The sequence below is a fragment of the Lissotriton helveticus genome, chromosome 5_1 (assembly GCF_964261635.1).
Source record: "Lissotriton helveticus chromosome 5_1, aLisHel1.1, whole genome shotgun sequence".
NCBI lineage: Eukaryota > Metazoa > Chordata > Amphibia > Caudata > Salamandridae > Lissotriton > Lissotriton helveticus.
The window spans coordinates 680,696,104-680,840,282 of NC_136065.1; the positions used below are offsets into that span (position 1 = coordinate 680,696,104).

The 144,179-nt window shown below is 43.8% G+C and overlaps 1 protein-coding gene across 1 annotated transcript; it reads left to right on the plus strand.

The window, feature by feature from the left end:
* Positions 1-2,635: 2,635 nt before the first annotated feature.
* Positions 2,636-111,704, plus strand: SAR1A (secretion associated Ras related GTPase 1A). Its single transcript, XM_078643071.1, has 7 exons — positions 2,636-2,719; positions 54,934-55,006; positions 60,688-60,807; positions 69,784-69,849; positions 75,843-75,946; positions 104,689-104,820; positions 108,785-111,704. The coding sequence occupies exons 2-7, from the start codon at positions 54,949-54,951 to the stop codon at positions 108,899-108,901; spliced, it is 597 nt and encodes a 198-aa protein (XP_078499197.1). The 5' UTR covers positions 2,636-2,719; positions 54,934-54,948; the 3' UTR covers positions 108,902-111,704.
* The last annotated feature ends 32,475 nt before the right edge of the window (positions 111,705-144,179 follow it).

Here is a 144,179-nt window from a genome sequence, read left to right on the forward strand (position 1 = left end):
TGACCAGCTCAAGCAATGTTTGGAAAACAATTAGGTTCACATTCTCCGGTGCTGTTAAATTCACAGATAGTATCATACCTAAATACTTTGGGAAAACATAAAGGAGTGATATCTGGTTTATGCAGAGTTTTTACATCACATCTTTTTTCTCAACCTCTAACACAGACACTACAATTTAAATGACAGTCACGACTTTCAATTTCTTACACTACTGGTGCATGGGAGACAATAATGGAAAATCAAGATAAAGGAACCTGTGAAGCTCAACTTAAATTTTGCCTATTTAAGATTCTTCATGATTGGCATTGGTCTCCTGTAAGATTAAAGAAAGTTGGTTTTATTTCCCATTCCAATTGCTGGAGATGTGACAACACTAACTGTGATTCAGCACACATTATATGTGACTGTCCATTTATTCAACCGTTCTGGGCATATGTGGAAAAAATCTTATCTTCCACTATGCCTTTACATCTTTCGTTCACTCCTGCTGTTATTCTTCATGACCTTCAGTTATCTCCAAAACTCACCAAACCCCAATGTTGTCTTTTCCACACGGCAATGGCCACAGCAAAAATATGTATTTTATGCCACTGGAAATCTACATCTCCTGCTTCGTAAGAAGAATGGCTGACAACTATGTTCCAAACAGCATCACATGAAAGAATAATTTATAATCTTCAAAATAAAACTGACATATTTCTTCGTGTTTGGTCACCGTTCTTGAACCTGAATAGTGGCATGGATATTGATGATAATACTTTAGGAGTGGATACTAATACCCCTTGATCTGACATTTGACAATATACTTTCTTTCTTTCTCCCTCCCCTCCCTCTTTCCACCCCTGGTTTTTCATGCTTTACTATTATTGTATTAACTTATAGTTTTGTTGTATTATTATTTTATTATTCGATTATCTTATTATTCTATCTTTTTAAATGTTTTCTTTTTTTTCACTATTACTATATCTTATTGACATCTCATTTCTCTTCATATAACTTCTATTGATATGCTTTGATTAGTTCTTACATCAACTATTTTTATATATTCTATTCAATAGTCCTTTCTTGATATATTTTGCATTTTTCGATTTTACAAATTAACTACTCATCGAGGGCTGAGGAGATGTGTTGTGTTTCTATATTTGTAGTTATATATAATGTTTAATTTATATATCTATTGAGTTAACCTATGATTGATTCTTTAAGACTTTTATATCTCTTATATATGTTGCTTGCATTATTTAAATATTTAACGTTTCTCACACCATATTAATTCAATAGTATACCTATTTATCTTTATAGTTGTGTTATTTATTGGTGCAAAGTATTTATCATATATGCATTCTTGTTTTCTTTTCCATATATTCTGTATATTTATTAATATCATTCAATACGTTATTATTAACTTTATTGTACTTATGATGCAATCTTCTCAAAATGTCAATAAAAAATAACATTAAAAAAACCTATTCTCTTCCAAAGAAATTTTTATCAATAACTGTCCTTGCTAAGCTCCCCACCAGACATACGACCTCACATTCTATGACTGACCCTGGCTGTTACATGACACTCACAAGACCTATTACGACCTTCAGCTTCAACTCTGGTAAAAATATGTATTTCTGCACCCCTAATCGCTTTAAATTTGGAGTGAGGGTGTGGTGCAGCGACCAGAGCTGCCAACTCCAGGGCTGGGGATCTGGGCTCACGTCTCAACATCCTGTGATTCTGGTTCAATCACCTAATCCCCCTGTGCCACTGGACAGCGCCTGGATACCCTCAAGGGTGATAAGCTCGCTATATAAATCTGCAAATTCATATGCAATATCTGCTTTTACCAAATAAGTGCGATGGTTTTAATTAACTGTGCAAATAAAGATTTGATTTGATATGAACTTTAGTGTATATGTAATTTACACATATGTAACTCTCACCATGAGTGACCGTAGTAGATATACGTATTGTCACTTGCTACCATGTTACTCTGAATCTCTTATGAAATGTTCTTCGCTCTATTGTAAAGCGCTCAGACACCTCTGACTAAAGTACACCTATATAAGAAGGCATAAATAAGAAGAAATTACAAAATTAAACTGCCCCTCTTTAACAAACACTGTTGTGAGGTGAACATTGGACGAGACCGAAGCTGCCACGACGCCTGACCCAGCCCTGCGTAAGATAAAGAAATACGTGGCGGATCTCTAGGAAATCAGGAGCACGACCCTGCTTCATAACAACAAGAATTACTCAGTGACACCTCTTAGTTCAGCAAACATACGAAATACAAAGTACTAAAGCGTAGTGAGTGAGAATATTGTTACAGAATATTTTCCACAACAGCCGTACATTTCATGTATATAAAAGAATGCATTATTCTTAGATAAATATATATGTATAAATGCAGAAATCCGCTATTTTTAACGCGTCAACTGCTAAATCATGTATTTACATATATTCTAAACGTGTAATACTGTTTACATTCCCCGTGATATTGTTGGGTGTGTAATATTTCAAGATGGCGCGCAGTTGATTTCCGGTGGCTTGATAGCGTTAGTCCTTTTTTGCTTTTGTCAACTGCCTGGCTGTCAGATTTGCTTCCCTCCCCCTCCCTTTTCTTTTTGCCGTTACGTATTTCCTGTGCCTGCCTCTGTGTTGCTCGAGCGTCGAAGGCCCCGGGATTGGAGCCGCCACTGCCCGGAGGAGAAGCCAACCGGGAGAGGTGAGGCCTGTTGTGCTGGGTTATACTGGTGACTGAAAATACAGGTGAACAGACAGAAAGGGAATCTGTCCACTGTCGTATCCAGCTTCCCACCCGGAGGGGGCCTAGGGGCGGATGAGAGTGTAATGTACCCCACTGGGGAACCCCGACTTTCCTCGCTCACTGGTAGTCAGTCTCGCAAGGTCCCCGTTGTTTCTCGAATCTCTTGGTGGCACAGGATTAGTCGTCTCTCGGCGGGGATGGGATGAACTGAGCTAGGGATGTCTCACCTGACGCCAGCTATCTGGGTCTGCGGTCTCGCCCTGACCTCACCAGTACGGTGGGAGACTAATGCTTGCTCTGCCTGGGCAGTGGTCTCATCCTGATGGGAGTGCTTACCCGCCAGCTCAGCTTGGGATAGAATGTGAGGTTACGTGTGGGTATTCGAAGGACAGGGGCGTCTTTTAATCTTCACCTGCTTCTGGTGGGCAGGGATCTTGTATTGTAGCAGTCCTTCTAGCTACGACGGAGTGGTCTCTGCAGTCGGTTATAGACGTGGTGCACATACTTAGTTTGGGGAGCAGCGTAGACCTGCTAGCGTTCCCTTCGCTGGTAGGAGCAGACGTGGTCATCCCTGGTAGTTCTCCAATTAGATCCCACTAGCCAGGTATCTGTTAACTCTGCATGCGCGTGCTCACACCGGCTCTTGAACAGAAGTAGGTGCGTACTAACTTGCTTACTCTACCCCTTGAGGTGGGATAATGTAGGGGTTGGGGTTCAGTCAGTAACCTGTTAGCTGGCGATGCTACGTATTCCCAGCCAAACATATTGTATAAAGCTGCTAAACAAAAGGACAACTAGCTCTCTCATTCTCTAATTCAAGCTTCTTTTCTTTCTTTCAATTTATAAATGTTATTTCAAACATAAATACGTTTTAGGAGATACTAACTCGTGGCAAAATGTGTACGTCTAGCTATGCCAATAAAGCATCATTGTATTTGGATTGCTCGTTCCGGAATTTGCTCACCTGGAATAGTGTCTGGGAGGAGAGATACGCTGGGGCTCGCCTGCCACCTTTTTGTTTTTCACCGTTTCGCCCTGTCTAAAGCTTTTGTCACTTGCAGTCCCTGGCGCTTTTATGATGGAGCGGACGGGATTGAGTGGGGTGATGGTCACTTCCCAGCTCTGGCTTAAGGGTAACAGGTTTGTCATCTGCTGGCTCGTTCTTGGGTGGAGCAGGTTTGTCAGCTCTACCTTAAATGGGAGGTATTGGGCTGGCATCCTCTGTCGGTCCCTTGAGGGGAACGGAGATGCCACCTTTCGGCTCTGCATTGAGGGGAACGTGGATGTCCCCCTTCCACTTTAAATTTAGGGGAGCGGGCATGTCACCTGCTGGTTTTGCCTCGAGGGGAGCGGGATGGAATATGTCTTCCCTTTACAGTGGATGCGAATGGCGCTGTCACCTGCCGACTTCACTTTATTCAATTATTTTGTTTTAGGGAATATCAAGGGAGAAAGTGTTTAATTATCATCTTACATCACATTGGTTCATACGTTAATTTCTTGGTCCTTTTCCATATCGGGGGGGATCCTGTGGTGGGGCTAGAGACAGAGTTGAATTACGGCAGTATTATATTGTTTTCTCATTACTTTTATTGCTCGGGTCTTTTGTGAGTCTACTTTCCTTATTGTTGGATACACAAAAACGGCTGACTGCTTTGGCTATATTTTAAGGTTAATGGGGCTTGTTAATGCTGATCATGGAGGTGTATTAATGTCATGTGCCTGCCTGTTGATGGGACAGCTGTGGGCATATAAGTGAAAATTTGAGTTCTGCGTATCATTTAATGGCTGTTTTTTTCTGTTTTGTTACTTATTAATATTGCCTGAAATATGTCATGTTAACCTGCGTTTTTGTCTGTGGAAAAAAAATTTATGTATCAGTATCATTACAAAACACAATATGTGAGATGGAAGCAGCGCTCTCATCGCAGTAATGCTTTTCTATTAGGACCTGGTAATGTGACCATTATTGTATTAGAGCAATATATATGTCAAGATGCCTTTATTAGTAGTTTGTATAAAAATCGTTCTATTTGGTCACATTTATTTTCACTAGCAGGACCTATATAATTTAACAGTTGGAGACAGGGACTGTAGTAATGGCTCGGATGCGCTTTTCATACGCAATGCTATTTTGTTGTTATCAAAACGTTTAGTGCTGTTTGACGAATCTGCAGTATATTTGGCACTCATTTGAATCATTCAATAAGGTATGTTCTTACATTTTTGTGCAGATCTGGGGACGGTTAAAGTAGCTCCCTTAGGAATTTCCCCCTCCTTTTTAGGTTTCATCTGCACAGACAGCGCTTGTGCTGTGCTTGTGAAATTTATTGTATTTAATATAAATGTTAAAAAGGTCTTACATTCCGCCCTTGCTTTGCATGTGTTTGTGTGCTTGGCACTTACTTTTACTTTGTTTCTACAGGTTGTAGTATGCTGTTGCTTGTGTGTTACTCTTATCAGTGTCCCGTGGCCCAAGTACACATTTTCATCCACGTTGGTGGGTGGAACTTTTATTCGGTTTCGTCTGCACACAGTGTTATTGTTTACTTTATCTAATCTCTCCCTGCCTGCACACATTTGAAGCCACCCAAATGTCTTTGATTTAATTGGTTTGTGTTAGCACAACATTTCAAGCGTGCTTGTACAGGTTGTTGAGCCAATGCTGAGCCTCGAACCCAGCTACAAAGATGGCAGTTATGCCACATTCACTGTCCTGTCACTTCGCTTCTATTATACATTGTACTGAAACACCTGAAAAGATAGTTATGGAGTGAAGTAGAAAATACTTTTAAGGAGCTCTTTTATTTTGGAACTATTTAACTTTAAAAAGAAAAGCAGGGAGTTCATAAATTACTAATTTTAATGTTGAGTTGATGCAGAGACTTGATCCCGGAACCCCTGCTCCAGGATCGGCAGTTCTGGCTGTTATGCCACATCCTCTGTACTGCCCCATCACGTCTAGTTTCAGTACTCTTGTTTTATTTTTATTTCCAAGAGTTTAATGTTTCAGTCATGTTTGCAGTTTTTTTCCCATTCTCTGCACAGTGCTGTTTTTTAGCACACGTTCATATCGCAGGGTGGTTATAGAAGACTTCTTAAATTTCACTAGAGCTCACATGACACATTCAGTACTAGCTGTGGTAGAAGTTCAGGCGGAGTGTGAGGCAGTTCTGTCCATTCTCTTGCTATGCATATTTTGTTTGCTGTCTCTCCTTTGTGCCCTCTCAGTATCTTCTGATTTCTTACTCTCCTTCTGTTCTTGCTCTGCCCCTCTGACTGTCCATCTCTGTCTTGCTTTGAGCTTCAGAACTTACATGGAGCATATTCATATAAATTGTTTCTCGCATTCTAACCTTAGTGTACTGGGGTAGGGGGAGACGGGGGACCTTTGTCCACTGATTCCTTAGCCGAGGGACTAGTAGGGGAAGAGAGAGAGTCAGACCCTTTGTATAAAGTTTTAAGTGAAGGTTTTATTTGTCGGTAGGATTTTCTTCTTCGACTTGTTGTTCTCTCTCTCGCAAAGGCAGCAGGGTCGAATGCAGACTTCCTGGTAGGATCCAGCTTGCTCGGGAGTCTGATCTCAGCTGTCCCACCGGTTCCGGTGCCGTAGGAAAAAAGGAAAGAGAGGGAGGGGTTGGGTCAGGGTATGGGACCACGGTTTGTAGGAGGACCGGGTGTGAAGGAAACCTGTGCTCTAGTGCGTATCTACAGTCTGTGTGGGAGAGTGCTCGTGAGGAAAGGGAAAAGGTTGAGGACTGTACACGGGGCTATACAACACAAGTTTACTCGGTAGGTAGGGCCCGACGTCCCACCCAGCCCCCGACTCTGCCTCGTACCTGTTGGAGCCACGCTCCTCCCGTGGGAACGTGGCGGGGCGATGCGTGTAAACGCTGGCCTCCTGGCTTCTCAGATTTGGCTTCGACCTCTCGTGTCTCACTCCTCTCGCTCTCCTCACGCTCTCCACTGCAATAGTCACCTCTCGCCTCCTGGGAAACGCCGTCCGCTGCTTCCTTGTTCCGGCCTTCTTTTGACGCCCTCGTGACGTTTGTGAAGGGAGGAGCTACGTCTTCTGAGGACTCCCAGTTAAAGGGACCGTGCTTCTGGGTGTTACCATCCGGCCAACAGTGTTCGGTGGTTGCCCACTCTGGGCCGTAGGAATCCGGTGTCTGTTGAGAGGGAACGGAAGTAGGTAAAAGGGGGGTGGCGGACCACCAGTCTGCTTCATTGTTCGATTCCTCCCCTACCCTGTCACACTTATTAATGAGTTTATAAAAACAGAATGATTTGCACCTGTTACCTTTCTCAAAAAAGCATGTTCACGCCATGTATACTGTAACACTCTACCAGTTGTACTGAATTCCAATATGTTTTACAGTGTTATACAACATTAATATGAGTGATTTTGTACACAAGTATCTTGGTTGTAGTATTGGGTTATCATTTCACTCCAAATCACTATGGTATGCAGCTGTTTTCATTTGTGGCGACTTGGTGTTACTGTTAACCATTAACCCGTTGGCTGCTTCCGCTTTTGTGCGGCCGTTTTAAAAAACAGGCGCGTCGGCCATTGGCCGACGGCAGCACCAGCGAGGTAGTGCTGCCGTCGGCCAATGACCGGCGGCAGCTTGGAAGGGGTTAATCATCTTGAATGGTGGGGTTTCCTGTCGTTGTACCGGGCATCTTTCAGTGTTAATAGCACATTCGTAAACACCGGGGCTCGTATTTTCCCATCAGTTTCCTTGACCATGGTTTGCCCTATAGAGTCTGTCTAGTTTCATCTTCCATCATGCACCAGCAGCGTAAATTCGTTAACGTCAAGTACGCACATTTGCCCACCGCTTTGGCTGCACTTGTTTAGCAGTGAATTGAACATTACAGGTAATTGTTATAAATCTGGCCTTACCAGTGTTTAAAGTTACTTGAACTCGTGGTCATACATATGTTTTACAGAGTTCATTTGTGTGTTGTTGCCAGGTATCACTTAAGGTTATTGTTGGTTCCTTGGGGGTATCAATGTGTATTGGGCTAAATTGGCTGTGTCTATTTTCCGCGCTGCACTGTCGGCAGCAAAGATATTTCACATGTTTTGCTTGGTTACACTCTGAATTCAGGTCTGCCGGTTTACTATTCATATGTCTGATGTTTATTTATTACTTTCTAGTGAGTATCACATTGTTTCTTCACGGTATTATTTCTTGCATCATTGCTCATTACATCAGTATGGCTGGTTTTAAGTTGCGCCTAGCGTTGCAGCGCATGCGCTGCTCGCTCTACGAGGCTTGCTGTAGTAGGGTATGTTTTAGAAGTGGTGTGGAAGCCCCGCTGATATTTTTCATTGGTTTGTGTCATTGTCCATGGTAAACGCTGACTTCCGATTGATATTGAGGCGTCTTAGTCCCTCCTTGTTACCGCCCTGTCTCCTTTTGTGACCGCCAGGACTGGATCTTTTACTTGCGACGTTACACTGTCTCCTTCATTAGCCGGTAAGCACTCTTTTATTTATTTATTTATTTATTTTAATTCGGCTTTTGCAAGGGCGGGCGCATGTTTATATTTGTATCGCGCTTTCACTTTAACAATTGCTGCCGGCCAACCTTGCGAGTGCTGTGTGGGGCAGTAGCTATTGTTGGTGAAAGCGCGATGCAAATATAGACAAGTGGCTGCCTTTGCGCATGCCATGGGGTGCCGGCTGCAGGAAGGGCGCAGAGCCCAAGGCCTGGGACATGCACCCCGGCGGCACCAGCTCCGGGGGCTGCTGCATGGGCAAGGCGGCCAAGATCTGCCGCACCTGGCCCCCGGAAGCGGAACTGAAGGCGCTGGGCACTCTGCGCTGAAGAGGCTGAAGGAGGGGCAGCTGGAGACGCTGCTACAGGCCGTGGAGTCGCTGGGAAGGGGGGGGGTGCCCGGACCGTTTGCCTCCTGCTGTCCACCAAGGCCCTGCTGCTCCTACTCTGCTACCTCTACCAATGGCCTGACCTCATGCATTCCTGCAAGCTTGAAGCGGCTGTGAGAGCCACAGCAAGGCTGACCCTGAGCTGGTGTACTGCAACCCACACCACATCAGCCGGCTCGGCGAGCTAGGTAAGGGGCAGCGTGCGGTGTGTGCACCACACTCGCCTCCGGCACACGGGGGCACTAATACCAGCGGCATGCACCACCTCAGCCGCCCTATGCACCCCTGCCACAAGTCCAGCGAGCTCGGTGAGGGGCTGCGCGCGGCATGTGCACATGTGGCATGCCGTGGTACACACTAACCTCCTGCATAAGGGACACCAACTCCAGCAGCATGCATCACTCCAGTCACTCCCTGCACTCTTTAAGTATTGTGCACACGGTGTGTATATGTGCATAATAACATTCTAACAAAAGGCGCCTGCAACTGGTCCTGAAAAGTAGGTGAGGGCTTGCAGTGTGTGTGTATATGTGTGTGTGTCTGTGTATATGTGTGTGCGTGTGTGTGTGCGTGTATGTATGTGTATGTGTATGTGTATGTGTATATATATATATATATATATATATATATATATATATATATATATATATATATATATATATATATGATATGTCATTCTGAAATCCAGACTCCTTGCAAGCTAAACACTAGTCACCCCAACAATACCACAGCTGTCAATGCTGGGTAGTTAAAACAATGCACTCGCAGGTTGTAATACTTTCCAGCAAACCGTCATCCTGACTTTGTATACTGCCCTTCACTTGTGCATACAGAGCGGTAGCCTGCACACAAACACTACCCTCTGCACAGGTCCAATATGGAAAGATTGACAGTGAAGACCGCCACCCAACGCTTTCCATCATGTGTGCACAGGTCCACTATGTGTGCATACATACAATAAGTGTCATCACTCACTCCAGCTGTTCCCAATTCTCAGACTTAAGTGTTGCCCCTCACTTGGTACTACTTCACCTATAACGAAGTACACAACCATAGCTTCACTTCTGTGGACTCTGCCCAATGAGATCCGGCAGTCCTCATTGAATCAGATTTTACTCCTCTGCCTAGTAGATTGTTATCGGAGGTTGCCCAAAAGAATAGAGTAAGGAGAATAACCAGGAAGCGACAGAGTGTTAAAAAGCCAGGTCCTCAAGAGTTTCTCAGGAGCCAGTTGCTCCATCAGTGTACTGAACCGCAACTTTACTTTATATTTCCGGATTAGTGACATGGATTAGTTTGAGTCTGTGTGCTGTTACGACTCAGTTTGTACTAATTGATGTTCGGTGTTGGCTTGTGACTTGACCAGTGCTTCTTGTGTGCCGGTAATTGCCCAAGAGTTAATTTCGCCATCAGACTTCGACCCTCAGCAAAAGAGATGCTGAAAGGGGAAAATAATTGGGAACGGAAAGATGAGAATGAGCGAAAAAAGGAGACTGGAAGTGGTGAAATGAAATTAAATGAAATGAAAAATTACACTTGTATAGCGCATGAACTACCCGGAGGCCTCGCAGCGCTTGAGACTGATTGCTTATGGCGAGCTCAGGGAAGTTCAGCAGGTTTTTGCAAACAAGTGAGTTTTTAGAGCCTTTCTAAAGGAAATAAGATTGTTGTTCTCACGAAGAGAGAGCGGAAGAGAGTTCCAAAGCTTGGCCGCTTTATGGGAGAATGAGCGACCGCCCCAGCGAGCTCTGTTGACTTTGGTGGTGGTTGCTAGCTGTAAGAAGCTAGAGCGGAGGGATCTGGACGGGACATAGGGTGTGACTATGGAGTGTAGAATCGTGGGGCCGTTCGATGAAAAGACTTGTGCAGAATACACATAGCCTTGAACTGCACTCTGGACGCAACAGGGAGCCAGTGAAGTTCCTTTAGGGCTTTCCTTGCTGACTGCCAACCGGGGATGTTGTACAAAAGACGGGCAGCACAGTTTTGCGTTACCTGGAGCCTATGGGTCACCGATGCCGGAGCTCCCACGTAAAGTGCATTACCATAGTCCAGGCAGGAGAGTATCAGAGCCTGGACCATGATCCTCCTCGCCTGGAATGGGAGCAAAGGGAGCCTTAGTATTTGGCGAGGTTTATTATTTTTATTTTTTTAGAAAAACCTGCGACCTGCATATACTTTTTTACGAGTGAAGTTGTTAGGAAGCAGCCATGTCTTTTCTACAGTGTGGTTGTGCTGCAGGGCTCCTGGCCCAGTTTTCCCCTTGGTTTCCACCCCATGCCCCGCTCGAGCGGTGTGCGTGTCTTCGAGCGAGCTTTGCTTGTTATTCTTGCACACAATCTATGCCTTGCCTGTGCTACTTAAGAGGGAAGTATGGTGTTTAACCACCTTAATGAGAAGGTTAAGCATTAAAATAGGGCCAGCTCGGGGGGCTCCCTTCGGCTCTCAGAGGCCGTGGGTCTGAGCAGGGAGGAGCGAGGGGATATAAACTTTAACCTATTGGTATTGTAAATAACAATGCCTTTTATTTATGTGTTGTTTTTTAAACATATAAAAGGCGTTGTCATTTACAATGCCAATAGCTCAAAATATCGTAATTGCGACACCTATTGCATTGCAAATGCTTGTTTAAGCGGCTACTGTTGCATGTTGGGACTTGTAGCATGTTATTTTGTACATGTCCGCACTGATGCAGGTCACTCCAGAGCCAGTGTTGCAGCCTTACTGGATTGGCAGTTTAATGGCTGTGGGGCTCTCAATCTGACTTACATACGCGGTTGGTACATTGGTGGCACTTTCCTTTTCTATTTCTTCGTTTTTTCAGTTTCCAGCACATTATTATCACGCTTAGCACTATACATTTTACTAATTTAGCATGCACTGTCGCGTGCATGTTTTAAATTCGCATGTATCGCTGGATTGCCCATGGTGGCTTATGCATGTGTCTCAGTCTGCACTCTTGTATGATTTTTATCCCACATTGGTGTCAGTTGAATGTTTGCTGATGTTTACACTCAGCCTCCCTGAAATATAAGAAGCACATGAAGAAAAGCTCCTTATTCCATTATGCTAGCCAAGAGCACCATGTCTGTTGAGAGTTTGCCTTAACCCTGACTGCCCCAGACCCCTGAGTGTTTGACTTTGTTCTTCTCCATACCACACAATGCCCCGAAGGATGCCAGATTTCACAGTGGAATAAAAATTAATTTAACAAACATGTTACTGCGCTATGTAACATTTTTTCATTTCATTTTCGGGGCACTTTTATATAGCTCTAACATAACCCAAAGGTACAGGAGCGCTTTATATTACCGCCAGTTACTGCACAATATATTGCCTTTATCAATAAACAAGTCATAACACTTTTATAGTTTCTTTGACTTCTATTGCACAACTGCTAACCAAGCCAAAACTTATATATATCAAATAAGGGAACCCTATTGCATTTGCCAATGCTTGTTTCATTTGCTATTCGACAAATCCCAGAGATTTTGACAGACATTTAGAATGTTTAGCTTACTGTTGTCGACTTTTGCTCAGGGCCTCCAGGTAAAGAGCGCATTTTAAACTGGAGACTCAGCAAAGCATTTCTTTGCTAATAAATTTGATATTGTTTGATTGATAAGCACACAAGTTGCTAACTGTGTGCCTAGAAGGGAGTTGGCCATTCAAGAGGTACCACATTAGGTAGTAGGCCAGCCCTCGCTGTGCTCCTGCTTTAGTTGGGTGCATTGAGGGGTGGGTTAGTGCTCAGCCTTGCTGTGAATTCCTGTTGTGAAAAGCAGTGCATAGCAGGGATTGCTGGTAGTGCATGCATGCTTTGAGTATATTTTGCAGTAGTGCTCAAATGCAAAGAAACATAACTTCATCTTGTCTGCAAAACACAATGGGCAGTAAGAGTTTGGGGCAGTCATGTTAAAGCTGAAGACCAAATTGGGATTATGGGTGATCCATCAGGCTTGGGCAATGGATGGATTGAATCGGTCTACTGACCTTTCCAGTAATAATGTTCTTTAAACCTATGCAAAGAACCCAGGTTGGAGCAGGACCACACCTCTAAATCCTGCTATACAGCGATTATTTAGTCAGTGAGGACAATGAGTGAAGATAATGTATTAAGTGGAAGAGGAAACCTATGTAGTTGCATCCTTGAATAGGAAATAAGCTACAAACGGATGCATTGCAGGAGCAAGGATTCTGGAGGGGGTCCGCCGCAAAACAGAGCTTCATTGACCAGAATGTCCTGCATAGCATGAGGTCGGACTTGTTTTCCCAAATGCTACAACATGCACTTGTTCTCTGGACTCTGGACGTACGTGGCCCAAGTGAAGATTGGGCCAAGAGTGGACCTGTCATAGGCAGGGTTCTCCCTTAAGGAGAACTTTTCTAGCATTGCGCACAGGAACAGAGGTTTGTTGAAGCACAAACCAGTAAGATGAGAACGCGTAGACTTGATTGGTAACAAGATATTTAACTCACTTTGGGAGATGTGCTTGTTTCTTTTTGTTTCGGTGATGAGTCTGGCAGCAGCTTTATGAGAGGCCTTTAGGGGGGGCAACTTGCATCTAGGCAGGCCACATAGTGTGACATTTCCGTAATCCAGCATATGAATGACTAGAGTTTAGCAGATTTAAGGTCGTCCTGGGGGAGGAAGGGATTTAACTTCCTTAAAATGCTCATCTGAGAATCTGTTCCTGTGTTGGCAGGACTGACGTGATGCTGCTTGTTCAGGCTTTGAGTGTAAGTCCCAAAGATCTTGCCGAATCTATGATGAGAGGTGACCAGTTGAGGGCAGTTAGATGCTCCATCCATAGGTCGATTGTGGAGGGGGAAATTAATAGGAATTCTGTTTTGACAGCGTTTAGTTTGAGATGGTTGCAGTTCGAGTTGGAGTGGCTGCAGGAATTTAGGCTCTCTACCCACTTCAGTTGACAAAGTAAAGAACCATAGAGTAGTTTGTGATCGTAATCTTATCTTTTGAGGGACACATCAGCTCTGTCACCTCTGCATCCTTTTACACTTTAAACAACTTGGGAAGATATTTCCTTTTATCCCTCCTGATTTCCAAAAAACAGCATCATCATCCTTGGTACTCTCGAAGGTTGACTATTGCAATGCCCTTGTAGGGTGGGCCTTAGTAAACCCACTGGTTCAGGGGTTCGCCCTTCTTATTGCATTAGTCCTTTAGACTGACAAAGAAGAAATTGGCACGGAAGCTGTAATATTAAACAAAGAGTTTATTAAACCTCATGAGGTGGAACTGCGTCCATACACAACCCTCAGGCAATGTAAGAGGCAGCACACTGAGTACAGAAACTCTGGCGCCTTTATACCAAAATATTTGCAGAGTAGGCATGGAAGCTCAAAAGGAGCGGTACAAGTGTTCCTCCAGCAGAATACCGGGGCAGACAACAATGAAGATGGAAAAGAAGGTGGGGGGGGCACATGGCTAACTAAAATGGCTGCCACAAACAAAAAGGCTTCAGCTCATGCTAACGGCGGTCACTGCCAATTTCTACAGACGACCCTTTTCGCATTAGCTGAAGACATTTATAATTAAGAAAGCGCGGTGGATACATCTTGTACATCGATGAGCATAAGATTATTAACTTCCTGATGCAGTACATATTGAACATTTACAGGTTTTGTGTTGCTTTTAGTAGGTATACAGACAGTAATACAAAGGGAGCAAAGCATTGGACCACACTGTAGACATCAGCAACATAATAGTAGAACTGTACAAATTATACACTACACAGTTAAGAGCTTCCAGCCCCAAGTTACAAACAATGAACATAGCCAGCTGGATAAAGTCCATGTTCCAGTGTCGGGGTGGATCTCAGCAGCAATTTTCTGCAGTTTAGAAATTGCGCTGAAAACAGACAGGGCATGATCGGGGATATAAATGCAACACCTGCTCCCGATGATGCGACATGCACCACCTCGATCAGCCAAGACAACATCAAGGACCATTCGATTTTGGATCACCACAATCCTTGCTATTTGCAGTTCTTCTGTGATGTTTCGAAGTGCCATAGCTGTCTGGTTGGTTACAGCTTCTACAACACGTGTTAAATGTCTGATTTTCCTGCTGTTTAGAGCGGCACCAACAAAGAATAATAATCCCACATTGGAGCCAACATATTGCTGCAGTGCAGTGTCCGTTTGATCCACCTCATCATGAATTATTGTTCTCTTGTATCGATTTTTAGAAATGTCATTAAACAACTTATAGTCCTTGTGATACGATGCAGGAGCCAAGAACACAGGTGGCAACAAAAAGGACACGTAACAAATTCCAGACCATCCAATGGGCAGATGGTAGTAGCCTTTATTTCCGCAGATGAAGTAATTATTGTGCGAGGACATTAAGCTACTGTTATTGACCCCAGTAATATTAAAAACTAGAGTACAGTCACTCTCCCACAGGAATTCTTCCGATACTGCTCACGCATAAATCTGCTCAGGCTCTAGTAACAGCTATAACAGGAGGTCCATTACCCTTAGATGTTTGAGTGTTTGGGAAAACATACGCATAGAAGAGTTCCCTCATCGGTACTCCTCCATTTTCCATACAGTCTCTTTAGCCTGTGGATCTCCTTCCTCATCAGGACAGCATACTTTATTTAGCTGAAAATTCAGTCTCCCTACATCAGCATAGGTGATATTAGCGACTTCAGAAGCCCACAGCAATGCAAACCAAGCCTTACAAGAACCATTGTGAGAAAATGGGAGGGGAATAAAAGGTGTTCCTCCCTTCTTCTGATGAGCTGGCATCATTCCACAACCCAACAGTTGGTGATATTTGTAGCATTGTGGGTGTGGTACAACATCTGAATGAACATATTGTTGAGGTAGGACATTCTATGTTGCTGCTCATGATAGGGAAGAGAGAAATAATAGTGCTCAATGGGGGCTGGAGTAGTGGCATTCAGCTTTTGTTGAACAGGAGCCACTTCCTCTACAACCCACGCTATTACTGCCATGATCATGATAAAAGTTAAACCAGAGATAAACAGTTTTCTTATCACAGATTCTCACAGTGGTCGATATTTTCTCAGTAGGCATGTTTGTCTCGATGTTAAATCAGTAAAGAAGATGGAGCTCCAAGGTCCTGGGCAGCGTTGATTTCTTCACTGAGGGTCAAGACGGGTGTCCCTAAACAAACGATCCCCTCACCCCCCCCCTCGCCAGTTCATCATTTTCACTATCCCAGGACGGTTGTTCAACCAGTCTTTTTCAACAATGCAGCTTCTCTCCGGGGTCGCAGCTGATATCAGGATGTACCAGGGATCGCGTGGTCCGCAAAGACTTCCTCAGGTCCTTCAGGTGATATAGCTTGGCCTTTCTCTGTATCCAAGAGGTGAGGGCAGCGGGCTTCACTAGGGTTGACTGCACTTTCTTGCAGTGGGTGGAACGCACCCAGGTCTTTTTGTTGGTGACTCGGGCTGCAGTTCTAGTCGCGAGGAGGACCGTTTCTGGGCCGCGCCACCTCGATTCCAGGCTATTCGACCTCTGGAAAACATTTTACCATGACCAGATCACCAGGTCGTAGGTCATGGCCGTCACCCTGGGATCTATCAGGAAGAGCTTCTTGAATTTGTTGATGAATAGAAAGCAAGCTGTCAGTTAACTGAGACAAATAGTCACTCATCAAAACGCAAGGCACATCATGTATAGGGTGTGGCTTAGGAGTCCCCCAAATATTTATGGCCTTCCAAACTCTATCTCATACGATGTGAGGCCAGATCGTGTGTGTGGTACTGATCTAATGGGAAGCGGCGCTAAAGGTAATGGATCAGGCCATTTCAAAGATATGGATGCCTGAATCTTTGATAACTTTAGCTTGAGTGTAGCATTATATCGCTCCACTAGTCCTGCTGATTATTTATTTTATTTTGAGAGTTTTATTTAGCGCTGACTAGACCCGGAGGTATCAGAGCGCTTTACATAAGGTTCCACAGAAATTACAAAATTACATCAGTTACACGTTACATCAGCTACTAGAATTCTTTTTATTTTCTTCAAGAGAGTAGAAGACGAAATAAATGGAGCTTAGAAGGGTAAGGGGGTATAGATAAATATAAGCAACACATTAAAGAGCGAGAAGGGGAGACAAATATAGCGGATGGGGGAGAGGAGGATTGAGAAGGGAGAGGAGAGGAGAGGTAGATGGTAGGAGAGACAAAGGGAAAATCTGTCCAATGACCGACTGGGTAGGTGACGGCCGAGGAGGGAATCCACAGCCAGTCTCCCCTTTAGCTCTCAAGGTAGCTCCATCGGGCATCAGTCAGATAGCTAGGTCTCTAGGTTACTTAAGTTATAGGTCTCTAGGTTACTTCAGTTATAGGTCTCTAGGTTACTTCAGTTACAAGTTACATTGGCTGCTCGAAACATTTAAATAGCATAAAACGAGATTAATGGCGCGAGGAAGGGTAAGGGTAAAAGGGAAACGAGGAGCAAGATACAGCGGGAGACGAAGGGAAAAGTCTGCCCAATGTCCGGCTGGGTAGGTGATGACTGGGTGGGAAGTCCATAGCCCATCTCCTCTGTAGCTATCAAGTTAGCTCCACCGAGCATAGGTCAAAGTGCTAGGTCTCCGCTGTCTGTGTCAGACCATAAATTTCAGGTTACATCGTTACAAAAGGTTACACAGTTATTAGAGCCTGGCAACATAGTGACAAGTAAGATCGAGACAAACAAAAAGGACATATATGTAAGGGAACAAGCAGGCAAGGGGAGATAATCAGGAAAGGAGGGCATAAGAGCAGGGGAAGTAGAGATAATGGAAGAGGGGGGGAGGGTGATAAAACATAGCATGGAGAAGAGGGGGGGGTTACAGGGATACAAACCGGTAGACGAGTCAGAGCTGCGCCCATAGTCCAGTAAACTGCGATCCCAGGGGGAAGTGGTATCATTTCCCCATCTCTGTTGCAAGAGGCTCCCTAAACGCAGTGGACTCTCTGAGGGGTCACTGAGACTCCAAGGCCTACAAACGGGATCCTTCCCCAAAAAGGGGAGAGGGAGTGCTTTGGCAAGGGGTACCACACCATACCTCAACTGTGAGTGGCTCGCTAGGCACTGTAGACTCTCTCAGCGGGTTCGCTGAGACTCCAGAGTATAAATATTGGATCTTTCTCCAACAAGGGGAGAAGGAGTGCTTAGTTAAAAGGTACAAAAGGACAGGGGGCTAGGCGGTGTAGCGGGCAAGGGGAAAGATTCAGTTGAGGGGATAGGAGCAAAGTAAGTAGATAATGAAAGAAAGAGTGCTAAATGGGAACATGTATATAGACAGGAGACAAGAAAAAGAATAGTTACAGAAATATGATAGGGTGGTGGGCAAAACAGGGAGACGGGGAGCGAAACTGTGCCCAAAGTCCGGCTGGGTAGGTGACGGTCAGGGGATGAACCAAGGCCGATCTCATCGATAGCTGAACAGAGCAGCTCCACCAGGCGTCGGACACAGTGCTCGGACACCACTGTCAGTGTGGAGATCATGAGTATTCAGAGATTGTCAGATTTAGGGGGGGAGAAACCATGGTCCGAATGAATTCCAGATGCCATCTTTAGGTCAGACACAGTCCAGGAGGGACCTCCGCTGTTGGGCTATAGAAGCCCGCATATCTTGCTTAAGTTCCTGACACAGTTCGGTTTTAAAATCCCGGAGGGGAGCGACTAGGTCTTCCCTGGTGAGGGCCGTATTCCTCGTTGCGGGATCGGATACTTTGTTTGTCGCCTTCTTTGGTGGCATAGAGGCAGAGCAATGGACGGCGTCAAGATATGCAGCAGGGTTCCCCCCTGAGCGATGTCCCCAACAAGTACTCACTTCCCTCTGGGATCTCCAGACATGGGTTTAGGCAGTATTGCTTGTGGTTAGCCCCTGGGAGCCATGTTAAGGTCAGGTGCCAAGCGATGGAAGCAGAGCCGGACTGACAGACTTCCCTTCTTAGATGAGCAGCAACAGAAGAAGAGCAAGAAGAACGAAGGGCGGAAGGAGCCTTGCCTGCCTCTCTCCACTCTACCACCACCACCACCGGAGCCAAGTCGGGGCCTTTATTCACTGTGTGGGTGCCATATTAGGGTCAGGCAGGCCTCACTGCATGAACCAGCACCCGGCCTGCTGTACACTGCATGCAAGGGGAGAACCCGGGGGACCAACCAAGAAGTAATCCTCCCACTGCCGCTCACCACCTCCACACAGTAGGCTTTTCAGGCGCCCGCTTCGCCAGGACGTCCGGCGTGTCTCCAGTGCCTCGCTTCTCCGCTCCGCATTCTCGTTGGTCGCCAGTCGGCCTCCCGGTCAGCGGTGCTCAGTACCGGCTTCCGTGGAGATCGCCAGGCCCCCTGTGTGCTGCTGGGTCCAGGGCGAGTGCCATGAAACTTCTGTTTAATCCCCAATCCCTTCAAAACATACTCAACAACTTGCCAAATAAAATGGCATCCATTGTCACTTCACAAAAATCTGCAAACACCATATCGAGGAAAGAACTCCTTCAGAAGCACTTTGGCTGTAGTAAGAGCTGTATTATCTTTCTTAGGATATGCCTCTTTCCATTTACTGAAGGCACATACTTTCAGTAAGTGGATAGTTATTACAGCGTTCTAGCTGGATGTAATCGATTTGCAGAACCTCAAAAGGTGCAGTTGGTGTAGCAGACCCTCCTGTGGGAGTTTGTGTTCCTTTCCCCGGATTATTTTGAAGGGAAATCAAACAGGACTGAACTATCTTTTTAGCTGTGCTGGCAATTTTAGGATGATCTCAAACTTGCGTGAGTAACTTTGTTATTGAGGATTCTCCAACATGTGCCGGCCCATGTGCCATATGAATCGTAGGTTGTAAATAGGCTGCGTGCAGTTTCCACCTAGTCATGTCCTTATTTCTCCAGCAGCCCTCATCATCTAATGTTCCCTCCTTGGCCCACTGTTCTAGTTCCTCTGCAGAAGCAGATCGCTGGATGTCCAATACTTCTTGTCTAACATCATGCCAACGCTCAGCCTGTGTCTTCACCACATACATGGATGTAGTGCTTTGCTGCATTGCTGTTTCACAAGCCGTGTAATCTGCAAAGGCATTGCCTTGTCCTATCTTATCAGTCACTTTCTTGTGCACACTACATTTAACAATCTCTATTTTCTTGGGGTATGTCAAGGCAGTAAGGAGATTATGCACTAATTCTCCATGCATTATTTGCGTCCCATGTGATTTAAGGAAGCCTCTTTCCTTCCAGAGTAGTCCAAAATCGTGTGCCACTCCAAAGGCATGTATCGGCTATCGGTGTAGATGTTAACAGACAAATCAGTACTAAGTTCACACTCTCGTTAATGCTATTAACTCAGCTGCCTGAGCTGATCTCTGTGGAATGCGAGCTATCTCATCTACCGTCTGAAGTGTCGTAATTGCATATGCAGCTGATTTCGTGCCATCTGGTAACTTCAAACAGGACCTATCAACCCATAAATCCCCATCTACATCCGGAAGGGGTGTATCTTGCAGGTCGATGCCACCCTTTGTCTGTACCCCAGTAAGGAATATACAATCATGAGGTTCCTGTGGTTGAGACGTAGTAGCTGGGAATGGCAATAAGGTAGCTGGATTAGGAGTCGAACAACTTTTCAAAGTGATATGAGGAGCCAGTAGTGTCAATACATACCCCGTCAAGCGTGCACTAGTTAAATGCTGCGTTTTCGTTTGGTTCAAAAGGGCATCAACTGCATGGGGTACTAACACCAGCAATCTATGTAACAAAACAAAACCCTCACTCTGTGGTATATACACAGCTGCCGCTGCCACAGAACGAAAACAGCCAGGCAACGCACAAGCAACCGGATCAAGGACAGCTGAAAAATACGCACAAGGGTGCTGCTCATCACCATGTGTCTGCACTAAAACTGAGGGAGCACAACCATCCCTTTCATGTACATAGAGTGTGAAGGCCTTAGTGTAATCTGGAGTCCCTAACGCTGGCGCAGAATCTAACACTTGATGTAACTGTTGAAAGCATTCTGGCATTCAGTAGTCCATGGAAGGGGCGTTGGAGTCTCTTTAGTCAAAAGAGCCAACAAAGGTTTAACAATATGTGAAAAACTAGGAATCCATTGCCTGCAGAAAGAGGTAAGACCAATCAACGCACACACCTCCTTCTGAGTGCAGGGCACAGGCGTGTCTAAAATAGCTTGTATGCGATCTGCTGTAAGTGCACGTCCCGCCTTAGACTGTAGGTGACCTAAATGGGTAACCTGTTGTCTACAATAATGCTATTTCTTCAGAGATATCTTGTGATTGTGAGATGCAAGAAAAGAAAGCAAGGACAGTGTTCCTTCTTCACACTGTTGAGGGTTATCCGCAGCCAACAAAATGTCATCAATCTATTGTATGAGAGCCACCCCTCTTGGTACAAGGAAAGAATCAAGTTGTCGTTTCAATGCCTGACTATAAATGCTAGGACTCTTTGTATACCCCTGAGGAGCGCTACAAAATCTGAAGGATCAATTATTCAAAGTGAAGCCAACCAAATAACTGCTGTCAGGATGAATAGGTATCGAAAAGAAAGCATTTTTCAAGTCAATTACACTAAATGTATTGGCAGTGGACAGAACCATAGTAAGAAGCGTTGTGATGTCAAACTACTGGATATTCGGGTACTACAATCTTATTAACCTCTCATAAATCAATGATGAATCTTTAGATTCTAGTATCAGTATCTTTCTTCAAGATAGGAAGGATAGGACTATTACAAACATTGTTAGGGACTTCTTTCACCACTCCTACTGCCATCAAATCGTGACCAATGCATATCAGTGGCTCTTCGCCTTCTCAAGATATTTTATGTTGAGGCAATGAAGCGCCCATCTTCACTTGAATATGAACTGGGGGAATAACCATTTGCCCCACATCAGTGTCCGATGTGGCCCACAAAGTATTAGATGATGATGCTAAAGCAGTATCTTCTTTAAGAAGACCGGACCTCTCGGCCAAAGGATAGTTATCATTTTAAAATAACACGCACACCATCTGGAGAACCACGTATTCTTAGCACCAAAATGTTTGAGCGTATCGAGACCCACAATATTATCCGGTATGTTAGGAGAAAGCAAAAATGGACATGCAGCAGAAAACGTATCAACATGAAATGCAAGTGGTTGTGACAGTGGGCTATGGGAAGGTGTCCCATCGAATCCTATCAATGTTATTGTTAAGCCAGACAGGGGCCCAGGACCCAATTGTTTAGACAGGGCGCTATGAGTAGCTCCTGTTTCAACCAAAAACCGATCAGTAGAACCGAACACATTTGCATTACCATGGGGACCCTTCTGATCTACTGGGATTTCAACTGATTTCTTACCCCATCCTAGGCATTCCTATGCATAATTAGAATCTTTCAAATCATCGGGCAAATAATCAGACATTTGATACTGATTTTGTCTATCAAAAGTATTAGAAGAATTCTGAGCATGTTCCGCTGCTTCAAACTTAGCACAATTATCCATACCTCCCCTATTTCCCAAGTACCCTGGGCGACTTTTCATTGGACTCTTACCACGCAGAAAATTCTGACCGCGTAACGACGGACAATCAACACACCAATGTCCAATCTGTTTGCAATAAGCACATTGATCAGAAGTCAAAGTTGCACGAGGAAAAGAGGGTGCATTAGGACGAAACATCGCACCTCCACCTCTTCCACCCCCTCTATAAGTGAGGCCATATACCTGAGCTAACATAACCTTTGTCTTTAAATCCTTAGTCTTTTTATCCTCTGCCTTTTTCTTCCAATTACTGACGTTCACAGTACTGAGCCATAGTGAAAAGAAAAACCGGGGAAGGCGTAGTCAGTGAACTCTCGCTGCCCTTTAGACGATTAGCTATTCCTGGCAACATATTCGCAACAAATTTGTCAACGAACAGATGCTTGCCGGTGTCATCATCAATGATTGCCCACTAAAGTCATGGAATGTCTCCTCGAAACGAGTAAAGAAATCTGAAACTGACTCACCTGCCATTTACTTACAAGATGCTAACATAGTCCAGTCTATCTTTTTAGGAGGTATAAGAGTTTTCAGTTTAGTTTATTATAGCCTTTGGAAGGTCTAATATCACTTGTTGTGGTTTCTGCGCAGGCTCTTTCTGCATCTGTACTCTCTAGTTCCTTTCAAATATCTCCAAAAGCAGTGTGATCATCTATCTTATGGATAGATCTCCTCATATCAGGAGGTAAAACAAGCGCAAAAAACAAATCTATATCAGGCAAGGTCATAGTGCAAGAACTAATAGCCCCTTCAACTTCTTCATAAAAAGCAGCTGGATTTTTCCGCGGATCAGGCAAAGCAGCTTTTAGAGCCATAACATCCGCTCTACTCCAAGGAGTATAAACCCAATTATAAATAAAATATCCCTTCACATCAGCTGATAATTTGTCATCCGTTCCCGCACCCCTAGGGGGAATATATAAAGGCGCAGCTTCACGCATTGATTTCCCATGAACCACATTAGCCTTATCTGTCCCTGGGTCTGCTTTCTGCAACACGGAGGTCCGAGTTGCTTGTACAGGTGTAGCAGATGCCCTTTTTTCCGTTCGCAAACAGACTGCCTAATTTCGTAGTTTAACCACGCATCTAATTAAGTCGGCCACCTGGGTAGGGAGAAAAAGACCGTCACTTATTTGTTTATGATCACGTTTTATATCAGCAGGTTCTAATTTATCTGTATATTTTCTAAATTTCCCAATTACTGCTCCAGTAAATTCCTCTGCAAAACATAACTTTTCTGAATCCGCCCATTGCTGAACATCGGTTATAATTTCCAGAGCAAGAGTATTACCAAAAGGCGCTTTACGAGCAGAGGATCTAAGAGAGGCTGACCGGTCAGCAGACAAAAAAAACGAGTATTTCATTTGGAGCCTGCATCTGTCGCTTTCTGTCCTGAGTAAGATTTGTCATTATCCGAATCAATCTCGGGGGCAGACGGAAAGTGATATGGAGGCGGGGAGCGGTCTAAAAGAATTAAATCATCCCGAGGTTTTTTAAGTAGAGGATAAAGGGGGCGTCGGACAGGGTATTGGCCATTTACCTGTAAAAAACGCTCCCTATCCTCTGTCTCTTGTAATTCTTTCATTTCTTTATTTTTCAGTTCAAGCGCTTTTGCACAGATATTTTTGCGCTGTTCTTTTTCCACTAGTGCTTGTTCTCATTTCACTCTCTCATGTGCTGCTTTCTCCCACATTTGTACACAATCCAACATATGTCACCTACTTTTGCTTTTAAACATACTGTTCCACATACTGAATTTTTCAAACATCGAATTGCCCATGTATTGGCCACCGTAAATCCGAATCCTTTCTAGTATATTTATTTATAAATTATGGAAGAAATACTGTGTTTATTGTACATCTCTCTATTTGGTTTCCCCTCGGGGGTAGTAGGCTGATTTCGCTCTAAATCCATATTGGTACCACCAAGAAAGCAACACATCCTTCGGAGCATGCTTGAAACAGGCATGCCAAAAATATCATAGTATATATAATAGTATGTATAGTATGCGGGGTCCCTCAAGGATCCTCGTTAAATCTGACACTTTTCAACATTTATGTCGCGGACTTGGCTAGGGTCATCAATTCTCATGGGATGCGTTTAACCACCTACGCAGATGACACCCAGCTGGTGCTGGCGGTGCATAAGAACGGCCCAGTGGTAGCAGCTAAGCTTCAGGAGGGGTTACTGGACATACAATCATGGATGCACAGTAACTGCTTGAAGCTTAATGCGGAGAAAACGGAGGTGATGACCTTCGGTAATATCTCTCCAGAGTGGTCCCCGACATGGTGGCCCAGTCAGATGGGCCCTCCCCCGGTCCCAGCCACGAAGGTCAGGAATCTAGGAGGGATTTTTGATAGCAAGCTATCCTTCGGATATCATGTTAACAAGGTGGTCTCTGCGGCGTTCTTCATGCTAAAAAAGATTTAAAAACTTCTGCCGTATTTACCAGCATCAGCAGGAAAAACACTGATTACTACCTTAGTGTTTTCCAAGCTTGATTATGGAAATGCTCTCTTTTTCAACACGCATAAATGCATCCTGAACAAGCTTCAATCTGTCCAAAATATGGCAGCACGGATCCTGCTCAACATACCCAGACGTTACTCCACTTCGGCAGCCATACGCCAGCTCCACTGGCTAAGAGTGGAGAGCAGGATCAAATTTAAAGCTCTGTGCATTGCCTATAAGGCCATCCATCAGACTGGACCGAAGTTCCTAAAGGAGGCATTTCAGGTGTACATTCCTAAAAAGAACCTAAGATCAGCAGCAAGCTATCGACTGTCTGTACCCCGCACAAGAACGGCAACATGGGGCGACAGACGATTTTTGGTCGCAACGCCAATATTGTGGAACTCACTCCCCTTAGACATTAAAACTGCGCCAATCCTCATTAGCTTCCGCAAGGCCTTGAAGACCTGGCTCTTCAATCAATAAGATCGTGTCCTGACCACTGTATCTTGGAGTATCTCACTGCGCCTAGACACCTCAGGGTAGTAGTTGCGCATTAAAAATTCCATAAATAAATAAATAAATATTATAACAAAGTGGTACTTAGCACAATGTGTACCGTTCAAGATTTCAAAATTGAGAGAAAAATCTCCTCATTACCTGCCTATATAAATTGCAATTAATATATATCCAAACCAGAATCTTTGGCCAAACAAACAATTCAAAAAGTGTCCAGCGACCTTACCAAACAAAAGTTCTCCAACTGCCAAGTTCTGAATCGACCAAATGGTCACTGCAAGACGAATGCCAGAAGGGATCTCAGTCGAGGACCGGCACCACCTGGAGAGTCAAATCGGGAAAATCGGAAAAGCACTTTGGTCTGCAAAGATAAGGGCCTCCTCATGCAGTGTATGTCCTTAGTGAGAATCCAAACTTCCATTGAGACCACTCCTTCGGGTATCAGAGTCGCCGATGAGCCTCACGTGACGGGTGTCAATTTGTAGGATGGGCCTTAGTAAGCCCACTGGTGCAGGGGTTCGCCCTTCTTATCGCACCAGTCCTTTAGACTGACAAAGACGTAATTGGCACGGAAGCTGTAATATTAAACAAATAGTTTATTAAACCTCATGAGGTGGGACTACGTCTTTACACAACCCTCAGGCAATGTAAGAGGCAGCACACGAAGTACAGAAACCGTGGCGCCTTTATGCCAAAAGATTTGCAGAGTAGGCATGGAAGCTCAAAAGGAGGCGGTACAAGTGTTCACACAAATAGTCATTTGTACATATATGGACACAGAGAGAATTGCTTGGTAAACAAGGTGGGAGGTGCTACACATCTTCTGACATTAGCTAAAATAGCCTGAGAGTTACGATTATAACAGGTGTATACTAACAACTACAAGTCTTTCTGAGCATGTGCAAGGCTCTAGCTCAGTGCTGAAACAGTTAACTATACTTGATGACTCCAGCAGAATACAAGGGCACACAACAGTGAAGACAGAAAAGCATGTGGCGAGCACATGGCTAACTTCAATGACTGCCACAAACAAAATGGCTTCAGATCATGCTAACGGAGGACACTGCCAATTTCTACATCCTGTTTGTCTACATTTGGAAGAAATTCTTGACCAAGATTAAAATTTTTCAGAATGTTGCTGCACACCTGCTTTTAGGTATTCCAAAACACAAATCCGCCTCTTCTGCACATAGACATTTACATTAGCTTCCTGTCAAGAAGTGTATCAATGTTAAAACCTTGGGTATTGCTTTCAAATATTTTCAAGGCAGTGGCCTTGAATATCTTAGTAAATGCTTCCAATGGTATGTCCCTTCCGGACTTCTCCGGACTGAACCAGAACATTATCTTATAATGCCATAATTCAGGAAAGCTTCTGGGGCAGCAGAGGCTTTGTTGTGAGCTCAACCAGATTATGGAACTTTCTTCCTAGTCGCTTGATAAAGATAACCATTTTGTTAGCCATGTTTTAAGTGCTTTCCTGAAAGCTATTTAATTATTAATCTCAATCCCTTTCTTTGAGCAGCTCACCTGAGACAAGCCTAGATGCCCTTGGGCATTAGCCGCGCTTTAAAGTTGTTTTTTTCTCCATTAACCAGTTCTGAGTATTTTGTAGAGTTGTGTTGAGGGACATGTCTTCTGGATAGAAGATCTTTGGGTACAATTGGGTGTCATTTACAAACATGTGATAATGAATGTTAGAGGATTTCAAAGAGTCTGCTAGGGGTTCCATGATTACGTTGAATGGAATGTGTGAGAAGGCCGACTCCTTTGGGACCCCCATGTGATTAATTAACCTTGACTCTTTGGGTTCCGTTATGGAGGAATGAGGTTAACCACTGAAGGACGGTCACAGATAACCCAATCCTCTGTTCAAGTAAGTTTAGAAGATTGCTGTGTTTAATAGTATCGAACGCAGATGATAGGTCAAAGAGTATCAGAAGGCACGATTCATTCTGACTTAACATTTTTAATACGTTATTCACTATGTGTGTGAGTGCTGGTTCAGTGCTGTGACCTGGTCGGAAGCATGATTGGCATTGGTCAATGAGTTGGAAATAATTCATGTGGTTTCAGAGTTGGCTCTGGACACACTTTTTTCAAGAAGCTGCACCAGAGTGGGAATGTTAGAGATTTGGCAGAAATTGCTATGGTCTGAGCAGTCTGACGTTGTTTAGGCAGTCACACATAGTGCCTTTAAGGAGCTAGGCATTTGTGATCCTGGTCCATAAAGAAAGAATAGAGGATCTGATCTCCTTAAAATATTTGGAGGTAATGCGTCAATTAAGGGATTTGAGGGTTTCAACGCTATAAGCTTGTCGTCTGAGTCGCTTTCATTGATGGGTGTGAATGTATGCCAAGAGGCGTTGTTTTTGGGGAAATACCCAGGGAGCTCAACAGGATCAGCAATCTGAGAAGGATGCAGAATGCTGTGTGGAGTAGACGGTAGGAGCTCCCTCACTGCCTGCAAGTCATTTGGACCAAGACCTGGGAGGTACAGGTTGGTCATTCGGTTGTTGTTTGACCAGTTCAAAATGTTTTTGGGTCAATTTTCGAGCTGGGTTCTAAAGAAGCTGGCTTTCACACTTCTGATTCATTTGTTGTACGTCTTCCTCACTGATCGTTAGCCTTTTAGGTGCTCCATGGAAGGCGTGGATCTCCAGGCTCTTTGCGCTTGTCTCAAATTGCTTCTTTCAGTATTAAGGCTGTCATTTAACCAAGGTTTAGGTACATTGGTGGGTATGTTTTTTAGTTGTAGTGGGGCAGTTGAGTCAAGGCTGTTCAAGATGGAAGTATTGTAGTGCTCTGTGAGGTCATGTGGACATCTACCATGCCCACCAGGGGAGTTGCTACATAGTGCAAAGAGTTTAAGATTTATGTTTATGTTCTGCAAACTTCTTTCCCATTTTTTAGGTTTCTTTATTTGAACTCTTTTAGAGATCACAGATGCATTGATGAGGAATATGATGTGGTGGTTTGTCCAGTTGCAGTGTACAATAGATTTCAGTTTGATGTCAGTTTTTGTAGTAATTAATTCTAAGGTTTCGCTCTTGTTGTGCGTAGGGCAGCTGCAAATTTGGGTCAACTCGAGGCTTGATAGAAAGGATTTAAAGCTGTTCACAGCCTGGTCATTCAAGTCATTCCAATGAAGGTTAGGGACACTTCCTTTTACACGTCTACAATGGAATTAAACTAGATTATGTTGACTCAGAGTCCTGATTCACACACTATTGTCAGATCTACATAAATGAATTTTTGCAGCATGACGCGCAGTGTGTAATGAGCAAATAATTGATTCACGTGAGTGACTTGTCATAGACTGATTAAGGCTTGGAACATAACCCCAGTGTTAATATGTAAGAGCCTGGTGGGTGCTCAGCTCCTGCTTCTTCATTGAAGCTGCAGAGGCTTTGGCCTCAAGACATCACTAAGACTTTTTTCCCCCAGTGGAGATAATCTTCAGGATTGTACTCCTTTGGCTCCAAGTGCTCGGATTCTGGCACTGCTATACTTTGGGAACTGAGACAAGAAAAAGATGCTACTACTTCAGCAAATTCACTTTGACTCTAAGTGTGGTTGGTTCTTGAAAGTGTTACTTAAAAGGACACAGCCTCCAGACCTTTCACCTGTGCTGGCTGTCACTTCGGTAGCTATTGGTCACGCAAGGCCCTCCAACCTTCAAGCAATTGTTGAGTTTGAGTACCAGAAGGAGGGTTGAAACCTTATCTGGCTCAACACAAACTGCTTGCATTTTCACCTGTGCTGTTTTTCATCTAGAACGTTACTGACTCCTTCTGGTTTCCATTCAGGACGTGTGAGCTGACAGAGGAGCATAGGGTGAACTGAGACATTAAAATGATCGTTTTTCAAGACCTTGACTCAAAAGCTGCCCTTAGGATTTCAGAGCTGACAGAGACCACTCTCTCCAGGAATACTGCGCTGCTTTCCGTTACAGACCACTACACTTGCAATCTTTGTGATACTGCTTGAGAAATTTTGGTGTCTGCCACCTCTTGGCACTGATTTCCCCTGAAACCTGTTGGACCTAGGCAGCTCCCCTTACTTGCATTGATTGTGACATCTAGAGCTTTTTGATCCATTTGTGGTTCTTCCCTATGTGCTTTTGTGGTGCCACGTTAAATTTGCACAGATAGTTCACCCTTTCCCATTGAGTGTATTATGCGTTTCCAATAGCATAACACTCATTTGTTTTATAGTATAAATTCATCCTTTATCAGTTTACATCTTTCAAACTGCTAGGCCTCTTAAACTCTTAAAAACGATTCACTTGTAGTGTAAGGCTTTCTCGAATATCCTTTTTGATATTTCCCTTGATGTGTCCACATCCAGGTGGACATCAATCTAGTACTATTTTCAGCACTATTTTCCTAGATTTGTCAGCATCGAGATGGACCTCATTCACATACAATTTTCAACATTGGCTATCATGTGCTCTGACTCGAAAAATTGTCTTTCACGTTAATTTTTAAAACTGCCTATTAACATTACTTACTTTCACCTTAGCTGTATGTAGCCCAACAGTTGGAGCTCTTTCCCTGGAAACAAAGCATGCCTGTAAATTGTGCACCTCTCCGATCCTATCGCCCATCTTTCTCCAAATCATCTGCATGTATCCCATAAACAGACTCATTTGAACACTCCTTCACACCAGTTGTTCGCACAACTGCGTCAAGTTGCAACCCCACAAAGATTCCAAAGTGTTTAATATTGAAGTTAATACTACACTGACATTACTGATCCTTTCACACATCTGTCAACCTCCTTAAGTATTACTAACCCTTAGCTCAGTTCACACTCCCATTTGAATTATGGGCTCGCTTTTCCTACAAAGATATTTTGTCTTGTGGGAAGTTGGGCATCTAAAGCCTGGTGGTGTTGTCCTCATTTTCAAGGTTTCCACAAAGTGCAAACACATCTCCATTATGTCCAACTTCACCTCTGAATGCTTCAAAATAGCATCTAGGTGTGTCCAGCATTACCTTCCTTCACATAATTTATAATTTTCACATAACTGAAACAAATTTTGTCGACTCCACCCAGTTAAATAGCTAGCTGATGCAGTATATTTTTGGAAGACCTTAACATTGGAGAATCCCATAGCCAATCTCTGCTGTACTGCATACAGTCTCCTCTTTTAACCAACTCCTTTTTAACCCAATCCACAATAAGAGGCAACCTATCAGCCTCAACTTAGCAGAACTCTTTAACATTTAATTGTCCACCAGCAATTGATGTTGACTGGTACGATCATTTCCTTGCCATTCTGATCATCATTCATAAGGGCAATTGAATATCTTACTGAATTTGGTTCAGTTTTGTTTATGCTATGGCCAAGTTACCAGGAAATGAGCATTACGGATCCTTTCCGTGCGGGCCACCTTTAAGCTCTGTACCCATCATCACTAGTTTAAAGGAAAAGTTGTCCATTCTTTCTGGATGTCCCTGTGCTTAGAGCAAGGTACAGCTTTAGTTGCTTACATGAAGGGACAGGTGATTTCAGAATGAATTTAATGAAGCCCTATGTGATCATTTTCTACAGCTATGTTGTCAGTAGTGCAGTAAGTATATTGGTTGGTGGTTTTTTTGCATTAAGTAGCTGTTTATACTTAATTTTTTATTCGACTTGCGTCTTTATTTTTGAGAACTTGCACAGCAGAATACACAAACCTCTCCCATTGTCTGCAGTTTATCATCATCTGTGGAAAGAAAGGCGGGTAGGAATAGTTTATTACAAAGGTCGGTACAGCCCTAATTAGCATAACACGCTATTCAAGCTTGTTCACTCTAACCACACATCTAAAATGATGTATAAAGCATGACACACAACTTGAAACACATTGTAAAATCTGTATTTGAGAATGATTGTGTCTGCTCCATTTATTCATTTTTACATTTTACATTTGTAATGAGAATGTTCTAAAGTGTTTAAATATTTTTTGTGCTCGACCAAACCTCGGATTATTCAGACAAAGGAACCCTCACAGCATTATCTCCTCTTCAAATGCTGTAAGTCCAATCTGTGGCAAAAAATGGCTTGACCTTTTCATTATTTATATTTGTAGCATTAATACAACTAAATCAAGAACCCTTTCAAAGCTGACTGTGCTAAAAGAAGCATACAGATGTTTCTAAAGAAATGTATTAAGTGCAAGTTACTGGCAGAAAGTTATAAGGCAATATACATTCTGTTCCTTATATAGTAGGCGCAAAATCGTTCCATCTCATTGTTTTCTGATGGTTGGTGCTTTGAATAGGTGCAGACAAAAATCATGGTCAGTCTGGTGATTCTTTGAGAATGGTGCCTAGATGTAGACACTATTGGGGGACTGGCGGCTGTTTGGGAATAGAGCAGAACTCCTAACTTTGCCATGCCAGTGCTGATGCTCTTTTGGAAGGAAGTAATAGTGCAGGTGTGTGGAAATTTGTAGAACATGTGCTTGTCCTAGGCACCAGATGCTTCAGAAATCGACTTACCCTGTTAAAATATCTACTTGTCCTTTTTAATTCTATTCAGTAAGGTGACAGTTTGTAGCATTGTTCTTATTATGCCAGAGCTCTGATAATATAATAGTCTCTTTGATTATGTTGTAGCTCTTATCAGGATATGGATTCTAACTAGGCTCTGATTTTGCCACCATTACACAAATTTTCATACAGGCGTTGGAAGTATACATGAAAGGTGGGGTGTGGAAAAAGGGGACGCAGGGTAAGAACATTTTGCCATCCATCAGCAGATTTTTGCATGACTAAATCAATCTATGTATATATTTCTTCATTCGAAAACTACAGTTACAAAGGGTTGTTAGGAGTTTGGTTTCCAGGCGAGCATTTGTTATCTTTTGTGAATTCTTAAGTCATAAATCTGCACCAAAGCAAAGACACTTACCTGAGGATGCACTTTTTGGACTTTTTTTTAACATAGAATATTACTTATCTTTTTTCCTGCTCTGTCCTCACACTGATTCTGCATTATTTATCTTTTTCTTCAATTGGCTTGCATCCAACATGTTTCACTAAATGATGCTTCAGAGGAATCTCATTTAACGTTGCGCAGTAGCTTAATTAGCTCCTTTTTTGATGTAATATTTTGGTGTACATTTAAATGAAATGAGGCCCTACAATCCATAGGGACAGATCTCTTATTAAGACTGTCAAGTCACAAGTTTTCCCTTCGGGATCACAATGCACAACATCAGTTCTACCAACTATTCATTCATACATACAGAGTTCAAATCTCGTTCACCATGTGCTCATAACGCCAATCCTAAGTACTGTAAGTGCCACAAATGATATTGTAAGAATTATTTTTCAAAATGGTAGACAAATCTCCACAGATTACAATTGTATCAAAAAAGGACCTAGCCCACAATACATATACATATCACAAAAACAGGAGCATATGCTCCCATTTAAAGTTAGAAAAAATCCTTTCACATCAATTAAAAACAAGCATTTACAATGCAACGGTTTCGCCTTTGAAAAAGTTAGAGCTATTGGCATTGTAAATGACAAAATGTTTATGTATGTGTTGGTTTTGAAAACAGATAAATAAATGGCACTGTCATTTACAATGCCAATAGCTTAATCTCTCGCAAATGCCACACACAGTCCCACACACACACCTACAGAGCCACACACACACATACACAGAGCCACATACAAAGACACATACACAGCCCCCCCCCTACCCCCCCCTACCCCCACCCCCCGTCGGGACGCACCCTCCAGGGCCAACATGGACATTGAGATGCCGGTGGAGTCGGTGATGCAGGTCTTCCACTAAGACTTAATGCTCGAATGGATAAACCAGCAGAAACAAGAGCGGCGCCTATTTCAACCTCACAGCCTATACACACCACCTCATGTTCAGAGCCGACATCGGCTAATTACATACCGTTCCACCCGAAGGACGCCGGGGGCAGGGATTCATCAACCCATTCACCTTGTCTAATGCATCTCTACTTTCTCTGCCAGGTGAGCTCTCCCACCGGCCTCACACCCTGGTCTGCTCGCTCATTGTCCATAGTAAACAAAAGGAAATGTCTGGTTGACCAGACCCTATGGTCAAACGCCATTGAACAGGCCATGCACAGTGCCATTGACTGCGAGAAGAGGTCTGGATGTACGGCTTGGTTTCTGGCCAGGCCCTGCAGCCAACCTGCACTGTGCAAATAGGACCAGAATCGGGGCAGGTCACCATTGCACAAGGATGGATAAAGAATTGTGCACAGTGGGGTATGGCCACCTGCAGTGAGTAGGTGGCATGGCATGGCCAACTTTTGCTGTGCAAGGTAACAGGCTGTGCAAAGTATGCGTTTGTTGCTGGTTGAATTTGGGGCACATGAAACCCTTGGATGTGGTACATGATTAAAAAGACCTTAAAGAACAAATGTTAAGGTGAAGTTAATGAATCCTCTGGTTTCATATCTGCATTGACGTCGTAATGCTCATTTACTTCGGCCAGTTCTTCAGGATAGGGTTTAAATTAAACTACTCCTATTCCAACAAAATGACATTCAGGAGTGTATCGCTTTATTCTTGAATAAAAAGGTTAGCGTTCTAGTTGCTTATTAGAACTCTGTGGTGATGTTGCAGTTGACTACTAGGGAGTTAACCGGCTGCTTCTGGTAATGGATTAATGGGTAAATCAATGATGCAAAAAAATATTCACTAGGTGCTCCAAAGAATAGTGCACTGAAAGTGATAAGCAGCTCACTCACAATTCAGCATTTTGATTGAAATCTTATGGAGTGCAACAAAACTGAACTCGAATTCTGAGTCTCTTCGTGAAGATCCATTTACCTTACCCCATAAACATAAAATATTGGATTGCTGTTCTTTTTTGGGGTTGGGGAGCAGAATGATTTATTCCGCCTGCGGAATATGTGGAATTTGGTAAAGAGTAACATGAAGTTCCGGCCAAAATCTGGCAATTCCCATGTGGCAGTATTTTCCCCCCCACAAGACTCCAGAAATGGGAGCGGCTCAAGCATGATTTGGCAACCCCTGGCACCATTTTCTAACAGGGGCAGTCGTGGGCGATCATGATCAGAGAGCTGCTTTTCATGTAGATTTTGCTGCCGTTCAAGTATATTTTCTACTCGAGTGGAAGTTAAATCATCTTGCATGGTCGCGCACTCTTGCACACTACACGGTGCCGTTCGCACTGACTTTTCAGCACTGCTGGCACTTCTGGTGCTAAATTGCAGCCCGAGCAGTGCAACATGCTCAGTTCTCCTCCTTACTGTGTTCGGGCTTTACGGCAGCAGTTTCTCGGGCTCGGGGGGCGGGGGGTCACTTTCCTCAATCCCTTCCGGATTGTGCTATTGGTTTCCAGGTTGCCCCGTCGCCAGCATCTCTTCTCGGGAGGCGTCCACTTGAAGGAAAGGGGTCCGTTGAAGCTGAAATGAGACCAGTCGGCTAAATATATCCAAACCACCGTCACTCGTCCTCGTCCACACCGCCCACTCCCAACACAAATTAAGCCCCCCCTTTACCAATCTGTTGCCACTCAAATGTTGTGTGCACCCATGCCTACTTTTGTCCAGCTTGAAACGCCCAACATACCTACATATATTTCTTCACACACAAGTGAGCAAACCGTAAAATATCCATATTTGTCCTGCACATTGCCCCCCGCGCAAACTGACCTCTTTTTACCGCTAGAGGCGTGAGACAGCGCAAATCCCTAAACTCTATGGCGTTAGTTACTTTTTCCAGTCAGGGTCTCCCTGCGCCCAAGTAACTACCTCAGCCCACCCCACCTCAACTCCACAACTCCTAACCTGTGCGCTCTCCGGGCTCCGGCAGGTGGCGATCACGTAGTCCAGCGCGGGCTGCAAAGTGGCCAGTGATTTCACTAGCCCGAGTCTCAGCCCTCGGTTGGAGCCTGTGACTACCACAGAGCGGCAGCGGCGCGGAGGGGTCTGAAGGGCGGCCATGGTACGTGTGGTACAACAGAGCCGAACTGTCCCGGGTGCAGTCTATAAATAAATACAAGTTTTAGGGTCCTGTGGGAGGAAGAGGTAAGGAATGGATCAGAATCCATCACACAAAGTCAAAGCAGCTGGTCCAGCTCACCCGGACCGTACCCAAGAGGGCCTGGCAACTAAACCATCCTGGTACCTGCTCGAGCCACTAGGACGCTTCCTCTTACCCTGACTCCGCTCCTGCCCGCCCTTGATAATGAACGCTCACTTTTACTTGAGGCCACGCCCGATGCAGCGCGTGCCACGCCCGATACAGCGCGTGCCACAGGTGCCTCTGTGAGCGCTTCTGTCTTCCACTCTCTCTGACCATTCTGCATCGTGACCTCGGCTGCTTGTGATGCCTTGAGCAGCACACTCTGTGCTTTAAACGGTCTATGCTGTCAGAAAACTAACTGCAATTTTTTCGTGTGATAGGGAGCTCACCAGTACTTCGCAGCCGTGGTGAAAAACGTTTAATTGCATTGTGTGTATATATAGCCCCTTCTCATTAACAAAACAAGTCAGGTCCCGGGCCGGCAGCCACTCACAGTGCGGCCCGGGGAATGACGTCACGGGGGTGTCCCGGGCCGGCAGCCAATCACAGCGCGGCCCGGGGAATGACGTCACGGGGGTGTCCCGGGCCGGCAGCCAATCACAGCGCAGCCCGGGGAATGACGTCACGGGGGTGTCCCGGGCCGGCAGCCAATCACAGCACGGCCCGGGACACACGGCATCAAGGGGCGGGACTTAAAAAAAGTCAGAAACGCCCACGATTCACATTCTGACCGAGAGAAAGTGATTGACACTGATGTCTTCCAATGGCTAGCCTCCATTTATGGAGCTAGCCAATGGAAGACAGAGGCGGGACCAAAGCCCCATATGTAGGACATAAGATTTCGCCCTGGGCGGAGCACTGCTTACGCAGTGCTACGGCCAGGTCGAAACCTAATAATCACCAAGAATAAGAAAGAGAACACATTGGACAATTACATCTGTCTTGCAGTCTTGCTAATTTGTTCATATCAGTAGCAAAGGCACACGATTATGAAAGAATACTCTTCTAATGTGCCCGTCTGTTCTTCAGATTTAGCATAACATGGGCGTCGACGCGTTTTGGTTATTAATATAGTTAATGACTACCTTCTTCAAGACAACAATATTTCTCTCACACAAATACGTATTGTTAAAATAACAACTTTAAGCAATCGTCTTTCAACTAAGAATTTGGTTCTGCAATCTTCTGGATCCAACCAACCTAAATGTACCGATCCCAAGTAACAGGCTAATCACTTTCATGTAAGTGAGTCACCTTCCGTGTCTGGCTACCGGGATCATGATAACATGTGGCTGAGCTTTAGAAAGCCTCCTAGCCACTCGTTCCACTACATTGGAGGCCAAACACTTCAATGTTAAAGGGGTCTTTCTCCTTGTCTTGTGTGGTAGCGTGTAGCTGAGCTTAAAAAAGCTTCCTGGTCAGTTGTTGCACTACGTGGTGTGGGAGGGGGGGCACCTATGGTCTTTTCATGCTCCTAAAACATTTTGGGTATGGTACTGCGTGTAGCATCTGCACTTGTCTTTATCTGGGGACAAATATATAGCATGTTGTGCTAAATTTGAAGGACAGACTGACGCATTAGAAGAGGATTCTTTCATAATCGTGTGCCTTTGCTACTGATTTGCACAAATAACAACACTGTAAGACAGGTGTAATTGCCTAATGTGTTCTTTCTTCTTCATAGTGAATAATTCAATGGTTATATATATATATATATATATATATATATATATATATATATATATATATATATATATATATATATATATATATATATATATATATTTTTAAATTGATGTGAAAGGATTTTTTCACTGATGTGGTGCATTGTGACCCCGAAGGGAAAGGCTGTGACCATCTACATTTTAAAGCAAATCTTGCTTTAATGCTGATATATGTACTTGCATTATTAGAGAGCATTCTGGGACCATCATAAATAGATGTTTTTATACTGCAACTATTGTCAGAAACTGTACTAATAACATAAGGTTCTTTTAGTGAAGAAAGTATAGTTTATTTCCATATAAGTATTCACCCATAATCAGTAGCGTCCTAACGACCCGGAGTCCATCTAGCAACTGTTATTACTCAATGAACCACGAGCCCAGAACACAGTAAGCCATTCAAAGGAATACATTAAGGATAACATGGAATACAACCCTAAACATTCTAAACTAAAGAATTACCTACTACATCACTATCTGCAAAAAAAGCAAAAATCAAAATAACCAGAATAACTTAAAAATCAAACAAATTTCATTGAACCAAGTGAAAAACTACAGGTCATTCCATGTGATTAATATCTAAGTAATTCATTGTAACTTGTAGGAATTTTTTCCAATGCGACTAAAAGAAGAAGCAGGGCAACTAGAAGCAGTAGAACTCAGACTATCATCATTCTGAATCATAACCTTCTCACCCCCTCCTGTTTGTAACCAGTGAGTCCAACCATATTTATCCGAAACATTTTTACTTTTTACTTTAACTAAAACGGCTTGTTTTTCAGACATCCTCACCAGCTGCCTCAAATTCCACCTCCCCTTCTCTCCTAATTCCCTTTGGCAACTTTAAAAGGCTTTTTGATCATGACCCAGTCACCCACGGAAATCACCTCATTATTTGCTCTCCTATTTCCATCAAAATTTTTCATCATTATTTCTTGTTTTTCTTTAACCACCTCCGCCAAATTTTTTGTACCATCTTTACTCATGCATTTCCCGCCAGCCACCGGACATTTCTTATCTAACTAGGCTGGGAACAACGCTGAATGCACCTTCCTACCTCTCAGAAGCTCAAAAGGCTTAACTCCTGTAGTACAATGCGGAGAAGTGTTATAGTTCCAGACCTTCTCTTCAATAAATTTCCCCACATCCAAACCGGAAGCAATAGCTGTTTGGATACCCTCTTTCATGACTTTATTACCCCGTTCCACTAAACCATTCGAAGTGGGAGAATAAAGGGCTGCCCTAAGCTGTTTTACATCTTGAGATGTCAAAAACGTCACCAAAAATTGAGGTGCCCCTTCCAACAAAAATAACTTTTCCAAAAACAAAATTGTATTCTCAGAATTGGAGGAATTCACAAATTTGTAATATAACTATTTTGAAAAGTAATCCACCGCTAAAATTAGATATCTCCTCTCCTCCGGTAACACATTATAGGACCCCGAAAAATCCAACCCGACTTTCTGCCAGGCTGCATCCGGAAACGCAGTAGAATGTAAAGGTACACAAGAAGTCTTCCAATGCTTATCCGAAAGCAAACATTCCTCACAATTGTCCACCACCGACTTAACCTGCGTGTCCAGACCAGGCCACCAATAATGCGATTTAATCCTCATACTTGTTTTAGTCACCCCTAGATGACCATTATGAGCCCTTTTTATGATATCCTTTCTAAGCTCAGAAGGAGTAACACATTTATCTCCACGAAGTAAAATGTTCTCTTTAACTTACAGTCCATCTGAAATTTGAGCAAAATTCTTCAAATCCCCAGACAAATTCCTGGTTTCAAGCCACTTCCCAGCAGAAAACTCAATTGCCTTAGAGACAACCGGATCTCCCTCACCCGCCTCCATCCAATCTGTTTCTGAAATAGACGGTTTCCATTCTTCAATCGCATCCTCTAATGCCACGCACTCTACTTCATCCTCAAATGCATCCTCATCTTCATCTCTATCCAAAGACATTCTAGATAGACAATCAGCCGAAATTGTTTTCCACCTGGGATGTGTTTTAAATCAAAATTATACTCTTGCAATTTAGAGACCAGTCTAGTCAATCTTGGAGATAAATTGTTGCTTTCAGACACTTTACTAAAAATAAAAGAAAGAGGCTTGTTATCTGACATCACACATTTTCGACCCCAGATATACATTTTAAACTTCTGAGCCGCCCAAACACAGGCCAAGGCTTCACGCTCTATGGTACTATAGTGCTTCTCAAAGTCTTTTAGCGATCTTGAAGCAAAAGCCATCGTCGGTTTCTTACCGTTAACCTCTTGACTTAAAACGGCCCCTAATCCACTCAAATTCAAATTAGTCTTTATTCGATAATTTTTCAATCATAAAAAGACATTTTACAATTAAAAGTTGTTTTTGTTACCACCCACCCCCCACAAGAAGCAATATCCACAATGAGTCGAATACAAAACAAATCCTAACTCATCCTATTTACATATTTACATACTTTTAAATATATAGTATTAAAACATTTATAAAACATTATAAAAACTAATTTCATCAGTACAATATATATCAGTTACTTATGCAGTATTCAAAACATGTCACTTGCTAAATGCAATATGCAAATTTAAGTGGCAGGGTTTGATGACTATCCTTAGGGTTACTCCAGGCTCGTTTTGCGTGCCCGGATTATCCACATCCAGTGGAGAAATTTCGACATGGCTATAACGACAGGCTGGGAGGTATCGGTTCTTAAAATCCTAACAGCCTCGTTCGCTGATTTTAAGCCCAACTGGGCACAAATTGGTTTTAACCATGATCGCCTGGGAGCATTATATTCGGGACAAGCAAACAACACATGCCCAATGTTTTCCTTATGATCAGGACAAAAGGGGCAGCATGGAGATTGGTTCTTATACCATTTTTCAGTTAGGGCATTTAGCGGTAGTGTCCCCACCCTCAATTGATGATATCTCCTCCTATCACCTGGGATGGTAATCCAATCCCAGTAAGGTTCCAGGGCCGGTGCATGCTTGAGTTCTAAGAATTCTCTGGTAAAGGATCGATCAATACATTTTCCAAAGCTCTTAGACTCAATCATGCTCCAATACAAATCTCGAAATATTTTTTGGGGTGGGAAAACATTATTTACAGGGTCATCCCACAATTGAGATAATCCCATCGCCCTATAAATATTTTTTACCTCTCTCATCCATGCTATTTTGTGTCTAGTGTCCTGGGTTCTAACCTCAAGGAAGCCTTGGGCATACTGGGAGAGTTCTGGGGTTACCCACAAGCTCCTCCAGTAGGCCACTGATCTGTACTTGGCCATATTCTCAAAACTGTGGAATCCCAGATCATAATTTAGGGGTAGCGAAGGGGTTGACATTGGTAGGCCAGTAATGTTGCGGAGAAATTTATTTTGTGCTACCGTCAACTTTGTCAGGTTACTAGGCCCCCAGAGTTCTGCCCCGTATAAAACCACCGCTCCTACCTTTGCGTTATAAATTTTTAGAACCGGACTTATAGGTTTGGAGTGTGAGGAAAATAGTTCCTTAGTAAGGACTCCTGTCAGTTGAGCATGCCTTGAGGCTAGCTCATTAGTTTGTTGTTTCCAGTCTAAGTTATACGACAGGGTAATACCAAGGTACTTAAAAACCTGGGTTTGTTCAAGTTGAACTCCATCCATAACAGCCTTCCCTCTAATATGTTTCCGGTTGTGCAAGACCATAAATTTGGTTTTACTAGTATTAATAACAAGACCATGGTCTGCACAGAACGATTCAAAAACTCCAATAGCCCTCTGTAGGCCCTGTTGAGTCTTAGATATCAACAGGGTATCGTCCGCAAACATCAACAGGGTGATCAGTCTTCCTGCCAACTTTGGGGCATCTGTAGGTTGTTGTTCGAAGTACCTGATCACCCTGTCGATGTATAGCGAGAAGAGCGTTGGTGCTAGGACGCATCCTTGGCGTACTCCCTTAGCAATGGGAAATTTATCAGTAACACTGCCCTGCTGATTCCAGCGAACTTGCGCAAAATTATTCTCATGCATTCTAATAAGCAAGGACAAAATTTCATTTGGAATGCCCTGCTCTTGTAGAGCATTCCACAGCTTGGGGCGGGGAACTAAATCAAATGCAGATTTTAAATCTACAAAGGCTGCAAAAAGCATCCCCCCCTAGTAAAACAACACGCCAGTAAATTAACACAAATCTAAAAACTTGATCAATAGTACTAGTGTGGCTTCGAAAACCAGCTTGTAGGGGAGACAAGATGTCCTGATCGTCAATCCATCCATGAATGCTCTGCAGTAAGAGCCTCGCTAATACTTTTTGGATACATGCGATCAGGCTAATAGGCCTGTAGTTGCCTGGATCCGCGCATGCCCCCTTTTTAAAGATGGGGATTATCTCGGCTCCCTTCCAGGTCTCAGGAATAGACGAGCCCCTCGCAATACCATTGGCTAGCAGCTGGATGTAGGTAGCCCATAAATCTTTATCCTGTAAAAACAAGTCTGCAGGGACAAAATCCAGTCCTGGAGCTCGAGCTTTGGGTATATTATTTAATGTTTTTAGGACGTCTGATTTAGAAAAGTATAAGTGGCTCATAGTGGTGTTTACAGGAGCCACACACTCTTTTTCTTCTCTATCCTCAGCAGCAAACTGGGTAGAATAATGAGAAACCCATGCTTCTGGTGACACATGGTTCATGGGTTCACCTCTTTTGGCCCACCTTCCCCATTTAACAATGTTCCAGAAGGAGGTCATAGACCTTTCTTTGCAAGCTTTTAGGAGGTCCCTCCAATAGCCTTCCTCCCAGTCCCCCTTAGCTCTAGCTTGGACTTTTTTGTACGTTACTCGGGCATCCCGTATCTTGTTTATTTCTTTTGATTTCACTGCATCAGATAGGGCCCTATAAGCAACCCTACAAGTTTTGTCATACCACTGATCTTCCTTCCTTGTTGGCGTGAGCCGCTTTTTAGTAACTTTTTTTGCAAAAAAACATTTCAATTTTTTAAAAAACTCATCATGGATCATAGTTATTTCGATTGTTGGAGTGACCATTGTAGATTTTCTCCTTAATTCTGCAATGGCCTGAATTGTTAGGTCCCTCATAGCTATTATGCTTTCCTCATTAGCTGCACAATTAGCCCATCTAATACGTCTATTATCGTTTGAGAGAGCAACTTGAACGTTTTCTCTCTGTTCATTTTCTTTAGATAGGTCGAACAACTTAAATGTCAAAATTAATGGGTCGTGGTCGCTTTCAACCCTTGGCTCGATCCACATATCATCGACACTAGCCCAGTTCTCTTTGTTAATCAGAATATAGTCGATGCGACTGTGTGAGGTGCCATTAGTGAAAGTAGGGCTACCCTGCTTGTCAGAGCCCGTTCTTCCGTTAGTGGCCCGCAGCCCATACGCTACACATAAGACTTTTGGTTGGAGTGCAGCCTCAGACCACTTTTTAATAAATGTGTTAAGGAGAGCTGAGGGATATCCCAGATATAGTCCTCATCAATCATAAGGTCTACATCTTGGTTATCAAGTGGTTCGAAACAACAATTAAAATCACCGCCAACAATAACATTAGCGTTCAAACAATATTGTTTTAAAAGAGAATCTAGCTGACCAACCGCCTCAGTAGGTTTGCCCCCTGGTAAACCCCTAGAGTAAATATTAAAGACATAGAGATCCTTATGTAGGGGTCGCTGTAATTTAACCAACAGTGTATCAGGGCTATTAGTAGCCAATTGAAGAACTGAATGTTCACTGTTCTGTTTGACCCATGTTACCAAGCCACCCTTGGACTTTCCCCTTAAGCTCGGTATGGCTGAAACATAGAAGTGTAGATAACCTTGAATAGGTTCAGGGTCAAGCTGCCAGGTTTCCTGGAGTAGGATCATATCCTTCGAATCCAGGAAAGTTGACCAGTCCTGTGATGGAATTTTACTTTTTAAACCAGCAATGTTCCATGACATTAAAGTAAATAAATCATGGACTTTTTCGTTATTAGGTTTCATGCTGCTAGATTGGCTCTCCCTGTGTTGTGGGGGGGGATCGAACTCATTTATACAAATCCCACTTACGATCAAATTTGGGGATAAATTTACATTTTGATCGCTTTTGGCAGTATGATCAGATTGGCCAATGGGGTGATAATCAAATTTTGTGGCACCCAGATCGGCCTGTATATTGCTAACATTTTTAGGTGGATCAATTGTCTCAGCATTAGTCTGAACTATCACATCTGTCAAATCTCCCCCTACTTGTACCTAATCCACTCATACTTGCAACCACAGCAATAGTAGACATGCAGTCATCACGGAATGCATGTAAAGCATGAGCCGAAATAATCATCTCTTTCACCTTGGTAAAAGTCACGTCCAAAACATCTGACCACACTAATTTCTGACCTTTCTTAAGCAAAGTCCGAAGTGGCTCCACTATCTGAGCGTAGGTACCAACGAATCTAGCTTAATATTCAGCTAGCCCTAAGAATGCGCGAGCGAGTCCTTGTCAATAGGAGCTTTAGCCTCTTTTAACGCCTTAACCACTGAAAATTTGGGTCCAATGCCAGAACTTGATAAAGTGTGAACCAAATAATCGCGTTGATTCACTCCAAATTTACATTTGTCCTCTCTTAGTCATTCCCCGCTCACCCAACAATGAGAGAACCTTTCTCAAAAGAATGTTGTGTTGATCCAGACATGCTGCAAAAATAAGAATATCGTCTAGATATGCCTGTACACCTTTCAAGTCTTTAAACAAGGTATCCATTAGCCTTTGAAATACGCTGGCCGCTGAGGCCAACTCGAATGGGAGCCTCAAAAACTTGAAGGCCCAAAAGGAGTGACAAAAGTGGTCAATTCTTGGGATTCTTTGGACAGAGGGACTTGATGATAGGCGGATTTTTAATCTTCAGCGAAAACTATTTAGCAACCCCCAGATTAGCCAATAACTCCTGAAACTTGGGAAGTGGGTGACAATCCACCTTGATGTTTTTGTTTAAGCCCCTGTGATCCGCACACAACTTAATTTCCTTATTTTTTTTCCGGGCGTCCACAAGGGGGGGCGACCCATTGTGATGACTCCATAGGTTGAATAATCCCTTACACATACAAATCATCCAACATTTTCTTTAGCTTCGCTCTCATACTTAAAGGTACATTACGCACCTTATGGGCGACAGGAGTAACGTCAGGAAGCAATCTTATCTTATGTTCTACTCCTTTAACAAGACCAACCTTGCCACTGAAAACATTTCCAAACTCCTTTGAGATCCACATGATCAATTTCTGTCTCTTCAATGCTACAAATAGGTAATTCTCTATCTCTTATGGGATTTTCGTCCCCTGGAACCAAATATAAACCCATTCTGGCCAGATCCTTCCATCCCACAATATTGTTTCCTTTGATCGCTACATATATCTTTGTACAGATGGACCTTTCTAAAACCTCCAAGCTGCCCATGAAAAACCCCAGCATGTCAATATCCTTTTCTCCAAATGCTTTTGGGTTAATATCTGTTTCTAACAGAACCATTTCTTTTCCCCAATTTTCATAGAAAGTGGAATCAAGAAGGATAGAGATGGGCGAGCCAGAGTCCGCCATCACCTGTAATTGAATTCCATTGATAATGGCAGGACATAAATGACCTTTTATCTCTTCTTCACCAGTATCTAAAGTCAATAGAAGATTGTCCATAGATTCAGTACATTCTTCCCAATCCTCATTGTTGTCTTTTACGGTTCTCTTCTGAAATCTACAAACTTTTTGGAAATGTCCAACTTTCTTGCACCCAGAACAACGTTTACCTAAAGCTGGACAACCTTCAAAATTACCGATATGGAATTTAGAGCCACATCTAAAGCAAACGTTTTGAGATTTTTGTTGGGTGGGCTTTGACACTTTGTCCTTAGACCCCACAGCATATAAACTCTCATCCTCGCTGGTTTCAGAGACGAAATTTACCTTGGTAGTTGTTTCTGACATCATTGCCTTAGTTGACAAAATAGACCTCTCAATACTCAAAGCAAGGTCAATTACCTCTGACAGCGTCGGATTCTTACAACTCAGTATTCTTTCCTTCATTTTTTAAGAAGCACAATTAAATACGAGTCTGTCTCTAATATAATTATCTAATAAAGGACCAAAATCGCATGAAATTGCCAAAACTCTTAACCCTGCTACATATTCTTCCACCTTCTCATCTTCTTTTTGTTTGCGTTTATAGAAATTGTCTTTCAAGCATAATATTAGGTAACTCACCAAACTGTTTTTTCAATCTGGCAATAGCTTCAACATAAACATTCCATTGTCTATCACCTGATTGACCAGCAGGAGGCGGAATAGGCATAAGACTGTTGAATATACGCTGAGCAGCTTAACCTAAACTGCCAAATAATAGAGCAAACGTCCGTGGAGGGGAATAATCTGTGGCATCAATAGCTACAAGGTGGTTTTGAAAAAGACCTAATCATTCAGGCCATAATAAAGTAGGTTTACCAGGTTTGTCAAGAAATTCGGGAGGTTGAGTGATTTCCTTTGCAGAAGACATATTTTTAAAATAAAAGGACACCTGTAAGGAGATAGTAATTAATGTGTAACAAAATGACCACCACAATATCACTACTTAAATAGTCACAATTTCCATATGTTTCCTAAGACGGAAGATCTTTAAAGTAAAAATGTTCCGAAGTAGACCAGTCCACATTCTTTCCAGAGTTCAATGCTTTTTTTTTAAAATGGAAAAAAAACCTTCCATAAATCCTTCAACGATCCAAAAGGAAACGTCTTACTGTAACATAGGTGCTCCGATCCTTAAAATGTAAGAGAACAACAATTAAAAACCCTTCGATGCTCAAAAACGACTCGAGAATTAATTTCTCTCTCTTGTACAAATCCAAAATGGCGGTAGGTATACCACGTTGAAGGCACCTTGCCGGAAGGTTCACGGCACGTAGAAAGAGCTTCAAGACCGCTTAGCGTCGAACGTCACACATAAGTGACTCACTGCAGACTGCAGGAAGAACTCCCGAACCTCCAGTGCGTCGTCCTGACTCCAGAGTTCTCTGAAGAGAATGATTCTACGCACAAGTCCAGGTAAGGGTGGTAGATTCTAAATGGACTTAAAAAATGCAGATCCACACCAATGGTAGACGTAAACCATTATATCACCGATATTGCCTTTTTCATGTAACACAATTCAGTACGGCAATCTTCACCAAAAATCAGAACAATTACCACATGAAAAACGCTATCAGTGATAAAATCACTATAACATTCCATTAAAATATTTTCTGAAGCAAGGCAGATTACTCCAAACGAGTTAAAACATCCAGGCGGCATTCATCACCACAAAATTAACCCTACCTTAATCTGACCGATCTTCAATAGTTCTTTCAGAAAATTGTCAATACTGGCGTAGGAAATTGTGATGTCCTTGAAACTCGTAGAAATGGAAAAAAAAATCCGTGCGTGGGTCGGTGGGTGAATAAGCTGTATCCCAAAGGAATACATTCAGGATAACATGGAATAAAAGAATACAACCCTAAACATTCTAAACAAAGCATTACCTACTGCAGTAACATACAAGATTTCCTTAGCATTCTAGTGCAAAAGTAGTGGCTTTAGTATTAATGCCTTGTATATACAATTTCATGAAACTTATACATATGTATTGAAATCTTGCCTTAAATGCCAGACCATTCTCTCCCACAAAGCAACACCTGGTACTTAAAACCGCCTGCTAAAAAGTCAGATCTATGGGGTTTTTGGCCTTCTTGTCTACTGGACAAAAGAAACACTGTCTTTGACGCCAAACAATATGTTCTAGGGATCGGGCTGTATGAATTCTACACCCCTACAGTTTCAGCATCTGCCGAACTTCAAATTGTCTCTTTGTTTAGGAATGCCTCAAATCCACCTGCCCATCTTCACAAAGGTAAACTTGCTAGAGTCTTACCAGTATACAAGGACAAGCCATGTAGAGAATGATGCACACAGCCTTTAACTCTTACTTCCCTGTTAAAGCCCATGGACATCCCACTTTTTCTTTTTTCTGTCTTGTCAGAAGAACCTATTTCAAATTCTTCTAATGAACTACTGACCAACTCTAAGTCACGGGCTCTTGTTACCAAACACTTGCAGGTATCTCCAGGCATCTCCATGAAACCTGCTGTTGGGCCTTTCCAAAACCACCTCCTTTCAAGGCTCTGTTCAAGTTCCTACTTGTAATTGGAGGAGAAGAGGCACTGTGTTCAGCAATCATTTAAGCTGCTCCATTTAATCTTATAACACTCTGCGGAGGAAACAACGTAGAGCTACTGCGAACAGCTTCTTAACAGTAGCCACACAGACTGAAAGCTTCATAAATTGCATATGTTCTCTGATGTGTAACAGTTTACAGTGCCCTCCCCCCCTCCCCCCGCTTGAAAGACCACAACCTGTGGCCCGTGTACTTTGATAGTTGTAGCTATAGCCACTCTGATTCTCACCTGGACCCTCCATTCTCCTTTTTTGATTACCCTACCTTACTCTGTGCAGCATCTAAACTAATCTAATCCTGATCAGAAGGGAAGAAACGACTGGACTGGAGAAATGGGTTTGTGACTATTTTGAAAATTAAACAATATTAGTTAGCACCGCAAATATGATATATATTAAAATAAAACATTTTTAGATGCCCTGTAATTGTGAAGGAGTTTAAACTTGAAGTCTAAAGAATAAGTTTGCATTCTTGGCTTGATTTGTGGGAGCAGAAAAGTACAGCAAACAGAATAGAGTAAGGACGATGCATAGCCTCAATTGAAGTGCTGACATAAGAGAGCATGTAGTAGAAACAAAAAAGACAGTGTTATAATACAGTCCAGCATATCGCTTAATTTTTTAGAAATAAAACCATATTTACAAAAGTTTAATATTACAATAAAATGTTTGACTTTTTTCTATTTGTGAATTGCTCATTTCATGATTTTTGTATTTCTCTTAAAAACTCGTTTGTTTTTGTGTATTTTGAGGTTCAGATTTCAGCAATTGTTTAGGCTGATGTCCCAGCTTCCAGTCATGTCTCAGTTGGGGTCCCTGGATTCCAATAATGATTCAGTGGAGCGTATATTGGTATTGTAAAGCTGTGGAATATGGTTATTTTCTAGTGAATGCTAGTGTACCCACTCTGCAGACTCTCCAGTGTCCCCCTAAAGTGGGAAATGTGCTTAAAGTTCCCTGTCTCCAATTTCGTGACCGAGGTTTTCCATCTGCTGACCTGTTTGTTACCTTCAAGCGCATTTGGGAGTTGAAACTGGCTCAGGAATCTGTGATTTGATTAGATTGGTAGGACCTTTTGGAGTGAGAGTTTCATCCGTATTTTTTAGAAGACACCCCAAACCCATTATGCCCCGTAGTCCTGTTGGATCCTTAATAGCTCAGCCAGTCGGCTTTCCCCACCAGATCATGTGTCTTCATGCACGTAGGAATGAGCTTTGTTGGCCCTGTGGGACGAGGTAGTCCTGCAACCCTAGCATCGGTCTTTCAACTCGACAGTCTACCAGATTAGAGTTTAGCCCGTTGCCCCTTTTCATTGTCTCAGCCTAATCTGGATGTCTTGAAGTTAGGCAAAAAGAGCTTCACTATAGCAGGTGCAAGATCTCTTGGTTACGATTATGCAATTGAACCTTGTTCAAAATTGATTTTTTGTTTTGTTTTTTGGCCAACCTCTTACCACTTCTTGCCTCCTGGGTGGATTGGTAGTCAAGTGGAATTAATCTTGGAGGCTCCTTCTAGCCATGAAAGGGAACTATAGTAAAGTTGACCTCATCTGTTTCTCTTGAATTTACCGGTGAATAGTTTTATAAGGCTTGCATAATCTTTTTCTTAACTCTCTCAAACCTCATTTAGTATCGCAGCTTAATTTTGTTTTCTTTGTGTTGATGCCATGCCATTTGAACATTTGGCTACCAGTGATGTGAAACCCTCAACCCAGAATTGCTTTTATTTGCCTTCGCTGGAAGGGCAGGCAAACAAATGTAAAAGACTGTGTTATCGCTTTACATTTTTTAATAATATGAGTGTTCTGCATACACATCCTGCTTTTCTTAATGTTATTTCAGCCTTTTATACAGTGCATTGCAGTGGATGCAATGCAACATGCCAGCACTTTTCATAGCTTATAAATAAGTTATTAATAAATATATTTCTTTTTTTACCCTTTATCTTCCTACTGGCCATAGAGTGGATCATGATGATATCTACAACAAGCATTGAAAATGCAATAGGTCTCACCTTTGATTAAGTTAAAGCTATTTGCTTTGCTAATGGTATTGTATAGCGAAGCTCATGGGGCCAGTGTCCGTCAAAGCTCTGCCCCAAGGGGCCAAGTAATAGGAAAAGTACAATGGAAAGTATCAGGTGGTGCTTGAGGGAGGGCGAAGGGGCTCCTGATACCAGAGGGCTTGAGATCCCTTCACGTACAGCGGCATCGCCTCTAATGAGGGCACTCCCGGGGATCATCATATTTGGTTCAAACATGAACCTTGCTCAAAGTCTCTCCCATAGCTTTCTGGGACTGGTAGTTCTAGCTTGTGTCGCCTCTATGCAAAGTGTCCCAAGTGCTGCGAAATCGAAAGGAACTTTCCGGTGCTGGGGTTTCCATTGCAATGTGGCTTCACGAGAGTCCAATCAAAACTCAGGCTAGGACCAGAGACGTTTATTGTCTGGTTGTCTTTTATTGTGTAGCGCTTAGACTATCATCAGGTAGCTTCAACGCGCTGCGAAGAGGCAGACGTGAGGGGGAGGGGAGGAGGAGGGGGCGAAGAGACACAATGATGAGAAACAGAGAAGGGAATGAAGAAAGGGATGCCCGGCTGCATCCTGCCGGTCTGTTTCAGTGTTGGAAAAATGTTATACAGCTGTGAAAGAACAACCTATTAAATAAATCCCAAGCTGGTCTCGCCCGGTTTGATTTGCATTTTCAATGAAGTCACATTTTATAAGTAAGCCTTGGCAAAGCCAATAGGTCGGGCTTTAACATTCCTATGCATATAAACACAGGCATTCACAACTGCTGTTTTATTGATTTTACATGTACAAATACTATTTATAACGCGAAAGCCTCATCTATTGGCTTTGCCAGTGCGGTGGGCTTTCTGTAAAGAATGTATATAGGAGAAAAAAATGGAACGTGACAAAAAGCATGATGCATAGTGTAATTTTCGAATATAAAATAGTGCCTTGTGCATTTCAATGGAAACACTTCCTGTCAGGCGGAATGATACACCAAACTGCCAAAAGCGTGAGGTGATAGGTTAGTACACCTCTAGGTGAAGCTAAAGTCTATTCTATGTATACGTAAAAGACAACTTGCAGGTGGCAGCACTGTCAAGCCAGCTGTAGCAAAACGCACGATTCCTAATGACATTGGGTGGTCTCTGTTGTGGCTTTTCCACAGGCAAGGTTAGGGAATGTTTTTCGGTACTATCTAGTGGCGTCGCCATTCAGTGCAAAATGCCTTGAAAATAGCACATTGTTAGTGTATGTGGAGCGCTTCACGCGGCAATTTCTGTTTATTTCATAGTGTTGACAAATTTTGGATTGTTTCTGCTGCGTCTTCTTGGGCCTGACTCGCAGCGCGGGGATGTAAACCATTCTCTATATTTGGAATACATTCCTGAAGTTATGGACTTAACAAAAACTCCCATCGGTACTTCTGGAAGTCTGTAACCAGCCCTCAGTGGTCCGTTATACCCAATGTGTTTTCCATGACCTAACAAGGGTGAAGACTTGTCTGGGGTTGCTTGTATTCCGTGTGGGGCTGGGGTGCCTCGCGTGGTGCTGCTCTGGGCACGCGGGATGGGTGGGGTTCAGTCACCCCGTGTGAGTTCTGACTTGCACGGGAGTGGGTGGGACGTACGGTTTGTCCGTAAGAGGTCCGCCTGGCACAGGGTGACTCAGACAGGCACGGGGCTGGGTAGGGCGCAGAGGGACCCTGGCGGGTGCTGTGCCTGGTCTGGTACTGACCTCCTTGTGGGTGGCAGCCGGTGGCACTTTGAAGCCCAAGCCCCACCACCACACTGCCTGCTCTGCCCGAGACTCAAGAGGCCGAACAGGGTCTTTTGTGTCTAGAAAAGCCAGTTGGTGCGCGCAGCTTCCCCCACCCTGACCTTCCACGCCCCCGATCCCCGCCTCCTGCCCGCCAGGTGATCGTGGGGGGGAGGGGGAGCGGTGACTCGGGGGCAGGCAAGGCAGGAACTGCAGGGGGAGGGGCGGCTGGGCACCAAGGAAGGGGTGCATCTAGGTTTGGAACCAGCAGGAGGCCGAGGCCATCGGATGATAGCGAAGGGGGGGGGGGGGGTCAGTCAACATCGCACTGTACTACGCAACGCCAGACAGGGACGTGACACTAGGTGGCTCTCAAAGTGCCTATAAACCCCACAGAATGCCTTGAAGCTTCAGCAAGACCCCGAGGGGAGAGTAGAGTCACCACACATGCTGCTTAATGGTTTCACCCACTCCTGATCTCCCTAAGTTCACGGATAGTCAAAGCCCCTATTCCTCCCTGGCCACAAACTACAGACCCCGGGACGTGACACAGCCACAGCGCAAACAGCGGGGGCTGGGGGTCTTGCACTAATCCCCCTGCCCCCATGGCGAAACCGGCCGAACTAGACCTGCAGGCTGGGCTCCAGTGACCGCACCGAGAGAGCTAAGGTGAGTCTGTGCCGACGGGCATTAACAAAGCTGTTGGACACTGGGATCTCCAGGCTAAACAGTGCAATAGCCCGGCGGCCATAATCAGTAGCTCGGCCCCACTAAACGGGATGACCGGCCCGCGCTGCAAAAATGCCGCAGCCGCACCCCCTCACAGCCAAGTCAGGACCTGGTACGGCCCGAGCCCCCAGGCTTGGAACCAGCAGGAGGTCAGGCCACCGGATTCTTTGATATACATCAAAGAAAGAGGAGTGGAGTTAGGAGGGCTGAAAATGGCCAGCACTCCCTGCAACCAGACCGACGCATGCTGTATTCCCAGGCCAAGGGACGCGACAAGCCTGGTAAAGGGGGGCGCAACCCGGCGCTCCCGCCCCATCCCCTGCAGATTTACTCATGGCCTGCGTGGGAATGCCGCACCACCCATCTCCATCACTAGGCAGCAACAGGCACCTGCCAGCGAAGGCCCAAGTCACGGCCTGGACAGAAGGCGGCCAGAGAGGGTGAGCCTCGCAGCGCTCGCCCCCCACGCTGCATCTGGCCAGCGAGGGCACTTGCAAGAAAAGCAGCCACTGATGCGCGAAATCCAAAGGTCTCCTGCTTCTGAATGTTGGGCGAGGAGGGTGGGGGCGGGATGGAGGAGAGCGTGGAAGAGGCAAAGAAGGGGAGGGAGATCGCGCCAGAGCTTGTCTTTATGAGGCCATGTGTTTGAAACACATGGCCCCATAAAGATAAGGATCCTTTTGCGACGGGAGGAAGTCAAGTGAGCCAGTCCAAATAGGACGGCTCAAAGAGAGAGAACTTTTTGAAAGGAAGTGCTCTTTCCCAATGGCCTGCCACCCTTTAGCCTAAACGGTGACGCCGGCCAATGGGAAAGAGGGGCGGGGCTTAAAGCCTGCTAGTGAATCTCCCTCAATCTCACTAGATCTCACCAGCGAGACTGCGCATGCCCAGCCATCGCAGTCTTCGACCTAAAAAGGGGGAGGAATGGGATCCAGTGGACACCTTTGGTGCAGCGCGATGACCTGGATTTTGCATACATGGCCCAACTCTCCCACACCAATCTCCAGATGCAAGAGACGACCGGCAAGGTGGTAGATGCATCAGCACTTGACCTCAACATTCACAGGGGAAATTCCAATATCCTAAAGACTAACACTGCCAGCAAAACTGTAGTCACTCTTGCAGACGATGCACTGGAAGAGGTTGAGGACTTCACCTCACTTGGCAGTGTCCCAGACAAGCAAGGTGGCACAGATGCCGATGCCAAGGCAAGAATAGGCAAAGCAAGGGTTGCCTTCATTCAGCTAAAGAAAGTCTTGAGCTCCAAGAACCTAACTCTGCAAACCAGGGCCAGGCTTTTTAACACCAACATAAAATTGGTCCTTCTGTAGGGAGCAGAAACTTGGAGACAACAGTGACCAAAAAAGTCCAGACCTACATTAACACCGGTCTGGAAAAATCCCCTAAATCTGATGGCCAAACGCCATCACAAACAACAATCTTTCGGTAGCGGACTTTCCAACTCCCTGCTCATGAAGAAATCATGAAAAGACACTGTGGCTTGATTAGTCACACCGCCCACAACAAACATCACAAGGGAAGCCCTGACCTGGGTCCCTGAAGGGAAAAGGGAAAGAGGTAGGCCAAGAAAAACCTGGAGTCGTTTTGAATGAAAAGCCCAGGACAGAGGTGGCTTGAGCACTCTGTTTAATTACCTATATCCCCAGAGGGGTATTAAGCTTAAATAAGTATTTTTTTTCTTCTTCAATGCGGAAAGGTATTATCTCTCAAACAGGCCTTTTTCGTCTGAGTGCTTGTATAAGTTTACTGGTCTCTTTGTTCTACGGGTGCAGGTATGGACGTAGTACACGTTTGATCATTAACTTTGAACCAAGGCAGCTTCTTTCGTTTTTTTCTCACTACCACCTTGGAAATAATGGCCAAAACAGTTATATTGGCTATTCCGCTGGCATTGAGCAAACACTAACACTAAAAGATGTTGCTTGTGGAAGAACGGTCAGGCTATTCATAATAACCGGTTTGGCTAAATTCCTTTATGGTAAATACAGCATTCTCCCTTGAGATGTTTCTTGTAGATCAATCTTCCCATAATTCCGGAACAATGGAACTGGACTTATAAGTTTATCCACAATAGGCATGCTACTCACGATAGATGTGCTGGCAGTCCTTGAACTTCACTTTTCCTGAAGAACTTGCTTATTGCCCTCTGTCTTCCACCTCTCGGCACGGAGAACAAATAGAACTGAACGTGCCAGCTGCTTATTGAGATTTGCGGTATGGCGTGTTGCTGAAAGTTACTCTGACACTTTGTTATCCTTGATCTCTATCTCATAACCGAATTTAAGTTTGTTCCTTGCAATAGATGGAAAGATGTTCCTTTGCTTGGCTGTGCGGATTAACACTACATGTACGGAAGAATGGGAAACGTGCTTATTTTAAAATCCAAATTAATCAGCAGAAATTGCATTGCATATTCTTATTTTAGAACAGTAATTTCATGACTGAATATGAAAAACATACTGAATCAGACTAACCCAGCAGTGTTTTTTGTCTTCCTTGCTCATGTTAATTGAGAACATGGGTTATAAATAGAATTATTGGTAGATCTATAATGCAAACAATTCAAATTTGTGATTCATAGTCTGGACACACACTGTAAACAAAATCAATTGCATATTGTGTTGTATAGAATAGTACTTTATATATTTCATAAGTGAGCCAATAAAGTGATATTGGTGCATTTGCTGCATGGTCATTTGTAAAGAATTTAACTCAAAATGTGTCTGTAGATAATTAGTCGAGAAAGGCTGTGTGGTAGGACTAATGTCACAATATTTGTTTACTGGTACTGGATCTTGACATCTTGTACGCAATGCACACAGAATGTGAATCTAAAATTGGTTCATGCTGTAAAATAAAGTATTTACTTGTAATTATGCAGCGTTGGGTTCGTTTATACTTGCACGCAATAGGCACACCTGCCTGGTAAAGAGGAGTAGTTCGAAGAGTAATTTACATTGCAACTGATTAGTTCAGTACAAATTTAATATATCCCTCTGCAACAGGAAAATTGACTCTTACGTACTAGAACATTGTGCACTCCAATCACTGACACCACCTATGGTAGACACCGATGTGTTAATATTTTGTTTCTTAGACAATAATGTTTCCAGACACAACTACTCGATAATGGAGTATCAATTATTTTTTAAGGTTTGTAAATGGTTTTTTTTTTATGTTGTTGGTGGTTTTAACTTGCATTAAATATGTATCTTTAACATACCTTTTTCACATTCATTGAATGTTAATTGTTTTTTAGGTAACAGAAGCGGAAATGTCTTTCATCTTTGAATGGATCTACAATGGCTTCAGCAGTGTGCTGCAATTTCTAGGTAGAGTGCAATTTGGATTTCCATTAAGTTTAATCAAGTCCTGTTTGTTAATCTTAAGTGGTGCTTCTTTATTTTTCCCGTCGGGTATATCCCAGAAGGTGAGGGAAAAGATTGTTTTTCTATATAGTGAGACATAATTTGAGTATTTTGACCTACGTCTAAAAGATAATGTTTTTTTTTTAAACCAGATTTTATTGGGATTTAAAAAAATACAGGGCACACACTCCATGTTCAGCAACAGGTACCCCTTCTTACAACTAAAAGATAATGTTGTACCATTATTTGAAGGTGACTGCTGAGGATACTGCCAGTAATGCCACTTGCAGAAATGGAGGCAGCGCCTTAAAAATTTTGACTGCAAATGCTTTAGGTAAATGTGTCTTAATGTATCTTTATAATGCTTACTATCTACCTCAAGCCACCATCGACTTCGGATTTACACTGTTAACAAAATTCCTTTGGAATTTGTTTGCTTCTGATAAAGGGCCAGTAATAATGTACTACTACCCTTGACAGAGATTACTTGGTTTTAAAATAGTTAGCTGTCTCACAAGCTCTGTATTTGCATTTGAACTACTTTAGCTGTAATTTGAAGATTGGATAATTCTATTCCTAAATATATTTTTCAATAATAAAAAGCGAACAGATAAGTAACCTTGAATGGAATTCCCTCTCTGCTGGCCCATTTTTATAATCGCCAATGTCCCATCATCTCTTTGAGACACTGTAGGATGCAGGAGTGTGATCAAAATTGCCCTCCTGTAGAGTTTGCCTAGTGGAAGTTGATGATCCATCTTAAGTTTCAAATTTCTTTGTCGGCAGCCTACAGATTTTTCATTATCCTCACGCTTCTGAAATTTGATGTGAATGGATATATTGGTTGACAATTTCCTCACAGTAACTGAATATGATTAATTTACTCGGTTTTATTTTTTCAGTGGAAGTACTGTAACATCTGATTAATAGGTGAGGTAGCATGGATGGAGCAAGCCAAACAATGATTTAGCTGTCTGTATGCGTAAATATTTAGGCCATACCTGCTGAAGGTGTGACTCCTGAATGCCAGTGCGAAAAACAGTTTTAGTTTTAGGTATTGATGCCTCCTTAATTCCCAAAGGGATCCATCCAATGATCCCCACTGTAATCCCAGTTTAAATTGTGTTTCAACCCATCTTTTCTCTATCATCGTTTCTCCTCAAAGATCCTCCTCAATAGTCGTAAGTATTGAATTCTCCCTGACCGCTGGATAACAAAGCATTTTAAAAAGGTGTGTGTGCGCAGGCCTCGAAAAATCATAATATTACCAGACCTGCAGGTCTAGGGACTTAAATAATCTACTCGAACTATTTGTAATGTTCTTGACCCCTAAACTGGTTTCAAATGATGTGATCGTGGGCGAATGATTTAATTAATTTAGCTGCTATTTTCTTCATTATCACATGAGAGTACCTTCATATGTGCGAGTTCAGCATATCTGCTGTTCAAAAGGCTCTTGTTTGATTTAATAGACTAAACTGTTTAGCTGTAGATAATACAAATCTAGCCATATATAGGATACCCATGACCCCTGATTTGCCTCTTAGTTCATTATCCACATTTTCATCAGGGCAGGGGCAGGATTGTTTCTCATCATGTTTAAAGACTATCACTTTTAACTAATACATAACTAAAGCATGAAGTGGTAGCACACTGTCATTTGTAATCCGCATATTTTACATCTGGCCACACTTTCCCACTGACATGCATCTTTACTGATAAAACTATATAGTGTACAAACCATGTTTGAAAATAGTTTCTGCAAATATGTGTCATTTGCACATCATCAAGTAAAGTGTTCCGGTTTGTTTTGCTCCTATTTTACATCGCATGTCTTAATTACAAAAAATATGCCTTTGTAATTCCTGATGTATTTTGAAATAGTTGTAATATTAATTTACAAGCTGTTTATTTAAATGTTGTGTTAGAGAAAAATGCACCTTCTGACAGCTCACTTGAGAAAAACCTCTAACTCTAGAAAGAGAGAAAAATAAACCTAATTTTACAAGTGGCAATTAGTTAAAAGACAAACTGATGTTTGACCTCTTTCCTTGAACAAACAGCAAATGTGTCAAGATAAAAACAATATTTAATGGCATCTCTATTGTTCATTCACTTTCTGAATGAACAAAACATCTGTTCCTTTCCAGCCTAAGTTTACTCGCCTGATGGGACTAGTAAGTGCTAAAAATAGCTCGACCTGATAATATTTTACTCTTAATTGCCAGCGGGCAAGTAGATGTGTGTGTGTGTGTGTGTGTGTGTGTGTGTGTGTGTGTGTACACAATGCTTTTCAGTAGAAAAGCATAAAAATATATTTGAAGCCTCAGAGACTAAAAATTTGCCTAATTTATTTTAAATTTTAAATAGTCAATTTTGTCCAAATAGTCACTAATTCAACGAAAAGGGACTAGAAAAAAGGCAATAATGTCAGCAGATAGGCTGCCATAGGTATAGATTGAACCAGCATTGACATAGTCAAAAGGTCTCCCCTTTTCAAAGTGACCTTGCTGTTTGCCAATGCTAGTTGCTGATACTGAACTGCATCAGCAATAAGAACAAGTGTTTGCAATGCAATGGTTCTAGAATCCGCAGTAAACCAGCAGTGTTGTGAGGGTGCAGTACCACAGGCTGTCACTAGGTGTCTAATGGGACCTTTTTTGGCCACATATGGTACTGCACCCTGCAACATGGCCAAGGAAAAGATATGGTGCAGCTGTGAGAGCTGCTAACTAGGGAGCTGAGGATCCCAGTTAGTCTGGTGTCAGCCTGATTGTTTAATTTCCCCCGGGTGCATGGATAGGTGAGCTATATAAATAACTGCTAGAAATGTAAAAGGAAATGTAAAATAACATAAGCATTCAATGCTCAAGGGGCGGCCAAGCAGTGTTGTGAGCAAAAAAGCAGTGACCTCGGAGGTGTGGTGGGAGGCACAGGCAAGCAGTGTCTGAGCAAAATAGCAGTGTGCTCGGAGGGGTGGTGAGGGCCTGAGCAGTGTTGTGGGAGGTGTAAGGATGAGGCACGGGGAGATTAAGGGACAAATGACAAGCAAATGAAGTGACTGGATTGCAAGCTAATGACCCTTAAGGAGCAAAGATGCAGCCCAACAAAAAAATGTTCTCTCAAAGTATAAATAACCTAAACACATATAAGAGGGCCAGTCCTCATGTAAGTATACAAAGTTCCAAAAGGAGGGACTGCTAACTGTTTTCACCAATGAAAAACCAGCATTTCTAAAGTACCGGAACCAATGAAAAAGATGGGTGTTTTTTTCAAGCCCATATCCTAGATTCAGCATGTCTCGAAGAGAAAGTGCAAGCACTGCCAAGGCAAGACCTAAAAACTAGCACTGTCACAGCCAAAAGTTTGCCATTTTTATGGTGCTGTAGAGAAGCCAGTGAAGTTGTTATTTTTTCTGGAGCAGTTCCCGTGGAGTTGCTGAAAAAGGAATAGAAGTAAAGTGAATGGTGGGAGCAAGAGGAAGGGAACAGTGGAAGAGAGCAGTAGGAGATAGGATCACCAGGGATAGAGCAAAAGGCAAGGAAGCACTCTCATAGGTAGAGGGATGTTCTAGGATGCTGCACAGGAGATCGAGAGAAAGACATTGGAAATAGAAATCAGTGGGGTTGTAGGTGCGGGGGGGGGAGTGGTGACTGCAAAACTATGGCTATAGGAATTAAGACGTCAATTGGGGGGCGTGGCCGGCGGAGCAAGATGGCAGTTGCCTCTTTGTAGAGTTTCCCAGCTACCACTGATAGTTTCATCCTATCCTTGCTTGGTGTTGTGGCACTGAGAGGGAAGCAACCATACTCCTCAGGGCTCTGACAAATCACCTTAGCTAGTTTTGTAGTGCCCGGGTGCATTTGTGGCTGCTGGGGCCGGCCTGGGGAAAGCAGCTGAGTGGGCCCGACACCGTAGCGTGACTACACCCACGTGCAGTGCAGGGCTGAGGCTGACCTAATGGCTGATACAGAGGACCCAGAGACACCGAGGTGTAGCATTCGCCTCCCGCCGGTAAACCTCTGCAGTGCTGGGGAGGGGTCCGACTGGCTGAGCCGCCTGCATTTCTCTTTCCTGAGTAAGTCGGGCCCAGTGACTGCAGTGGAAAGGACCACCAGGTTTCGGAAGCCCTGCCGGGGGCGCACAGAGACTGGGCGGCAGCACAAACAGGGTGGGACTCCACCGCCAGAATCTGCAGGTGTTTACCTCCTCTTTGAGGGCATTGGTGGGTGCTGGCCCGGCTGCTCATTTTCCTCCGGCCCCACTGGAGACTGTTGGGCCGTGCTGAGGCCACCTGATTGGAGCATCCGGGGCTTGGGGTACTGGGGCTCCTTTTCTGCACCGTGCAGCACACAACATGATTTGACCCACAGCGCCATGCATTTAGATCACTGCCTGATAGGCCCCTGGGCAGGAGATTGCCATAGGGGCCTGTTGTGTACCATTGGGGCATTTTGTCTGATCCGGATAGTCACATAGGAGATCCCTTGGGTTGCAGACCTACCAACTCCCACAGTGCCACCGTATGACACATGATATCTGCTCCCATCACATGGCCACCCTGCGAGGCGACAATATCAATGATGGTTGGGAAAACGTGCTGAAAACCACTGTAAATAGTGGATCACCATCTTGTTTTCCGAGGCTTTGAACTGCTGACGTCCATTAAGGGGTGTGAAGCACAAGCCTTTTTTGTTTTGTCGGAGAGGGCTTGGGGGTAAAAGTGCCTCCTAGGTGCTTCTGGGCACGAGAGCCGCCCTCTCTATGACGCTGCCCGTACTGTCACATTTTTGTTCAGGTTGGCAGGTATGGGGGTGCCATTAAACTGTCCTGTAATTTGACGGTCACAACCTGGATATTCGGTGAAGAGAGACTGGGCTGATCATGCCACCCCTTGCGGTTGGCAGGCGGGCGCTGTACACTAGTGGACACATCCATGGCAAAAGATAAGGCGGCCTCCATGCAGCGAAAGCTGGATACATTCCATTTGCCGCGTCGCTTCTGCATGATGGCTAACTGGGTGCCCAACAGTTGCAGGGGGCTGCCCACTCTGACATGCCCTAGATGGGCTCCATTGTTAACACTGCAAAAGGCAATCCTGGAATTCAGATTCGCCCATGAGGCACAAATTGGAGCAGTCTGCTCTATGTTTTACTACTCCGCCAGGATCTACGCAACACAGAGTGAAGGAGGCCGAGGACAGCTTCTCTGCCCTTGAAGAGGGTCCTTAAGCTACAGTTACTTAACAGTCCTTAAGCTACAGTTACTCCCTATATATTGTTGGTAATTACACATTTTGAGATTATTGTTAATTCTTTTCCTGTTGCTCTGTCTGTAGTGAGTGATCCTGTCACCTCTGTTCCCTTAATGGGATTGTGTGAACTGCGATAGAGCCATTAGACAGTCAAGTAAAAATGGATATTGTGGGATGCTTAATTGATCAACATTAATTTTATTTTATCCATTTATCGTACGTTCATATTATGACACACTCCGTAATCAGATCTATTCTATTGAATGAAATGGAGGTCAGTATAACACCAACAAATGCTTTGACTGGCTTTGAGTTTTGAATTCATTACACTCATGTTCTGATTTGTGGATTGCGGTTACTGATTGTTTCCTGATACCACTTCCTTTTACAGGTTTGTATAAGAAATCTGGAAAACTAGTATTCTTGGGCTTGGATAACGCTGGCAAAACCACTCTACTGCACATGCTCAAAGATGATCGACTTGGCCAACATGTCCCAACACTACATCCAAGTGAGTTTGTGATTGTGAGAGTATCTTCTATTCTCACATTCTGCTACAAATAACTTCTGTTAGTTTTCCCCATGTATTTATAATGTGTTGATTCATTATAAAGAGGATTATGGGAAAATTTCACATTGATGGTGCAATCACCCCAAAGTCTTGGACATATTATATAATTATGTTTGAAAAGCCCCCAAACTTCCAGCATGATCCTGTACTGTAACATGACATATGTGTCTAGTATAATTGAAGCCCAGCCTTAACTTTGGTTTTAAGTCCCTATAAATATTGCCTCTTACTAAAATAATTGTTTACATCCTAGTAGATGGTGACTCTGCTTTTTCAGGTGGTCAAGTTTAGGCATTCTAGGATATTCTTCCTTGTGAAATGTGATTAGGTGAATGCATAATGAATATTAATACTTTTATTATGGAAGCCTTCTTTTCTGTATTAGTTTTACTCCACAGGAAAAGCCTTTGAGTGGAAATGATGTCTTCAGTCACGCAATCGCATCCTCCTGAGAACTGATGTTCTGGCTCCCAGCAAGGGTGCAATGTCTTCAACGGCTTCCTAGGAGTCCTTGGGAAAACTAACCAGTGTGCGGGTTTGACCCGCCTATTACATCAGTTATCCTCCCATCTTGGCAAACTCTTGACTACAGTGGTGCCAGTAGCCCTTCCTACGAGATTGCTATATTACTCATGGTCTGGCGCAGACCCTTCCCGTGCAACCGCCCATACTACGGCAGCCCCTCCTGGCATATGGGGTTGTTGATTTCAGCAGACATAAGTCTTGCACTCCTGGTCCAAATCAGTTCACTGTTGGCTGCCTCTGGCATACGGTGTTATGGCAGCAGTGTTGGCCTGGGGTTTCATGCATGGCACTTCTTGCACAGCTCAGATCATGGTGTCACTCGTCTGGCATTCCCGGGTCATCGGCATTCCTGCACACAGACAATGGCCCACTCAGTGCTCAGCTGTTCTCCTCACACCTGCTCAGGGAGTCCTCTCGGTAGGGCTCCCCACGGTACCTTCCTCCCTCCAACATTCTCCTCTTCCTCACAGGGCGAACTGGTCTTGGCAGGTAGGAAGGCTCTAGTGCTCCATGTTTCATGGCAGTTGATCTTGGTTTCCCTGGGTGATGTCCCCTCACCCAGCAGGGAGACTAGCAGGCCTTCTCCTAAAGTCCTGCTAACAGGATGACGTCTTTTGGAGCTTCCCCTCCTCACACAGCCTCTCTGGCTTCTTGGCAGATGACCAAGTTTGGGGTCTCAAGCTCCCATTCGTACAGTGCATTTCCAGACAACAAAGGTTGATGTAAGGTCAGAGTAGTTGAACTTTTATGTTAGGGTTATGATTCTCTTGAAGTTTCCTTTTCTCCTGAAAGGCTGGATGTCTCAGCAGAAAAGACACCAAAGCTAATTGTCCCACAACACAGTTCATAAGAGTGACCATGGATGTCGGTCGCAGTGATATGTGCATCAAAAGTTTAATCCTGGGCTCCCAGCCCTGCTCTTTGATTCCCTTGTAAGCCCTAGCTCCTTCCTGAGATGTCACTTGGCTCTTTTCTTGTCAAAGAGCGACCTACTGAAGTGTAAAGGAAGAGTTTCTTCCTCCTGTGTGTGTCCCATACAGCTCACAGAAATGCAGCAATACACAACGCTGTCTGGGGCAGTTCCTCTACTCCTGTCTTCTCCATGCAGGCCTGGGATTCCCAAAATGGAATCCAGGGTCCTCCATGTAATGTACCATTGTAGCCACACTTGCACTTTGTGTACTTTCACAATACACATGCTCTCCAAGTACTGCTAACTCAATGCATTGTTCTGTTACAGGCATACATACATACATTCATCACATCCAGTCTGTGCTCACTGTTCACTACTGTAGCTGTTCTGTATTGTACCAGGATGTATTTGCGAACACACACACTGCTAGCACATACACGCACCGTGTGCGCTACACAACACTTAACCCTTCGTGTATTGTGCTTCCCGCAAGCACACATACACCCAGCTCATGGTCTCATTGGGCGCACACTGCACACCACCACATCTTTCATGTAATGTATTCCAAACAGGCATATATATATACATTCAGTACATGCACTAACCACACACCTACTGCTCTATCCCTGTACTATAGCCTTGCCAGGCACACATACATCCAGTGCAGAGTCACTACTCCAGCACTGCGCAGTACTCCACATCTACCTTAAGAAGGTAAAGAATTAATTAAGCACACAGCAGAGTAACTTTTAAAAAGGTGAGTGTAGGCCCTCACTGCAGTGACACAGGGTAAAGAAAAGCTGTACACTACTGCTGATCAGTACACGGTATGCCGCCATCACTGTGCTTCTGCTGCTTAACTCTTGGTGAAGGCAGTAGTATATAGTTCCCAGATGCACAGACTATGGTGCCCCAGTTTCTTGTAGTGATCTTAATTTGATGTATGTCAGTTGTGTGTTTTCCCTTTCCGGTGTCCTCTTATTCTTGTCTGCTTTTACTCCTTGCCTCCTTATTTTATGGTCCACCCAGTCGCTCTTTGGACGGTTCATACTTGTATGGTTGCTGCGAGTACAGCGTTAAGCGTTAGTTATTTTCAGCAGTTCTTCATGTTTGGTATTGTTTAATGGCATGCTTGCGCAAGGATGTACAAGAAAGTGGCAAGGCGGAAACTAGTCCCATAACAAGTGGCCCATATCTAAAATATGCAATTTTGCCTCTTGGAGGTCTGTCCATAACATTTGCCAAGAATTTATGCAATGCTTCTGGATTTCTGGTAGATCATGAATCTTTGACAGCAAAACACAGCCTGCTCTCATGCTACTAAAATCCTAGATTATAGAGGAATGTTGTGGAACTAGACCATTTATCATACCGGTAATTAAAAATTGACTGAATAGGTGACCCTGCTTGGCGTTCTAGGGCAGTGGACCGTCTGTAAAGGAGCATACCTTTTCTTTATTTAGAGTGCTCTTCCCGTTTGTTGCTTTTTAATTTTGTTAGGAAAATTAAATAGTCTTGCCTCTCAACCAATTCCCTTTGAGGAATGCACTCTGAAGGGTTTCTTGGAACATGATGCAAACCATAGTGTTTCGTGACTAGTATATATATGTTCGAGGCATATGGGCTGCAGATGGTACATTTATGAATAGATCGCCATCTGGTGTTGGGCTCGGATGATTGCACTTTGTTTTTCTTCTGGAGAAGTCTTTGTCGTCATAGATGACTCCTCCTCTCGGTGTTAGTGCGCATGGGCATCGGCTCCATCCTTAGATTGTTTTTTTCCGCCATCGGGTTCGGATGAGGATCGAAGCGCTCCGGACCGACTTCAACAAACAAGGTTATAACCGGCGCGTATTCCTTTCCAAATCAACGGTATCGTTATCGAACGCGACTTTACTCCATACCAATGCGGTTCAAAGGACGACGACTACGAGATACTCGACGTAGTCCAGCCCGGGGTCCATGGAAAGGACTCCATTCAAAAAATGTCCAACGTGTGGTGCTAAGTTCCCACACAAGGACCTACACGAGGTGTGCAACCTCTGCTTGTCCCCTGAACATGAATCCAGGGACTGTGAGGCCTGTGCAGCGTTCTCTTCAAAATCGACGATTAGAAACCGTCAAGCCCGAAGACACGAGGTATCGAGAATGCAGTCACTAGCAATCCCGGAGCTGTTTGAGGACCAGCACCCAGAAGAGGAGGAAGAAGAGGCCGACGAGGCGGGGTCTGAAGAGGACGAGTCTGACGTCGAGGAAATCGACGTCCAACAAACCGTGAGTGACGACGTCCCTTTACCAAAAAACAGACCCCCCACGGTATCGACCCCGCCTTCGAGCCCGGTCAGACAACCGAAAAAAGTTTCCAACGCCCCGCCTTCGAGCCCGGCAACGAAACAGAAACCGAAACACTCGGTCTCCCATCATAGTGGTTCCGGTTCCGATAAACGGACCACATCGACACCGAAGCTCCAAGTCAAGGAAAGCTCGAAGTCGAAGCAGTCCATGTCGACACCGAAGCACGCTTCGGAGTCGAAAACACCCTCGACACCGGGGACATCTTCGATACCGAAGAAATCGGATCCGAATAAAATCTCGGCACCGAAAATACAAATGGACATTCAAAAGAAAAAACACCTTTCGGACCCGAAAACTGCGGTACCGACACAGGAACACGGGAATGATCCTAAACAAAAGACTCTGTTTATTGACCCAAAGACTGGCAAGGTAGTCACAGAACTACCTAAAAAGAGGAAGAATGAACATTCGGACGACAAGACTCATCCGAAGAAGAGAACAATGGGGACGAATACAACTCCTCCCTCTTCTCCCAAACCTAGACACACACCATCTTCTCCTCTTCCTCACAATAGGCCAAATATTCCTCCCACACGACCATCTACACCTACAACAGATGTAGAGAGTGACACAGGGGAGGGGGAACATCCTGGGGATGATGAAGACACAATCCCAGAGGAGGCAGACCCATGGGAAGAGTATAATGTAGGGTCAGATAATGATAACGACCCTGAATTGTATCCCTCAAAACCTTCACCTCCTGATGACAATACTGGGTTTGCACAACTCATTAATAGAGCAGCAACATATCATAAGGTAGAACTACATGCAGAACCTCAAATAGAGGACTTCTTATTAGAAACACTACCTACTGCACAAAGACCATCAGGAACACTACCAATGCTTAAGGGCCTTCTCAGTCATACATCAGAGATATTCAAAGACCCAGTGAGGGCTAGGGTATTGAACCCAAGAATCGATAAAAAATATAGGGCAGCTCCAAAAGACCCAATATACATTAAAGGGCAAATTCCTCTAGACTCACTAGTGGTCACAAACGCTCGTAAGAGAGCAAACTCTTTATCTACAGGAGAAGCTCCACCTCCTGACAAAGAGTCTAAACTAATAGATGCCTCTGGCAAGAGAGTGGCATCTCAAGCGGCAAACAGCTGGCGCATAGCTAATACGCAAGCACTACTTGCAAGGTATGACAGAGCGCATTATGATGAGTTAGAAAAACTCATCACACATCTCCCTAAAGAACATCAAAAGAGGGCAGATCAACTCATACAAGAAGGGAAGTTAATTACTAACACTTCAATAAAGTGCGCCCTAGACGCGGCAGACACTGCAGCAAGGTCTACAAACACAAGCATCATGTTAAGGAGACAGGCTTGGCTCAGAGTATCAGGGTTCAAACAAGAAGTACAAACATCGTTACTGAACCAACCTTTTGATGGGAAAACACTTTTCGGCACAGGGACAGATGAGGCCCTAGAAAAGATGAAGAAGGATACCGAAACGGCTAAATCAATGGGAGCATTGCAACAGCCGACACAAAGAGGTTCCTTTCGTAGATCCACCTATAGAGGAGGATCCAAAAATACAGGTACAAGCCAGCAGCAAACCTCTTTTACACCTACATCACCCAGAGGTAATTCTAGAGGTGGCTACAGGGGTAACAACAACAAGGGTAGAGGTCGCGGAAACCACAACAACCGCAACTTCCAACCCCAAAACAGTGACTTCATACAGCTCCCCCCAGACCATATAACACCGGTCGGGGGACGCCTATCACAGTTCCTACCTGTCTGGGAAAACATCACATCAGACAGGTGGGTGAGACAAATTATCCAACATGGTTATTGCCTAGAACTCACAGCTACCCCACCAAACATCCCCCCCAAACAGCGTCCAATGAAACAAGATCACCTGACACTGTTAAAACAAGAAGTACTATCACTGCTAGAAAAGCATGCCATAGAGAAAGTTCCACAGCACCAACAAGGAACAGGAGTATACTCCCTATACTTCCTAATTCCCAAAAAGGACGGGTCTCTAAGGCCGATACTGGACCTAAGACCTCTCAACGCATACATAAATTCGGAACATTTCCACATGGTCACGCTCCAACAAGTACTTCCTTTACTGAAGAAAGGGGACTTTCTTTCTACACTGGATCTAAAAGACGCTTACTTTCATATCCCGATTCACAAAGCCCACAGGAAATACCTCAGGTTTGTGGTAGAAGGACAACATTATCAGTTCAAAGTCCTTCCGTTTGGTGTCACAACGGCACCAAGGGTGTTCACAAAATGCCTGGCAGTGGTGGCAGCTCACCTAAGAAGACAACAAATTCATGTCTTCCCATACTTGGACGACTGGCTAATAAAGGCCAGGTCACAAGAGGAATGTCTTCAAAACACACACAAGACAATTCAGCTACTACACCAGCTAGGGTTCACGGTGAACTACACAAAGTCACACCTACAACCAAACAAGGTTCAACAATATCTGGGGGCTACTATAGACACAGAAAAAGCCAAAGTGTACCCCAACCCAGTCAGGATCCAAACAATGCTTACAGTCATTCAAAGATTTCAGCCACAACACTCACTAACAGCAAGAGTGTTCATGCAGCTATTAGGGATGATGTCATCCTGCATACTGCTAATACCATATGCCAAACTACAAATGCGTCCGCTACAAGAATGCTTAGCGACACAGTGGAATCAGGCTCAAGGGCAGATTACAGATCTGGTGTTGGTAGACGACCGCACACACGGCTCTCTGAAGTGGTGGAACATAACAAACATTGCCAAGGGGCGGTCGTTCCTAGAACCAATTCCACAGGTGACAATAACAGCAGACGCATCGCTCACCGGATGGGGAGCACATATGGATAAAGACACAGTACAAGGAAGGTGGAGTGTGCAGGAAAGAAGACTGCACATCAATCATCTAGAACTACTAGCAGTGTTTCTAGCATTGAAAGCCTTCCAAATACATGTTACCAACAAAGCAGTCCTGATCAGAACAGACAACATGACAGCAATGTATTATATTCAAAAACAGGGGGGACGCACTCTCTCCAACTATCCAGACTAGCACAGGAAATTTGGAGATGGGCCATTCCTCAAAACATCTATCTGTTAGCCGAACACCTACCAGGAGTCCAAAACCAGATAGCAGACATCTTAAGCAGACAGTCGGAACAAATACACGAATGGGAACTGCACCAACAAATACTGCAGCCATTCTTCCAAAGATGGGGACAACCAGAGATAGACCTCTTTGCCACTCATCAGAACGCAAAATGCCAAAGCTTCGCATCCAGGTATCCACATCACCTGTCGCAGGGCAATGCGTTATGGATAAATTGGTCCAACAAATTTGCATACGCTTTTCCCCCTCTCCCACTAATCCCATTAGTGGTCAGGAAGCTGCAACAACATTCAATGACCATGATACTAGTAGCACCCACGTGGGCAAGACAGCCCTGGTTCACCACGCTCCTGCAACTCTCACAAGTGCCACATCAAAAGCTACAAATTCTACCCATGCACCTTACACAGAACCATGGAGAAATAATGCACCCAGATCCAACTCAATTGAACTTAGCGATCTGGCTCCTGAAATCCTAGAATTTGGGTACTTAGATCTACCCCCAAATTGCATGGAGATAATTAAACAAGCGAGACGTCCAACCACCAGAGCATGTTATGCAGCTAAGTGGAAGAGGTTTGCTATACACTGTACTAATAACAATATCAACCCTCTGGACGTATCAACAAAGGAGATTATTTGCTACTTATTACACTTACAGCAATGTAATCTAGCATACACATCTATCAGAGTACATCTAGCAGCTATAGCAGCGTACCTACAAAACAGGCAACACATATCACTGTTCAGAGTACCAGCGATAAAAGCATTCATGGAAGGCCTTAAAAGAGTCATTCCACCAAGATTACCACCTTCCCCAGCCTGGAACCTCAACGTAGTACTCACCAGACTAATGGGGCCACCCTTCGAACCTATGCATAGGTGCGAAATACAATTCCTTACATGGAAGGTGGCTTTCCTTATAGCCATTACCTCACTCAGGAGAGTAAGTGAATTACAGGCATTGACAATACAAGAACCATTCCTACAGTTACACCAGAATAAAGTGGTTCTTAGAACAAACCCAAAGTTCTTGCCTAAAGTAATTTCAGCATTCCACATCAATCAGCCAGTGGAATTACCAGTCTTATTTCCAAAGCCACAGACAGTGGCAGAAAGGGCTCTACATACACTAGATGTCAAAAGAGCCATTTTGTACTACATAGAAAGAACACAAAACTTCAGGAAAACTAAACAACTATTTGTAGCATTTTCCCCAACACATAAGGGCAATGTACTATACTACACTACTCCATCTAACCCTACTATGGCAAAACAATCTAAGGATGGAGCCGATGCCCATGCGCACTAACACCGAGAGGAGGAGTCATCTATGACGACAAAGACTTCTCCAGAAGAAAAACAAAGTGCAATCATCCGAGCCCAACACCAGATGGCGAGATCTATTCATAAATGTACCACTCTGCAGCCCTCTATGCCAAGAACAGATGCATACTGGTAAGTAGCATATTCCATTTGAACATTCAGAAAGTGCTTTGACTTTCTTCTAGAGCAAGAAAGTGCAATACCAATATCGGCGGTGGGTGGGAGGAACAACGTGTTCTTGCCATTTCCAACTTCAGCCAATTTTGTCTGCATGACGGGAGAATCATTTTAAAACACAGAGCAAAGTATTGCTTTCATATTTAGCAGCTTGGTAAAATGAATCTTGTTTGTCATAAGTTTTGTATTTCGTTTATGGTGTTCTCCCTTCTTGCTTTGCTGTTAAAAAGAGGACATTGTTATGATGCAAAATATTTACCTAGCATACCCAGTTTCTGGGATGCGAAAATAAAATTGTTTTCCCATCTTGGCAACATCAGCCCCAAGTGACCTACGGGTCATTTTCAATCAATGCTCCTACCTCAGACTCTGCCTAGAAGCTTTTGTTTCCCAAGTTCTTGTTTGGTCTTTTAAACAAGCAGAGAATTTGATTTGGACTCTGTATACTTCTGTATGACGATGCTTGTTCAAAAGCTATGTTAACATATCTTTATATGGTTGAAATTTTTGTACAGCATCAGAAGAGCTGACCATTGCAGGGATGACTTTCACAACCTTTGATCTTGGAGGGCACGAACAAGGTAAGAATGCGGTCTTTATTTTGTGATGAAGTCGGGTGGTTTAGAGGTGTCATTTGATCAAGGTTTGCATGTTAATACCTTATTTAGATATTGCGTTTTTTACTAGTTTCCAATGCTAACTTTGCTTTTAGAGGTGGGAAAGACAGTAAATGCAAGGGATAGCTCAATCAGGGTCATGAAGAACCAAAGCTTGAGCCAAGTTTAAAAAAAAACATTTCGCATGTGGTTCTTGCAACAAATGTCAAGTAACATATGATTGATCTGTAACTTTGATACTATAGCTTACTCAAACGCTGCATAAATCTGATCAGGGTGGCAGCTTTGTGGCTAGGATAATTCAGTTAAATATTGATACTGCATCATGTTATGGTGGTGTCTATAAACTGCTTATTAGTTAAAATAATAATCAACTTAAGTATTTGGAAAAAAAATGATTCCTTAAATTTGAAAAAAGTTTTTCTTTAAAAAGGAAGTGTTAGGAAGAATTCAAAGCTCCCAGCCCACAATGAATTAAGTAGATTGGTCAACTCCCTCCATGTTATCTTTGAAGCCGTTTCTGTTACTGAGCTTTTCACTTAAATATCATTGCAGTTCGAAATTATATTTGAGTTTAATGATAGCTAATCTAGATATCATAAAAAAAAATAAGGGTGTTCCACGGAAGCCCAGTACTGTAAACATGGTGGCTGTAATGAAGTTGGGTGGGGAACCAGCTTGGAAGGAAGAGAGGTCAGGTTTTGACAAATACTGCGTGTATGGCAGACATTTTTAGTTACTGAGCAACAGTATAGTCTTTTAAACCAGTAAGGGAGTATTTTTTGAAGAGCACACATCCTGAACTTAATTACTTAAGGGCAATTTCAAATTTGGCAGACAAAGCAGGGTACTGAAAATGATTTTCTTAGCCTATGCTCAAACAATTGGGGATTTAAGCCCAAGTGTTTTGGGTATGCAGTTCTGCAGTTCAGACACTGAACAAATACACAATCCTGTCTGAACAACCATAATTGTATATTAATGTCAAAATTGGATTGTACCGTACTTAGACTTTCCCCACTTGCACCTTTCTAGACTTGAGCCTTGGCTGCTCCTCCTCTTCTACCCAAGTGTCAAGGGGCTTTTAAAGGAGGGCTGCTTTCCTTTGTGGATTTGTCCTTTGATTTGTGAATACTAGAGCTACCTGCTTTTCCCTCTAGAAGGGTTGTGGCCTCTGTGACATTATGTTTTAGATAACATGACCTCGCAGGTAACCAATCTTCAGTTGGACTAATCACGTACACAATTCAAGAGGGACTCGCATTGGTGTTTTTCCAGTATGGATATATTCTGTACAGAGACAAACAGTCTTAACTCGCACTGCTTATGATCAATGTCAATTGTAACATGGTGATGCTTACTATTTGCTCAATCTGGGCTCTCATGATAAAAACGGGAAGAAATCTCAGGAAAGAAAATAAACCACTCCAACCCCCGCCCTCCACCCATCCTCTTGTCTGAGGAAAGAATTGGATTCCCCATTCGGGCCTGCCACTGAGGGAAGAGCCTCTTTTGCTGTGTTGGAATGTAGGGCAATGACAGTTTTGGAATTACTACTGTCCACTGGAGAGACTAAGTAAAATCTTCTGACTGACATCTTGTAACCTAGCCCTTCATCTTAATAGCCTGTATTGACCTTCATTAAAGTCGTAACTGACACTGGCTGCAGTATGGATGAGCTCTATCTGTTGCTGATCCATAGCTACACACCACAGAATCTTTGGTTCTCTCTTTGATACTGACATTCAGCTTATGATTCTGATGTTTCAGGTTCAGTACTGAGTTCTGGCCTGGAGGGATCTGATGCTTCTTGGTATACTGGCCTCGTATATGTCTCTGGTACTTTATGCCTAGGCTTTCCTGTTTTCAGTTTCTATTTTTGGTAAATTCTGGTAGGGTTTTTTCAGTGTTACCTTAAAAACCAGTTATCAGTGGTTACAAATTTTTACGCCACTAAAAACAATGTAAAAAGTGTTTTTCCGGTGTTTATGGAACGTTTTGCTTTTAATATTGCTTGCTTTCCGAATATGTACAATCAATCAATCAGAAACATTTGTAGAGCGCGCTACTCACCCGTGAGGGTCTCGAGGCGCTGAAGGGATGGGGGGGGGGCGCTACTGCTCGAATAACCAGGTCTTGAGGTATTTCCTGAAGGTGAGATGGTCCTGGGTCAGTCGTAGGTGTGCGGGGAGGAAGTTCCATGTCTTCGCTGCCAGGTAGGAGAACGATCTTCCTCCGATGGTGGTTCTGCAAATCTGTGGGACGGTGGCGAGTGCGAGGCTGGTGGAGCGGAGCTGGCGGGTGGGGGTGTAGAACGAGAGGCGGTTGTTGAGGTATTCGGGGCCCATGTCGTGGAGTGCTTTGTGTGCGTGGGTGAGGAGCCTGAACGTGATCCTCTTGCTGACGGGGAGCCAGTGCAGGTCTCTCAGGTGGGCGGATATGTGGCTGTGGCGAGGGATGGCGAGGATGACATATGTATAGTGTATATGAGGTGCCAATAGAATTTTGCAAATTAAACTTATTAATGTACACCATACAATACTTCTTCAGTGAGTCTTTGGTCAAGTGCGCTTGCTCTTTCTTTCTTATTGTAAACTTCTGTGAAAAGGCCCTCTCAACATTGGCACTTGAGACGAGCAACGCCAAAACAGCCAGTACACCATTTGTTAAATCTGGCCACTGACATAGCTTTCCATGCCAATACTTGTGCACTTGAAGATTGCGATTCTCATGGTAGGTTCTGCAACATTTGCGTTGAGCTGGGCGCTTATGCCCTCAGTTATTGAATCTGTCAAAAATGAGACAGCACTTTTGAAACTACGGAGGAAATTCCCCTTTACTGAAGGGATCTAGACCTTGTACAGAGTACCACAGTGAGGTTTCATTCACTTTAAATGCCATTGGCGGTGAAGGGACATTTTTATGCATCATTGCAAACCGTTTCTCATACATTGTAAAATAAACTTTCCTGAATTGCTCTTCAACATTGCTTTGCTTACCAAGTGGCAAGCACTCTAACATGGAACATGTTGCAGTGCCAAAGTCACTAAAGGTGTCGCCTAGCCTACTTCCAAGGAGATGTTTCACATCTAGACCAATTATGCTGAACACTTGGTAGACAAGGGCTTTTTAGACTCTAGTTTTTTTTGTTATGTCCACTACAGCAGTTATGTTTTCCTGTAAAAATCTAAGAATGCAGTAGTGTACTTTTTTTCACATCACTATCAATATGCGACCAAAGACTCAGCGACTCAGGAACTGGACTTCCAGACTTCTCCGACTCCGATCCACATCCACAGCAAAGCTGAGACCCGTGGCGGACACGAGAGTCGTGGGACCGAACACCCTGGACTACCTGCACTTTGCTAACAGTGCAACTACCGAGGCACCCTCGCAGTTGCGCATTGGGGTTTGAGAAGCCCCAGACCCGAGCGCCATTTGCACCAAAGCTCAGCACTCCACAATCCACCAGTGCCGCGTGGGGCCTGCTCTTGCATTTCAGCTCGACGCGTCTTCCCGGTTGCAAGCCTGTTGTCTAGTTAGCCCCCTGAAGACTTTTCTTTTCGTCGACGCCTCCTGGTCCTCGTGGCTGCAGAGACAAGCTTCACCTTCTTCACCTGAAACACTCGACATTGCCTGGTTCCTTCCTGGTCACTGGCTAGTGACCCAGACTCTGTCCCCTCTGCTTTTAGGTTCTTCACATCTTTGATCTACCCTTGGATCCACCCGAACACTTTTCTCCTGGTCGCCTGCAGCACTTATTTGCAGCTCTCCATAGGAAACCGCGACTAAACCCGACACGAACAGACACCTATGCACCCGGCTTCCCTGGGTGAGGTAACGCGAGTACTCCGGAGCTCCCGTGGGTGTTGACTCTCGAAGTGTCCTAGTTTAAAAGGGTTTTACCATAGTCCATCCGGAAGTGTCCTTAATCAACTAGTTTGTAACTTTTAGGTTCCCATTTATAACTCTATGGTAACTCGCGACTGTGTTTAGACACTGCACGCGTCTCCCGTGGGCCCCCTACTTCCAATCCTTTGGTTGTCCAGTGTAGCCCCAGCGATTCCCTAGGCTCTAGGCCTATTCACAATTCCTGAAGTGGTCCTTATACCACTTACTTAGTATATGGTTCGTGAGGCCCCTAGGGCAGAATTGTAATTGTGCAACTTATAGTATCCTTAATGAGTAACTTGTAATGTATCTCGATCTCTGACCTCCTAAAGAGTCCAGAGGGGTTGTGTTAGAAATAAATACATATATGTTTGATATATACCTTGTGTGGTGTCCTTTCATTTGGTATTCAAGGGATTATATATGGTAAAACAGCTGGCTTCACATGCTCTCTGAAGTTTTAGCCTAAGACTGCTGGTCCATGCTACCACTAGGATAGCTTGTCTATAAGGTTGACTTTACAACCACCATCAATAAGGGCCGTTTAGACTGGTGCAAGGTGCCCACTAGAATAGTGGACATCATATGCCAGGCTAACTTCTCACACCCAGCACCAAGAATCCTGATGCTGCTGGACACTCAGCTGCAGCGTAGAAGACCTAGTCCCGACCTTCAAACGTTGCACAGAGTCTGATGAACCCTGGACAGCCTGGAGAGTGCAGTTTGGTCCTCCACTATAGAATACCTGCAAGTTAAAGGGAACCGCTGATTTTACTGTAACCGAAGACCAGTGGCAACTGGTTTTGTGCTGTACTTCACCCGGACTTCGTGGGACATCCACCACTAAGGCCAATTAGTCTCCCCCGCCCTGTGCTTGTGGACCAAGAGATGGTGACCGAAAGACCCCCAACACGGACTCAGCATCCTTGAACATCTTCCTCATCCTGCATTCCTTGCATCAGGACCACTCCATTGACTTTTATGGTGGTTCATTCATAGGACCCGGAACTGAACTGGAGACCGCTTAAGCTGCAAGATAACCGTTCAACTGGATCTGACTGGTACCTGTGACTGGCTTCCTGTCTGAGTTGGTCCCCACAAGAGAGCCCATAGAGCCGTTTTCAAGTTACTTGTTGTGCCTACCCCTAAAACGAGAGTCGAGGTAGATTACAATAATATATTGCATTAATGAAAAGCAGTGATTTTTCAAAGAAACATGTATATCCATGGAACCCACATGGGGATTTTTGTTTTTGAGATGTCTAAAGGAAAACATGCTAACGATTTTTATACATTGTCAGATTTTTATTGTGTTGGCATTTTCTTCTTATTCACCTATTTTGATATTTCTTAATGCTTTACACTTGTTCCTTTGATAAAGTCTGACTGCTGTAAGCCACAGCTGCCCAGTACTAAGCTACGGCTTTACATACTTTCGGACCTGATACGGAATTGTACCACACCATATAATAAACCACTCCCCTCACACTCAGTATGATTGCGGAACTCCTCTGTGGTTTTTAATAGATTTAGAATGTTTACTCGCAGTTAAGCTTATGGGGTTTTTATGCTGTGTTGATACCCCATGTAGGACTAAAACAAGGAGTTATTGCAGTGAAGTATGATGTTGGCACTAAATTTGTTCTATAATTCATTCTAAGCACCAGTCCTGGTGTGCTCGCAAAGGGGGCGGTTTGTGCGATGTATTCAGTTGTTTGTTAGAGTTAAGGAACCGAGATTAGCAACATTTATTATTAGATAATACGTTTGAATACTTAATCATTCACCTCTGGTGAACTTATGTGGACGCAGCCTATTATAATTTGTCACAAATGGTAGGATTGCTCAGCATAGTGAGGGCGCTCATACTGTAATTGGCAGACTCCATCTGCATTAGTTTATCCCTGCAGCCTTTCTTAGATGATTGCAGGAGCAAAAGCACATATGTGCAGAATTATTTCGAGTTGAAAGGACTTGTATTCATCGTGTTTTTGCAACCTCTCGTCCATTCATAATGGCTCTTGCCATTCCCTCCGGTAATCCAGTGTTTATCCTTTTCTCTGTAGCCCGACGGGTGTGGAAGAATTATCTACCTGCTATTAATGGAATAGTCTTTCTTGTTGACTGTGCAGACCTTCAGCGCCTCGAGGAATCCAAAGTTGAGCTTAATGTATGTATAATTAATGAAAATGTGCTCTTCTTTAATCATGTGTTGCCAACATCTTGTAAGATTCAGTATTGTGTTAGTCCAAGGTAAAACAGATTCTGTAGAGGTATATGCGGACTTGGGGCTAGATGTACGACCTGTTTTTGCATGCGCAAACGGGCTTGCGGCCCGTTTGCACATGCAAAAACCTCCTGGCCCATGTACAAAGCCAATTTAGCGAGTAGCAATTTATTTGCGACTCGCTAAATAGGTTTTGTGACTCGCTATTAGGAAGTGGCTTTCCTTCCTAATAGGGACCGCAAAGGTATGTACCAATGTTTTGCAATTGCGGTCACAAAACACTCGCAAATTACCACCCTGTTCAAGAGGGTGGTAATGCAGTCACAAATTGGAAAGGTCAGGACCCCTTCCACTTTGTGACTGTCTCTAAAAATATTTTTTAAGGGCAGACAGTGGTCCCAGGGACCACTACCTGCCTTTGAAAAATGAAACTACATTATTTTATTATTATTTTTTTTAAATGCATCCCGTTTTCCTTTAAGGAAAACGGGCTGCACTTAAAAAAAACAACTGCTTTATTTAAAAGCAGTACTAGACATGGTGGTCTGCTGAGCGCAGCAGGCCACCATACCTGGGAGTGCCTGTCATTCCCAATGGGCTCGCAAATTGCGAGAGGCTCATTAATATTAATGAGCCTCGCAATTTGCGACCCCATTGGAAAGCGCAAACAGTGGTAAACACACTGTTGTACATGGCAAATTCCGACGCGCAAATGAGTTCATTTGGGTGGCACAATTTTGCTGGTCGTACATCTGGCCCTAGGTGTCTTACTTGTTTCGTTTTTTTTTTTTTGCTGACTGACATTTTGCCACCTGCATTGCCTAATTAAATAGCGCTGCAGTTGGAGGTGACAAAATACCCATGGGCAAGGTGAGGATGGTGGCGTGGGAGCGCGGGTGGTGGTGGGGGGGGGGGGGGGGGGCGGCACCAGTTGAGAGTGTATGTGTTAGCCCTACTGGAAAATGGCTGCAAATCCTGTAGGGTTGATGAAGGCTTTTATCACCCCAGCTCAAATTTACAAATGTACATTGGTCTTCCAGGTCTAAAAATGGCCTTTTCCAGATTATGTACCCTGAAATGTGATGATGTAGTAATATTTCCTCACATTTAATGTGGAGCACAGCAATTCAGTTACATTTAGATCCCCTTCTCATTATCATTGTCCTATTACTAAAGGTGAGATTGTTAGTATGCATGTAAATCATTTCTTGTACAATCCTAACCTTATCCCAGACAGAACAAAGTGGAAGTAGAGTTTTTGCTGCTTATTCTGTGATATTATTAAACCACAGCGATTACTAGATTTCCCAACAGACAAAGCATTCAGATCTCACCTTATTTAGACTCTCATATCCAGTCACTCTCCGCTGGTAATGATGGTTCTTCTCTAGACACCTGGAAACATTAAACCAGCACCTTAAAGGTTCCTGTTAAGGAATGAATTGTGGCTTACTGTGACGGTAGACCATGGCTAGTTGCGGTTCCCTGAAATGTAAAAAGAAGCTTTTTTCATGTATTTTTTTTTATTTTTTTTTAAGAACAGGCATCTTAAATATTCTATTTTTTTTAAGTAGTTTAATTTTTTATGTTATGTTACAAAAGTTTATATAGCGCTCAGCTCCCCCATTAACAAAGAGATAGAGCTGATTGCAATGATGGACAACTCAACATAGCAGCGGCAGAATAAACTATATTCGAGGAAAGAGGTAGGTTTTAATAGCCTTCCTAAAATCGAGCATATCCTCCAGGCCCCATATGTGAGACGGCACGGAGTTCCATAGTTTGGCTGCAAGGTATCGGAAGGAACGCCCTCCCGCTCGGCAGCGCTTCACCCGAGAAACGGTGACCAAGTGCTGCCCCAGGGAACGCAGTGCACGGGGGGGGGGGGGGGGGGAAGATACGGGGTCAACAAATTACAGAGTAAATTTGGTGAGGCAAGTTTCAGGATTTTAAAAGAGAGGCAAAGAGTCTTGAATTGGATCCGCTCCGCCATAGGGAGCCAATGAAGTCTCTGGATGGTATCGGCGATAGGACGGAACCGTGGAAGACCTACCAAGGCTCTGGCCGCCGCGTTTTGAATACGCTGCATCCGGATGATCTCAGCTTGGTTAGCCCCCAATAACAAGGAACTAGCATAGTCCAGGCGAGAAAGAATAGTCGACTGGACTATCATCTGGCGCGTTGACGGGTCAAAGAATATCAGGATGGGTTTAAGACCACGTAAAAGGCCAAAACCTGTACCTGCCACTTTTTTAGTGTGAATACAAAAACTGGGAGAGGAGTCCATCCACACCCCCAAGTTCTTGACTTCCTTTTTAGGTTCCGGTGCATTGCCCAGAGCATTCTGCAGTGTGAGGCAGTGTGTGGCAGTCTGGCGTGCGGCAGTGTGAGGCATGGGGGAATAAAATGCACTGAGAGAGTGGGGGGGAGCACGAGCCGATTAAAGTGTGGGGGAGGGGATACTCAAGCCGACGAAGGAGTGGGGGGTAAAAAGCTTGAAAAAAAGAACTAGCAGACGAAAGAGTGGGTAAAGAAATGCACGATCCGACGAAAAAAGCATGAGTCAGAGAAGAAAGTAAAATGTGAGCCATAGAAAGACAGGAAATAAGTAACGAGCCATGTAGAAAAAAAAAAGCTCTTGGCATTGCTGTGGCAGGGGCGGGGGAGTACATTCCTTTCAAGTCTGATGCGGGGCGGGGGAGCGGCAGCCTTTGAAGTCTGATGCCGAGGCACAGACAAATGGTGGTGTGTAATGTGGCTGGCGATGATGTGCTCGCGCATAGCTCACATGAACTGTACGCGATCCGCAGCTATGTAGACTTTTCTTTTCCGCTCACTATAATCTCGCCTATTTATCGCTGCGGGATAGAATAGATGAGACCTAAAAGGGAGTTGGACGGTGACCTGAGATTTATCTCTCAATATACAAAGTCCACCATCCCAAACAAACTCCTCTATAGCTTTGTTAACGCCAGGCCACCAAAATTACTCATGCACTTTTCTTTTCATGGCACAAATTTCAATATGGCCCTCATGAATCCATTCTAAAACTTTTCTCCTCACAGATGGCTGTACAAACAGAATGTTCTGCTTAAGAAACCATTTGTGCATGTTAATTTAGATGAAATTTGAGCATCTGATTTGGCGTCATGCAATAATTTTTTGACACCATGCCAACCTGAAGTTACCCATGTCATAATAGCAATACGTTCTTATGCAAACTGTCTCTCCATTCATTCTCCGATTGGCCCCCATATAACACATCGTCCCTTATTCATTATTTTGCCATACTTTCTCACTAGCCTTCCATTTTCCTTCTTGCGGTTCATCCAAAAGTATTAGGGACAAAAATATCGGCAACCATGGTCCTCTTTCCAGCCACATATCAATATTGTAGTTATATTCCTGGAAACAATACTGCCATCTGACAATCCTAGGAGTGGGTTTTCCAGCCCCCTTAGTACTGAAAAAATCATTCAAAGGTTTGTGGTCAGTACGAAGAATAAAGGGTTCTCCCCACACATACATTCGAAAATATTGCCTGCCCCACCCCAAAGCTAGAGCCTCCTTTTCAAATGTGTTGAGTATGTGTGTATGGTCCCATTAAGTGTTTGGCAAGCAAATGCATTTACCTCTTCTTTACCATTACTTCTCTTTTGTAATTTCACCTCACTCACCTCAAAATTCCTGGAATCGTGTGTTTCTATACTTATGTCCCCGGTGTTAAATGGTTTCAGGGGGTTTTACAGGAACAATTACTTCTTGACGTTATCAAAAACACTCTGACACACTTGGCACAACTCAAATGACTCACCTTTCTTTAACAAGTTCTTTATTGGTTTGAGTAATATTCGAAAGATGAGAACAAATGTTGAGAAAAATTCAGCCAATCCTAAGAAAGATATGAATTGATCTTTATCAGGGCAGGAGCTTTTCACCTTGGGTTCTACACCTTCAGTGGAAATTTGATTACCCAAATAATTCACACCAGAAACGGTTAACTTGCACTTGACACTGAGAAGAGTTAATCCCCTACTCTATAAACGTTGTAATACTCTTAAAACACTGGAATCATGGTGCTCTTTATTACATCCATATATTAATGTGCTTTCTTGGAAATATAAGACCCATCACAACCCTTGAACATCTCCATCAGTCGATAAGAAGCTCCACCTCACTTGTTTCCCAGTAAAGAAGGTAAGAGCAGTCATTAATAGAGCAACATTTCAAGGGCCGCCATCCCTGATAACATTCCGGCAGTAGTAATTAAATCAAATAGTGATTGGTGGGCAACATTGCACTCCCTCTTGTTTTTCTGGATTGCCTCAACGGGCCTCCATCCAAATTCGTGAAAAAGGTCAATAGTAAATCACTTCTTAAAAAAGACAATGGCTCTGATCCTACACATTATATGCTGATTAGGCTTTTGGACATATTGTTGAAGATGTTTTCCAAAATTATTCTATGTAAGTTGGAGGACTGGGTCTCTGAATCTAAGATCATCCCAATTGAGCAAGGGGGCTTTCAGGAGGGCCAATCGACCATAGTTCATTGCTTGCTTTATGGGCCTCATTCAAAAGGCTCTAAAAGTGAATCAAAGGTTGTGTTGTTGTTTTGTTGACTTCAGGACAGCTTGTGATTCGGTGGACAGGGAAACTCTGGAGATCACTTGCCATCTGGTTGCTCCCTCTGAACCTCCTTAATGTATTACAATCTCTACACACCTACAATTGGGCCAAGTGTGAAATAGATAAATCTGGTCAGCTATCCCTGAAAATCCCCATTAAGATTGGCCTTCAGCATGGGTGTGTTTAGCCCCGCTGCTTTTTAGTTTGTTTCTAACCGACCTCCCTGTGTTTGTACAGTGCAAAGGTCTTTTCCCTTGATCCCTCCTGTGAGTGGGACAAGTTAGAGGGGATGGTCCTTAGAAGGTTTCTGTTGCTTCCACCAGACACCATGGTTCAGGGCGTAAGAAGGGAGTCTAATCTTGCCTCCTAGAATTTGTTGGCTTTTTCCTGGGCTTTAAGATTTTTTTACAGGCTCTTGGAGGATGGTGAAGTGATAAAGGTCTCTAATCTCTGCTGGGATGAGATCTGAGGTAGTGAAAGAAAGTGGGCAAGGGAAGTAAGGATTAGATTAAGAGGTAATAAGAACCTCCATTCTGAGTGTGGGACAATTATGTCCTGGTCTCCTTTTCCAGGTAAGAAAATATTGAAAGAGTCTGCGGTAAAGGTGGCCTGGACTCTTGACCTAACCTACCTGAGTCTGAAACCTTCAGTTAGTTTTTCCATACACTCTCTAGCTGTGGATGCAGTTTCCCCCTAACTGGCGCAGGTAACTGATCCCGGTTGCAGAATGGAATTCTATCGGTAAGCGTGGGATTCAATCCAATCTACTCTTCCCGCTCCTGTTGCGCTAGGGTCCGGGATAATAATTGTTGTCCCTGCCCCCGGAATGTAAAATGCTCTTTGTTGCATATACTCATGGATTGTTTTTTTTATCTTCCAAACCAGATTTAGTTCATAAGAAATGTGTTTTTTAAATATAGAACAGTACAAAAGAAGACTGTAGAGTTGCTGTCAGAAATGTTACCTAGAAATGGCAGTAGGAATTGCTCGGTTTCTACATTCTGTTAAATAGCTTTTTAATGATGGGTTGCAGTGGGGTGTTTTTATGTATTGTTTAGAATGTTTTATGGACAAATATCCAAATAAACTTGATTTCTAAGATATTTGATGTTAACACGTTGACGTAAAGATTTTCTTTGTTGAGGTCTTCCAGATAAACCCTCAAGAAGCATTTGACATCAAGAACATTTTCAATTTGTCTTTCGGCAAAGCAAACCACATTCAGTGGTATAATTTCCAGATGATCAGTCTTCTGCTATTGACTTCCAGTCTCCTGAAGAGTGATCGATTTCTGTGTCTGTCATTCTTTGTCAGAGCAGCTATCGGATCTCCATCCTCACAAAACCTCCCAGTGCAGTCTCTAAGAAGGGAAGTGACTGGGCAGAGCACGTCCACTTTGGGACCTGTTCACAAAGGCATGTTTACACCCGAGTACCAATGTAAATTCACTCAAACGCTTTGTAGAAAATCTACTATTTTTGGCTATTCACCATTTCAGAGTATACATTTATTACAAAGGGCTTGATTCACAAACTATATCTTGAAGTACCTGAAGTAGTACTCCAATAGTACCACTTACTATAACATTCAATTCACAAACCTATGAGTGGAAATCTCAACCTCTTATCTTTTCTATGGAGAGATGCTCATGCAAGTAAGTTTCCTTTTTAGTAGTAAATGTGGGAGGGACCAGGTTTGTCAGAACCCTTTTCAGACCACACCAGTCACTTTCCATTTTGATCATGGTTTGATTTAAAAACATTTGATAAATAGCCTTTTTTTACTCTGTTTATAATTCAGCTGCTGTGAACATTTGGGATGTCACTTGTGTTAAACAAAAAATTGTGGCGATCAATGTTTCTTTTTCACTCCTTTTCTCTGTCTTCTATCATTTTTACAGTAATTCTTTAGGCACTCTTTAAATATAATAGTTGAATAGGGAGCACTCTAAAGAAGTTGTAATTCTATTAATCTAATCTGAAAGAATTTGTCCATGGACGATTCCTTGTGTTCTCTGGCCTCAAAGATCAATTTTCGAAGATTAACCCATGCAAAACACATAAGTACATTGTGCTGGTTTTTATAGAAATTAATTTATTCTTCAATGCTTCATAGGTGATGCCAGGAGACTCTAGTAGACACAGCTGTTTTGAACACATTGCTTCTGCCATTTTTAGATTAGAAGAGGAAGTGGTCGGCGGAGTATCTTTATTCTCCTAAGCTTTTATTAGATATTTCGCTCACACCTGCCATACAGGTTTTTAATTTGAGCAAGTTATTTCCTGAATTGTATTCTTTGGGCATTTACATATCAATAAGATTTGATATTTCTTGACTAGTTTGAGTAGGTGTGCATCATTTTCCACACACTCCGGTGACATGTCACGTGTACAATTCAAGAGTTTGTGGCATAGCTTGGTATTACCATCATGAGAGAACTGTTGCAGCACCAAGGATAGGTCTAATGCAAAATGATTGGTTTTTTTTTAGCAAGCCATCGTGTGAGGCGCCTGAAATGGAGCCCGATGGCATAATGTAACCACCCACTAGAAACCAGGGAGGCGGAGCAGCCCTTTGCTCCCCCAATAATATTTGGGGTAAATTCAGCCTTTCTACTTCCCCTCCCCCTCCCGGTGGGCAGATAGGGGCAGTAGCTGCCAATCGAAAGCCCACTAAAAGCCAGGGATTTGTATTTAAAGTAAACATGTCCAATATGGGCATGCCATTGCCCCCAGCCCCCCACCCCCGCAAAATTAGTCTTTCGGCAGTAGCCCCAATCTGCCCCCCTTTCCCCCCCCCCGGGGGGGGGGGCAGAAAGCCCACTAGACACCAGGGTTTTTGTCCCCCAATGAATTTAGGGGTGGGGGCTGCCCAATATGAATGCCCCCACCCCCGCAAAATTAGTCTTTCTGCCCCCCTCCCTGGGGGGGACAGAAAGCACCCTCGATGCCAGTATGTTTTGGGCCCTGCCTGTCGCAGGTGCTTGACCCACCCACACAAGTGAGGTACCATTTTTATCGGGAGACCTGGGGCAACGCTGGGTGGTAGGAAAGTTGCGGATCCATGCAGATTCCAGAACTTTCCACCGCAGAAATGTGAGGAAAATGTGTTTTTTTTTTTTTGTTTTTTTTTTTTTAAGAATGTTTGAGGTTTTCAAGGGATTCTGAGTAACAGAACCTGTTGAGAGCCAGACAAGTCACCCCATCCTGGACTCCCCTGGGTGTCTAGTTTTAAAAAATGTATAGGTTTCGCTAGCTTTCTCTAGGTGCCGGCAGAGCTAGGGTTCAAAATGTACATCTAGGCACTTTGCAAAAATAGGGTCAGTTTTCACTGTGAAAATGTGGTGTGTCCTCGTTGCGTTTCGGGCCGTTTACTGTCACGGGCACTATGCCTACCCACACAAGTGAGGTACCATTTTTCTCTGAAGACTTCGGGGAATGCGGGGTGGGTGGAATTTTGTGGATCCACGTTGATTCCAGAACTTTCCATCACAGAAATATGAGTAAAATGTTTTTTTTCTTTTACAAAGCTTGAGGTTTTCAAGGGATTCTGGGTAACAGAACCTGGTGGGAGCTAGACAAGTCAACCCATCCTGTATTCATCAAACAATGACGGTGAGGACAAGACCAGGTATGCACAAGGGTATATTAAAAAACTATCCACTTGAACAAAGTATAACTGCCGTGGCACTCTACTTCCTGTGGTTCGCTGTCCAAGCCACAAAATTGTCCACAAGTAAATCAAAAGAGAAGGAATGCCCAAATATTGAAAGAAGGTTTTTCCAGTCGAATACTGTAGTCCGTGAATACTTTATTTTCAATATCCAATATTGTCCAACAAATCAAGATGTATCCGATCCAATGTAGAAAGTTCATGATCACAAATCCAATATTTCAAAAAGTTCAAAATGATACAGCCAATGACACAGCCTACGAGTTTCGTCCTACTTGGACATCATCAGGGCTGCGAAATAATAAAACAAGAAAAAACAATTAACAATCAAACCATATCTATTACATTGTAAATTAATTCCAAACATTTCCATGAGCATCCTGCCTATATTCTATTCTAGTTTTTGTAATAAGCTAACAGGTAATAACAGAAAAAGTATGTCGGATCCACCGTAATTCATTAATTTTGTAAGTGTCCACTCTATCCCTACAGTGCCTACATTTTTATCTCTGATACTAATTCCAATATGATGAAACCATACCTTCATTATTGTGCGATCCATAAAGCATGAATACATAAGGCATCAAATATGCGCGCGTTTTAAACACTTCCACCTGTAGAAATCAGATAGGCGTAGGTGAGTTTTAAAGATAAAATAACACATAATTCACATGTTCATATCACCTATGTACTTTATAAAATGCTCACCATAGAGTAGCTATGTCCCTTTCCAATGGCGTTGGTTTAATTAAAAAAACTTCCAATATGCGTCAATATCACCGCTTAACATAAAAACCTGTAAATATAACCCCCACATTTTTTTCTTTGTAGACTATGTGCTCTTGATCATCTCTGTACTAACAGGTATGGTTCTAATTATCACTCATTTCCCCAGTCAATACAACATTAAATCAATAAATCAAGCTCTTCCCAATGTCCTTCGTGTGTTATTACTAACAGTATCCTCTATTTTATCTCACGAATTCATACAGTCCTGTTTCTACCATGTATATACATAAGGCTCACCCTTGATTTTGTTTAGTTCAGTTCCCCAAAACGATCTTGCTTCACTAGGGACCAGTCGTTCTCATTAGAATAATAAGCTGTAGTAACAAAGAAACCATATGTCACTGATCTGCCCAGTAAAGTACTCAATACATTATCTAAAGGCCATTGAAGAGAATATACCCTTCCTATTTTCTCACCTTATTTCAATCAAGAGTTTTAAACACCGCTTCCTTCTGGTCCAGCGACTCGCCCGATCCTGATAAATCAGATGAGTGTCGGTACCCTGCTTCACCTGTCTCTTAAATACTCCACTTGACCAATCACAAAGACCCAATTTACCCACCATTTCTACCATCTTGGTTCCCTCTCTGGTCCTCTCTTCCGTTCCACCAATCAGATTCTATTCACAGAGAATTTATCTAACTCACACGTTGCTAACCAATCCCATGAGAGTTGCCGATCTCAGCCAATCAGCATACGGCATCCCTTTAGCCTATGCAGTTCCCTCTCTGGTCCGCTATCCCATTTCCTGTCGTGGCCACATATTTCACAATCCATCTCATAGACAGGAAATGCTGTTTCTGACCAATCAGATTGCCTCATACGTTTCTATATTTAAAGGCATATGTAAAGTTTCAAATATCCCTTTCCTGATTCGTTCTGACGTACAATGAACTCCCTTTTCTGATGGTGATATTAAAACTGTCCCATTTACTCCATATATTTACTTCTCAAATCTCGTTCTTCAATTTAAAAATAAAATTTGAATTTTTTCAAGTACCCGCTCCCATAATTGGCAAACAATCGGAAGAGTAAAACCCCATACACCATGCACGCTCTCCGTTCTCTTGTTGTGGTAACCCATAATCTTTAAGGTATCAAGTTACACCCAGTATTAACATCAGCCCTATATACAAATTATTCCTTTCCATTTCACTGTGTGTCTTGTTCTAGAAAGTAACGGACATTGAGAATAATGATGCTAATCATTATCATATGCAAAGCTAAAGGATTCAATTTCCACCACCCCGGTATATGCTAACATGACCAGTTAACATCCCTATTATTTGCTTTTATCTTTATTCTCTCTTCTCTTCCTTCCAGCGTCACCCCAGATATTGTCAGACACTAAGTCCATGAACAGTTACCCTCACTATTCTTTCAATCGTCACCCCAGGTGTTTTAAAACACTATGTCCGCAAGTTGGTACTCATAAGTTCAAAAGTCAAGAAAAAAGTACTCATCCTGATCCAACGTTAACAACTCATTTCTGGAACAACGATACTATTGGATAGTCATCTCTTCAAAACACACCTGACTGAATTTAGTTTAATTACAAAAAATAATGCAACTCATTATCACAGTTCAGCCCCGCATGTACCGTCCTACATTTGCTGATCCGTCTGGCCTCCTTTTGTCTAATGTTCAATTCCCAATCTCCACCTCGTTTGTTTGGAATTATCTTCTGTATACCATGAAATCTGATTTTATTCTGCATCTCATGGTTGTCTCTAATATGTCTGTAAAGTGGTGACTTGTCATCTTTATTTCTAATGCTTCTACTGTGTTCCTGTATTCTGAGCTTCAATAAGCATTTAGTACTTCCAATGTACACTTTATTACAGTCGCAAAGAATTGCATAAACGACCCCTGTGCTATTGCAATGAATAAATTCCTTAATTGCACATGTCTGAGTATTGTAACAAAACGTTTTTGTCTTGTTCAGTCCCAGGCTGCATACATTACATGAGCCACATACATAAAAACCATTAGGTGGTTGTGGAAGCCAATTGCAATTATTGGCGACCACAGGTTCCAAATAATTTTTAGAAATCATGTGCTTGATCGTAGGACTCCTCCTATAGATTACCTCGGGTTTATCTCCTATCCAATGCATCAAGCCTGGTACTCCTTTCAACATATTCCAATTCTTGTGCAATGCCTTAAAGATTCTATCCTTCTAAATACAGTATGTTGTAACAAAGGTTAATCTATCTTTCGATATCATCTTTTGTTACTTTACCAGGGTGGACTCTCTCTTTACATTCATTATGTGTCCCCTAGCTTCACGCAAAGAGTACTTACTATAACCCCTCTGGTGCAGTCTAATCTGTGACTGATCTACTTCTGCATTGAAATCTACTTCTTTGCTGCAATTCCTTCTAATTCTTATCATTTCCCTAACGGGATCCCCCGCATCACTGACTTGGGATGTGAACTACCAGCTCGAATTATTGAATTTGTTGCAGTGTTCTTCCTGAACAGTTTACTCATGATTCTGTCTCCTTCCACAAATAACTCTACATCTAGGAAATTTATGTTTTTGGTACTGTAATCCAAAGTCAGTTCCACATTAAAATCATTCTCATTAAGATGTCCCAGGTATTCAGTTAATTCTACCTGTGTACCTCTCCAAATTATCAAAATATCATCTATGAACCGGACCCAAAATAAAATGTGATCCGTCCATTTGTTGGCACCACGACCCCAGGCGTGCTCTCTCTCGAACCAACCCATAAAAAGGTTGGCGTAAGAGGGAGCAAACCTGGAGCCCATCGCTGTACCCCTTGTTTGATGATACCAATCGTGACCAAAAAGAAAGAAATTATTGGTCAAGAACAACCTGCACATTTCTTCCAACATAGTAGAATGATCTCTTAAACTAGCACTGCGTGTTCCCAGAAAGTGATGTAGAGCCTGTATCCCTTTCTCATTCTTGATACAGGTGTATAGTCCTACCACATCCAGGGTGGCAAAAATGAGACCATCCTCCCAATTAACATCCTGCAACTTATTGAGGACATCCATTGTATCCTTTATATAGGATGGCAAATTCAACACTAAGGGTTTCAGATGTAAATCCACAAATTCTGACAAATGCTCTGTCATTCCCCCAATCCCCGAAACAATCTGTCTTCCCGGTGGATTGGTTCTTGATTCATGTACCTTTGGTAGAATATATATATGAATGGATAGGTGGGGTTATCCACATATAAGTATTTGTACTCTGCCTCATCTAATAAACCCTCTTCCTTCCAAACAAATAGTCTTTCATTAATCTGCTTAGATGCTTGAGTAATTGGATTAGTACTCAATTTCACATAACATGAATTATCCTGTAACTGCCTATTGATCTCTTGGCAGTAATCAATCCTATTCATCACGACAATGTTTCCACCCTTGTCGGCATTTTGTATCACAATACTCTGATCTGATCTCAGACTATGTTTTGCCACCCGTTCATTTTCAGTCAAATTGTCACATCTCATTACACGTTTACTGAATTCCATATCTTCTAATTTATGAAATTCTTCCAATGTTTTTTGAGTGTAAAGATCTATTGCAGCAAATTGTGCACCTTGAGGTATAAATTTCGATTTGGATCTTAATTTGCTCGAGTGACTATAATCAGTGGGAATATCTAAAGAGCTAGCAACATCATCCAATGTTAAATTATCACCTTCAGAAATTGTCATCAACAAATGAATATTCCGTAAGTCTGAAATAGTCATCTCACAACTTTTAATCGAATGACATACATCCATTGGTTTATCAACAGTAGCAAAGAAGCTCTTAAGTTTCAGCCTTCTTGTAAATTGAAACAAATTAATCTCTAAGTCAGTGAAATTCCACAAATTGGAAGGACAAAAAGCTAATCCTTTTTTCAGTACATGTAATTCATCATTATTCAATATTCTGTCAGACAAATTCATCACTTCTAAAGTATCCGTGTTACTTCCAGTGATGTTGCTATACATTCTCTCTACTTCCTCAATTTGTCCTGACATCTGGTGCCCATCCTTGTATTTCCTGTGCCTCCGTCCTCTCCTGGTGCGCCCAGTACTTTCGTTTTCCCTTTTTGATCTTTTTGATTTCTTCTAAAAAAGAAGAATTAGCGGGTGGTGCCCCTCCTTCTGCACCCCCTATCTGGATTTCTTCTACAGACGAAAGGCTAGAACTACTATAATTAACCGAACTAAGTTCACTTTGAACTCCTGTTGCAGTTATGGGTTTAACTTTAACTAGATCATCGTAACCTTTAGCAAAGGTAAAAACCCTTCCTTGATCATAGTCCCTCTCATCTCGTCTTATCTTGCCAAGTTTCTTTTCCTTAATCTGCAGCTGGTGTTTGTTTATGACCTCCTTTAAAATCACCTAATTTTTTTCATAAGCTCTGTAAGGTTAATTTCTTTGATTTCTTTTTCTAACTCTTGTATTTGTAATTTTCGTTTTTCCACCTTTCTGTCAGCGTTCTTTATTAAGATGTTCATCATGTTAAAGGATGAAGCATACAAATTTCCTTCCCAATCTTTTAGGAGATCCTCATCGAGGTCATCGAACGTAGGAAATATTAAGATCCTAAGACCTCTTGGGATTCTCTTTTGACTCATATAGTTTTGTAATGTTATACCATCCCACCATTTACTCAACTCCGCTTTTTTCAGCCTTTCCAGTTTTAAGAATTTGTCCCATAAACTAGTCACCGGTGGATCCTTACTTCCACTACCTTTGCTTTGTTGGAACAATTCGGCTGCTAATTTTTCTCGATCATCATCCATAATTCACAATACTTTACCTCACCCTGTGCTATACACCCCTTTCAACAATTTATCAAACAATGACGGTGAGGGCAAGACCAGTTATGCACAGGGGTATATTAAAAAATTATCCACTTGAACAAAGTATAACTGCCGTGGCACTCTACTTCCTGTGGTTCGCCGTCCAAGCCACAAAATTGTCCACAAGTAAATCAAAAGAGAAGGAATGCCCAAATATTGAAAGAAGGTTTTTCCAGTCCAGTACTGTAGTCCGTGAATACTTTATTTTCAATATCCAATATTGTCCAACAAATCAAGATGTATCAGATCCAATGTAGAAAGTTCATGATCACAAATCCAATATTTCAAAAAGTTCAAAATAATACAGCTAATGACACAGCCTACGCGTTTCGTCCTACTTGGACATCATCAGGGCTGCGAAATAATAAAACAAAAAAAACAATTAACAATCAAACCGTATCTAGTACATTGTAAATTAATTCCAAACATTTCCATGAGCATCCTGCCTATATTCCATTCTAGTTTTTGTAATAAGCTAACTGGTAATAATAGAAAAAGTATGTTGGATCCACCTTAATTCATTAATTTTGTAAGTGTCCACTCTATCCCTACAGTGCCTACATTTTTATCTCTCTGATACTAATTCCAATATGATGAAACCATACCTTCATTATTGTGCGATCCATAAAGCATGAATACATAAGTCATCAAATATGCGCGAGTTTTAAACACTTGCACCTGTAGAAATCAGACAGGCGTAGGTGAGTTTTAAAGATTAAATAACACATAATTCACATGTCCATATCGCCTATGTTCTTAATAAAATGCTCACCATAGTAGCTATGTCCCTTTCTAATGGCGTTAGTGTCATTAAAAAAACTTCCAATATGCGTCAATATCACCGCTTAACATAAAAACCTGTCCATATAACCCAAAAATATTTTTTCTTTGTAGACTATGTGCTCTTGATCATGTCTGTACTAACAGGTATGGTTCTAATTATCACTCATTTCCCCAGTCAATACAACATTAAATCAATAAATCAAGCTGTTCCCAATGTCCTTCGTGTGTTATTACTAATGGTATCCTCTATTTTATCTCTCACTAATTCATACAGTCCTGTTTCTACCATGTATATACATAAGGCTCACCATTGATTTTGTTAAGTTCAGTTCCCCAAAACGATCTTGCTTCACTAGGGACCAGCCTTTCTCATTAGAATAATAAGCTGTAGTAAGAAAGAAACCATATGTCACTGATCTGCCCAGTAAAGTACTCAATACCCTATCTAAAGGTCATTGAAGAGAATATACCCTTCCTATTTTCTCACCTTATTTCAATCAAGAGTTTTCAACACCGCTTCCGTCTGGTCCCGCGACTCGCCCGATCCTGATAAATCAGATGAGTGTCGGTACCCTGCTTCACCTGTCTCTTAAATACTCCACTTGACCAATCACAAAGACCCAATTTACCTGCCTTTTCTACCATCTTAGTTCCCTCTCTGGTCCTCTCTTCCGTTCCACCAATCAGATTCTATTCACAGAGAATTTATCTAACTCCCACGTTGCTAACCGATCCCATGACAGTTGCCGATCTCAGCCAATCAGCATACGGCATCCCTTTAGCCTATGCAGTTCCCTTTCTGGTCCGCTATCCCATTTCCTGTTGCGGCCACATGTTTCACAATCCATCTCATAGACCGGAAATGCTGTTTCTAACCAATCAGATTGCCTCATACGTTTCTATATTTAAAGGCATATGTAAAGTTTCAAATATCCCTTTCCTGATTCGTTCTGACGTACAATGAACTCGCGTTTCTGATGGTGATAATAAAACCGTCCCATTTACTCCATATATTTACTTCTCAAATCTCGTTCTTCAATTTAAAAATAAAATTTGAATTTTTTCAAGTACCCACTCCCATAATTGGCAAACAATCGGAAGAGTAAAACCCCATACACCATGCACGCTCTCCGTTCTCTTGTTGTGGTAACCCATAATCTTTAAGGTATCAAGTTACACCCAGTATTAACATCAGCCCTATATACAAATTATTCCTTTCCATTTCACTGTGTGTCTTGTTCTAGAAAGTAACGGACATTGAGAATAATGACGCTAATCATTATCATATGCAAAGCTAAAGGATTCAATTTCCACCACCCCGGTATATGCTAACATGACCAGTTAACATCCCTATTATTTGCTTTTATCTTTATTCTCTCTTCTCTTCCTTCCAGCATTACCCCAGATATTGTCAGACACTAAGACCATGAACAGTTACCCTCACTATTCTTTCAATCGTCACGCCAGGTGTTTTAAAACACTATGTCCGCAAGTTGGTACTCATAAGGTCAAAAGTCAAGAAAAAAGTACTCATCCTGATCCAACGTTAACAACTCATTTCTGGAACAACAATACTATTGGATAGTCATCTCTTCAAAACACACCTGACTGAATTTAGTTTAATTACAAAAAATAATGCAACTCATTATCACAGTTCAGCCCTGCATGTACCGTCCTACATTTGCTGATCCATCTGGCCTCCTTTTGTCTAATGTTCAATTCCCAATCTCCACCTCGTTTGTTTGGAATTATCTTCTGTATACCATGAAATCTAATTTTATTCTGCGTCTCATGGTTGTCTCTGTGTCTGTAAAGTGGTGACTTGTCATCTTTATTTCTAATGCTTCTACTGTGTTCCTGTATTCTGAGCTTCAATAAACGTTTAGTACTTCCAATGTACACTTTATTACAGTCGCAAATAATTACATAAACGACCCCTGTGCTATTGCAATGAATAAATTCCTTAATTGCATATGTCTGTTGAGTATTGTAACAAAACGTTTTTGTCTTGTTCAGTCCCAGGCTGCATACATTACATGAGCCGCATACATAAAAACCATTAGGTGGTTGTGGAAGCCAATTTTAATTATTTGCGACCACAGGTTCCATTTGCTTGATCGTAGGACTCCTCCTATAGATTACCTCAGGTTTATCTCCTATCAAATGCATCAAGCCTGGTACTCCTTTCAACATATTCCAATTCTTGTGCAATGCCTTAAAGATTCTATCCCTCTGAATACAGTATGTTTTAACAAAGGCTAATCGATCTTTCGATATCATCTTTTGTTTCTTTACCAGGGTGGACTCTCTCTTTACATTCATAATGTGTTCCCTAGCTTCACGCAAAGAGTACTTACTATAACCCCTCTGGTATTCCCCTGGAGCCTAGTTTTCAAAAATGTATAGGTTTAGTAGGTTTTCTTTTTTTTTTTTTTTTTCACTTCAAGCTATGCTACCAGAGTTTTGGCATTTTTCAATGCAGTAGACCTTTTTTTCCTAATTTTTGTGGTTTCAGCTTACTTGCAGTTTTTTTTTTTTTTTTTTAAACTTTTTTATTAAGTTTTACTCCCCGTTTTTCCAATAATACCAATATATTTTAGCAGTACAGAAAAATGACTGTAAGAATATCAATAGAGACATTTCACAAAATTCAGATACAGGTACAAAATTCAAAACTTAAATACAAACAAAATCAGCCTTCATATATTTTTGGCCTCTACTTACTCCTATTCTTCCATTTCTCTATGGGTGACCAGATCCTACCCCCCAATGCCCTTGCCCTTCTACCTTTCCTATCATAAATGGCCTTCTCTAGGTTATAAGTGGAGAGAAGTCTTGCTATCCATGTCTGAAATGTGGGTGCAGTCTTGTCAAGCCAAGCCCTTGCCATGATAATCCTTAACACTGCTGTGGCCATAAACAAGAATTCAGTGTGTTCATTGCAATCTCTTGTATTCACCCCTAGTATTATCAGTTCTTCCGACAATTTAGTCTTTATCCCTAATGAGGTTTCCATAAATTTTTCTATTGCCAGCTTTAGTGTATACAATTGTGGGCATTGTGCGAACATGTGTACAATGTTAGCACCACTTGAATTACATCTTGGGCATGTTATGCCCGTCATGCCCCCCCACTGAGCAATTCTTGCCGGCGTATGATAAAGAGAATAAATCGTTTTGTAGTGCTGAGTTTGCAGCGTGGCTGAGCACAGCACCGAACGTCCTAAATCTAATGAGATTTGTAGGCCGTCAAGATGCGCCCCTAATTGTTCCGCCCATTTCTTGGAGAATTTCTCTCTATCATCTGCTTTTAATGCAGAGAGTTCCGCATAAATTTGTCTAATTGTTACCCGTGTACTACGCTCCAAGTAATCCATTATCCTACAATGAGACATCCCTGCTGTCCCACCCTGTTTCTTATAAAAATAGCTCCTAACTTGTAGATATTTAAAGAAATTACATCCTGGAATATTAAACTTAATTTGAATCTCTTGAAATGACAAAATTATCCCTTCTGCGTCCAGCAGGTCTCCTAATTTTTTAATCCCCTTTCCGTCCCATTCCTTCATAACTGTATCTCTGAAGATTTCTGCGGGGAGGTCAATGTTCGTGAGCAACCTAAGATATCTATTATATCTCCCGATTCCTAATTTTTTCCCGACAGCCTTCCAGATTTTGAAAATTGCACTCAGTGTCTTAAACCTAGTATGTTTAAAATACGCATAGTCCACTGTATTCACCAAGGCGTTCCCTGCCTCCTCGCCCAGAACTGCTTCATAAGCGTTCGCCCTGCCCGAGCTCTCTCCACCCTGGCTACTATCGCCTAATAGTCCTTGTGCATATTGTAGAGCTGCTGCCCAGTAATAGAGTCTAAAATCCGGTGCACCCCACCCCCCCTTCTCCCTTGATAGTGTCAAAAAACGATAAGCCCTTCGTGTCTTCCCCTTAGCCCAGATAAACCTATTCATAACTGCTTCTATTTTATTAAACCATGTGCCCTCAATATATAATGGGATTGCTCTAAGGATATATAGAATTTTCGGAAACGTGACCATTTTAATCATGTTGATTCGCCCCATTAGCGTTAGATGTAGATTATTAACTCTCTCTAGATTTCTTTTAACTTTCCCTAAGAGTGGCTCTATGTTAAGCTCTACGATTCTGTCCAGTTGTGCTGAGACCCTAATCCCCAAATACGTTGCTTCCGGGACTATTCTAGTATCCTGACAATTGGCAAACCTGTTCTGCACTATCTGCGTCTTACCACTATTTATGAGATACCCTGAAAAAGTCCCAAAGTTTTTTGCCTCTTGCTCTATTTCTGTTAGGGCCCCCTCTGGCTCTGGAGTTATAATTGCTACGTCGTCTGCGTAGGCAAACAGCTTATATTCCTGTTCGTGTAGCCTAACTGGGGGAATCCTTCGACAGGGTCTCCTGGGACTATCTGTGGAAAGTTATGGAATGGGCTGGGATAGGTGTAGGCTATATAAAGGCAATTCAAGCACTGTACAAACATCCAACGGCTAGAATAAGAACAAATAAATCATACACAGAGGCGGTACGGATCCGAAGGGGGACTAGACGGGGATGCCCAGCTTCACCTCTGCTATTCGCCTTATATCTAGATCCACTGCTAAGAAGCTTACTTGCAGAGTTGTGGTGGAAACAGGTGTGAAACCCATGCGTGTTCCCAGTAAGTTATATATTTCTGAAGAGTAGACAAAAATCAGAATCAAGCAAGGGGCTATTTCTGTATGTCCCTCAAGGTTACATATATTTCTAGAGCGCATGAGCACCAGACAGTTTCATGATGCTATTGTAACACCCTTCAATGTTTATGTAGCGAAATTGTCCCCCCTCATTAAAAGCTTCAACTTGGAGGTAACCTCTTATGCTGATGATACTGCAGCCAACAATGATTCATCAGGCCCTTCAAGATGCCAAAATTGCATCAAGGCGGTCTGTGGTTGGTTGAGTGGATACTGCCTGAAGCTCAGTTCAGGTAAAACTGAAATCATTGTTTTCGGGACCCCTTCTCCAGCATGGTCCTACGTTTACAACCTTACAGGTCGAAGTGCAGAGTAGTCAGCAGGAGCGCTGGGGCGGGAGTAAAAGGTGAGGGTGTTGATATGGGTTATCATTATATTGCATTAGAACACCTGTTCTGTTGCATCGTCTGCCCTTCATGTGCATGCGTCTGTAAACATCAGTAAAAACTGAAAACTGTGAGCCTTACTTATGTTATTACAAACAAGGGGATACTCGGTTACTGTACACAATCAGTGCTATTACATTGCAAATAACAATGCCTTTTTATTTTTGTTGGCACTGTAAATGAGAGTGCTTTTATTTAACCCCTTCATTGCGGCGCACGTTCAGCGGACGTCGCGTGCACTACCTTGGTAGGGATGCGCACGTCTGCTGAACGTTCCGGCCCGTCCGCGCAATAGAACGTTCAGCACCAGCGCGGAATGTTCGGCGCAGCGGAGGGGTTCAGTTTGCAAATAACTATGCGTTTTTTTTTGTATATGTGAATAGTTGAAATTCGCGTAAATGCAAGACCTATTCCATTGAAATTAAATACCGCCGGTGCACGGGTCCCTTCATTTTGTGACAAACGATGTCTGCTTTCAGGTGAAGATGCTGTTCGTTCAGTATTCTGAGGTGCTTTTATCTGCGCCACTTGGGGGGTTTGCTCTTTGACCTAATGTATCTAAAGCGCCCTTTCTGTTGGTATAGAAGGTGAGGTTCTTTGCATTTTTAAGCTATTAGTATTGTAAATACCAATACCTTGTATTTAAGTTTTAAAACCCAAAACCTAAATAGAAGGCATTGTCATTTACAATGCTAGTAGCTCAAAATCGTGTGAATGCGAGACCTATTGCATTGCAAATGCTTGTTCTTCATGGCAGACTTGTCCAGCATCCTGAGATCATGTCTGCCGTGGGAGACCAGGCTCTTTGTAGAGGAAAACATTTCAGGCAAAGCCTTGAATGCTGAGATGGTGTTGGTGTTTTAAGTGCAGGTAAAGTGGATAATTGATGACAACACACAATTATGAACACTCTTGTGAAGATACTGCCATCTGAGATTGTGCTGTTCTTACCTGCAAAGTGGTACAAAAGGGGGGTGGTGCAAAAGGGGGTGGTGCAGGCACTGTTCCCATTATCAGTGTTTGTTTGCATATGTAAATTAGGCAAAAGGCAGAAAGCACGCTAAAAAGTGATGGAAATATTTGAGACAGTTTTTCCAACTTGAGGTTCAGACGTCCGCATTTAGGGTGAAAACTGTTTAATGTGTGGTAAATTTCACAAAAACACAATTGTAGACATAGCAAGGTGCGTGTTTCCAGGATCGCACGGGCTCCTGTTTTACAGTAAGTCTCTTGCTGAACACACTGAGAGTTGCAGTACGTGATCCCAAGAAGGCCCTGCGCTGTTAAATTGGGTGAAACGCAATCATTACGACCGTTATCTGAAAGCAGAGCTGGATTTCACAGAGCGATTTCAATAAGTATTGTAGGATAAGAAGACTAAAAGTGCAGGCACCTAGAAACATACATGGTGTTGATTCGCCAAATGGCAGTGCAGTGGTAGTGACATTACAACCCATGGTGACTTCACAGTTTTGGCCTCTTTATCCATGTCCTGTTCACATTCTGTTTTGCCTTAAAGACCCAAGACAAGGGGAGCAAGGTCAGGGCCAGCGGTACTAAGGGGCAAGTCAATTCTTTGCCTGGGAATTTTGTTTTTCAATTCCACAGTAAGCGGGTCCATGCATTAAACGGCAAAAGGATGCCAAACCACTTCTTCCTGCCACGGGTGTAAAAAAAGGCATAAGTTGTCAATCAGTCCCACCAGAAATACGAACTACCCGCCTTGTGTTAGAATCTATAGCAGCTATAATTGGCGTGCTCAAACAGAAGGCTATCTGGACTCTCACTGTCCTTGATTTCAGGTCACTCTTTGTTTAGAGCAGAAACTCCCTAGGATTGTTTTTTTGTGTGTTCTTTTTTTAAATATCCCTAATTCCATTTCAAATCAATCGGAAATGTTGTTTTTGTGTTGGACAAAAAATGAGGCTCAGACCCTCCAAATAGGGGTCCATAAACGTCATCAATTTAAGTTTAGTTCCTTTTTAGGTCTCGCCTGAGCCAGCACATGCGCTGGTCTGGCGAGACATTTAGTGGGTGGGCTTCAGACTCCGACCACAAGCTTTTGCTTGTGGCCTAAAGCTTGCGGTTACGCTGGCGGGCACTCGCACAGCTGCCATCTGGCTTTTCTCGCGGCACCCTTACAGCGTGCGACCAGGCACCATCTGGCTTTCCTCTTGCTTTCTCTCCCACGCTCCTTGCTCCACCCCTCCCCCACCACAGAGCGCTATCACTTTCACGGCCGCACAGCTCTTTCACTGTTGGTGTTATTGAGGATTTACCAGAGGACCCTACGTGAGCCTTTCTTCTAAACGACCGCCAAGTAAGTCCTGCTTCACTATCCAAAGCTATCTTGCTTTTATGTGTTTTGCCAGCTGCTCCAGCAACATTGCGCTTTAACCTGTTTGTGGCTTGCTCCTACTCTATATCTGTATCAATATGTTAACGATAATGTGATGAGCGACCTACACTTAGAGAATAACGTGTTATATCTTCCAATGATCATCTCCCTTGTTGAGGATTGACATAGACATGTGCACTAACACGAATTCTGGTATATTATCAGCATGTTTCCCGAAATACATGTACAATTGCCGTCTTGCTCCGTAGTACCCATGCACATTGAGCCCCGTTGCATATGAGGTTACCGATAGAACAATCTCTACCACCGGCCCATTAACTGCATTTAGCCAATGCTCGTGGCTCCGTTTGTATACACACAGATGTGGCAAGAGGTATTTTATCCATATCTAATACTGTGTTTCTCACCAGAGGAGCGATGTCTCAGCATTCCCGTTTTTGGCTGGCCGAGACACCCATGTGAAAAGAGTAGATCCCTAACGCTCGCAACTTTATTGGCCTGGGGTACAATAGATGAATTCAGATAGTCCTCCCGAGCCCGGAGGTTTGTCAGTGTCTCATGCCCAGCGCATGCGCCCCACTCAGTCCTCCAGCCGCGCAGCAGCCAGCGGCAGCACCGCGAGGTGCCGGGACACGCCCCTTGGAGACGCTCCCTAGTTACGCCTGTTACATGTAATGGTTGACGGGCGCCTGCGAGCTGTCACTGTGAAAGATTCGGCAGCAGACACGCAGGTATGCTCGCTCCGCGTTGTTTTTGTGAAATTACTTGGGCAGATTAACCAGATACCGAGGAGAAGCGCTCACGACCCTGGTCCACCCAGGCAGCGCGATTCTTCTAGTTATGTAGGAAATATTCCCTTAACCTTTTTAATTAGTCTTTTTCTCAACTAGTACGGGATAACACGCCCTTTAGAGATTGGGCTCCCCGTCTGTCCTCCGTAGTCGGATATCAACCAGTATTTTTGCTGGCCCACTCAGCATTAATTATGGATGATTGTTTGCCATTCCGAATTGTTTGGTTACAAATCACACGGGGTAGCGGCCCGCTCTTGGTCCCCCATAGTCTGTTTTGGTCCGATGTTCGACCTGTTAGGAGTTCGGGTCCTCCCATAATATTTACGGACCGAGAACCTCCGTCACACCCCTATAGAATTCTGTCTACTAGGATGAGTTGACATACGAAGGAATACAGTATCTCTATGTCCTTCCAGATTGTGTAACTTATCTACACGTTGAACTCTACCGCCCGTTGGATGTAGGACGCTTGCCTCACCCACGGACAGACCGTTCCCAGTACCGTCATCCACGACGTTTGCTCTTCAATGAACGGGCGAACTTAGTAAGTCTTGCATTACTTGCTTGGTCTAACTTACCCTGACCTGCCCGCTTTATCCTTCCTAACCGCAATCTATTTCCTCCAGAGAACAACTCCACAGGCGCGAGTCCCAACTCAGACGGGATACCACTCGATCGTCTGCGCATGTAGGTACACCTTGACTTTTGCCCTGATTTTTAGATTTTAATTGATTCCATCTAGTGATACACATTTCTGTTTTCCTAGGTGCTCAATGTCACTGTTTTTAATTGTCCTGAGGAAGACCCCAAACTGAGGACTCACCCGCCCTTAACTTGGGGGTCGAAACGTCGACATCATTATCAACACATACACGCCCTGCCGAAAACTTGTTAAACTCAACTCCTGTGTATAGTGTATCTCTTGGGAACAACTGTGATCTGTAATATGACTGGAAATGTTCTGTTGAATAAGACAGAATTGTTTATAGGACACAATTCCTTTTCTTTGTCCCTCATTCTTTTCCAAACACACCCTACCCTCCTTTAAAATCCCCTTTTCCTATCTGACAATCACCGAGCACGGATTGAAGAATTATACGTAATTTACCATGTATTGTATGAATATGAAATATAGTATATGCGTAACTGCAGAAAATCACTGCGAATATTTGGATTAAATGCAATTCAAATGACATTTACTTGGTGGATGTACCTTTATGTTCAAGCAATGATATGTTTAACTGTTTTGTAATCGACCACCCCTTTTCTTATAACATTGTACTGACCCAGGTCGATGAGGTAAGGGTTTACCCCATTATTACCTACCATTGCTCCCACCCTAAGCCTCTTGCAACCTTACAGGGGGCTCTGCCTCCCGCCGCATTTATAAGAGCTCTTCACAGGCTTGATAACGCCAAAAGCTGTGTTTTTCACCACAGCTCGGCGGGCCTGATAACGCCTTCAGCTGTGTTTTTTGCCACAGCTCAGCGGCAATGGTTTGGGTGTGTCACCCGCATATCCCTCTTAACAGAACCCATTTACTTTATTTTTATGGCCATGTTTTTTCATTCCACTGTAGCTTTACACACCAGAGACCTGTTTATACACGCCGGTGTTGCAAGGTAAGTATTGGTAGTGTCCTGGGCGCTCACTGAGCGCACTACATCACTGGTGCTCAGACTCTGTGGGCATCAGTCCCCTCTGCCACTACCCTTGTTCACCCATATCTGTACCCACTCGGCGGGCATCAGACATGATCGTGTCAACACACTTGTGCATACACGTCTAGGGTCAACTCTTCTCGCTAGCACACATTTGGCCATAGTCACCAACACTTCACATACATTCGAATGCACATGCCCTAGTGCACACTTGTGTAAGGCCATCAACATGCTATGCACACACGGTAACCGAACCCTTAAGGGCAATAGCGTCCTATTATGCATACCGGTCCAATCAGCCCAGCGAGAGAGCCACGAAAGCCCCTTCTGCCAGAGAGATAGGACAAACCAAGAAAGTAAGTGGTTTTAAAATGAAATGCTCCTTACCATTGCATTCTCGCTATTTTTAATCCATTTCAATTTCAACAGATTTCCTCCGTGTTTGGGCGGACTGTATACTCACAAAGTGCACATTAAATTATACCTGCCTGGAGCTATGCCTTGTCCCTTGAGTTTCTCCACCCACTGTATACTGAGAATCTATTTCTCACTTTTACTTTAAAAAAATGTATATATTACATCCTTGTTACTAAAGATGCAGGGTACTCTCGTTGAGAGATCTACTGTAGTACTGTTATGTACCCTATTTTGTACCAACCCCCTCCCCCCCATTGAATTTATTAATCTTCTGGTAGGTTCAGCTTCACTTCATTATCAATGGTGCGTGCCCATGTAGGACTGCGTTCACCAATCCTCTTTTTGTTTTCCTTTCTGGCTGACATACATAAACCTCTTTCTGCTTCAAGCTAAGGGTGAGGGCCTCCTCTCTAAAATAAGTTTTGGTACTCTTTCCACCTCATGTTGTTCCCAGCTATTTGCCATGTCTCTTCTCTCTTACCCCTTCGTAATTCTATTGCTGTCTACCACTCTGCCTTCCTGCTGCCCCTTGCTGTTGGTCTCATCTCTGCCTGTCCCTCTTCTCTACTTGTCCATCTACTTGCCTCAGCGCCCTTCCTCAGGCTTTGTCTCCTACTGGATCTTCCTTTCCTGGACTCAGATTGCCTGCTCCTCCTACTGGTCACTCTGCACCACTTCCTGCCTCCTTCACTGCTTGCCTCTGGTTGAATGTTAGCTATACTCCATGCCTGGCCATCTCCGTATTTTCCTGTCTCCCCTCCCCACCCCTATTCTTCCTGTGTCTGCATGCCCCCTCAGTATCTGCCCCTTTTTTAATGTCCGCCATGTTCCCTTCTTAATAAGTTTTCGTTTGCTTTATGTAATGTAGAGAAATATTAAACCTTGACGCTTTCCATGTAGAGAAGTGTAGAAGAACCTGTAATATTGAAAGAAGCGCATAGCATTTTATCACACGAGTAGATGAGCCAGGTACCAATGCTGCAATCTACAGGTCTAAATGCTGAACGTTCATCTAGCTCTTACAGTAAATAAGGTTATAATATTGTAGTGCCAAGATTCCATTGAAGACAGTTTGCTATATAAATAACAGGAAAGCTGGACGTCTAATATCTCCCCCATCAGCACGAAATCCAAGAACAGACCCATGGGATCTCCGGCCTTGTGTTCTTCAGGTTTGCATCTATGCATTTCATGATGTGTTTTCAAATGGACTAAGTATGCTTGTATATTCACGTGCTAGCGGAACTAATGTCAGCATAACACTACACCCTTCAACTAAACAATACTATACTCCATATATTACGAAATACAACATGCAAATCCATAGCGCACCATACCACTCGCCTCAAATCGACACCAAATGATACACACGACTCAAGGAGATCCACACCAATTTATAACAAGCATTGGCATAGCCAATAGGTCTCGCCTTTGGAACCTTATAAGTGTGTAGCCATGCAACAGTTGATGATGTTGCACCAAGGATCTTGTGCTGCATAACTAAATACTTATAAGGTTCCAAAAGCGAGACCTATTGGCTATGCCAATGCTTGTTCCACTTTGAAGCTGAAGGAGCAGTTGTCTAGACAGGTGCCCATTCGCTCCAATGACGTTCTGCAGTGGTGGAAAGGGTATTGCCCCTGCCCTTTCACAGAAGGCACCTTCTATAGATTTTACTGCTATGCTTTGAACTGCAAGTGGTTGATGTTCATTAGACGTTTGGTGTTGTGACGCCATGATTTTACAACTCAAAAGTACACATTCAATTATTTGCCTTTTAGATTCATTGTTCATAAAAAGTAATTGTTTTTGCTGTTTCTTTTTCACTGCAGCACGCTTTACAAAAAATATATAATTAGGACCCAAAATGCAAGCCAAACGTGCTGTTTTTGCAGTTGTCGTTTTTAGTTGGTAATATTAGTTTATTTTGTCAAGGTAAAAAACAATTTTGGTGCTGTCAGAAGGCCTAGATTGTTAATTAAGAGGGCACTAGATTATTGAACCTCAATGCACTTATGTGTGACATTCCATGTCTTAACTATGAGTTAGCACTTTATCACGAGTATGAACTGCGTCATTAATGACCCAATTTTAAAAATATTGAACACTCTTCCAGGGCTAATAGTTGAATTCAAACCAAATTCTTCTCGTAAGCTCTGTTCTCCATCACTCAGGTGATCTCTGTGCACCACCCCATTGACAAAGCCAATGGTCTCCCATCAGCGCGATCTATTGGCATCGCCAATGCTTATTTTACAATGTGAGTGCCTGTGGATTTTGTGGCCTAGCTCCGACAGCACCCAGACAAACCTGCCAAAGCCATACATTTCTGAAAACTAGACATTTGGTGGGGGTCCAGAGTGACGTGACTTGCGTGCATCTCTTAGGCCTCCCCCCCCCCCCCTTTCAGTTATATTTGCCCCTGAAGGAAGTCGATTGTGCCCCCAGGGAAAACAAACATTGCTGGCCAAACAAATTGCATGCCCCCCAGGAATTCGTTTGAGACGTCACTGGAAAAAGTACACTCTCTTTCCTTTCCAGTGATACCTGCCTAAAGTTTGGGGACATAGCCTACAATCTCCACCAGACGCATGAGAGAGCACTCACCTTCTCCTTTCTGGCCGCTCTGGTAGGGAGGTATGTCGGCGTGCCACCTGGCATGCTGATGAAACAAGTCTCAGGAGCAAGCGCCGGAGGTTAATTTTTAACCCTCCTCAGCATTGGCCACACTCTGGATGTAATGCTGATATTGGCTGTTGGCCAACGCACCCGCTAGAAGAGTTAAGAGGTTCACTGGTGCTCACAAGAGGACCCGTGACTCCTGTTTGTTGAACAACAAATTGGTTACAATGTGGTTGTGTGCACCACCTTTTTCAAGGCTTCAGCTGCCAGGGCCATCATACTTAAGGACAATAGAAGAACTCGTGAGAATAGGGAGGCATTAATTTAAAATTCCTCGAAGGAGCAGTTGCATTAAACCTTGGCTAACTAAATAATAGTCTATGTCCGGTGCCATCTTAAGTATAGATAGAAGTACAATACTTTGCATGTTTCTGTGATGGTTAACTCAGTTACTTAATGTATTTTTATGATGATGTGTAGTTGGTGGAAAGAGGGTGTAGATGCTGGCAAGTGATCCGAGATGTCGTGTTTTTCCTATGAGGATTGTAATGATTTATTTTATTGGTATCAAATTCTTAAGTGATAATTTTATTTCTTAATTTGTACTCTGCCTTTCACAAATTACCCTTTTGTCACAAAACTCTCAGATTCTTTATACCTTACCGTTTTTTGTTTGTTTGTATTTATTTTTTACTTTGGAAGACCGCACCAAACAGCCAGTCTGAAATCAGCATTGCCTATGAAACCTATGCTTCCTACTTCCCTTTAAGTTTCAGTGATTTGTACACATGCGTTTAATGTACTGCATTGTTCTCTAAAGTTTTATATACGAACTTACTAAAAATGTATATACGAAATATGACCACACGTACAGCTGATTTTTAGTGAAGTGTCATAACTTAAGAGTTCTTCTGGATGTCACTAATCTACTCTGTGCAGTTGAATAGTGTTTTCGTTCTCTGTTGTAGGCATTAATGACTGATGAAACAATATCCAACGTGCCAATCCTAATTCTGGGTAATAAAATAGACCGCCCTGAAGCAATCAGCGAAGAGAAGCTCCGGGAAAAGTTTGGACTATATGGACAGACCACAGGAAAGGTAAGACAACAAAGGTTGCTGACTTTTACATTCATGGTAATAGAAAGGGTTTTTGAATGGCACAATGTTCTGCAATGTGAATTTGTTTATTATACTCTATAATAGATTTCCTTTATCTGACTTTGCCTAAAGTTCACTTATTTCCTTAGTATTTTAATTACATACCTTCATCAACTTGTCTTAGGTGCTAAAAGCCGAACACCTTGGCAACGTTAAATATTAACGTGATATTGTACATTTGCTGTTCGTTTTTTATATGAGTTTGTAAAAGGCAGGTTTTTTTATTTTATTTTTGTATTTTATTTTTATTTATGGTATTTATACACATACAAACAAAACACAGGGAAAAATCTTTGTATGGATAGCCGTCCTATGCGTTACAGGGTAAGTGGTACATAGTAAGTACTTGGGGTGGCCCTCTTTTTTGTTTGGCTATACAGTTATGGTAGGTTATAAGTGGAGTGGGAGAAAAGAAAAACCAAGAAAAGCGTGAATAAGTAAAGAGGGAGCGAGATTACAATATATTTTTACATTGTAAACTGGCTGGGTGATTATTCACCATTCGAATAAAAAAAAAAGTATTTTAAAGAATTCGTTCTGAAATCGAATTCTCAATGACTTTGCTTTTAAAAGTTGGATCCGAAGTTAGTGTTGGGGAATAGCTGGTTAGGGCAGTAATGTTGCTCCTAAATGACTTGCCACATTCTAGGTTACTGTGGTCTCTCTTTCCATCGTTAAAATTCATTGAGGGGTTTTACAGTAAATAAAAATTAACTATCATTACTGTCAGCCGAGATTGTCTGAGTCATTAGAGTTAATAAATCCAAGAGGCCAGCAACATGCATTTTGTACTGGTCCATATACAGGCTATTAATGTATTCTGCCATTACAGACTGGGGTCCTTGGAGGTTATTAATGCATGGAGCCATTCAGGGTCTTTAACAACTGGCCCCCTTGGTACTCCGAGCAGGATACACTTAACTGTTACTGCCCCACACCATGAATATTAATTGGTGCCACTGGCCATTAACGAATGGGCCATTTATACTTCCTAATGACAGTAACATTACTTATAAGCGAATTGATGGTCAATACGAGGAACCATCGATGTTCATTACCTCCTGGTACTATCATAATCATTAATGCAAAGGTGTGGGGGTGGGGGTGGGGGCGCAAGAGCTCAAAACTTCACAGATACAATGAGCCCAGCATTTGAGATAGTAAAAAAAAAAGTACTTTATGATGGAAACAAAATGTAATACGGCACAGTTCAGTGGGGCTCAGTTGCCAGATTGTAAATCCAACTGTGATGTCTAGATAAGGAACCACCTGCTATGGCACCCTCCTTCTGTTCTAGGAGTGGTTATTGTGTCTACAGACCCTAATGAAGGAACAGGCACAGATTATGCACAGGTTCAGTTCACTAGGCCTCCACTCACATGGAGTAAATCACGATACAAGTCCATTGGTTGTACCCAAATTAAAAGGATCACTTAAGCAACAGTAATTTTTCCCAGGCAGAACTCCGTTTGCTTAGTTTGCATATCTAGTTCAGTCTTTGTCATGCAAGGTCCCTTCATGCTGTCGCAGTTAATTGGTGCTGGAGTGTGCTCCTCTTGCAGGCACTCTCAGGATTACATCTGCTGACACAACCTTCGTGTTTAGTTCCTTTACCCCAGAGGAGTAGCAGCATAGTATACCTGTTCAGTAGATGCTCCTCCCGCTAGATGTGGCCTCCAGAATGATTTTCAGTTGCTGCTCATTGCAGCCTCCAGCCTGTGATCACCTTCGGTTTCAGCAGTGATGACCGCTCCTTCTCAGGCTTAACTAGGGGGTTTGGGGAGGAGGAAGCAGCTGCACCAGGCCTTCTGACATTGCAGGGTTGCTGGCTTCATTGTAGGCTGTGATGGGAAACTCCTCACAACATGGGTCGGCCTTGTCTTTGCTCCCAGGGACAGTCTGATATGGCTTAGTGTCCCCGCATGCAAGGAACACAGCTTGCTTCTCCCGGAAAAGACTCCTGCAGAGCCAGACATTCTCCTTCCCTCTCAGAGCAGACACCCTTGTAGGTTAGGCAGATCATGCTTCTCCAGCAAGTTGTGCAGACTTCCGGTGATATCTGCACACCTCTGCTCACAAAGAAGCTCTTTGTGTATTATGAGGAGCCTTTCCTTCCATGGTCAACGAAAATGTGAAACAAAAACCTTGTGTAGTGGTTTGGATCCCACTCGTATACACATGTTCCAGACAAGGGATAGGAATCCACTGTCCACGTTTCCAGAACTAGTTTGGGTAGGTTACCTTTCAAGTATAATTTTCTGGCTGCTCCTTAGACACAGTCTTTGTGCATGTTGATGGCTGTCGCAGCAGGTAGTAGTGGTGCTGATTACAAATAGGATTATTGAAAAAACCAAGGCCTTCCTGATGCACTAATCTAGGACAAACAAAAGGGCAGGCCCTTCCTCGAAACTTACTCACCTTCCCATTACCATCTATCAAATGGCAGTGCGCAGCAAGAATTAATCAGCATTCCTTTGGTAACCAGGTCCACACTGAATTTCTAAGGCAAGTCCTTTCTCCATCATCCTCACTACAGTGTCTGGGCCACCAACGTCCAGTTACATGAATGTAGGTAGTGCACTTTCATGGTCTGGTGAAGGTGTCCTCATCCTCCATCTTGGGGCATGCTAACCCAAGGGCATCCAAAGTACATCCCACTGGTCCTGGTACCCAGACTCATACAACATACAGAATCCTACTACCTTACATAGGCTACATGCACACATGTGGACTAATGGAGGAACTTTACCTGAGTGGATCAGTGGACCCCACTCTTCTGACACGGGTCTCACCATCATCGCTTTTGCAGGGACAGCAGTCTAATGCCAACTAACTATGAGGACATTCTTGATGGGTCCCTTTAGGTCACAGAACAGTTTCTGGACTGTGCATTACTATGGACCCCCCTAGGCCACTGTGAACACACTAGATTTGTGTTAGACCGCAACAGAGTAAAAAGTCAAGATACCAGTTTCACAAGCACTCAGGGCACGGGTACATGCCAGGTTTACCTCCCAACAAACCTGCTCTTATATGCCTAAAAAACATAATATAAGCAGGAGAACAAATACTTCACGTGCTTGTAGTGTCAATTGTCATTGATTTAAGTTTGGTGCATTTTCATACATCCTTTCCAAATTATCAACAAAAATGTAGGTCGTCTTTGAACATTATTGTTGTGAAAAACAATAAGAGAAATGACTGCAAAGGGCTGTGTGGTTGGCCACATTTTTCCATTGTTTATGAACAAATGATGAACTTCTTGGAATCACTTTCAAAATATTTCACAGAGATTTCAGTCAAGAGTGCAGCTTTTGGAGACCAATATTGAATTATAGATGTGCATGGGTTAGCTGGGGTGTTGGAAAAAAAATTAGTAATCCTCTCTCGCCTTGCCAAGCAGCAGGGAAGGGTTGTCTTGGACCTGCAATGCCAATGGCAACCTTTTGAATGATTTCATATATCAGTTAGAGGAAACTAATGGTTTATGTTGTGTCTTAGAGAAATGTAGCATCCAGAGTTGCGGTTAGCTGCAGAGCAATCTAGCAGTGCCAGAACGGTTGGTCTGACAGTGGTGTGTGAGCCGTTTTTTCTGTTGATTTCCCAGATATTGCCACAAACAGTGCATGCTGCAGGCACAAATGCATTTAGTCTCCCATGCTTTGCAAAAGACCTACATGTACATCAAGTTAGAACTGCCCCGATTTATAGATGTATGCTACGTTTAGGCTGTCTGATTCGCTAACAGGGGCTGCTTCTATTTTGGTGCCCGGGCCTATTTTCTGCCCCAGTCCGACATGGCAGCATCCGTCTGAGAAATTAAAAAGGTTACAGTTAAATGGTGTGTGCTTAATCAGGGGGAATTCAAACTCTGCTTATAATAACATGTTCTTGTGTCTTACAGGGTAACGTGCCACTGAAGGATCTGAATGCGCGCCCAATGGAAGTGTTCATGTGCAGCGTACTCAAGAGGCAGGGTTATGGCGAGGGATTCCGTTGGCTTTCCCAGTACATCGATTGATTTCCGGAATGGCAACGGACATGAAGAGTGACAAAATATACAGAGCTCTATTCCGCTGAACTGACCCCATTCCCAGCTTCCTCCGACTTCTCAGTCGGAATGTGGAAGACTAGCCAACCAAAAACTGGTATTCAGAACAAATAGCACCCACTTCAAAACAAACCACACCCAGAAATCTGTTGGCCAATCAGTGGTCACATTTCAAAATTGAATTAATAAGCAAGCAATTCTATTTTTTAAAGAAGTGTCACTGTAAACTGTTTCCTTATGTTTTGTGTTTTTTTAACATCTCATTTGGTCTGGAGTTTATATTTGGCTATTCTTTTTTTATACATGCATATTTAATGCAATACAAATATATTGCAGGATCCTAAAGTGACTATAATGTTTAGGGTAAGGTTGGCTCTCCAGCAACGATTTTGCACCCCTGTTTGGGTTCTGACATGGAAGTGCGCCAGCATGTTCAACAAAGGATTTCGTGTTTCTGAGCTCCCTTGTTTTAGGTGGGCAATTTGTACAACTCAGCAAAGTGGTCACACTGCATCCTGTTTTTGGTGTGTGTATTTTGTTCCCATTTTACATACACTTCTAAAGCCCTCCATTGACCTGTGGTTCCTGTGGTGGAGTGAAGAAACAGTTAATGCAGATTTGGTGTTGCCAATCTTCTGTATAGTGGCAGTACAGTGTGGATGACAATAGAGGTCTGCAGCGGATCCCATTAACACGAGAGCAAAAAAATCATGTTTGGTTTTCCGTGACATTTTTTCCTCTTGCATATTTTGTAGTTAATGATTTATACATTTAAAGCAGCAGTCTTTCTAGGATGGCTAAGAAAATGTTAGGTGCCTGAGTGTATATAACTGAATATGCCTAATTCTTTAAATACAGTTTTTAAAAATGCAAGTGTGGAAAGCTGCATATCTCACTGGAATACCATTGGCTATGCCCGAATAAGCAGTTGGAGTAGTTTATCAATTCGAGGGGTAGACAAAAGTTTTTACATGTATATCCCTAAAGTGTGCGTTTTCGGTCCAGATCTGTGGATGTACACCTCAAACTCCCTGCTTTGGCTGTATTTTCCCATCTGAATGAATGTCAAAAAAAGAGTGCATATTTATTTTTTGTACAGCTCCAGGACGACACCGTTTCTGAAAGTGTTTTACTGTCTTATCGTTCATCCCGTTAATTATCCGGGGAAGGCTTGCCAGATATTTTCATCGTTTTTGCAAAGAACAATAAATATACAGTGGAACATTTTAATGAGTAGAAAAAATTGGTGCCATTTGACCAAGCCTACCCACTTTGTCCCCACCAAATTATTTCTAAATACCATGTTAATGCAGGGGAGTTGGTTGGGCATGAAGTAGATTTCACATAAAAGCATAACAAAATCTTGACTTTACCTACATTTTTGCTAGTATGTACCTGGGATAGTAGACAAAACCAGTCACTCTTTAAATCCCCATTGTATGATTTGGGTTTTTGGGGATTTCTTCTTTATGATCGACACCGCTTTAGTGCTGAATTATTTTTCCCTTTTTTCACATTGCATCCGTGGGTTTTCACATTCACTTTGGATTAACAAGAATGTTTGCCATTTTGGATTTGACTGCAGAATTTTGCTTGGGCTGGTGTTTAACCCTTCGTATATCCCCGTTTCCACCTCTGCTTATACCCATATTTTAAAGTTTCACATTTGCCTTTTGCTGGCACAATCCTGGCTCACATTGGGTCACTTGTTGGGGTGCTTTGTGTTCCAATTTCCTTGCGTGGCCGTTGCCTCTCAGCCTCCAGGATTTGTGGGTGCACAGTGTTGGGCTTCCTCCTGGATAATATTGGCGTTCTTAGCCAACACTTAAACTATCCTCTTTTTGTGCCCTGCGGAGGCCTTCCTTCTTACATAGTTTTATATCTAGAATTTTACTGGACGCATAGGCAGCAAAAGAGCAGTATACATTGGTGTGAACTCATCTAAGTAAAATAAAAATTGACTCTGAAAGTTTTGAGTGAAAAAAAGCGTGTTTGAATCACCAGAGTATGTTAAATACTTTTCTTTTTACACAATGAAAATAGTTGTTTTTCCTTTTAATCTTTGCACTCACTTTAAATATTATCAGCTTTAAAATAGTAGAATCCACTATGATTCGGCATGCCAAACTTGATAAAAACCTATGATAGTGGAGCACTGTATTTTATTGGTCATTGATTGTTTAGCTAAAGCCCTTTTAGCTAGTCTTTTTAGCAGAATTTGTTAATGAAAACCCACCGTAGTTTCTTCATACCCACCACTCCCCTTACTTTCTGTCCTTCCCCCAGCATTATCTTATAATGTAGCAGAGGGAGTAAGTTATTTTAGGGAAGAAATTTAGTTGTAAAAACAAACTATTATTAAATAATTCTTGTGACGCCAGCACAGTGCCCTTCAAATTTAGTAGATTCACGCCTCCATGCTCAACACAGGAAAACTTGGAGGAAGTGGTGTCCTTAAAAACAAACTTGTTGAATGATCCTTAGAAGAGGTCCTTGATTCCAGTGCAGGACATTTTATACAGGTTTGTTCATGCGGGAGGAATGGAGCAAAGAGATGGGTAATAAACTATAATCTTTTGTTATGTTTAAAAAATTTAAAAAATGTGGGGTTTTCCCTACAAAAGTGCATGGAGCACTACCATATCTGGTGTTCAGGTAGCAAAACACGAATCCTTCCCTGGTTTATGGACATGAAAGTATTTTACAAAAGGGATTTTGCTAAGTAACGCCTGGTACACCTTGTGTCGCGCTTAATAAACAATACAACATTCCACTTTGTGTGTGATCGAGTTACAATAATCTGTTTTAATTGTATTTTTACCATACAAGCTTTCTTTTCTATTGAATCAGAATAAAAAAAATTACAGTAAATGGTTAAGAATTCCAACCGTTTAATCAACGTGTGCATGCATAGCTGCCAAGGTTTCAGGTTGCTATGAGTGACATTTCTATAATTGTAGTGCGATTATGAGTGATATTTCAACAACTATGAGTGACACTGTATCGCAAGCAAAATTAAGCAATGAAGACAAGGGAAACGTAAATATCAGAAATTACACCCATCTGAGCAACGAGAAACTAAGAAGTTAACCGCTGCAAAGCACCAGAAATGGAAGGGCACTAACCCAGTCCCCTTGTAAAGTCAGTGGCACAACACTACTGTTAACTGCTTAAACTAGTTAACCCCTTCCATGCTGGTGACGGAACCGCTCCGTCACCAGCCTCGGTTGCGCTGTGCTGGTGACGGAGCGGTTCCGTCACGGCCCGCTCGACGCGCCTGCGCGGCGCTGATTTCGCGCCTGCGCGGCGCGTTCTATTGAGCGGGCGGGGCCGTGATGGAACCACTTCGTCACAAGCACAGCGCGCCCGAGGCTTGTGACGGAGCGGTTCTGTCACGAGCATGGGAGCGCCGTGCGGCCCCCCTTCCCCCCCTAGCGCTGCGGCAGAATTGCCGCCGCAGCGAAGGTGTTAAAATATCTAAAACACTCCTAAAAACGATTCATACGCAACAGCTGTGTCACCTATGGTTTCACCATTATTTTCGCCATGCAAGCCGTGGAGCAAAGCTCTTTCTATGGTGTTGACTGATGGAGCTAAATCTGTTTGCCTCTTTCTGAATTACACATGCAGCACAAACGGTGTAATTCATAAGGATTTGTGCTGTGTTTTTTTACACCAATGCAAAGTTTCCTTGGTCCACCCGAGGAGTTACTAAAAGAAATCCTCATGACATAGGGGCAGGTTGAAAACCATTTAGTATATGTTAACAATGTAAAGCGCAATCGGACATCGCAAGAGAGAACGTCATATTATCCAGTATTATGGGCGTCTTCCGTAGATTCACATGCCTGAATCATTGCCCGTCGTCAAGACGGGAGTCCCCGGTACATAGAAAAGTAATGTCCTATAGACATACATAGAGAAAAGTAGGCCTAAGGGACTAACCTTAGTAGCCTATCTATGTCCTTTTGTAAAAAGGACCAAACTCCAGAAGGTAGCCAATCAGCTACCACCTCCCTCTAGAACCTTCCTGTCAGGAGCCTCAGTCTCAGATTTTCTACCGCACGTTGTGCTAGGGAGTCTCCACCTGAGTTCTCCTCAGGTTTCCTAGTTTTATCTCTTTTCCTCACAGAAATTGGATATTTCCTTCATAAATCAACAATGGCGGATCAACAGAAGAAGGGTCTCTTCAGAGCTTGCTCTTCTTGTGGTAAGAAGAGGTTCCACGTCGATGACAAGCATGAAACCTGTCTATACTGTCTTTACCCAGACCATTCTCCTAAGGAATGTAGGATTTGTAGAACATTCTCTACAAAAACTCTAAAAGACAGGGAAGGAAGGCTGCTCCTCTGGTTGAACAGGCTGAAAACCAGAGACAACCCGGAGTCTTCAGAGGACGGTGAGATGACTTCAGTTTCCTCTAAATTATCCTTGAAGAGGCCAAGGGTTGCTTCCCCTAGCCATACAGACGTTCCTTCTAAAAAGACTATCAAAAAGTCTTCAGAGGCAAAATCTACAACGTCTGACAAGGAGGTTCCTGCCTTCAGGAAGCCTGTGCTGTAGTCGACGACTATTTCGTCGACGTTTCCCTTAGCGCTGAAGAAATCCGTCTCTACAGTCTGTTTCTACATCGACGACGGTGTCGATGACCGCGTCGTCAGCATCCTCATCGACGACGACTACTCCATCGTCGACGGCGGGTAAGCCTGTGTCGTCGGTTGTTTTCATTAAAAAGCACTCGACGTTGATTAAGATTCCGCCGACGACGACATCAGTGTCGACGACGAGGCCAAAACCGTCGCAGCCTGTGCCGTCGACGAAGAAATTCTCGTCGACCACCGTTCCGTCGACGACGGTAAAGACATCGGCGACGACGAAGACACCGTCGACGGGCGCTCCATCAACGACGAAGACACCGTCGACGAGCGCACCATCAACAATGGGTCCATCGTCGAAGGTACCGCCGACGAAGGTACCGTCGACGAAATCACCATCGTCAATCGAAATTCAGTCGACGACAACACAGTCGACGACGCCTCCGTCGACGCTATGGAAACAGTCGGACTTGATTTCTCCGTCGTCAGCGGACAGTCAGCCGTCTACAATTCCAACGACGAAGAGTATGAAAAAGCCAATAACACCAGACTTAACGTCTCCAAGCAGGGTGCAAAAGTTACCCCCATCTTGTCTGCTACAAGACGAGGAATCGGACGATGACCAGTACGGTCAGGCCACCAGTCCTTCAGATCTCATAGTAAAGTGCCAAAGCACTGATGAGGACGGCGATGAAGTGGTTTTTACGGAGGAGACCGTGCATTCACAGGTCCAGCCGCAAGTCACGCCTATGGTATGCCTTCCGGTGTCTATAGTCTCAGACCTACAGTTCTTGATCCAAGACTACAAACAGCGATTTCCTGAATCGACCCCATCAACGGAGAAGAATCCAGCTACATCTGGACCGACCCCATCCACAAGACCTAGACTGTCACCTTTGGTGATCCGTCAGGAAAGAGAAACACTACAACATATCCCGTCTTCTGATGACGAGGGCGAGGAACCAGAAGAAGGGGAGGTACGGGACGACCTGTCCGACCATAGGGACGATGAGGACTACATCGCTCCTTCTCCGGCTATACCTGAACCCACTACCTCAGACTCGCCGCCAGTGGACATTGGCGGATTTCACAATTTAGTGGAGAGAGCGGCCACAAGATTCCATATGTCTATGGAATCCACTGAAACAGACCGTTTCCTATATGATTTTAAAGACCCTGTTAGGAAAACAACCAGATCAATTCCAATTATGGATCACATATGGGAACAAGGGAAACAACTGATGCAGACACCAGCCTCAGTCTCTGCAGTGGTACCACGGCTGGACAAGAAGTATAAGGCACCAACAACAGCACCGGCCTGCCTTACTGGGCATCCCAAGCCAGATTCCGTGGTTACCCAGGCGGCTCAAAAGAACTCTAGGAATCCGTCCTCCCCATTGTCAGCTCCACCGGACAAGGAAGGCAGGAAACTAGACAGTATTGGCAAACGATTTTCCACCATGTCAGCCATGACTGTCAAAGTAGCTAAGGCCATCGTGCTACTCGGCCGCTACAACAGGCAATTGTGGGAGGATATTGCCCCATATCTGACGGAACTACCTGATAATTTGAAGGAGGAAGTTCAATCACTCCTTAAGGAGGGACAAACATCGGCATCAGAACTTATTGATTGTGCTATAGATGTTGCAATGACCGGCTTCAGACAGCTAGCAGGCGCCCCGGTCCTGCGAAGACAGGGGTGGCTTAGAGCAACATCCTTCCATCAAGAAGTCCAAACTAAAGTACTCGACATGCCCTACGACAGCCAGCACCTCTTTGGGGAGAAAATCAACGAGGCCTTACAAACAATCAAAAAAGATATGGACACGGCACGAGCACTTGGCACTTTGTAGTTTAAACACCAGTCCTTTCGAGGGAGCAGGGGTAGAGGTCAGCCCTCTTACAGAGGATCGTACCAGAGCAAATCCTCATACTCCTATAACCAAGGCCGATCGCAATACCAACAGCGACAACAGCAACAAGGTCGCCAGACCTCGTATGGAAGGTCCAACTACAGGGGAAAAAACCAGAGGAAGGCCACTGGCGGACGCCAATGACCGTTTCCAGCAGCCAGTCCGTCCACAATCTCGTTCTTTCAAACTTGGAGGAAAACGAACACACTTCCTCCACAATTGGAGATCAATTACAACGGATCGGTGGGTGCTCCAATTGATCCAATTCGGTCATTCGTTGAAATTCAATTCAATCCCCCTGACAACTCCTCCTCGCAAGCTTCAACACGGACATTTACCATTACTCCTTCAAGAGGTCTCTTCAATGTTAAGGAATGGAGCAATAGAGCGAGTCCCATCAGCTCAGAAAGGGAAGGGATTTTATTCCCGCTTCTTTCTAATACATAAGAAAGGGAAGAAATGGAGGCCCATCCTAGACCTCAGGGCACTCAATGCATTCTTGAAGAGTCAATCGTTCCATATGGTGACTATCCAGGGGATCTTGGGATCACTGGAGGAGGGAGACTTCATGACGTCTTCAGACCTGCAAGACTCATATTTTCACATCCCTATTCACAAACGCCACAGGAAATTCCTCAGATTCGAAGTAGCGGGTCAGCACTACCAATTTTGTGTCCTCCCATTCGGCCTCAAATCGGCACCTCGAATTTTCACCAAGTGCCACTCCCCTGTTGCAGCTTTCCTACGACAGCATGGACACCAGGTCTTCCCTTACCTGGACGACTGGCTGGTGAAAGCACCATCTATGAAAGGCGCAGCAGAGTCCTCCAACGCCTCTCTCAATCTTTTCCAGCAACTGGGCCGGATGCTCAATCACGAGAAGTCTACCTTACAGCCCTCCCGAGTTCTTACCTTTCTCGGGGCAACTTTGAATACGGAATGTTCAAAAGCATTCCCATCTCAGGAGAGGAAGCACAAGCTTATCACTTTGGCCACCGCAGTGGCCTAAAAAAAAAACCCTACTGGTCCGTACTTTCAAGTCCCTCCTGGGGATGATGTCCGCGTGTATCCTGCTTATTCCACACTGTCGCCTCAGAATGCGCCCTCTGCAGGAGGCCTTGACCAGGCAGTGGACTCCAAGCACAGGCTCTTTCGAGGATCACATCGTGATAACTCAGCAAATGACCAAAGTCTTGCTCTGGTGGAGGTCGCCAAGAACCTCTCGCAAGGACTACCATTCTTGCTGCCTGCAGCTCCACACGTGATAACTACGGATGCCTCCCTAGAGGGATGGGGAGCGGTCCTTCAAGAATTGCAGATAAGCGGCAAATGGAGGGACCAGCAACAGCAGCTCCATATCAACCTCCTAGAGCTGAGAGCAGTTTTCCTATCTCTGCAGGCTTTCCTCCCGCGCATCAAGAACTCCCCAGTGCTCGTCAGGACCGACAACACCACGACAATGCACTACTTGAACAAGCAGGGAGGGACACGTTAGCTAACACTATCTCCCAACACCTTTCCCCCGAGAGCTTGGTGGTTCAAGTTTCTTCAAAGGGTGCGTTCCTTTCTGCTCCCCAGAAAGGGAACCTAAGAAGCTGGATCATCTCAGGTAGTGCATGTTCACTTCCTCCAGCTTAGCACTGCGGTCCATGAATATAGCGTGCCCCTCTGGCCGATAGCACACCATCTAGGATACTGTCGCGCAGGTGCTGCCTCAGTGCCCGGAGGAGGCCCGGGCAATTCTCTCCCAGGCAGTGGCAGATGGGAGAGATGCAGCCAAATTCACGACTAGTTGTGGTCTGGATACCACTGTCTCACTAGGAAGAAAGATTGCCACGTTGGTAACCCTTAGGCGCCGTGCCTGGTTGAGGACACCTGGCTTCTAAAAATTCCCCATCGGCGTCGGAATCAGTGTAGACACTGGTTCGGCGCAGTCTCCACGTCAGGGTGGACACCGGGGACGGCGTCAGCCAATGAGCTGGCCAACGCTGGTGGCGGTGCAGTAGACGTCGATGTCTGTGGAGGTTGCTGGTGGCCACCCGATATCGGCTGGGATCCATGCATGGATACATGGGGGTCTTGCAGCGTTGAGACAGGAGTTGTCGACAACGTCTGAGCCGGCGACGAAGAGGAGTGAGGACCCTCAGTTGGACCTGCAGGGCCCGAAGGCGAGACGGCGGGTCATTGCTGACAGAGTCCTGTAGCTGGACCAGAGTCGCCAACGGACCCGGGAAGGCCATCTGCAACTGCGCATGCTCAGCCGGAGCCACTGGGGTGGTACCACCCGCACCCTTGGCTATGTCGCATGACAGGCTAGGGGAAGGGCGAAGAGCAACGACGCTTCTTTGACTTCTTGTGCTTCACCTTACCTGACTCCGAGTACTTTGTCGAACGACGATGGTGGTGGTGGTGGCGGCAGTGGCTGCCGCCCTGCGGCGGGTCCCTCGACCTCACACGGGACCTTGAACGGCGCAGAGCCTACACCCGGGCCTCTAGCAACTGTCGGGAACGCTCCTGCAAAGTTTTCGGAACTATGGCCATGCATTCGGGGCACAACTCTGAGTCGTGGTCGCGCCGCAGACAGAGACACTCACGGTGTGGGTCAGTCACCGACATCGTGCGGGGACAAGCCGCGCAAAACTTAAAACCAGGTATCCCTATACACCAGGAGTCAAAGACTCAAAAAACAGAGACAAAAGTCCCAAAAATAACTCAGTCAAAAATTGACTGGGAATACAGCTCTCTCTGGATCTGGGGTCGCTGGCGCAGAAAAAGAAAGAACTGACAGCGCGCATGGACGCGTAATCGTAGCTCCAGCGACGTCATCGTAGCTCCAGCGACTATGACGCCAACGACGTGCAGGGGTACTGCTGATGAAAACTTTCCGGATCCAGTCTGCTGCCTGGGGGTACTTCTAAGTGGGGGGGTACTTCTAAGGTAAGGAGTCTATCACTAACTAATGTTTCTTACAGATATATCGTTACCAAAGGTAGGTAACTTGTTCGTTAGTTATAGATTACTTACACCCCCACTGATCCTCCCCGCTCAGCGAACTGATTTCTAGGGATAGGTACTCCCTTACATGACCTTAATTGTTGCTTACCTGTGGTCAGTGGCTTTCATGGCTCTGCACTTCTGGCATGGAAAGTCGTGTCAAAACTGATGTCCGCTCTTGGGACCGACGTCTAAGTAGGCACCACGACGTCATACTGGCGACGCCGATGATGGACGCAGAGGCGACCGACACCACCCACCGACGCGCAGGGGTACTGCTAAGAAAGAATTCTCCGGATCAAGTCTGATGCCTCTGGGTAATGCTAAGGTAAGGAATCTATAACTAACTTATGTCTCTTACAGATAAATTGTTACCGAAGGTAAGTAACTTATTAATCTTTGGAAAAAAATGCTATGAACGGACAAGCTAGATTAGGGGCGAAATTACTCCCCCATAGATGTCTCCTAGGTCTGGTGTTATAGCTGTTTATTGAATTGAAAGAAATTCTCTGTAAGGGCTAACATAGCACACTCCATGATGGAGCTTACTGGTGTAGTTGAAGTCCAGTGTTCGGCTAGTAGGACACTCCATTACTTCTAATGTGGCTGTCTAGGGTATGTTAGTGTAAAGTGCCTCTACGTCCAAAGTGATCAGTAGATCAATCTCACTTGTGTTATTATTGTTTTCAATTAGCATTAGGACGTCCCTAGTCTCCTGTATGAATGAAAAAGTTTTTTTTTTTCCTCTGGTTGTAAGAGGTGGTCACCAAAGCGGGGGAAGGGCTCCAACAGGGAGTTCATCCCTGAAACAATGAGTCGTCCTGGTGGTGGATGTAGACCCTTAAGAACTTTTGGCAGGATATAGAAGTAGATACTCCTTGGTTCTCTGTTGATGAGGAAGTTAGCCTCATTCCTACTAGTCCAACTTGGGGTTGCTGCCGTAGATACCATGGCGGTAATGGGTGTGGTGAGCACCCAGTGGGAATTAGGGTATAATAGTGTGGGTCGGTCAACTGGCAGTTACATTCATTGTTGTAGTCCATGGTGGACATAATCACAGTGGCCCCTCCCTTGTCTGCGTTTAATGGTAATCTTGTGGTCACTAGCCAAAGAATTCACAGCAGCAAGTTCTGCGGCTGAGAGATTATGGAAAGAAGCTACATTGTTGCTTTTAGTAACTTCTTGCAAAACTGCTTATTCGAATGTTAAAATTTTATTGGGTATCGTACTAGCAATAGGGGTGAACTTGGACGGATTACGTAGCCCTGTGTCCGTCTGGTCTTGAGTAGGTTTGTTCTGTAAGAACGCCCGTAGACTTATCTTTTTTTTTTTTATAAAAACATTTTTATTGTCATTTTGTAAGTAACAAAAATTGGTACAGTAGTATTTGATGGAGCACACATAATGATTCAGAACATTATACATGAGTTGTACATCTGACATCTTCACCAGGAAATGTTCTTCACTTTTTTAGCTGAAAAGCAACAAGGATTCATGGTGTGCTGCATACTATCCCTGTCTTAGTCTTGTCACTCACTGACAACCGACAATGATTCCTCGTGTGGGGGCTCACATATATTCCCGCGGAAAGCATTCCACTTGCTCCACACCCGCGTTCATTTTTTGGGGCATCCTCTGTGGACATAGACTGATTTCTCCACTATCATTGCATTGTCCATGTCTCAATACCATTGGTGAAGGGTAGGAGTCTGTTGCGATCCCCAGTGTTGAGCTATATTCCGCTTTGACAATGTCTTACCTAGTGTCACCCAGTCCTGAGTCACGTGGTTGAGATCCATGGGCTCCCAAATATTAAGAAGGCATCTCTTTGGTTTCGGTGGAACCATACATCAGTAACTTGCGAGTTTGGAGTCCTAATCGCCCCCCCAGTAATGTGCAATCTCTGGACATTGCCAGAGTGTTTGCAAGAATGTGCCTGATGCACCACACTGTTGTAGGCAGAGTGGTGTGTCCGTCTTATCTATTTTGTGTAGAAGTGGTCGTGTATAATAAGTGAGGTGTAACATTTTTAATTGTGTTAGCTTGATTTTAGAAGATATCGCAACTTCCTTTTGGAACGTGAGTGCCTCCTGCCAATCTGTGTTGTCTAATTCTCCCACTTCCGATTCTCATCTGGGATCCCATAAGGGCTGTTGTGGGTCCGGCTGATTATTATTTTCCAGTTGGTTTGGGACATGGCTTTTTTGCTCGAGTGATTTGTCAGGAGTCTATCCTCCAACGGAGATGCCTCTGTGAGTTGTGTGCCTGGTGGAATAAGTCCCATGAGTGCGTGTCTGATCTGCATATAACGGAACATTTCCATCTGTGCCAGTTCGTATGTGACCTGTACCTGGCCAAATGTGACTATTTTGCCTTTCTTTCACATATATCCAACCTTTGAGATTCCTATCTAATCCCACTGTCGAAAGCCTTTGGTATTGCGTAGTTTACCTAACCTTTTTGTTCCCCATAGTGGTGTGGCCTGTGTTATTAGCCCAAGCCGCGCCTCAAACCAGACTTGGATAGTGTGTGCTGTTGGACCTGTGAATTATTTAAACAATACAAGGGAACCCAGGGCGCAATATACTAGGGACCTTGCGTGGATCCTTGCTAACAGAGACAGTGGTCCCTAGACAAGAAAAAATGAAAACAAAATAAATATAGACTAGATAGTACTATATTCCAAGTGTCCAGCCGGACAGTTTAATTTCACATAATAGAAAGATAAAGGTAGTGCATGGTGTGATACAAGTGGGACACCAGCCGATGTCTGACTCACACTGGGGGGACAAAAACACAAGGGGATTATAGGCAAGGTAGGGTCATCTGAGTATCATAAATCATATACAGACAATCCACGACAAACACATATGCATACACAAATTCACTGTGCAACTATGCATTTAGTGCGTTAGGTCGACGGCGTTTCGAACCATACGTAATCTAAGGTTCATCCTCAGGACAATAATGTATGCCTAAAGAAACAATATAATAACTTTAGCCCACACTGTGGGAGTATTTTGCCAATACAGATACAACATAAATGGGAAATAAACGGGGAAGGTAATGGAAGAAAAAGGGGGGACATAAAAAGGTAAGGCATGTCAGTTTTTCAACCTATATAGGCTGTAACAATTATTTACATCAGGTGCCGTGCCAGAGTGTAGTTTAAAAGAGTAACAGGTGGCGATATAGCTAAAACATACAGAGAAGGATCAGGTTTGCCATGTTAAGGAGCCCACGGTTCATATGTCAAGCATGCAAAAAAATATAACATTTCGAGAGTTGCCACATGCTTGTGAAAGAATTATTAGAGAGATCAACTGTAGTGCATGCGCGGTCCAGACATAAAGATGTAAATTACCACGTGTGACCATGGATGATCAAGTGCACTGTGTGCACTAGGCAAGTGGGAAGTCGTGCTGTTTACATAAAAAGTCAGGTGAAAAGAGATGGCAATTATGGCCGTCAATAGTGGATCAAATGATCGGGGAAGGTAGAGCTTACCCGAAGTGCGGACGGAAACAATGTGGCTCACAAAGATGTGTAAGCCTGGAATAACGAATATCTATAAAAAAGAAAAGGGACACGGGGGTAAGGGAGTGCAATGGGGGGAGAAGTGAAGTGTGCCACAGTAATATAAAGGCTTACCAAGGGAGGCAGTGCCCTGTCTGAAACGGGAAAGATTGGCCCAATAAGTAAAACGTGGCCGCTGTGTTAAAGCAGGCAGGTTGGAAAATGCCAGCGCGCTTACCCGAAAAAGATGGGAGCACAGGTCCTCAATGGGGGTCCTTGTGCATCGTGGCTAGTGCTGCACGATCCGTGGTATCCAGTAAGGACCCGGATGTAGTAATCCATGGACTAATCAGGTGATTTGTGGTCAACCAATAGGAAGTGGCCGCCAGAAATCGCGGCCCTCATGGTATGTGCACCCTGTGTAAACCAAGTGAAAGTTCGGGAGCCGGCCAATAGGGACAGATCAGAAAAACGTGGTGGCCATATTGAGTGTGGCTAAGGGAATGGACAGTGCATATTTGCATACTGGAGTGATCACGAAATGGAATGGCAAACTCGCGAAAGTGTTATGTGATGGTAAAATGAAACATCAATCAGCATTACGTATGATGATTCAAAATAACAATTATACATATCACTTGATAAAAATACAAAACAATATCTGGAAGTCATTGTGTGGGGTGAGATGAACCAGTCATGAATATACAGTAGCACAAATGTGTCCAACACAGGGGGGTCAGGATGTTACATTACAACAAGGTCGGTCTTAAGTTCAGATCAAAGAGGTCCAGTCCTCCATCCGGTTGAGCCCATTATAGAGGCTCTGGGTCTTGAGAATCCAATGTAGTTCCTCTTTGTTCAGCAGATGTTGCAGGTCCCCACCTCGGGGAGGTAGTTTGATCAAAGAAATAATTGTCCACCGGAAATCCAGTTTGGTGTGGGAAAGTTTAGTAAAATGGTCCACCAATGGGGCATTCTGAGTTCTGCAACGAATGCGGCTCGTGTGTTGGCACATTCTGCTTCACACTTTCTGGGTTGTTTGCCCTATATAGATTTTGGGACATGGACAAACAATAGCATATATAGCATTTGTGCTGTTACAGTTAGAAAAATTGCTTGCGTACATGCTTCACGTCATTGAAAATGAATTCTTTGCCCTCGATAGTGGTGTCACACATAGAGCAGTTGCCACATTTTACATGCCCGGTTAGACGTGGGAGATACCACAGTGTGTTCATTTGGTCAGAGGCGGGCAATGCTGCACGAACCAAGTGGTCTCTCAGATTTTTGGACCTCTTGAATGCGAACATAGGTTTTTCTAATTGGAGGTGACCTGCATTCACTATTGGCCAATGCTTCTTAATACTCTTGGAAATTGAGTTGGAGGCAGGGGAAAAGGTAGTAACACAGACCAGCCGGATCTGTGTTTTTTTTGGTTTTGGGTTCCAACAACACTTCCCTAGGACAGTACCATGCCCTTTTGAGTGACGATCGCATCAGTCTACATGGGTAACCTCTAGCGCTAAGTTTGGCGCTAAGAGTATGAGCCTCCCTGAAATAATCTTCCTTGAGATAACAGTTTCGTCTAAGCCTCAAGAACTGTGAGTCACGGAGAGCCCTAGGGTGATGGCTCGTGTAACTCAACGGGGTATTCTGTTCCGTTGTTTTCCTATATAGGCTCGTGATTAATAGACCATCCCTAACCTGTATATTAAGATCTAGGAATGGGATGCTGGGGTGGCTGGTAGTACGAGTGTATGTTAGACCACTACAATTGCTGTTAAGCCAGTGGAGGAATTGGGATAACCGTTCCTCTGAGTCTTTCCAAATCAGGAAGATGTCATCGATGTACCGCTTCCATAGGGCAATGCCACTATGGAAGGGGTTACACGGGGTCAGAATGCGGCCGCATTCCAGACTGTCCATGTACAGTATGGCCAGATTGGGGGCAAAAACAGGCCCCATAGATGTACCTTTAATCTGGCCATAATACTGACTATCGAAAAGAAAGTAGTTCTTGGTCAAACATATTTCGAGTAGTTGCATGATAAACAAAGTTGGTATTAGGTGTGGCCGGCGGACGTCTGTTAGGAACATCCTGGATGACCAACATGGAGTCATTTTGGGGTATGTTAGTGTACAATGACTCCACATCCAGAGTACAGAGTACACTGGATGTGGGGTCAAAGGGATGTTCCTCTATCAGATTGATCAAGTTCATACTATCCCGTATATAACACTCAGTAGTTGGCACAAACTCCTTAATGAAATAGTCAACGAATAAACCTAGAGGCTCAAGAACTGATCCGCAACCGGACACGATGGCCGACCTGGAGGATGTTCTGCGTTTTTATGAATTTTGGGGAGCGTATAAATCACCGGAGTGCGCGATGATTTGGCATTTAGAAACATGTGTTCTTTTTTACTGAGGAAACCCAGCTCTAGTCCTTCGTTAGTTACCTCACATATCAATTTCTGTATAGCTGAGATGGGATTTTTAGGGAGTTTGACATAATTGTTTAGTTGACGGTGGATTTTAGTCTTGTAGATCTCGAGATTTTGCATGACAATGCCACCGCCCTTATCGGCAGGCTTAATGATAAGATCAGAGTTGGTCTTAAGGCTAGTAATTGCCTTCTTCTCATCCAGGGAGATATTGTATGGGATAAAAGAGTGACGTTTTTCAAAATTTGTAAGGTCATTTAGGACAAGTTTCTCGAATGTCAAGATTTCTGAAGGAACCATACTCCCCGATGATGAGAAAGTAGAGGCTGGTCGGAAAGGTGTTGGACCTGTGAAAGCAGTCCTTTTAGTCCTATTGTAGAGTGCCCCATAATCCCTTCGGTCTCCAGGAGGTGTCAATCCATGCGGAACGCTGGGTTGTCTTGAGGTGCGTGGAGCCATTGATTTAGTACAGTGAGCTGTGATGCCCAATAATATGCTTTTATATTGGGGAGAGCAATGCCACTGTCGTACCTGCTCTTTATATGTTTATTCATGGCGATACGGTCTGTCTTTCCGTCCCACAGCAGATTGGTCAGTTCAGTGTTTACTGCTGCAAAATATGTTGGGGAAACCGGGAACGGTGTGTTCTGGAGGACATACAGGAATCTGGAGAGTGCCATCATCTTAAAGAGGGCTGCCCTCCCCAGTAATGTGAGCGGCAGAGTTTGACATCCCCCGAAATCGTGCCAGTGGCTGTGTGAGGTTTTCAGTGATGAACTGTGTGTTGTCGTGCGTTATATATCCCTAGGTATTTAAAACCTTTATCTGCAATCTGGATTTCGCAGTCTCATGGGAGACGTGGCGGGGGACCGTGAAGCACATTGAGGGAGGGATTTTGCCCAATGTATGGTATATATGGAGACCTGCCTATATGATACTCATATGTCCAATAGCCAATTAATTGAACATGCTGGGGACGCCAAGTATAGTAGTACATCATCCGCATATAGCGGTCTTCCCATCCCATAGCCCACTTCAACCCATGGATAACCGGATCCTGACTTATCCATGCCGCCAGTGGCTCAGCGCAAAGAGGAGCGACAATAGGGGTTAGCCTTGTCTTGTCCCTCTGCCTAATGGGACGTCTGTGTAAATGTGACCGTTTACAACAACCTGTGCCAGTGGCTTTGTGTACAGTAACTGCACCCATGCACAGAACTTGGGACCGAATCCCAGGTGACGAAGGACCGTGAAAAGGAAGGGCCATTCGACGAGGTGGAATGCCATACATGCATCAAGAGACAAATGACCGCGTCCTCCTCGATAGTAGGCCTGCGCCCGATGACACTATGTAGCCTTCTTAAGTGCTGTGTAGTGGTTCGGCATAAATCAAGACTGATCCGGGTCGATCAATGTGGTGGGATACGGCTGCAACCGCATGGCCAACGCCTTCACAAGTATTTTGGCTTCTGCGTTTATTAGGTAAATCGGCCTATAAGACCTGCATTCATGTGGTGGTTTGCCCGGCTTGTGTATTGCAACTATCCTCACTAGGTGCTGATCTCTGGGCAGGACCCCCTTCCCTAGGCTATCTCTGTACATATTAAGCAGGTGTGGTATGAGTTGAGTTGCAGCTTATCTTTCGGAAGGAGATTTGTAGTTCATATATCCCGAAACTTGTCTACTTTGGGTGTGGGTACAAACCCTGAGCCCTTCTTTTGGACTCTAGTTTCGGTCGCAGTAACAGTCATATGTGATAGATTATCAATTGTTCTTCCCTGATTGATTCCAGATCTGCGTTGCTTGTTGCGGTGACTCCTGCCACTGTACCAGTTTTTGATTTCCTTGCCTGCCACCTCTTCCATTTTTTTTTTTATGTCCTTTTGTAATTTGGTAATCTTTTGTTTCATCAGGTAGTCTTTATTTTCTGTGATTTTTATTTTTAATTTATTTATCAAGTTTTATATAGCGCAAACTTAATCCCGAAGGATATCAGAGCGCTTTACAGTTCGAGGGAAATGAGGGTAACAGATCAGTACATGAGTTAAATACGGAATATACATAGGCAATGAATCAAATAGTGCACATATAAAAGACCAATTATAAACCTGGGGTAGGCGTAGAATGGTCTAGTCGGTGAAACATAATGACGAAGGGGAGCAAATACAATATTAAAATACAAAATTGACAACCATTCTTATAGTATGACCGATGCGCTTAGAGCTGACAATCGCTCCTCTTGTTAAGGTAAGAACTTGTTCATGAGGAATCTTTTTGCTTCCAGTTTGAAAGTGACCTTGGAAGAGATTCTACGGATTTCCGGTGGAAGAGAGTTCCAAATTTTTGGTGCAGATCCCGAGAAGGCTCATTGACATGTTCTCTTTTTTGAGGAAGTTCACTGTCGATTTTAGCTGGTTTGGTTTTATAAGCTATTATCAATATTCCTGGTTTGAGGACCCCTTCCGCTAGGTGGATTTTAACCAGTGGTGCACCTGCCAACTTTTTGGTGGTGTTTATGATCCTGATTAGCCAATCCCTGGTGCACTTCCATGCAACCAGGGAACATTCCTTCTTGAAGGTGGCATCCTCTAGAAAGACATGTAATATTTGCTACCATCAGGCCACTGGATGCAATATTGGACCTTAAATACTCCGTCATGATGGCTCCTTGGAGTGTGATCCTGACCCATTGTCTCCTCTTGCTGTAAGAGAGTGCCAATCTTCTGATTGGTTGCCCTATAGGGCACTACCTTCAACACCAGCAGAAATGCTGGGGGCTCTGTTCTTCCATGGTTCTAGAGGAGCCTGTTCCTGATAGCTGTCTGCTGTACAAAGGTATAGGCAGACCAGTAAGGAAATATATTCAAATAGAAAGGAGAGTAATAGAATCCGTGTGTAGATAGTCACAGGGTCTCGAAAGCACCAGCCGGCTGCTTCTGTTAATAAATAGAAGTCCAACGGCTGTGTGCCATACTAGAAATATTTTATCAAAAGAGAGGGGGACTGGGGGTGCTTATAGGTCCAGCATACGAGACATTAGGATCCCATTCTGCCCAGGGTAAAAGTACTTGGTCAGTTCTGGTCTTTGCTATTTGTCGGCAGAACCCAGCTAGTGGATTCTCCTTTGCTTACACTTTTAGCTGAACATTTATATGGTCTTTCCTGCACTCAAGAGGCATGGGTTCATTATTTCTGAATTCTGATTGAATAATACATTTTAAAAAACACTGCTTCCCCCAGTACAGATTGGCTTCAAAAAATCAACTGTCGTTAGCAGTTCTCTGCATCTGACATTCAAATGCCAGCTAGAGATTTCCGAGGTACTTCGATTTAGAGATTTTTTTGCACTTTCTGCAGCACAAACCAACTATAATCGATGAGTAACTGCATCTGTATTCTAGCTAAGGGAGCGATTCCTGAAGAGAAACCCTTAACTTCATTGCTTGATGGAATTTGCTGCATTAAGTGGAATTTTGGATTGCACTCTGCCTATTTCCACCGGTTTGAGGGTTATCACTCCTGTTCTGAGGTCTTAGACCACCATTTAAGGAGCATCTTCGTGGCACACTGATTTAGTTTTCATGCCTGACAAAGCTGTGTAGGCATTGAAGAAGTGTTTCTCCTCTTTGTCAGCATAAATGGGTTTTTGAATGTGGTTTATATGCCTTCCAAACCAAATACTATGTTAACACCTTTGCTGTGGCGGCTATTCTGTTGCAGCGCTAAGGGGGCGCGGGGGGCTGCGCGGCGCGCCCATGCAGGTGACGGAACCGCTCCGTCACCAGCCTCGGTTGAGCTGTGCTCATGACGGAGCGGTTCCGTCATGGCCCTGCCCGCTCAATAGAACGCGCCGCACAGGCGATGACTGAACCGCTCCGTCATCAGCACAGCGCTACCGCGGCTGATGACTGAGCGGTTCCATCATCAGCGCGGAAGGAGTTAAAGCTGCTACAATCTCCCTAGTGTGCAAAATGAAAAGAAAAATACGTTTCATGTCTGCCTGTTTTTAAGAGACTACTGGCAATCCAAGTGTCGTCAAAATGTTAAACAGCCGAGGTAGGTAGTGCATGAAGAGTCTAATAGGGACACGCACAGCTTTCCTATTTGAAATTATTCTGTTGGAGTCAGTTTAGAATCTGAAAGTTTTAAGGGAAACTTTTTATTTTTTATTTTGCATGTCCTCCTCTCCAATCTTGCTGTTGTAGTCTGAATCATCTGCAGATACTATTACAGGTTGTCTGGTTAAAAAATTAATAATAAAGTAAATTGCCCTAGTAGATCCCGGGCCAAACGAATCATTCACTGCCAAGAGTTTTCCTTCAAGTCTAAGTGAAGGGTTGATTATTGCCCGCCAAACAAAGGTAAGACGCACTTGAAAAACCATCTCCGTGCACTCTTCGCTGGCCAAAGGACCTCTAAACAAAATTGAGCTGATCATGTTTCCGATTATTACCTTCAAAGTGTTAACCAAATTGAGTTGTAGCCATTCATTCCCCTTCCATCAACCTATTTCAATCTACCAACATTTAAAATGTTTTGTAGTGACACTCAACATAACGTACAACTAGGTGTCAGTCATCCTCACATATGTCTGGGGAGAGGGACCACCTAATAGATGGCAGCATTGCACACATCCTAGTTCACAGGCACAGAAGATATTAAGGTGATTTTACACTGTTCAACCGATCTTTCTGTGTACAACTCAAAATGACAGGAACTGCATCACATACATATGCGGAATGTTAAAAATTGTGGTGACTGAGCTACTCTACTTGCCAAAAAGCCAGATGGTCCCAGCAAAGCCACATCTGATGAACTATCATACACCAACCTAATTTAGACCTCGAGAGCAAGCAGTGGCTTTACTCTCCTTAAAGCACGCTAAGGCAGAGTCAGCCTTTGCTCCAACCAATTGCAAGAAGATGAAGGGCATGGCTATCAAGAACTGTTGAACGTCCAAGGAAAAGCTTGTCGGGCACATCAAGGCATGGCACAGAAACATCAGGCTGGTTCCGACTGCCATAAACAGACAGTCCGTGATATTCAGGCCTGAGTGAATAGAGTACTTTGCTGCATCCTGATCATCAAAAATCAAACATACATTGGTCAGATTTCCTCTGGGCAGCTGGCAAGATGTCCGCCACTCTGTCCCACAACATGCGCAAGTACCCGCCCAGGGGTCATGAGGTATTTATGGCCATAAGGGTGGAGGCTTGTGAAGGAGAACATTAGTTTGGCGACAGATCCATCCATTTATTTTCTCTATTGGGCGATTCGGGAGGGATGAATTGGGGTTTAGGTAACTGGTGGATGCCTGCATCACCAAGCTCTCCGGAGAGTTTAATTCACTGGGTCATCCTGCTGGCATCAGTCATTTTAGTTGCATCGTTTTTAGGCACTGAAACTTTCCTTTGGTACCATCGGATACTGAAACCATCAATGTATTTGGTTGCAATATGGAGGAAGCTTTGACAAACAATGTCTCTTACTACCTCTAGGTTATTGAATGGCTCCTATTCTGTAACTTTGTTATGATCTAGGTAATTTTTCCCACTTGTTACGTAGTTAAGAGTACCCTGTGTTCTTCACAAATGTTCAAGTCACTAGTCCGGTAGTCTTGATTATCCATCATATCATGTATGCTTTCTTTGGTAACTTTCCCTGAAAATCATCCTGGTGCTCCTCCTATGTTGTCAATGTAAGATGTTGCTCCTGGCCTTTTGACCCCTCCCCCATGCTACAGCATGGCTAAAATATCACAGATGCAATGATGAAGTCCATTTTAATACCAACAAGCAAATTAAATCTGCATTTCTGCCTTCACATTTAGAAACCAACACCCATTGATCCTCTACAGTTTGTGGGGGTTTCAGTCTGTGACCTGATGAATGGATATGTGGAGGTTTCTACTCCGCAAAGAAAACATAGAGATTGTATCAGTCACTCTCCTGATACAGTGGATACGATGGAATCATGTCGCCCATTCCGCCCATTTGACAGTATGTTGTCAAATGCAATGCAGGCCTTTGATCTGATTCTGCTTTAACGACAGCTGCTTGAGTTCCATTTTAAAAGTTACTTTAGTTGTTACCATCATAAGCAGAGTTAGAAACTACACCTTCAATTATAGAGCTTTCAATGTACCCGAAGCTAAAAAAAAAATCCTCACAGATGAACACTTTTTAGTAATTGCTCACCACCCAGCACAATCAACAGTGATCACAGCTGCCTTAGGTAAATGGAAAAGGCCCTCTTCCTCATCATTCTTGTATTTGATAAGGCAGTCAAAGTTTAAAAAAAAACAAATACATACGTTTTGCCAAGACAAAATAGAACAGCTATCATGTCCTATTTTCAGGATTGGGCCAATCTAGACAGTTAATGGGTTTCTCCCTTTGGACATTGCAGAAATCTTGTGTTTATGTGAGGGGGAAAAGGTGTCTGCTATTAGTCATTATGGTCATACCTTCAAGACTTGCGAAGAGTTGTGTAAAAAGGCGGATTTTGATTGGTTACATTTTTCTAAAATAACATGAATAGTCTAAGTGATGTTGCTAACTCCTAATGGCAAGCCAATGTTTTCTACAATAAAACCTGCTGCATCATTGCTGAGTGCCATTTTCCTGCTCCAAACAACCAGGGATCACATTACCCTGTACATGCTTTCAAAGATTTTAAAGAAGAGCCATCCTCGAACGAAACTTTCTGCATCCAGAACCATTTCCCCCTTCTGTGGGATGGAAGATTGGTCTATTATGATCAATGAGTATGCATTCATCGTGGGAGGAGAGTTGGGAAAGAATATCAAATATTCCTTACTCCAAGTGATATATGTTTACTTGTGGCCATTCGTTCATAACCAGTGTAAAGGAAGCCTATACACTGCCTTCGTCTAGCCCCTTTGAAATATCAAGAATTTGAATTTTTACAAGTGATTCAAAAAACCTCTCCTGAATAAAATTGGTACATGTGTAATAGCGTTGTAAAGGCAAATATTTATTTCACGATGTTCAAGAAAACAAGCGTCATCAAATCTATACAGCATCTCTCACTTGAACCGGTTCTTACGCATCAATTTTTTCTACATAGTGAAATATTCAGTTTCTACAGAGGGTACAGTTGGAGGATTGGGTGGCATCATGGTTTACTGCCATGTTTACGCATTTATCCCCGTCAAGAGGTATTGAAAATACCAGATATTCACCTTGAAGGTTTATCTTTGATAATGGTGCTCACTAAAGTACACTGTAGTGGCATGTCTGGAGTAACTTTTCACTAAGAATTCTGTCACTGAGCAGTCCACTGCAAATCTTGAGGAGAGACCTCTTGACATATTTCTCAGGGATGCACCACTGTCATTGCTCTTGGGCTCTGTGTTCATCAATGGACATCATAGCTTACCCGTTACCAGAGGCTACAATTTTAAAAGTGACATTGGTACAATCAGATATCCTGCTGTTAGAAATCGGGGTCCTGGTTGGCTGAGGTATGCACCCAGGTCAGGCAAGAACTACCACTCTAGTAGAAGTAAGCGAGATACACAACTGAGATAACCTGAGCTCAACCTCTAGTAGCTTGGCACAGAGCAGACAGGCTTATCAAAAGACGCAATAAGTAAAGTATTTGTGCCACACACAGTAACACAAAGAATACACCACAAAAACACTAAACACGGTTTAGAAAAATAGGGAATATGTATCTAATTAAAACAAGACCGAAACAACAATACAGTAAATACTTGCAGGTTATGTGAGGTTTTCAATTGCAGGTAAGAATAAACCTTTCTTAAGTTAGGAGTGTACGAAAGGATAGATAGATAGATAGATAGATAGGCTTTATTTCGATATAAAAATACCAAAAAAGCTTGTACAACAAATACAAAATACAGCATAAATAGCAATCGCATTCTATTTACACAAAAAATTAAGACAAATGGGAGATTTAAAACAGTTAAGACCGAATTAACTTGACAAAGAAAGCCTTCTTGCACGAATCAACCATGACCATTTTAAAAATTTTGACACAGCACAAACGATCACAGTGGATGTGTCAGACATTAAAATACGCAGCGCCACTATGTGCTGGCGGGTGCCGAAGAGTCTACATAAGGGTTTTAACCAGCGGCTCCTGGGTGCACGGTAATCCGGACATTCAAAAAGGATGTGGGCTACCGACTCTACTCGGGTGGGACAGCACGCGCAGAACAGGGAAGATTGGTAAGGCAGTTTCCAGCGGGCAACTACTTCACCCACTGGGAGAGTCCCCACTCTAAACTTGAAGTACAGGGTACGGTCAAAAGGGGTGGACATGATGTCTAGATAAGGTTCGTAGACCACCACATCTTTAATCCTCACAAAAGCTACAGTGGACTTACAATGTCGTGAATCTAAATGTAGTTTGGAGGAGACCCAGTTCCAGTACAGCTTTTTAATCGTAGCTTTGGGTGGGGCGGTTCTCAATGCCCATGCGTCTGCTAACCCTATCTCCGCTAAAAGCCATTTGACATCCCTCAGCCATTTGATCCTGGACCAGCCTACCATGGCCATAACCTCTGATAGCGCTTCCGCATAAGGGGCTAGTTCGGGCACCCGCCACAGCCGGGCCCACAGAAGCAAGGGGCGGAGTTGCGCTTGGTCCTTGATAGATCTGCAACCTAGATCCAATAGCACTGGTACAGTTGGTGTACTCCACGGAAGAGCCATTAGATCTTTCAAAAATTTGCTCTCCGATTTGGCTAGTACGTCCAGGTTGCAGGTGCCCCACAGCTCCCCTCCATATAGAGCGGCGCTGACCCCTCTGGCTTTGTATATTTCCACAACTGGGCCTATAGGTTTACTTGTGGAGGAGCGTTGTTCCTTAAGTAGAGTACCTCCCACCCTTTTGTGACCGAGGAGCATTTTTTGAATGTGCGGGTTCCAGGTAAGGGAATCATTAAGGTGAATGCCCAAGTAATCGAACTCGGAAACCCTCTCCAGTGGAACGGAATTCAAAGCCGGAGGTCGCCCAAGTTTCTTGGGGGGGTTCATAACCAAGAACTTAGTTTTGTCGGTATTGATTACCAACCCCCTCAACAAACAACACTCCTGGAAGCAATTCAGAAGGCTCTGAAGACCCATAGGAGACTTTGAGCTAAGAAGAGTATCGTCTGCAAAAAGCAGTGTTGGGATCCGTTTGCCCGCCAGGGATGGAGCGTCCAAGGGGTTTCTTAGCAGATGCTCAACCACACCGTTTACATAGAGGGAAAACAGAGTGGGGGCTAACACACATCCCTGGCGGATGCCCCTACCCACAGGGATCCTGTCGTTTTTTTCACCCTTCGTACCCCAACGAACCTGCGCAAAATTGCCAGCATGTAGTTTTACCAAGAGAGAGAGAATATATCAGGCAACCCCAGATCTAGCAGAACCTTCCACAGCTCCTCCCTAGGCACCAGGTCAAAGGCAGTCTTAAGGTCTATAAAGGCCAAATACAAGCTGCCCTTGCCCAGCACCACCACCTTCCAATATAAAAGAGCCAATCTAAAGGCCTATTCAATTGTCCCAGTGCCAGAGCGGAATCCGGCTTGGAGGTCCGACAAGATGTTATTGTCGTCCACCCACTGGAGCACCCTTCCCAGAATCACCTTCCCTGCCACTTTTTGGGAAGAGTTGGCAGGGTTGTCCCGACACCCCTTTTTGAATATCGGAACAACCTCTGCCCCCTTCCAGGATTCGGGTACGGGCGCACCTTTGCTAATGGCATTTAACAGTGATGAAACTAACTTCCCCCACTCCTTGGGATTTGCCCGAAGTAGGTCGCCCGGTATCCCATCGGGCCCTGCTGCTTTCAGAAGCACCAATGTTTTAATTACATCTTCCACCTCTCTAGCAGTAAAGGGAACATACTCAGATCCCCCTGGACAAGCAGCCAGAGAGAGGGTGGTGAGGGTAAACGACTCGGTAGAGGTATAGAGAGACGAGAAATGGTTGAATCAGCTCTGGGCAGGGATGTTACACGTCATTAAGGTGTTAACTGGCCTGTCCCTAGATCTTATAAGGTTCCAGAAGCTTTTGCATCCCTATCCGAGCTTGCTTTCATGAGATCCGCCCAGAACCTGTCCTCCCATTCTCTCTTAGCAGCAGACGTAGTCTGGGTGTACTCTTTCCTTGCCACTCTTATGGCATCCAAAGATTTACTTTTAACAGCACCAATCAGGGAATTTTTCTTCTCCCTACATTTTTTAGTGTACCAACCATGTGAGTTCAACAAATTCTCTCTCTTATCAGTTCGAGAGGCCTTACTTGGGGGATGGAAAAGTTCACTCGGAGCCTTGGTGGTATCACAAAAAAGCGCTGAGACTTCCTCGGACTGGGGAATCGTCAGATCCAGTTTGGACTGAGCGGTATCTAAGAGTGCCGCAATAGCTAACACTTTCCTTTCGTCCATAATGAGCTTACTCCATTTTAGGTGTCTACCACAGTTGGAAGGATATACTTCCTGATGGGCAGGCGCCAAATGGGACGTAAGCACCCCCAAGTTCACCGTCCACAGAGGGCGGAGGGCAATAGAAAGGGGATTGTGATCACTCTCAACTGAAGGGAGTACCTCCATATCCTGCAAGAAGCCCCAGAGTTTTACGTCGAGGAGGATATAGTCTATCCTGGACGTGTGGTCCACCCTGTTGTAAGTATGGGCTCCAGATGGATCCGAGGTCGTCCTTCCATTCACAGCCCTAAGGCCAAATTTCATGTTTAGGGAGTACATTTGGACTGCCACTTGAGACCACCTTCTAATGGGAGGTATAGTTAGAACTGGTATTCCTCTCCTAGTATCTTCATCAACAGTCCCCAGGTTGTCCTCCAATCCAAGGGGCTCAAACGTACAGTTAAAGTCCCCTGCAACCAGGACATGAGAACTATTAGTGCCCTGCCTAAGCAAGGATTCCAACTCTAATACTATGGGTGAGTGTGAACCTCCCTTCATACCCCTGGCGTAGATATTAAAGATGTCTAGGGTCAGCCCTCTCCTGGGTCCCTTGAGTGATATACTCAGATGATCAGGTAAATTTGACACTTGCTGAGTAACTTGGCAGCCAAGAGAAATGGCGACCCAAATGAGAAGGCCTCCTGAGGGGCGGCCCTTCCCGGAAATGGGTGGCACTGCTGGAAGGAAGAAGGATGAGTAACCTACCTTGTGGCAGGGCTCCCTACTCCAAGTTTCTTGGAAGATGCAAATAGAGTAGCCCTCCACAAGGGTGTTCCATTCCGGTACAGCCACCTTCCTCAGAATACCCTCAATGTTCCAGCTGAGAATCCTTATATCTGGATCCGCCACAGCAGGCTTGCTGCGAGGTACAAGGTTGGGGACCCGCTCCCCTTCAGGGGGTAACCGAGGTGCACCTACTCCTTGCTTGATCCCAACACCCAGAATGGGAACCTGTGCTTGGGGACTGCATACAACTGGAGAAGGTATTGGACTGGTATTAATAGTCTCTAAGGCGTAAGGCTCCGTCCAAAGTCCCGAACACAGGGACAAGGGAACCACCCCGGGGAAAGTATTGTTTCAATATCCTGGCATCCTCCCATATGACTCCAGCCATGCAGCTGGCTGGTAAGGCATAGGGAGAAGTCATTCCCGGGGAGGGTGAAATTGCGCCTCCCTCTTCCATCCAAATTAATACCACAATGATTACCAACAGATCTCGGGTAGAAGAAGGTCAAATCTACTACTCCAATGCCAGCACCTCCTATCCCCAGATTCTGATTGCAAATTATCTGGGCAACCCTAACATCCTTAAAATTAACCACCACACAGTCACCCTCAAAACGCTTGTGCCCATGACCCACCCACCCTACCCTTCTGACACCCAGGATCAAACCATCTAGTCCTCTGGGCAGGGGTCTATTTATCCTTAACCAGTGCATGGTTTTGTTTTTTAGCATCTGGTAGGATTCTGACTGCCCAGCCATCAAGGGAGGTACGTTAGTGAGAATAGCAACGTAAGGGTGACAGTCTGGGGGCAAATTCATAGGTGGTATTCTGGGGGCCTCTTTGGGGGGAAGTGCATCGGGCTGGATAATAAGAGGAGGAATGGAGCTAGTTCTTCTAGATTGGGCTGACTCAGGACCTTTACCAGTGCCAGAGTTTCTTAAATTAGCAGAGCCATTTTTGCCGGTAGCCTCGGAACATGCGGGCTTCTTGGCATGGGTATTGATAGCCCTTGGAGGATTTGGGTATTTAGTAGTGTTCTTTGTGGCCAGCCCAGGGTTCCGGTCGCCCCCATTGGCGGTGACAGCGGGTACAGCTTGAGCCTCTACCGCTGGCACCCCTTTGGATGGGATAAATCCTGTGGGGTAGCAGAGGTCGCCCTGGCAGCGAGTTCCCCCCCTAAATCAACATCCCTAATCCTGGAGTGTAGTTTGATAAGAGATTTAGTGGAGAAGAAGTTGTCCAATGTCGCTTACTCAAAGCTATCCACCCGCTCTGCCAACCTTTTGACTCTAAGACCGGAGTCAATAGAGATTTCATCATTTTCTCTATCTGAGCAATCAGGGGAATCTCGAGGGGTGTGAGCTCGGCAGAATCCGTAGTCAGATCAGCGCATGGTTTTACTGGTAACACGCCGAAGGGCACACCCACCCGTGTCCCCATGAGGACAACCTACGCCCACCCCTGTGGTCTTTTGGTTACATCCCACCCTAGTGCCAAATTTCCTAATTCTCCTATAGGGTTTAGGATGACAACCTTTACGTGGACTAGCAATTCTTTTTCTTTTAGTATGGACTACTCTAGCTACTGCCCGCGGTAACAACACTGGTGGAGGAGGGGGTTCCCCATGACGAAAAAAGGTGTTAGAGGCAGGTGTGGGGGCTAGGACGTTACTAGACCTCAAAGCCAAGGCTTCATCTTCAATGAGTGGAACTACATCTATCGTACGCTCCAACCTGTCTGAACTAAGCATCAAAGCAGCTGCCGATGGCTTATCCGGGAGTGGGCAAGCGTTCGGTACAGAATCAATTGCCCATGCTGGCGAAAGAGCCGGCGCCGGGAAACCCAGGGACGACGGCTTCTCTAAGGGATGTGTGAGAAGTTGAACGGATAGCCGGCACTCAGCACGTCTCTCAGCTAGGGCAATTTCTCTGTCTATATCACGGGTAGCCCTGAGAAAATATTTATCTAAAGAACCTAGTATTGTAACCCCTACCGTGGAGGGTAAGGGATTTGGTGAACACGAGGACATGTTTAGGCCAACTAACTGTGGTGGAGTCAGTCGTATTCGCAATATACCAGAGCGCTGGGGGTCACGTCAATGTGATTTGCCTTTAATACTGACAGTTATAGATCTCATAGGGGTAACAACTCACTGTAACAAAGATAAGACAATGACCGGGAGTTCTGAGCCAGGTGTTAAGTAGGCCCAGCCCAGCCTCCTACAGCCCCTGATGGCCACAGACGACCCGCCCTTGTCCCGGGCTTCTCCCGGGACGCTCCCGCGCAGCGGTATGCTATGCCTGCTATAAGGGGTGGAAAGGCGGTCAGGGGGCGGGGCAGGCAGGGCGAGCGGACCAGGTGGTGTAGATTGGTCGTGCAGGGGCTCCTGGGGGACGGAGTCCCTGCAACAGCGCTCGCAGCCCTGCTACAGATTAGCCCTCACCTCTCCCCGACCACAGCGCCTCAATTACAGAGTCTGTCCTGTCGAAGCGGGTCCGGCGAGCAGTGGGCAAAACCAACAACGGTCGGCAACAGGCGATGATTCCGGTCAACTGCTCCTCCTCTCCGGGCAAGGTCAGTAAGAGAAAGTACAATCAAATCAGTGTTTTTTTGTTTTTGAGTGTTGGGGGCACACTGATTTTGTTGGTTATGTGTGGTCACTCTGACCGGGTTGTATTGAATTCGGACTCACAAAACAGAGGCTCTGGAGTAATGCGGCGGGCAAGTCATGCCCAACAGGCTTGAGCACAGAAGATCCTTAGTGAGTCCTCTAGGACCACACTGGTCCTTTTGGACATCCTTTAGACATAATACCATCTCCAGGCGCTCAACTCCAGCAAGGCAAATCACTGACTGGGTGCACTCTTAGACGGGGCTCTCGATTCGGCGTTCGTCTGCCTGAGGTAAGTGCAGCGCAGTGGCAGTCTCCCTTCCAAAGGGTAGACAAGGCCTAGCTTTTACCCAGCGATGCTCCGAGTCCGCACGCAGCATCTCGCCTTCAGCAGGCTCAGGAAGGCACCTGATATCTCTCCCAACAAGTGCACGTTTTGAGCACAACCCAAGCAGGCAATCTGGCACAATCTGTGGTGAGCCAAGTGCAGTTGCCAGACTCTCGATGCCCAGCGTCCCATGGCAGGGGTGAAGCCCTTAAAGACCCTGAGGCTTTGAAAAGGGGGGCATTCCAACAAGCCTTTAGAGAACACGGTCTAGGTAGTACAGAAGAAGGTATCAGGCCAGCACAGCAAGGCAGGTATCAGTGGCAGTTACTCCTGCAGTACGCAAGCAGCAGGCCAACACAGCAAAGCAGTTAGAGTGGCAGTACAGCAGTCCTTCAGGCAATGTGCAAATGTAGAGCCAGCGGGGTCTGGCTACACGTCCAACGAAGTGTCTGATTAGAAGGGGTCAGAGACCCAGTACTTCTACCCAGAAGTGCTTTTGATGTGGGGAGTGACTTCAAAAGAACTCTGAAGTTAACAAGTCCCCTTTCAGTCTAGTTATGTTTACCAGCCTAGCAGGGGGAATAGTAGTAAATCAGTCCTTAGTTTGGAGACAGAACGCTACCTATTCAAGAGAAGGGCTACAGTATCTCCTCCCTTCAACCCAGGGTGACCCCTCAGTATGCAGATGCAGCTGAGAGTTCCCTGCTGTGGCTGTCTAGAGAGCATACACAAATGTAGCTGTCACACAGCCCAGATATGTATTGGAGACAGGCTGCCAGGCACACTGAGCAGTAAATGCACAGAAATGTCCACTTTCTAAAAGGGCTACACAAACAAATGATGGACGGAATGCTGAATAAACCATACATTCACCCCCAGTCCAGAGATGTGGGTTAAATCCATCATTCTTTTGCTCACTATGCCACCCAGTTTAGACCCAGCCATATGCGAATCAGTCTTGACACTGTGCCTCATGTGAACAGTCCAGACCGAACTGCCAAGCCAGGTCCTCCCTGGACGAGATACAAGTATCCTGGTACCGGTGTCTATTACCCTTCATCAGCCATGCTAGCTTGAATCCAGTGGCACAGTGAGCAAGGGACCCACGTCTGGGCATACCCATCCCACGTAGGATGAAAAGTGCTATGCAAACAAATGATGGACAGAATGCTGAATAAATCATACATTCATCCCCCAGTCAAGAGATTTGGGTTTAATCCATCGTTCTTTTGCTCACCATGCCACCTTAGTTTAGACCTGGCTTGGCATGGGATGGGATTTTATGTTAATCACTCCAATACCTTTGGGTGGTATTGGTTGTGGGCGGCGCTATATAAAACTTCACAAAAAAGTAACGTGATTATGTAAAGCACGCCAATACCTTTGAGCAGTGTTGGCTTTTTTTTAAACTGAACAAAAAATAGTAACTGGTGCTTATGTAAAGCGCTCCAATACCTTTGGGTGATGTTGGTATTACATAAAACTGCGCAAAAACAATGTGAAAAATAGAGTTGGTGGAGATGGGGATCTGTGCAACAGAGTTCAGTGGGACAAGCAGCGACCAGCGGGAGGTGGACAGGCAGCAAAATAAATGCGGGCTGCCATGGGGAGATTAAGTGATTTGCTTACAATCACAAAATGTGGAACTGAGGCCGGGGATAGAACAGGAGAAAGCAGTCAGAAAACTGGGGGAGAGGAAGGACAGAGCAGAGAAAAATTAGACAAAAGCAGGAGAAAGCAGTCATGCATGAAAGCAGTGGGTTTATATTTTGTGCCACCATGGGGACATTGGGGGTTATATGATGTATTATCTAGTGTGGTGGAGTTATATCTGATGATGTGGGATTATATCTGGTGAATGATAGCAGAGGCCATCCAGTGCCACTGCCAAGGTGCACTTGGCAAGTGATGTGGGTTTATAGCTGCTGGTGGTGCAGTGGCAAGTGTTTGGGTGCAATCTGGTACTGCTGTGGCAACTGCTGTGCGTTCAGCCTGGTGCTCTGACAAGTGAAATCCATATATATATATATATATATATAATGTGTGTGTGCGCATCAGTGTGTGTACATATATATCCACGCTCCGACACTTTCGTTTTTCAACTTTCTCTCACTGCATCCAGGGCTGTATGTATTCAATAAATAGTGCATTGTAGGTGAGTTATTTAACATTCACAAATCTAATTTTACCTATATAATAATGGATTATGCAAGTAAACCTGGTACCCCTTGCAGGAGAAATATTATGGGAATTTTCAACTCCCTGCAGCTCATCTACAACTCATTTTATTCAATACAGCCAGCCCAGTAATGAGCTTCGCAGAGTATTTAATAATCCCCATTTTTTTTGCAAAATGGACATCTGAAAATATTTTTGCAAACGGAAATTGGATAATGTAGAATCTGATATTACGGAAGCAAGAAAATAATCTAGACATGGTGAACAGGAGGAGGCAGAAGAAACAAGCAGTTCTGCAGGTCCACTTTCAGCTCCAACAGAATCTAGCCATGTCGTTGATGTTCCTGTAAATGATATTGGATTGTATTTTAACTCAGCAAAAAAAAAGAACATATGATTTAAAATACAATCTTCTAATAAATACTTATACTCCACCAGAAACGTATGACTTCCAGAAGGTTTCAGGTGGATCACACTATTTCCGTCTTGTGTGGATTAATAAATATTAACCATGGCTTAGCTACTCTCCCCAACTGAAAGTGCATTTTGCAAGTTTTGCACAGTTTTTCCACAGCCAGATCATCGTGGGATATAAGGAGCATTCATTACTATGCCTTTAGCTAAACATAAAGACTTCCATGAAAGTGCACGCAAGCATGTCTTATCGTCTTGGCATAAAAACGCACAAGTGGATGCAACTCACTTTTTGGCGATCAGAAAGAAACCGGAAGCAAGTATTGTTTGGCAAATTGACAACGCTGTGAAAAGGCATGTTGCAGACAATTGGAAAAAGTTATTTCTAATTTTGTCTACTATCTTATTTTGTGGCACACTTGACATTGCTTAACGTGGGGGGAAAAAGTACAACCGGAAATGTGCAAAGTCTGCACCAATTTCGCATTGAAGCAGGAAATGTGATCCTAAAGAACCATTTGGAAAATGCACCGCTTAATGCACGTTATACATCAGTTCGAGTTGAACATGAATTGATAACATTATATGAAGAAACATTAGGAGAAGATCTAGTATCCTTAGTCAATAGGTCAAATTTATTTTCAATCATTGCTGATGATAGTGCTGACATCCGTAAAAGAACAGATGTCCCTTGGAATACGTTTTGTAGACACAAGTAGCACCGTAGCTGTCATCAGAGGAGAATTCCTTGGATTTGCAAACTTAAAATAAATAGATGCTATCTCAGTTGCAAATATTATTACGGATACATGTTCTAAATGTGGATTAAACTTAGAGGAATTTCATGGCGAGGGATATGATGGATGCTATATGTTATAATACGTTTTGTATAGCGCACCGCTGCCCCAGCAAAGAGGTGTCCCAGTGCTGAAACAGAAAACAGAGGCTGGAAGTCAGAGAAATCACTAGGCTATAGGGAAGAGATGGGTTTTAATAGCTTTGTGAAAGGCCAAGTGATTCTCCATGGCACTAATGGGGTATGGTTCAGCATTCTAAAGCTTGGCAGCCAAAAGACGGAAAGAGCGTCCTCCCAACTGTACCCTCCTCATATGAGGCACCATCGCCAGGTGTTGTCCAGTAGAGCGGAGGTGGCGCCTAGGATGGTAAGGTGACAGCAAATTGGTCAGGGTGGCTGAAGAGGAGAGTTTGAGGATTTTAAATGCAGTACAAAGGACCTTAAACGGTTGGCAACAGGAAGCCAGTGCAACTGACGGATAGCCATAGAGGTGGGGCAGGTTCTGGGGAGGCCCAGCAGGGTTCTAGCCGCTGCGTTTTGGACTCGCTGTAATCTCAGGGTTTCGATCCTATTCACCCCTAGGTACAGTGCATTGACATAGTCCAGTCTTGATAAAATGGTGGCCTGGATGATCATTTGCCTGACTGGTGGGTCACAGGACCCTAGCAACGGTTTAAGCCCCTGAGTAGGCCAAAACAGGTCCCGCGACCTTTTTGGTTTGGAGCTGAAAACTGAGACCCGAATCAACCCAGACTCCAAGATCTTTCATCACCTGCTTAGGAATAGGTACACAACCCAGTATGGCTGGCCACCACCCATCCCCCCATAGCTCTTGTGTGTTACCCACCAGCAGGACATCTGACTTGCTGGAGTTCAATTGGAGACAATTGTCAGTCATCCACTTTGCAACAGCCGTGAGTTCTTCCCGAAACTTAGATGCTGCACTCCTAGTGTTGTCGGAGAGGGCTACCACTAGCTGTGAATCATCAGCATATGATATGATGGTGAGCCCTCTGCTGCGTGCCAAGACTGCAAGGGGTTGAACGTAGAGATTGAAAAGCAGAGGACTTAGTACGGAGACATGCGGGACACCTTGCTTGTTGGCATGGGACGTAGAGACAAACGGGGGGCTATAACCTGGAAGGTCCTATTTGAGAGAAAAGAAGCACACCAGGTCAAAGCTGGGCCCACAACACCACCTTATTTTAACCTGCGTAAAAAGATCTGATGAGAGACCGTGTCGAATGCGGCGCTGAGGTCTAACAGAATCCTGCGCCGACGTATGTCCTTTATCCAAAGCGAGCCTAAGATATTCAATGACAGCCAGGAGAGGAGACTCCGTACTGTGACCTGAGTGAAAGCCATTCTGAGAGATGTCAAAACAGTTGTTTTCTTCCAGAAATTTGGAAAGAATGGAATGGACATAGGTCTCGGTGATCTTAGCAATCCATGGGAGGAGGGAGATCGGGTGATCATTTTCCAAGTTGGCAGCATCCAAAGTAGGCTTCTTAAGCAAAGGAATCCCCATTGCTTGCTTCCAAGAATTAGGGACAATCGCACTAGACAGAGAGTTGTTAATCACCTGTCTTAGAGGCGACAAGAGCAAAGGTAGCGATTTCATAAACAAGTCGGGGTTGAGAGGATCGGACGGGGAGCCTGATTTAATCTTGGAACACACTAACTGTAGCTCCTCCAAGGAGACCTGCGGAAATGAATCCAAAGTATGAGCAGGGGGCAGACCCAGAACCGGGTCTGAGCTCATAGCAGTTTGAGTGAAGGACAGATAAATGCTCTCCACTTTTCGACAAAGAAAGTAGCCAGAGCCTCATACTGCTCATTAGAGGAAATAGGGGGCACTGCCGGGATCCCATGCTGTTTTATACTTTTCAGTATGGAGAAGATAGTTTTTGAGGGGTTGCCACTGCTCCTAATTTCCCCGGCTAAATAGGCTGTGCGTGCAATGTGAATGGCCCTGTGGTAGCTTTTCATTGCTGCTTGATAACACTTTCTGTAAAGAGTCAAACACCAGTTTCCACCACCCTTCCAGGCTTTTAAAGGTTTTCGCAAAATGGCCAGGTCATCGTTACACCATGGGTTGGATTTGGCAGTTCGACTGACCACTTTGCCAGATAAGAGCATCCAGAGAGCTGCAGATCCAATCTGACTGCTTTACCAGCAGCTTTAGGGTCGTCAGGCAGGCTGACAGAAGACCCGTAAAGAAGGTCATGGAATTGGACGAGGTCAAGTTTATGCCAGGGGCGTTTAAAA

Excerpts from the sequence above, each read along its gene's own strand:
- SAR1A (XM_078643071.1), top strand. The coding sequence starts at position 54,949 with ATGTCTTTCATCTTTGAATGGATCTACAATGGCTTCAGCAGTGTGCTG. Across the intron at positions 55,007-60,687 it reads CAGTGTGCTGCAATTTCTAG|GTTTGTATAAGAAATCTGGA; the intron begins GTAGAGTGCAAT and ends TTCCTTTTACAG. Across the intron at positions 60,808-69,783 it reads TGTCCCAACACTACATCCAA|CATCAGAAGAGCTGACCATT; the intron begins GTGAGTTTGTGA and ends ATTTTTGTACAG.